Source organism: Phragmites australis, chromosome 18 (assembly GCF_958298935.1).
Source record: "Phragmites australis chromosome 18, lpPhrAust1.1, whole genome shotgun sequence".
Taxonomy (NCBI): domain Eukaryota; kingdom Viridiplantae; phylum Streptophyta; class Magnoliopsida; order Poales; family Poaceae; genus Phragmites; species Phragmites australis.
This window is the reverse complement of record NC_084938.1, coordinates 25,711,672-25,833,204: the sequence shown is the minus strand read 5'-3', so window position 1 is coordinate 25,833,204 and position 121,533 is coordinate 25,711,672. Positions and strand designations below refer to the sequence as shown.

General features: G+C 45.1%; 9 protein-coding genes and 2 pseudogenes across 12 annotated transcripts; 7 read left to right on the top strand and 4 right to left on the bottom strand.

The window, feature by feature from the left end:
- Window positions 1-6,276: 6,276 nt before the first annotated feature.
- On the top strand, window positions 6,277-10,248 carry LOC133898918 (AT-hook motif nuclear-localized protein 10-like). 3 transcript variants are annotated; one of them, XM_062339733.1, is made up of 6 exons: window positions 6,277-6,430; window positions 7,124-7,732; window positions 8,265-8,317; window positions 9,034-9,165; window positions 9,362-9,523; window positions 9,717-10,248. In XM_062339733.1, exons 2-6 carry the CDS (start codon window positions 7,231-7,233, stop codon window positions 9,957-9,959), a joined length of 1,092 nt encoding a protein of 363 aa, XP_062195717.1. In that variant the 5' UTR covers window positions 6,277-6,430; window positions 7,124-7,230; the 3' UTR covers window positions 9,960-10,248. The 3 variants fall into 3 exon arrangements, with proteins under 3 accessions (XP_062195717.1, XP_062195715.1, XP_062195716.1); XM_062339731.1 differs by lacking the exon at window positions 6,277-6,430 and adding an exon at window positions 6,437-6,669; XM_062339732.1 differs by lacking the exon at window positions 6,277-6,430 and adding an exon at window positions 6,437-6,719.
- Window positions 10,249-18,242: 7,994 nt separating this feature from the next.
- Window positions 18,243-19,635, bottom strand: LOC133898448 (heavy metal-associated isoprenylated plant protein 44-like). Its single transcript, XM_062339146.1, has 3 exons — window positions 19,554-19,635; window positions 18,868-18,940; window positions 18,243-18,671 (listed from the first exon to the last, which is right to left on the bottom strand). Exons 1-3 carry the CDS (start codon window positions 19,557-19,559, stop codon window positions 18,484-18,486), a joined length of 267 nt encoding a protein of 88 aa, XP_062195130.1. The 5' UTR covers window positions 19,560-19,635; the 3' UTR covers window positions 18,243-18,483.
- Window positions 19,636-20,430: 795 nt separating this feature from the next.
- LOC133898447 (uncharacterized) lies at window positions 20,431-23,018 on the bottom strand. The gene is made up of 2 exons (XM_062339144.1): window positions 22,507-23,018; window positions 20,431-21,035 (listed from the first exon to the last, which is right to left on the bottom strand). Exons 1-2 carry the CDS (start codon window positions 22,896-22,898, stop codon window positions 20,717-20,719), a joined length of 711 nt encoding a protein of 236 aa, XP_062195128.1. The 5' UTR covers window positions 22,899-23,018; the 3' UTR covers window positions 20,431-20,716.
- Window positions 23,019-25,605: 2,587 nt separating this feature from the next.
- LOC133898638 (uncharacterized) lies at window positions 25,606-31,136 on the top strand (annotated as a pseudogene).
- Window positions 31,137-31,952: 816 nt separating this feature from the next.
- On the bottom strand, window positions 31,953-33,984 carry LOC133899557 (uncharacterized). Its single transcript, XM_062340554.1, has 3 exons — window positions 33,457-33,984; window positions 32,835-32,904; window positions 31,953-32,177 (listed from the first exon to the last, which is right to left on the bottom strand). Exons 1-3 carry the CDS (start codon window positions 33,664-33,666, stop codon window positions 32,143-32,145), a joined length of 315 nt encoding a protein of 104 aa, XP_062196538.1. The 5' UTR covers window positions 33,667-33,984; the 3' UTR covers window positions 31,953-32,142.
- LOC133898636 (pentatricopeptide repeat-containing protein At2g03880, mitochondrial-like) lies at window positions 33,917-43,634 on the top strand (annotated as a pseudogene).
- A 336-nt stretch (window positions 43,635-43,970) lies between these two features.
- On the top strand, window positions 43,971-46,913 carry LOC133899128 (uncharacterized). Its single transcript, XM_062340075.1, has 2 exons — window positions 43,971-44,326; window positions 46,599-46,913. The coding sequence occupies exons 1-2, from the start codon at window positions 44,147-44,149 to the stop codon at window positions 46,770-46,772; spliced, it is 354 nt and encodes a 117-aa protein (XP_062196059.1). The 5' UTR covers window positions 43,971-44,146; the 3' UTR covers window positions 46,773-46,913.
- Window positions 46,914-59,937: 13,024 nt separating this feature from the next.
- LOC133899664 (plant intracellular Ras-group-related LRR protein 4-like) lies at window positions 59,938-63,809 on the top strand. 2 transcript variants are annotated; one of them, XM_062340692.1, is made up of 4 exons: window positions 59,938-61,336; window positions 61,609-62,522; window positions 62,616-62,774; window positions 63,676-63,809. In XM_062340692.1, the coding sequence occupies exons 1-3, from the start codon at window positions 60,664-60,666 to the stop codon at window positions 62,757-62,759; spliced, it is 1,731 nt and encodes a 576-aa protein (XP_062196676.1). In that variant the 5' UTR covers window positions 59,938-60,663; the 3' UTR covers window positions 62,760-62,774; window positions 63,676-63,809. The 2 variants fall into 2 exon arrangements, with proteins under 2 accessions (XP_062196676.1, XP_062196675.1); XM_062340691.1 differs by lacking the exon at window positions 63,676-63,809 and having other exon boundaries at window positions 59,939-61,336; window positions 62,616-63,490.
- A 146-nt stretch (window positions 63,810-63,955) lies between these two features.
- Window positions 63,956-67,158, bottom strand: LOC133899663 (putative wall-associated receptor kinase-like 16). Its single transcript, XM_062340690.1, has 4 exons — window positions 66,585-67,158; window positions 66,046-66,487; window positions 65,436-65,591; window positions 63,956-65,364 (listed from the first exon to the last, which is right to left on the bottom strand). The coding sequence occupies exons 1-4, from the start codon at window positions 67,017-67,019 to the stop codon at window positions 64,184-64,186; spliced, it is 2,214 nt and encodes a 737-aa protein (XP_062196674.1). The 5' UTR covers window positions 67,020-67,158; the 3' UTR covers window positions 63,956-64,183.
- Window positions 67,159-69,304: 2,146 nt separating this feature from the next.
- On the top strand, window positions 69,305-70,005 carry LOC133899279 (uncharacterized). Its single transcript, XM_062340257.1, has one exon. It carries the CDS (start codon window positions 69,380-69,382, stop codon window positions 69,785-69,787), a length of 408 nt encoding a protein of 135 aa, XP_062196241.1. The 5' UTR covers window positions 69,305-69,379; the 3' UTR covers window positions 69,788-70,005.
- Window positions 70,006-79,798: 9,793 nt separating this feature from the next.
- Window positions 79,799-80,902, top strand: LOC133898425 (uncharacterized). The gene has a single exon (XM_062339117.1). The coding sequence runs from the start codon at window positions 80,004-80,006 to the stop codon at window positions 80,472-80,474; it is 471 nt and encodes a 156-aa protein (XP_062195101.1). The 5' UTR covers window positions 79,799-80,003; the 3' UTR covers window positions 80,475-80,902.
- The last annotated feature ends 40,631 nt before the right edge of the window (window positions 80,903-121,533 follow it).

Sequence of the window (121,533 nt, the reverse complement as noted above, 5' to 3'; positions counted from 1 at the left end):
TTCGTTCAGCACTGGTTGTTCTTCGGTGGTAACAAATGGCACTAGTTCTGAAACATACAAGTTCTTGGTAAGTGGCATATTGCTCGTTGATAGCACTAATTCTTCTTGTTCTAGAAAAAAAAAAGCACCGGTTCTTCTTCAGTTTGCTCAGCAGGGTTTAGGAATTGAACATAGTATTCAGAGGAAGCACAATTCGTACTGGGGTATAAACATATGGCTGGAGTAAGAACCAAGACAAAAATAAGAAGAAAGCTCTTCGTATTGGGCTCTAACCAAACTTACGACCGATATAGAAAAAGGCTTGTGAATTGCAGCCCACGCGGGCATCCTGGTCTTGGTGGGGGACTGGGGGTGTCCTCGCCCATCGCCCTCGTCGCCCATCGCCTATAACCTTTGTCAGACCTCCCGTGGCCATATCTCTAGAGCCGCTAGCCATAGATCCCAGCTGAACCCAAAACCTAACCCTAGTCCTAGCCCGGCCAAGGTAGTCACGACGCGTCGTGAGGAAGGAGACGACCACCGCCTCGCCCTACAGCCGCCACATGGGAGCTCAACGCGGGACATGTGTTGTCCGTTGTGGGGTGTCCGCAAAGAACAGTTATGGAGGTCCTCTAAATAACATTTCCGGGACCGGTGGGGATTGGGAGAGCGGAGCTGGCCCAAACAGACTAGAGTGCGCTGGGTTGGGCTTGAATTGAAGTGGGAATTCTGGGCTCTGGTATGGCCTAGCCCAGCGTGGTTAGGCCCAAAACCAGAAAATGGACCTTTACTAAGTTTCAAAAAGAGTATTCTTATTTGGACATATATTATTTTGATAAAATATATGAATGAATTAATATACTCCCTCCGATTATAAATACATGATGTTTTGATAAAGACACGGTCTCTAATACATAGCTTTGACTACTATTTTCTATTAGAATATATTTATATAATCCATTGAATTTGTGATATTATGAATGCATTTTTAAGATAATCTATACATATAATTTTAAGGTTTCCAAACTAAATATTTTTAAAGCTATTATTAGTCAAAGTTTCAGAAGTCTAACTATACTTTTGCTAAACAATATGTATTTATGATTAGAGGGAGTATTAGAATTTTTTTTCTTGTGTGTTTAAACACAAGGTAGATACGCGCTCCATTAGTACCACTTTTTGAGTGGATGCATTCATCTTGATTGAGATGATGGCTTTCAGAAATTCACTCAAACTGCAATTTTGGTTGAGTTAACAGAAGCTGGCCTACCATATGTTCAGAATCGTCACAAATTAACCACCATCCATGACGTTTTGGGTTTTTTTCATCAAGGTTTTGGTCACATATTGCCAAATTTCTTGTAGTGTATTGGAAGAAACAGTTGGGGTGTCTTTCAGAGATGAGCTATCGATTCTTTGCTGAAATGGCTGTATGAATCTTCATGCACTGGACTTTGTGAGATGAGAATAGGCGAAATTGTTAGGTCACAAGGGTCCAAAGGCTATATGATATTAGACTGACTTTGTGTGAAAGGTGAAGCCGATTTGACCATTTAGAGGGGGGGCACATGGGGAGAGCCCCTTCTCTCTTTTTTTCTTCCTTTCTCTTCTTTTTTTCCATCAATAATCATGCGTTTATTTTTCTCTCGTGATATGACGAGACTGTTTTTGCTCCTTTAACAGTCACTTATGAAGGTCTGGATTTGTTCGCTTTTTTCTTTTTAATTGCCTTGGCTCTTTGTGTAGTTTTATATAGGAGCAGGAATATACAGGATTGACCAAAGGCTATGCTCCTTTGAAAAATCATAAAAGAGATGAGAAATATCCACAGTCAATAATCGCACACATCATCTGTTTTCTTTTCGGTACTAATTCGTCTTCCGATTCTATCATTCTAACTTTGTTAGGAAATTGATGTAACCATTTGGAGTAATCATTTGGAAGGACACGTTTTTCCTCCATGATTCTGCCTACCATGTGAAAATGATCCCACACCGACTTTATTTTCATATGTTCTCCGAAGCATTTCTGTTCTCAATGAGAAAATGGAGCAATTAGCTACAAATCTCCACAAAATACGTCTATATGTATGAACCGGTGGATAATTTTTTGTGCTTTACACCTTCCTCCGCTAGCAACCAACTTTCAGAAGCAGCAGCAACAGTGAAGAAAACCAGCAAATTTTCCGATGTCAGCAAGACGATGCCGTGAGTAAATGAGCTGCTCAAAAACAGAAAAAGATTCCAAAACAGAGAGCGATTTGGCGCAGAGTTGCTGGCCTCCATTTCTATCCACCAATAACTCTCCATTTTCTTTTTCTTTAGATCTCGTTTGGAAGAGCTTTAGGAGTTGATTCTGTGCTGGAATCGCTCCCAGCGCTGCTAAACGGGTTGGTCGGAGAGTGATTTCACGCGAGAATCACTTCCTATTTTGTATAGCAAGGTGGAAGCTGAAAAAACTAGTTTTCACTTTATTCTCGACTGATTCTTTTCGATTTCAACACAATATTCTCTCAGAAATCACTTTCACCACTAATATACTAAACGATTTTACAAATAGAACCACTCTTACTCTACTTTCACCATAAAATCACTCTCACCACAGAATTAGAGCTCTACTAAACGGCCTCTTAATCCTTCTTTTCCTTCAGTTTTTTTTTTGTCATTTTTAGGATAAGCTTGGTTGATGACTCGATGGACAGACAAACAGTTCGGCACCACTTGGATTATTAGAATAGTGTCACGCTGAAAAAGTCAGGGGCGACAGGATATGCATAGAATACGGAAATTTGGAGGCATGCGATGCAATGGAATTAACAAATTGTTTTCGTGATACACCTGTTCAGACTTCAGGCTGCTCTGTGCGTCGTGAGCAAAACAGGATGCAGGTTACCGGCCGACGTGTTCGTGTTTGGACCTGGTTGTGTCTCTTACGGAACATGTTGGGTGGGTTCATACTGTTAAAATTTGAGGGTTTTCTTTTAAGACTAAATTTAAGACTAAAGTCAAATTTGAATTTAAGTAAATTCTAAAATAAAAGAAAAAATAAAGGTCTTGACCAGTGAACCGCTTCTAGACCCAAGTGGCTGAGCAGCCCATCTAGCCTGGCTATGTGCCCTATGTATCGAGCGAGCTCCTAGGGGAGCCGCCGTCGTCACTTAGTGCAGGGGGCTCCACCTTATCCGGTGTCCCATTCTGCTACGGCGGATTCGGAGGGGGAGTTCGTGCACTCGTACGGATGGATAAAGTCGAGTGGTTCTTATCCTTTGGATCTAATCTTTTGGGGTCTCTCTACCTCTTCCTTCTCTCTGCTCTACACTCCCTCTCTCCACCGGTTCTCTCTCTCGGTGTCGTGTCGTGTTCGCTCCGGTAAGACTGCTCCTGGCGTGTTGGTGCTCTTCCACCGGTCGAGTGCCCCGTTGACTTGCTTTTGCCAGTCTATGCGGGCTCGAGCGCGGTGCTCTTATGCACTTGGGGCGCTGTGGAGCCGGGTTGCCGGGCTACACGTGGTCGTGTTGCTCGGCCGTGGCGGTGAAGGTGTTGTGGTGGTATGTGACGTGCCTTCGTGCACGTGTTTCTGCAGGTGGAGGTTGCGTGTGTGATCTCTGGGCGTGTGGTCTTCGTGTTGTGCGTGTTGTTTCTCTGTGTTGGAGCTGTTACATAGGCATGCTCTGCCCGTGGTGATCACAGTTCGGTGTTGATCATCTTTGATTGGTGTTTGGCTTCTTCTCCCTGGCCTGGAGCTAGACTCTTGATGTTATGATGTTTTTGGCTCCTCGGGTGCTGTCTACAGTCTGCTTGCAGACGGAATAACGACATTGTATCTCTGAGAACATTCTTTCCATCAACCTCGGCATAGAGGGGGAGTCCCTGTTTTTTGGGTTAATACTTTTGTGTGCCTTGTCATCCTCTTTCTCCCTGGACAGTAAGCCCGTTCCATTCCTCCATCTTGTTTACTATCTATCATGCACTGTTTTACTTTCACTGTCAATTTTGATAAGTTTGCATGCTAGAAGAGATGATTGTGATGCTCTGTAATGATACCAATCTAAGTTTGATTAGTGTGTCAATTGTGCACTTGAGCTAGACTATGGTCACTAGTTTTAATCCTGTGATTGGTAGCTCTGTCTAGCAATTGTTGTGTGCTCTAATGGTGAGCACTTTGGCTCCCTGTTGCCTCTGTCCAGTGGCTTCGCTTTGCTGGGTGCTCTGTTTGAGAGCTTGAGTTCTATTAGTGGGCATCTTAGCTCCCTGCTGTTTCGTGCTCTGTGGCTTAGTCTTGCTAGTTCTCTGGTTGGTCGTCTGTTACTGATCTGTTGAGCTCAGCGGAGAGAAGTTTGCTATTTATATTTGATCTTTATCTTGGGTAGTTCGGTCTATCTCTAGTGGTGAATTTGTCATACTAATCAGTAAAGCTTAGTATGCGTTGGATGACCGTTAATTTAGAAACCCGCACTCAGAGCAATCTTTTTAGTTTAACACTTATTATTTTGGTTCATATGTTATTTCACATTTTTATGTCAACTGTTATATATGTTGTTCTTCTTAATATGAATACCATATGTTCAGTAATATTCGCTTTTGAAATGCTTATGTTAGTTCATATGATATATATTGTTGGTAGTTATGTTCTCTTTCACATATTTAAATTTGGAATCCATTTAATCAGAATGTTGCTAAAATGTACTTTGAAACAACACATCATTTCCTTCCATATTCCAAGTTATAACGATTGATTAAAGAAACCTCTTTGGCTCTCTGCATGATTTCCAGTTCGACCTGTATTTTTACTACTATCTGAATTTCACTACTAACTCAAATTTAAGTGCGTCAGGTTTTTACTAGATAGAAGGATTCAGATCATGGTTTTTGTTCTCCCATAATTTTTATTCATTTTTAACATTTTCAGGAAAAAATAAGTATATTACTGGTGGTTCCATTTAGTCGTCTCCTCACAAATCTTTTTCACTAGGGAATCTTCAGTGGGATGACAAATTGACAATCCAAAGCCAGTGTGCCGTGACACCAACTATCACCCACGCTTGTTTCTTTGGGTTATGCTCAAATTATTCTATGTGGAGAGCTATCAAACTTGGACTAAATCACCGTTTTTTTTTTGACCCGATCAATTTGAACCAAAACATTGGCCAAAATGGCCTTATTTTTAGCATTCGACGGCATTGCACATTGCAAGTATTAACAGGCTAAATTACAAAAGAGATTAGAGCTGAACGAAGCAAGCAAGAGAAAGAAATGGATTCCGGTAACTACGCATGATTTGCAAGTAAGATAGAGTGACAACAACGCGAGACTTTATTCCGTTTGTTATCTAAGTCTTGGCATGCACTCAATGTTTGCAGCTCCAGAAAACTAACTGTTTGCAATTATTAGGAAGCTCCATGCATTGAAAGAGGGTAAATGACTTAGCCATGAAGGATCATTCACTGGGTTAAGAAATACTAAAGTTTGGAAAGAGGCAATATTTCTTCTTGAAAAAAATTACGTAATTTATTATTGATGCTTTTCAGTTCTTACAGCACAATGGTTTTCACGATATTACTACGACTAAAATAGGTGTAGCACAAGAAGTAAAAGATTTAGCAGCATGATTTTGCATCAGGGATAATACGAAAATAAACGTAGCACAAGTACAAGATTTAGCACAGCTATTTTCACAACGGGAGTACTACGAAAATGAGAGTTAGAAAACAAAGGCAAAACTTAATAGGACGGTTTTTTATAACTGAACTACTATTTATATAAGTATAGGTAATCATCATAATATTTAGTATAACGGTTTCAGTAATTCATAGCAAAAACGAATTCAAACTTTAGCAGAATGGTTGTCACAATGGGACTAGTAAAAAAAGTAGCATAACGGGTGCAAATTTTAGTAGAACAGTTTTCATAACGTGATTATTATGAAAATAAGTATATCATAACAGGTGAAAAATTTAGCAGGACTGTTTTCACATTGCAACTAGCAAAAAAGAAATATAGCAAAACAGGTGAAGATTTTAGTACGACAGTTTTTACAGTGCGACTAGCACAAAAGAAGCATAACAAAATAAGTGCAAAATTTAGCTGGACGATTTGCATAATAGGACTACTATAAAAGTAAGCAACTAGCAAGACAACAAGCTGCTCAGTTCGATAATGATGTAGCCAAAATATGTTGCCTACAAGTTACAATTAGTAGATGTGAGCCAAAATTTCAGATTTCCTGCGGCAATCTGGTCAAATATAAACGTGCTTATCTTCGGAAACTCTGCATGCCAGTTGGTTTCTTGGTGGGAAATAATTGGATAAATAGCTGTGGTTTAGGCCGATCGGCCACAGCAGCCAGTGTAAACCTAACAGAGAGAAAGAGCAGAGACAATCACACACAAATAAGGCCAAAAGCTAGAGGGGGATCTCAAAGTAAATAGCACTAAGTGCTGGGGTCAAATGAGGTACCCACCCGTGATCCATCTACTCCGCTTCTCTTTCTTATCTGCTACAGCAATTATATATTTCTCCCGAGGCGATTTTGGCTTTCTTTACTTACCTGCTTCCAATTTTTCTTTTTCCCTGTCAAAATCTTTTTTTCTTAATTGCGAAAAAGAAAGAGCCGTGTGAACAAGAGAGGTGAAGAAAAGGAGGAAAAAGAGAGATAAATTGGAGACTATGAGCAAGAAACCATGAGTAATAGGTAGCTGAAATCTCCCAAATTTGTTCATCTCCTTGTGTGGTGTTAATAGTGTGAGTTTGTGATGTCTTCTCCTAGCTCATGAGCTCCAGTTGAAACTGTGCAATCTTCCTGTTTTTCATTATCCTTTTTCAACTCTGATATTTTTCCTCTTTTGCAACTGTTGGGGTCCGAAATTCTGGTGATTTGTTTGGTTTTTCGCCTGCGAAATCTGGGCAAAAATGGGATCTGCAGCTTCTGTGCTCTGTTTACTAAATCCTGACCCCAAATTTGGTGTTTTAACCAACCATTTCCTGGAGCTTTTACCATCTCCTCAAGTTACTTTGTTTTATTGAATTTCTACCTATTTTTATCTTCTATTTGTTCCAGTAATTTGCTTGTGCTGTAAACCTTCGTGTTCGTCGCTGGAAAGATCTCGTCTTTGAGCACTGAAGGGTTTCATGGGTTTTTTTTGCAGCCTCGCAATCCCTAGTTCTGACCTCACATAAGCGCTCGTGAGCTCGCGCTGGTGGATAAAAAATTGCAGCTTTTAGAGGTTCAGTCCAAGCGCTTGCGCTGTCCGCCATGGAGGTGAGGTCCGAGCAAGGACTGATGGCGGGGAGGGATCTATTCGGCATACCGAAGGGCCCGCCGGCGCCGGCGCCTGGGCCGCCGTCGTCCGCAGCGATGCAGAGCGTGCGGATGGCGTACACCACTGACGGCACCCCTGTGTTCGCCCCGGTGAGCTCCTCGGCCGCGCCGCCGGGCGCGGCCCACGGCGCTAGCATGTCCGCGGCGGCGGTCGCTGGAGGCAATGGCACGGCGGCGCCGCCGGGCATGGGGGAACCAATGGCCAAGAAGAAGCGTGGGCGGCCAAGGAAGTACGGGCCCGACGGGTCCATGTCGCTAGCATTGGTGCCTGCGTCGGTGGCTACAGGGTCGCCGGCGATGGCACAGGGTTCTTCTGGGCCTTTCTCACCGGCGGGATCGAATCCGGCGAACCCTGTGCCGGCGCTGTCGCGGGACGGTGTGAAGAAGCGGGGCCGGCCTAAAGGGTCTACAAACAAGCCGCGCGAGGATGCTATTGGTAAAATCTCGAGTCCATTGCTCGCTGTAATAGACGGCTTGCTTTTTTCAAGGTTCTGATTTGGATTTTTAGGCTCAGGATCATTAGGAATTGAAGAAGAAACTGATATTGTTTTCCTTATGCATAGTTGTCGATGTAGAATATCAGAAATAAATAGTCTTTAACTGGCTCAAGTTGCTGATTAGGTGCGCTTATAGCTTAGATCTGCTTTACAGTATACCATGTTTTTTTAGATGTACAGTATACCATGTTACAACTGAAGGGTGTAGTTGTAGGAAAATTATCCTTCTGGCCTTTATTGATGCACTGTGCAAAACAATAAATTTTGTATGGCCTTTATCTTCAACTATTTCAGTATATATAAATCACGCGTTGATTTTGAGGATGGTCGACATGTGGTTATTTCTCTGCTGAATTATGAAATACATGTGCTATTTATTCTAAATTGTGCGAAGTTGACAAGTTGATATGCATTGACTCAAATTTTTTTTATGGTTAGCATAACTAGCCCTAATTTAAAGTCATCTTGCAGGGTCACCTGGAGTTGGATTTACACCTCATGTTATTAAAGTTCAAGCTGGGGAGGTATAGCATGCTATCTTGCATTTCAATATGTTGATATTTTTTTTGTTTATTCTCAGAATATGTTATCACATTATTTATCCTGGATTCTTTGCACATGTTTACATTTCTTTTGTACTTTCCATTTTTGTCACTAGTTTTCTTTCTCTAGTGTTCCCACTTTGCAATCTTACAAAAAAGTATTGTTTGCCACTTCTTCAATAAGTTGAACTGCCAAATTGTTAATTCAGGCATGGAATTTGATGCAATAACTAATTCCATTTTGCACTAAGCTATCGCATTGTGTTTGGATGTCTTCTTTGTACCACGGAACACATATGGTGCTGATGAAAATTCTGAGTGTAATGTAAACTTTGTCATTTTGTGCTGTGGTAACTGATTATTAATATCCTTTTGATCATTTGCAATAATTAAGTTTTGTTCTCCCAATTCTGTCTTGTGCTATGATTGGCTGTTTTGTGACATTGTCATTCTACCGTCATGTTGATATCCTTTTTTATATGGTGTATAATAAATGTTAATTTTCTATTGATGTGGCTTCGCTAATTAGTGGTACTTGCATAGCTTAAAGATGCTACATTGCCTTTCTTAGAAAGTGTTAAGGTGTTGAATTCTGAACTTCTGACTGTTCTTTAAAGCAAAGCTAAAGGTTCCAGGATGATTTATTTGCATGATTTTCCAAGAATTAACGAAACAAACACCTGCACTCTTCTTTTCAGGACGTGTCAGCAAAGATTATGTCATTTTCTCAGCATGGCACACGTGCAGTTTGCGTTCTTTCAGCAAATGGTGCCATATCAAATGTAACACTTCGCCAAACTGCTACTTCGGGTGGAACTGTAACATACGAGGTTTGTAACTATAGCCAGTTGAGGCTGATGTTGGTAGTAGTAGTATTTTCACAAGCTTTGATTTTAAAGTTTCTAGATACTATGATTGGATTATGAAAGGTGTAAACTTCCTGTCTCATTGCAGATGCATAGTCAATGTAGAATGTACAATGTAGAATATTTTAATTACAAATGCTAATAGTCTTTTTCCCCCTAGGGTCGATTTGAAATTCTATCTCTGTCTGGGTCATTCCTTCTAACGGAGAACGGAGGCCAGCGTAGTCGGACTGGAGGGCTCAGTGTGTCACTGGCTGGTCCTGATGGTCGTCTCTTGGGTGGTGGAGTTGCAGGACTTCTCATAGCAGCTTCGCCAGTTCAGGTATTATTTTTCTCCCTACATCTCCAGTTCAATTTTCCTATCTTCTCTATGTTTTTGAAATGAAGTTGTGTTCCAAATTGGTTTGGTATCCTATAAGTAGTTGAAATCACTGCACAATTTCTACTGCCTTAATTGTCTGTTATACACTCAAGACAATGGCATTGATTACCAATATTGCATATGATATGTGCAGATAGTAGTGGGAAGCTTCAATGCTGATAGAAAAAAAGAGCCAAAACAGCATGCTCCTTCAGAGCCCGCATCGGCACCACCGAAGGTCGCTGTGACCACCGGGATGGGGCCGAACAGCCCCCCTTCAAGAGGTACATTGAGCGAATCATCTGGTGGCGCGGGAAGCCCACCACCACTTCATCAAGGCATGGCTGCCAGCAACAATAACCAACCGCAGATCCTGTCTAGCATGCCCTGGAAATGAGCTCTGCATCCTTCACCAAATCCAGGCTCCACTATACTGTCAGCAGACTGCCTCGCAAGAAGAAAGTAGCAAATTTGCGCGTCAGCGTTCTTTTACTAGCTCTTATGTAGTTTAAATCTGAAGCTTAAGTAGGGAGAGGACTGTAGCTGGTAAGTTTGTAGCTCTATTGTAGGCTTCAGCCTGAATTCCTGTGCTAAGTAGCTGTTTATTGTTATCTCGAGATGATGTATTGAGATATGACCATGTGATCCTATGGAGTGTTATCAAATATTGTTAGGCTTATGTTCTACCAAGTTGAGTCAAAATTTCCAGGCTATGTTGCCCGTTGATTGCTTCAGAAGGCTCTTATATGAACGTGTTGATTGCAACTGACATTTTTTGCTGCTGCAGTCGCTGCGTTCGAAAATTTGTGGCACTGGACAAGACTGCGTTTTGCTAAAAATGTTTGCAGTCAAAGATTTTTACAACTATTTTTTAATACAATCATACATGCACATTTTCGTTAGAACATTTGCCCGCATGCTTATGCTGTGTCTCCTAAGAAGCCTTTTGTGGCAAGCTCGGTGCGCAAATTACAAAACCAAACTATTGCTTTCATAAAAGTGTCTCGATGACACATTGACATATGTCTATTTCTCTTTTGACCAATACAATGTCACGAAGTAAACAAAGAGAATCAGATCAACTAGCAAAATAAAGCTTTCATCAAATGTCCAACGCAGCAGGTTCCAAATGCTAGAAAAGCATTCTTGAAACACACAGCTACAAGAGGACAAGAGTCGGCCAACCAATATTTGCTGCCGTGTTAAACAATACAACAGTCAAAGACGTGCTATTGCCATGTTATCCCTGACTCCATTTAAAATTAATTCTCTCAACTATCTTTCCTCACAGCTTACTACTATGATTTTCAGAGTTCTGGATCGCACTATCCAAATTTGATGGAATCATATGTGGAGTTGATCTCATGCATGGAATGTTCTATTTTCTCAAGAAAATCCGATTCACAACATCCAACGGCAACGCATAGGAGGGATCCATAGGCTTCACCCCAGGGTACTCCATCAGTGAAAGCCCTGTTTGCAATAGAGGCTAACTGATTCAGCGAAGAGTTTATAATTCTAATTCATTCACATGCCACATATAATATTCTTGTGATACAAATACCACAGTATGGAAAGAATATATGCACCTGCAACTCCAAAGTATGTGTGATAGATATCTACCGCATTATCTGGTCTATCTGAAATGCCACCATTTTCTTGGTCCTGATCAGCATAATGAGAAGAGTTGGCATTGATCCTTGGGTCAAAGGACATGGTTATCCAAATGGCAGATCCGGGAATAATAAACAGTTACCTGACAATTTAGCATGAATTTTGTAAGCTTTTCCTTGTCAATCCAGTGCACTCTATCAATCATTATCAAGCTTGATAATACCCACCATGAGTAGCAAACCTTCAGAATTTTGAATAGTTCGATTAAATCCATGGTGGGAAGGTGTAGTGAGGAATGCAAAACATACACAACCCGAGATAAATAAATAAAATCTCACATCAGCTAGTTTCTCAGGTCGCCCATTAAGTCCTCCGTCTCTACACTGACGCTCACAGAGCCACCATCCAAGGAGATCTCTATCAATGTGATGCAGAGAGCCAGTGATCGCAAGAGCACCAACACAACAAAATACTGCATGGGCATGTATAGTGTCAGGTTATCTGAACCACTGAAAAGCGACGTCTTGCAGAAAAATACATGAGTTTGAAATAATCTCATCCAGGAAAGCTAGTCTCAGGCCATCCTAGATATATATACTCTTAGGATGACACTACAACAGGTCAATTAAAATGCCGGCACGAAACATATGAAGTTGTAATACTATAATAGTAGACGCTTACATTATGTGTATGAAATTTAGTAATGTCTATTTTGAGCTAGTCTAACACATTTCATAATTAGTACCCCTGTTTCTTCTGTGATAAAGCATCCTCTAGAAAAACAATATATTAAATTCCAGTTCTACTCAGAAGTACTACAAAGCAGGATTTAGAGCGAAATCAAGGAAGACATTAAAACTGATAAAATCAGCAGTCTGAACCGTAGTCTGGTACACTTACCTTCTTGCAACCCGATTGATTTGGTGGAAGAAGGAAGCCCGAAGCATCCCAGAACCCATATGAACTCTTCATCAAAATGCATTGTACCTAAAACATCAACTGGAACAGCACGCTTCAACCTCAAGTTCTCACACATCCCCACATAGCTTCAAAGTATTTCGAATTTATTACAAACTAGTAGACACTAAAATAAGTTATCGTAAATCTGGCAAAAGCATCTTGCAAAGGCATAAAGCATGGGCGTCTACGTGTTCAGTTCGACGGCGTTCCAACACGCCAAGGTCGCCTCCTACCTCTTCCTGTAATACTCTCGCTGGGGACCACTTATACTGTCCAAGTCGACCTTCATTATATGCTCGTCCTGATCATTTACTCGAACGGATGCCTCCAGACGCATGACCGAAATCTGTTCATTTTTTAACTCCACCAAAACCTTCTTGGTTTCACGGAGCTCTGCAAGACGGGTTGCATACATCCCACCTGACATGGTAGGCATAGACATACTGGATTGTGATCCTTGAGCACACACCGCTTTAGCTGCCTGCCTTCCAATAGATCTAGGAATATCTGTAGATGTGTTTCATACTGCGTCGTTAGGCACCTCATTGCATGTTGCTGGGCTGGAATGTGCTTTGGCTCTCTCTTGTATCTTCTGCGTCTTCGTGAACTCGTGTGCATGCCACTTAAGGTGGTCAACAAGCATGACCCAACAATGCACATATGCAAACGGCTTCCCCTTAATCCCCTTATACGTCGTGCAAGCATGAGCCATCTACGAAATAAGGAAAACAGGATCAGGTTAGCAGGATGTTAAACAATGAATGAGCCCTGAAGATATATGACTGCAGATACAGAGCAAAACAGACTATTATGTTTTACTCTATAGCATATATCCTGATAGACTTGTCCATTATCACTGAACTGCCTGGTCTACTCAAGTGTCTGGTCTACTGAAGGAAAGCTCTACTATCACTAATCTTACAAGGGAACCTTCAGTATAACATGCCTCAAGTAGAAACTATAGATACAAGGGATAATGCACGAATACTTCAGTCACAGAACCCTTAAAAGGCACGACTTCAATCAATATACGCAGGATTAGCATATTAACTCAAGAGTTTAATCTACTAAACCATCAACATATATGGACAATATCATATTGGTTTTTTTGAGTTTCATGTGTTAGTTAGCTTGAAGTTGTTCTGTCCACCATAACAAGCAAAGCTTAAGTCAAGCATATATCCTGAAAGAAATCTCTGCTACTGTTTGCAATGTTAGTGATTACTAGATCTACTTAGAAAGATGTAAGTTCTCAGCTCACCTATGCATGTATATATACCTCACGAAGCAAATTTGTGATCAAGACAACACCACAATTTAACAATTTGTAACTCATCAATCCACAGTAATAGAATTTCACTCATGTAAACAGTACTACGTATCTCGCTCATCACATGATAGCATGCCTTCTTTAGTGGTCCAACATGAATAATATGTCTATACCTTGTCACACTCATTGGTCCCGTTAGGATTGAGCTGCTCCACCTTCCTCACGTGCACCGCAAACTTGCTAACTACGTCCATGATGAGCTTCATGTGGTTGATCAAAGCCTTGTCTGACCTTGGCAACATAGATGGCTTCCTATACGTGTTAAAGTGTCTGGCGATCCTGCCTCAGTATGTCTCCTTTGACTGATCAGTTCCAACTAGAGAATCCTATCTCACGTTTAGCAATGCGGACATGAGCAGCTCATCCTCCTCATCTATCCACTTTGTTCGGTCCGTCTTCAGCTCTGCCTTTTTCTTCTTTTTGGAGGTGGTGACCTTCTTCCTTCCCTTGTCATCGCTACCCATGTTGAACTGCCGCAGGTCCTCATCGTGTACGGGGTGTAAGACATAACTGTCCACAACCACGAAGTGGCCCATCTCCGTCGTAGCTACAACAGTGGAGGGTTCCCCCTGCATCTTTGGCCACGATCATGTCATCCGCTGCACTCCGTCCTGAAGAAAACTCCCGTAAAATAGATCTATGGAGCATCTACACATCACAACATAAAAGGTCTTGAATTTGCAACCAAAATTTGAAATATTCAGTACCCGATTGACTCTCATTGACACAAGACATACAACTTAATGTTCAGAGTACAGAAGCATCATGTGACTCCTATTTTTTTCACCTACTAAGCACTAAAGGGAGCATGAATAGCTAGTGCTTGTTCTCTTATTCCCTGCCCATGCAAGTGCCCAAAACGACCAAATTCAAACCCCTAGCTTCGACAAATCAGTAATTAGCTTATAGTTCTAGAAATCTGCAAATGCATGAAGGAAATTGCACTAAGATAAACCATGCCTTTAAGCAAATGTCATATCCATCCTTGTACTTATCATGCCCTACATTCTCACTAACATTAGCTGCACATAATTCTCGAAACAACATCAAGAACTGACATTGAACATAATAATTGACACTAGATTACTGCAATAACATTATATCAAAGGTCATAACAGTAATAACATGACGAGAGATATGTCTTAAGGAGTACCACATACATCACAGGGGAGTACCGGAGTAAAAGACCATGAGCTAGAGGTTAACCATAATACTATAGGGGACCGGTTATCTCAGACTAGATCAATTCCGAACAACTAAGTAACAAACACCCTTCCCGACTAAGCCACCACGAACGATCGAATTCAATGGACATGTCATCATCCAAATCAGCACACAGTAGATGATCCGAGCTCCCGTCAGTGGGAAGGACGTCGTCGTCATCAGTGTCCTTGGATCTCGATGCTTCCTCTTCCACTGTCACACTGCTACTATCGGCTAAACCAACATGGTTGTGCACGACACCGCCGCTCAGAGCATCCTCAACTTGGAACACGAGCTGCTCCAACTCTGTCGCAATGGTGTCGACCTTCATAAGTGCTCTATTGAGATCCACACCAGTAGGGGTGCTGTTTGGACTCAAGTTGTCGTTGGCCTCATTCTTCAACGAGGCAGCCACCTCCTGCACATGGTCCTGCATCATCGACAAGACAGAAGCAAGCATTGCGGCGTCCATCTACAAGCACAGAACGAGCGTATCGACGATGTCGCAATGTGGCAATGAACGTATAGACTCAATTAAGAACCTTACAAGTATATCAATGAGTCTAGAAAATGATAAGATAAAATGGCCGCACTAAACATAATCTAATTTCTGCCCTACAGGTAATCAAATTCCTGCCCTGTAGATATAGATAACACATAAGAATTCCACGCGACATTATTCGACTACCTAACAGTCAAGGTATAAGAAGTCAACGCTGTTAAATCATCAGCACTATCAATACTTTGTAAGACAACACCAAAATGACTAGTCATACACACCTTAAAAAATCAGTAAGCAGTTTAACGTGCCACATAAGCTATTGAGATAAAAAGGTAAAACAACGATTAAACTAAACAACATCTAAGAGAATACAACATATAAAGATTGTTACTCAAAATACCAAAAGAAATAGTAAGATTAGAGCTTCGATGGATATGAACACACATAGACATAAGCATGTACAATGTCCTTTTTCCAATAGATGTCGAGTACAACAATAGCATGCCCTTTTTAGACAAAACAAAATTAAATTTCCTAATTGGCAAACTCAAATCAAAACTGCCACATAGAAACATCAGAAGTTCATGATCTAATATAAAAAAGTCAATTTGTGTAGTTGCCTTCGAAGATTGGATCCTTCCTATTAAAAAAATAGGATAATTGCAAAGAAACCACTACTTCTGATGTTATTGCAAGCTTGTCACTAGAAAATTACAAAAATACCATTAAAACTGTCATTTGAGTGGCATCCTTGCAAAAAAATAAAAAAACTAGGGAAGTATTTGCAAATGCCCTAAAAAATTGATGGTACCTACAAATCGCGTGCACTTCTGGACCATAATATCTTATAAACAGCTAAATGACAACCCATCCAATGAGCAAGCCTGCCAAATAAATCAAATACAACCAAGTATCACTCCTTGCTACTTACATCCTCCTAAAAACAAATAAAGGAGGAGCCAAACTATATCCTAGTACCCTACACCATTATCAAATATGGCAAAATTTGTCCAATCCCTCAACTCCAAAGCCAACGAAAAATTCATATGTTTTTGTTTTCCATGAACTACAAAGAGCAAACGACATAATATCGACATAGCACAAAGAATTAGCAACGAACAAATGGCTTTTAGTCTACAAAATTTATACACAAAATTAATTTTTGTTCCATATGGTCTGATTAAATGCTCTATTTCGTCCGGACTCAATGGCTCTGGAAACATTTCTTGATCGACTTAGGCTCAATCTTACTGAGAGTGGGGCACTCCTTGATGAGTCACTGCCTGTGCAGCGAGCTAGCCTTTGGACTGTGCTCGCACTCCAGTGCCTCCACCTACTCCAGCGTGTACCTCTTCAACTCCCATCGGACCCCTCCCCTCCCCCCACGGCATCGCCCGACGCCATGCCAGAACACCCGATTGACGATTCTACCGCAACATTCACAAATCCGAAATGATTTGGGGGAGAATGTTTCGTACCTCCTGTCGCCGCTCCTCGCCGCCGCCTCGTTGCCTCCGGTGATGCTGCCGCTTCCCTCCACACGTGCGCCTGGCCTCTGGGATCCCCTCGCTATCGCCGCCAACCTTCCTCCGCCCTCCTCTCATGCTCCGCCGTAGCCGCCCCTTGCTTCCGCCTCTTCCGCCCGAGCGTGCGATCGCAACATCCAGCCTTTCCCCGCTCAACGTCTCCGTGAAGGGATAGGATAGAGGTTCCCAGGGGTGTGAGAACCTCTCTCATATCCCGTCGCCCGCCGGCCCTCAACGGGAAGGCGTTGGAGCGCAGCAGCCATTCCCGTCGTGGTCTCTTTCCCATCGTAAGGAGAATGGGAACCGCAACGGGAATCCCTTGGAGATGGTCTAAGAGAGGAGGGAGAGAGGGTGCCAGACCCGGGGCACTTTGCAAAGTTACTGTCCAATCTAGTGGGCTTTTTGAAAATATTCGGATCATCGTTAATACTCTTGATCCAAACTAGGGGTCTATTTGCTATTCGGATCGTGATTTACAATCGTGACCCAAATCAGGGTTCTTTTTTGCAAACATTCTATTCCGGTGACATGGCACCTAGCAAGGACGTCGGCGACCTCTGCTAGATCCACCACCAACCATCCCGCGCCCACCGGAGACGAAGACACGCTCGGCTACGCCGTGGATCAAGCCGCCATCTCTGTGCTAATTCTACCATCGGTTTCCTCCAATCCCCATGCTCATCGTCATCGTCCCCCGCAAGAACCGGCCACACACCCCCTCGTCCCCCATGGCTGTCTTGCTCGGTTTTTTCTCCTTCCTCCCTCGTCCTCCCCTGAACACCCCACCACAATGGCATTGGCTGCTGCTCTGTCAACAACTCAGTGAACACGACATCTTTCACCTCGGGGATCCGTCTGCACCCCTCCAACCTCCCCCTCACACTCGTCGGAATCGGCAACAGCGGCGGACGACATTTGGATGCGTGAAGGCCCATTAGAATAAAGAGTGAATCACACTTGCGGGAGTGAGGCCTGATGGGCTGGTTTGGGCTTTGAGTGACATCGTGTACCACGCGTCGCTGCAGCAAGGCAAACATGAGTACACGGGGGAGGCGGAGTGGGCCGCATGAAGATACCAAACCGGTGCACCCAACCGTTCATGTGATGCACACGCATGACTTATCACGACTATTTATTTACGTTGAAATTTATATTGGACGGAGTAACTGAAAAAATTATAAGGATAAGAAAATTAATAGATAGATAAATATTAGGTAGGAGAAATTGACAAATAGGTATGGAATTGCATTTCGTCCACCCAGCCGTGTGTGCACAAGTGGGTGGAGTTACATTTCCTCCACCCAGCCGTGTGCCTCGCCGAGATCGATCAGGCGCATTGGTGTTGGCAGCCAAATTGAGCGGCAACGTAACATCCATGAAACACATCAGACTCGTCGCAATCGTGCAAATTTTCTCTGCAGTATCCTGTGCTATCTCGCAAAGATCCACTCCACTCATGGTCCGATCACCGTCTCGCGTGACGCAACATTGCGCGTCCATTTGTTTCATTTCAGCACGCATAGTCATGGGATCGTGGCACCGTCTTAATTTCTCGCCTGCGGGATAGAACATTTTACATCTGCCAGCTGCATACCTCACCCTCACCAAAAGAAAGAGAAACACGATCATGCGTACTTGTGGGACTACGCCATCCCGTTCCCAATCAGATCGCAAAGAAGGGGGAAAAGGCACTACGTAATTAGCAACACCCCAACAAATAAACAAGCAGAAGTAGATCATATCGATGACTGGTTACAAGTGCTAGTTCCAAGGTATCAGGCAGGATTCAGAAGAAGCTGTAGTTATTGAACATGAAGCTGCCGGCGGCGTAGGCGCTGAGCAGCTCGTTGTGCGGCGACCACGGCTCCGCCCGGAGCCCCACCCTCCTGAGCGCCTTCAGGATCTTGCTCCGGTTCGCGCACCCGGTGACGATCACCTTCTGGATGCTCGCCTCCACCTCCACCCTCTCGATGCCTGCACACACACATGCCATGCACAAGCGCGCGCACCGGCTCATCATTGCAGCCACAAGCAAATCTAGCTACAACGATGAAGAGGAAGGAAAGGAAGACATGGCTTTGATTTGGTAAAGGCGAAAGGATCAGATCTACATGGACGAGCTAGCTACAGAAGAGGAAGGCTGTAATAAGCTGGCCGGCCTTTAGTTTACCTTTCACTTTGGACAGGCATTTCCGTACCCTCTTCTCATGCAACGCCACCATCTCTACTTTCAGCTCCGTGCTCTGTGAATGGCAGGAATGAGGAAATGTGCGCAGGATTTGCATGCATGCATGGCTACCTCACGCAAACAAAAAGTATTATCAATGGATCCATGCCTATTTCTCTCTATCTGAGGAGATCGAAGCACTTTTTTTGCAAGCTAGACGTACGTCTCTTTGCTGACAAAACATGATCGATCACATAAGTGATAAGTACATAACCAGAATGGAACGACACAAGGAAGGTCTAATCGACTATCCATCAGAAACAACAACTGAGTCATCTGTCTAGCTATGTTGTTCTACGGCAGGGGTAGGAGTAGGATAAAGCGAAGAATCAATATTGCTTTAATTTGCAATAATCGTAATGCTTCGCCACTGTATTCACAGCTTTACAATTTCTTCTAGTACTAGCAAGTAGCAACTGATGAACAAAAGGTGAATGCAGAGGCTGGAGAGTGGAGACCAATAAAATGAGCCTTGGAAATTAGTTGAAACTCATTATGTTTTGCATGACATCACTTGGAATAAACAAACCCTTAAGACCCTCGCTGAATTATCATCTCTACATGAACAACACTAAAACTAAACAAAGCACATTTAGATCACGAATTCCAACGAACAAATTAACCCATACCTCCATGGAAGAAACCGGTGGTTGATGATCTTACACCGTCGCCGGCCGGCTTTCGAGAAGGGAATAAGATGAGAACGGGTCAGCCTTCTTATAGCGCAAGCAACCCACAAGGTGTGGCAGCAAAGGCGTAAAGAGCACCGGTAGGATGTGATGAAGGGAAAAGATTAAAGACGGTGTTAGAGAGATTCCTGGTGTACTGTAAGCTAAGACCTACTACCCTACCTGTTTGGAACAGTGATCTCCTCTACTTTCCCAAAGGGAGCCATAGGTTTACATGGAGAAGACCGACCGGTGGTCGCACCGAGACCTGGGTCTCTTGCTAATCCAGTAATCCACTAGCTTAACTACTTCCCTGAGCTCAATTCTCAATGGTCATGGCACGAAAGGAGAGGTTGATCGAGCCCTGATCAATTGCACGCAGCTTGTGCAAGATGCCACATTAGTTTCTCCTTGTGTGCCTCATGTTAGATCATGGTTAAAGAGAAGAGATTACTGAGCTCGTGTGAGAGCTAGAGAGTGATTGGTCGTAGAGGATCCTGGCCTGCGATGACATGGACGCCATTGACGAGTCCAAGCTTGCTTTTTGAGGTGTCAAGCGGAGAGGGATACAGTTTGGAATGTCTGGAGATCTGCAGGACGTACCTAATGGTTACAAAACGAGCAAAAGCGCAAAAGGTAAAAGCTAAGGCATCAGGAGGGGAAGAAAAGAGGGCAAACAGAGAGCAAATGGACCATGACGCAAGTTTGGTATTCTTGGCCTGGCTCCACACGCACAAGCTGATGAATCTGCAAGAACAACATGCTCTTGCTCAATAAGGCAATAAAGGAATCACAAACATATTCAATCAATTATAGGCACCAAGATAACCACTTAAGAAACTAATAATTGCTCCACCATCATGTTTTCATGGTCTATCCTCCAAACCCAGCTACAGACATCTGTCCAGAACTTTTATGCCGCTGAAGAACTCACTCAACATGCATGCATACAACAGATTGTACAAAACCGAGAAGAAACTGAAGAACAAAAGCCTGCCCAACACAATGTCCACGGCAATCACCTCACGCCTCAAAACTATAACTGTTAATCCGTCCACTGCCTACCCTCCTGACCATCTTCAAGATTGCGCTAATGCAGCTTGCAACAATCAAGTCTCAACTGGTCAGTTAGGGAAGAGATCCTTGAGCGGGACGGGGAAGAAGTCGTGGCCGGCTGCCGGGCATCTGGCGCCGCAGCAGCCCTCCTCGTGGCAGTTGCCGTCCACCTTGCGGAGGTAGCCGAGATCGCTGCAGCTGATGCCCGGGATGACATGGTGGCCGACGTCCCTGATGGCGGTGTGGTGGCTGCACATCTTGAAGGTGAGGTCGTCCAGGGTGCCCTCCCGGTACACGATCAGCCCGTCCTCCTCCGGGCTGAAGTTCCGCATCGCACGGTACACCTTGTCGAACATCCGGTCGTTCGGGTTGGTCACCGGCATCAGCCTGGGGAGAAGAAGAGGATTAGTGCAAGATCAACCAGAGTTTTTTCCAGATGCTCGATCAGCTTGCAAGAAACAAGAAAAGAGCCAAGAAAAGGACAAGGAAGCGTAAACGATGACCGTGCCAAATTGGGTTCTGGCCCAACAGTAAAGTGTCAGGCGCATTTCAGACACATAGTGTGGCATTGTTTGGGTTGGGCCTCAGGGCCGAGCCTGTCAAAAGGCCAAACTCAAGAACGCCAAGTGGAAACGGGAAAGAATCGTCTCCTCCAGTCCAAAATGCTTATGAGTTGCTCATAGTTCACTGAACTTTCTGAATGATTTCACCAGCTGTACAGTATTTGAAAGCTCACAATCCCTTCAATAGTTTGTTTCTCTATGCATGAAAACAAGATACATAGTATTTATCATGGTTCTGAGCAGGTAAAACAGGACGGTACAAGCAACAAACCAGATCGATCATATACGAAAACATGATGGTAGCATTTCAGTGCTCAGGTAGTATCGATCCTCGATAATTATAAGGCCCCAGAGCAGAGACACCGGACTCGATCTTCGTGGGTAGCTAAGAATTGAGCAGAAAATTTGATGTGACAAACCAAACTTGATCACGATATCTTTCAATTTTATAGACGTTTTGTTGTTCCAAAGAACAACATATGAGTAGAGAGAGAGTGGAGAAATTGAGTGAGCAAAGGGATGCCTCCCCCCTCCCTGCTCAATCCCACTTCTACCATTGGATATTTTTCAGCAAGTAGTGACATGTGACAGTACAAAAGTAGATGAAGAAGGGCTATTCTCCCTTTATAGTAGCCAGAACTTTATACTGTAGTGACACTGTACGTTATTAAATTTTTTTCCACATATGCATATTTCCTAGGGCTACATATCTTTTTCCGACATCATAGATCAAGGTATCCACCAACACCTTTATCGCTATGCATACTAATAACGAAGTGTGCAAGATGGCAGGGCAATGCATCAAATCTGTGTTTGAGAAGTCCTTCAAAAGAAATTGAGCAAGTTTTACGAAGTTCTTCTTGTTGAAAGAAGAAAACAAATCCGAGGGACGAGGTTTTGGACAACGCGGGCTATTTCGCGGTTTTAGGCTCAAAACTGCGTAATCGGATCCGGCTATATATCGGTATATACATGTATTATATCTACCTAAATTACTTGCATTTTATTGGGCGTACATATGTACACCTTTGTCCAAAAGACGGGCAGAGGTGAGTCCACCCCTGCGTGTGTACGTGGTGCAAGGAAGGAAGCGTGCAACAGCTAGAGGCTAGTAGGCTACACGTTGGGGTCGTAACAAACCTGAGGCTATCCGAACAAGAAGCGAACGAAGAACGGAACAGACGCGAGTGCAGCCAGGGGATGGGGAGGCAAAAAGCTCGCGCGCTCGACGCGGCGGAGCTGCGTTTGCGTGATGCAACCGACGGACGAACGGACGGACGGACGGACGGACGCACCTGACGTGGAAGAGGTTGGAGACGCGGCCGGCGCCGAGGTAGGCCTCCACGGCGCCGAGGAAGGCCTCGTACGTCTTGAGGTGCAGGCCGTCGACGCGCGGGTACGGCAGCCGCGGCCGCGGGTCCGGGCCCCGCCACGCCGCCGCATTGGCCCCCAGGAACGCGTACTCCCGCCACGCCACCGCCGTACCGGCCGAGGGCGGCAGCTCCTCCTCCTTCGGCGCCGGCAGCGCGACGAAGCCGGCCGCGGCGAGGATGGGCTCCAGCTCGTCGTGGGTCAGGATGGGCTGGAACGTGGCGGTGTGCCACAGGGACAGCTTCTTGGCCACCTCCTCGATGGACATCCTCAGCTCCCGGCCGCCCCTCTCGGTCCTGCCGGCCGACGACGCCATGGGGGTTTTCTTGGGGTTTAGGGACGGGGAGACGACTCCTGCGCGTTGTTTATGCGCGAGACAGAGATTGTTTCGAATCAAACGAGAGAGAGAATGCGAAGTTTAAAAGGAGGAGGGGGGGGGGGGGGCAGGGGATGGTGGACGAGATAGAGAGGCAGGCGATGCATTGGGATTCTCTTTGCGTGGCAATATTTTTGGAGGGCTCGGGGCCGGGACAAACGCTCCCCGCACCGGCACGCCGTGCAGGCGCTTTGTAAACCGCGTTGCTGACAGGTGGGGCTTCTGTGTCGTGTTGGATATCTTCAGACTGCAGTCTTGGGTAGCCTGCGAGTGAGCTGTATATGGGATGAACCGTGTCCTCTTCACGGCAACTTGTAACGCAAGAGGTGCCCAGTCGTACTGAAACGAAAGCTGATAGAATGACGCCGAAGTGTTTGCTCAAAGGCGACAAGTGCTACCGTGTCAAGGCTCGTCGTTTCAATGCCACCTCCTAGAAGATGCAACGTCTTCTAAAAGTTGCCGAGAACCTACACTTACTCTTTTTTTTTCTTGAGGAACTCTGGTATAACAAGTAGACCCATATATAAAACCTGACTAAGTGGATCTGATGGACCGGTCCTATATTGCACACTTAGGTATGATCTGACACATACACACGTAGGTACGACTCTATTAGAGTCCGGTTTGTCAGACCCAACTACAAAACTAGACCGTGTTGTGTTAGCCTGTGTGCCAAAGTCTCAACCCACGGTATAGCCCGTGAAACATAGTATCGTGCTAGATCGGTTAGAGTATTGCTAAGGCACAACCAGCATGATGATGACAGGGCAGCAGTCGGGCGGTGGCGGGGCAAGTGGGTGGCGACAAAGTCAGATGAGGAGGTGAAGCTTGGAGTAGTAGGCCTCGTGCAAGCTCAATAAATATGACCTAGTTGACCGTCTCTAGTATACACATACTTGCTTTGTTTGGTCATCTTTTGGAGAAGATGTTAAAGTCGAATAGAAACCGAACCTCAGTGAAATGCCAGTGCATTTAGAGCTTGTCGTATCAATGCCACGTCCTAGAGGATGTGAGATCTTTTAAAGTTGCAAATGACAGTGCTTACTAACATTATGTTTGGTAGAAATTTACCTTTTAATTTCACATCAGATTTTAAGTTTATAAGTTAAAAAAATATTTATTTTTAGTTTAAAATAGAAATAAGATTGGTTAGCCAAATACCTTCAGTGAACTCGTAGTTCTAATTTCATAAATTTCTGAAGCTAGGAATACCGAACTTTAAGAATTATCCTTAGAGATAGAGGTTTGCCAAACATATCATAAATAAACAAACACACATGGCGATTTCAAATTACTCCCCTTACAGTGTGAAGACACCAGCACCATCTAGCCTCAATTGATTTAGAGCGGTTGCTTGTGTTGTGTTGAATGTTTCTAGAACAATGTATGCGTAAGGTATATAGTCGATGAATCTGCCGTCTCCGTGGTCACATTGAAAGTCGAATGATACTCTTACTCCGAACAAGAAGTTCAACATGTGACACCAGCACATTTCCTCTAAGATGACAAATACAACCATACATTGAATCATCGCTCAATCTATACTCTATAAAATAAACAAGTTATAACAGATTTAAACAATCTTTATCATACATTTTATACGATTAAACGGTTTAAAATTAAATTTAGTTGCTCCTATCCTCTCCTCTTAATTGTTTGAAAACTTCTTATCAATTTAGAAACATGCAATTAATAGGAGTTATCCACATAAAAAAGTATTAATACATAATTATTTCATTCAATCTATAACGTGCATTCTTAGCTTTTTATTTTTCAATTATTTTTATCTGTGAAATTTTTTTATTCTATCATAATATTATTAATTTTACGTAAGTGAAACTCATCACGTGTTAAACGGTCAGTTTCTAACTTTGAATCGTGTAGCTTGGACGGGAGCTTCCAAGACAAACTTTTTTTCTGCCTAAACAAGTGGGGCCACCTGTCAGTGGAGCACGGACAAAACTTCCTGCAAACCGCGTGTGTGCCTAGCTGCGGGCGTGTTGCAGGGCGGCCGTTCGGTGGGGTGGGGGATGGAAGGAAGGCACGCACAGCCAAACACAAGTCAGTGACGCGAATCGGTTTCGCGGTTTGTTTACTCGGTAGGGCTGGCCGCCAATGATCCTCGTTTGCACGCCACACCGCTCTAGCGTGGCCTGCTGCTGCTCCAACCGTGTCTGGGAGCCAGATCGACGCCGCTCTTTTCGTCCGGTTTTCCGGGGAAAAAATATGAATGCGGCGGCGCTTCACACCTCTCTTCCTACCATATCATTTGATATCCGTCATTTGTTTTCAACATCATCTAAATAAAAAATTATTGTACATATTTATTATTTGACATATATGATTAATATTAAATAGATTTCATCCACTGTTTTAAGATTCATAATAAGATATGTGACGGTCATCTAAACGATATTGAGGAGGTGGTGTAGATTTTTTTCTTCCATTTTCTAGGGCTTTGTTATCGATTCGAGCGCTCGACTACATACGACGGCACATAACAGTGCACGACAGGCGTAGTTGTCATATCGCATATGTTTCCGCATGTTATGTGATGGTGCATGTATGGGTTGGCGGAGTGTAGAAGCCCCACGCGTCTCTTCGGCTGTGTAGAGAAGACAGAAAAACCACAACAAAACCACACGAGATGCCCGACGGCTACCAACGGCAGACGGCCCGGCAACCGTCATTGCCGCGCACCGGCTCGATTATCATACATGTTTTTAAGCTTGAGAGTTAGTCCTTCCAAGAAAGAAAGAAAAAGTTTACGAGTTGGGATCGAGAATGACCTCATAAACAATGGAACGTAGAGTCTTACATGGATATTTCTTGCAAAATAAGGTGCCAGGAGGGTGTAAAAAACCCGCAAGAAAACCTAGGGATATCTCGTGTTGCCCACCAAAATCGTATGTTATAAAACCCCAACTCAATTATCAAACAAATTTCCAAACTTGCATCTATCGATCTAAATTCTAAAGCACTCCGTGACGCAAATTAGTCGTGCTTTAAACCACACATGACCACTTGACATCTTTCTCCTCTAACTCCGTCACCTTTTGCAGTTTCCTCATTATGTTTGATAGCACGACATACGTTTGCTTCTTTATGATAACCTCACCGCGAGAGCGTTGTTTCCTCATTTGATTCTATAACATACTCATTGTCCTATACCTTGATTGATTAGAGATGGCAATGAGTTAGATCGTGAGCAAAATCATGCCTGATCTAAAACCCGTTAGCCTCCGTTTAATCTGATTCTGAAAGTGTAAACGGATGAAAATTGGTACTAAATCCGTAATTGTCGGGTTTGGGTGCCCGTCGTCGGGTGAGAGTGTGAGATATGGGGTACTGATGAGAGTGAGAGCGGATGGCAAGGCTAGAGGGGGCAATGTGGACGGCGAGGTGCCGTGGCCAAAGTGTCTTGCCTGGTAGTAGCGATAGTGGTGAATGAGGTGTGCGTTTGGCTCTATTGCCTTTGGTTGGTTGGGCCGTATCAGCTACGCTGGATGCCTCCGCACCTAAGCCTAGGTTGCCTACGTAGTGCTACTTGAGGGACTCATAGGCACCTACAGGGCAAAAGTATAAACCCACATCCGATCCCATCCATTTCTGATTCTCGACCCACCAGACTGTGGGAAAAATTTGGCATCTAAACTTGAACCCGGCAAACATAGAACCTGCGGGTACCTGAATTCATGGGTTCAATTGACATCCCTGTGGTTGACCTTAAATTTTGTTGCTGGACGCCATCTAAAATTATCTCCAACAGACATTTTAAAAATTCATCTAATATAATATTATTACAGCATACCCTAACACTATTACAATATTATCTATTTTTCATCTCTAGTAATTACCATATTTTATACATTTCATCACTCTTCTCTTCCCTTTAGACCCACATTCACCCTCCATGAAGAGTAATAAAGGCTGCATTTTTCATCTACAAATTTGAAACCGCCTACTGTCGTCCGCATCCCAATAGACACACTGTAGTAGTAGAAGCCGGCACTGCTGGAACCGTTTGCGGCCTGCACACAATCGGCTGTGCACTGTAGCACTAGAAAAAGAAGTCCGATGGAGTCGGCCTAAGGTCATCTCCAGCAGATACTTTAAAAATTCATCCCCTATAACATTATTATAGCATCCTCTTACACTATTACAATACTCTTTATTTTTTCTATCTCCAGCAGCTATCCTATTTAGTACTTTCTATTACTCTTCTTCTCCCTCTGAACCCACAGTCAACCTCTACAAACAGTATTGCAGATGCTACAATGTAGCAGCAAATTAGGAGTACTAGATTCTCTCTCCCGAACACTGTAACGCTTGATACCGTACCTGCTGGAGAGCTTTTCCAACCATCTGATTGGCAAATTCGAGCGGTACAGTGTTTTATGGGGTACTGTAGCATTAAAAAATGAAGCTGCTGGAGATGACCTAAGCATGCCAGTCAGAGGTTATGGTAGCAAGGTGTAACTGATCTCAGTCTTCCAGATACCGTGAACAAAAAAACTTGTTTCATATACCTCGCACCTGATCTATCTAAAATATATTAAACATAAAAACATGCACGAATCTCAATTCAGAAAAGAAAAAGAAGAATACAATTGTGCCACGTCACTTTTCGATTACACTGCTAGTCCCGGCCGCCGCCGCCACCACGAGCTGCAAGTCCAAACCCACCTCCCACTCCGACGTCGTGCCGTCGTCGGAGCCGCACAAGTGGGACCACCCGCCCTTCTCCGCCGCCCTCGACGAGGCATCCGGTCGCGTCTACGCGCGAGGCGCCCAGGTAAGAAAGAGCTTCCTTACTAACATGATTGCTTAATGCCAGTGACTTTTACTTCTTCTTTTGAAGCGAGGAAACCCCATTTTCCATTCAACATAAACGGAAAACAAGTGTCATGTTACACACCGTTCGAGTTTGAGAGATAGACAACAACACAGTGACTTTTACTTGTTTCGTGTAAAATGGATGCATGTGGCTAGCGTGGCCCTTAAAACTGAACTTGCTCACAAATGTTCACTTTTGCGACTAGAATTGCTTATGGATCTTTTTTGTAGTTGTTGAATACTATCTGTAGCACTCCTTGTGTCTTAGTCTTCACTTTGCGATGTTGCACAATACCCGAAACATCTGAAAAATTCACTAATTGTGGTTGTATATGAATGTTTCTTGTACATCTCTTCTCAAATGTCTCCTTTCCCCCTTACTACTAAAACGCCAATCTTATCTTTACATGTCTTGTCTAGTATTTAGCTGCACTCAATTGATTGTTCTAGATCTATATGCACGATCCTTTCGGGATATCTTTTAAATCTTGCTTTCCGTGAAACAGTTAAAAGCTCCTAAGCTGTGTAAAAAGCCACTACTTTTACATGTTCTCATTTGATAGATCTTTGCGCCTCCTGTGTCTCATGTAGGACATGAAGTGCGTGGGGATGCAATATCTTGAAGCCATGCGCCGTCTCCGTACTGCAGGCTTTGTCCCAGATCGAAACATCTATATAACATTTGTTCCTGACGAAGAGATTGGTGGGCATGAGGGTGTTGAGGCATTTGTTGCATCAAATCTCAGGGGAGCGATCCGGGTTCGAGCCCTGGCGCTCCTCGTGCAGCTCTTTCGCAACTGTGTGAGTGTGGGTCTTCTCTTGGGGAAGAAAAAGAGTTCAAAGACATGAACGTGGGCTTGGTCCTTGATGAGGGGCTTGCATCTCCCGACAAGGAGTACCGGGTGTTCTATGCAGAGCGTAGCCCTTGGTAGCTTGCTATAAAGGCAAAGGGTGCACCAGGGCATGGCGCAAAGTTGTATGATGGTAGTGCAATGGAAAATTTGATGAAGAGCGTAGAGGCTATTCGGAGGTTCAGGACATCACAGTTTGATTAGGTAAAGTCCGGAGAGAAGGCTAAAGGAGATGCTGTGTCAGTGAATTTTGCATACCTGAAGGCTGGCACACCGACACCAACGGTTAGTTGATTTATTTTTCCTGTTACAGATGTGTTGAGTTGCAGTTTTAGTCTTCTACGACTTGTAACTTAATATTTTTTTAGATAATGGAATAAAACATATCCCAGCCTCTACATACAAGGATGTATGTAGCCGAGCTTGGCTTTTAACTAGATCCATTAAGAAAATTAACTAGATCCATTAAAAAATGAGTGAATTGCAAAAAAACACCAGGCTTTGGAGCCATATTGTCACATTGCAACTGGTTTTAGCATTTGTTGCACCTTGAACAGGTTTTAACCCAAGAATCATCGTTTTGCACCACCTTTTAGCATTGAACAAGATGGAGTGGTCTTGGACCCACATGCAGCCATGCAACCTTACATACTTCAACCCCCTGCCCCTCCTTACCACCATAATGATTGAAATTATCACTTAGCCGCCAAATTAATTGAGGCCCAAATGGTTTGGAATGGACTGAGAATTGCATTTTGGCCGTATTAAGCTAGAAGTCACCTCATGAATGCAGCAAAACAAATAGTTCAGTGTAAGAAATTATGTATATGTATAGAATCAGCACGGGCAGGACAAATTAAGGCTATTGAATGTTGTGTTTGTTTATACATAACATTTGTTGAATCCCATCAAACTATTGCAGTTTTTGTTGCAAATATAGATATTTTGACCCAACTAACACTTGATCTACTCAAAACCGGGATCAACGTGCTTATGCTTCTGTCGGGTGGGCCTAAGTCTGTTGCACCGTGATAATAGGTAAAAGGTGGTGCAAAGCGATAATTCTTGGGCCAAAAACTGGTGCAAGGTGCAACAATTGCTAAAAACTGGTGCAATGTGACAATATGGCCCCAAAACCTGGTGTTTTGTGCAATTAAATAAACTGATAGCTTGATACTCTGATCCCTCATGGGTCTGCCAATGTGTTTTTCTTGTTCCAGATTATCCTATCAGATTAATTGAAAATGATAGGATGCATGGGTTAATCAAAAGAACTGACCATCCTATTACACGCCAAAGAAGCGTATTACCAAAAGAACAAACTTCATGTCTCAATCTTGGGTTTCTTCATTGCCACTTGATCCTTTGAGGTGCCATCAGCTTCATCTCAAAAAGAAAATATATCCATCCAACTCCGGGCACCTGGAGACCGGGCACAGCAGCCTCCAATTTCTCATAGAACTCCACAACCTGCACCAAATTTCCTGCAGACCAGACCATGTGACTTTCTGAAAATGTAAGTTGTTTCTCATCTTCCATAAAGTCCAAATGAGAGCAGAACTAATCATATTCAACACTTTATTTCTCTTATCACTAACCCATAATTTTGCCACAGAAAAATAATCATGCACCACATTACACTGTATCAGATTCAGATCAGATAGTTCACCTCACATGGCCCTAGCAATGCAACACTCAAATGAAAGACGATTGGTCGATTCAGAATCAGAGCAAAAGAGACGGGAGCAATCAGAAACCTGCTGTCTCTTACTTAGGTTATCCCTTGTCAGAAGTTCATTGTGAGAACCAACCACAAAAATATATGTATGCGTGGGGGAACGGAAACATTCCACAAAGCATGAACATAAACTGTCATACCTCCCCTACAATTAACCACTGCATATAAAGATTGAACATCATAAATGCCACAAGAATTAAATTTCCAAATAATCTGTCTGCAAGTAACTTTGCACTATCCATATAATTTCGTTGTGTGAAATTCGGAAAGTCTCCAATTATATATCTTTTGGATACCTGTTTGTCAGTTTAAACAGAAGCAATCTGTTCTTGACAACTTTGGGAAGCCAGCCATGACACCTGCTGACAGCTCGAACCTATGGTGGCTCGTGTTTGAAGAAGCTGTGAAGAGAGCCGGTGGCAAGCTTGGTAAGCTGGAGATATTTCCTGCCTCTACTGATGCTCGTTACTTCCGGCATCTTGGATTACCAGCATTCGGTTTCTCTCCTATGGCAAACACACCGATATTGCTCCACGATCATAACGAGGTTTGTGTCGCTGATCTCCATTTGATATCAAGTATTCTTTCTAAATTGTATCTGTACCACCTTTGTTAAGTTAACGTTTTCATATCTTGCAGTTTCTGAGCAAAGATGAGTACCTCAAAGGAATTGGGATATATGAGTCGATCATTAGCGCACTGGCCACTCACAAAGACGACGCCAAAGATGACGAATCCAGGGCCGAGCTATGAGAAATCTCGAGCTTAGCTTGCCTTGTCGCAATTCTTGCCTTGTTGGAGCACCTAGATCATTCTCCTCATGTATCTGATCCTGCGGCGAAATTGGAACAGCAAACACGACCCTTGCACATTTTCAATAAATTTTAACGCTGAGAATAATTGATACTGCAGCTGCAGTTCCGCTGCATGCTTCAGGATTCAGGTTATTGCTACTTGATGGGTCACTGCGGTATAAACCATGCAGTTATTCACCGAATTATCTGGTTATTTTCTGCATTGTACTGTGTTCTTTGTTGCACTTACGTTGCATATAATGGCATGACTTCCATCCTGACTTGCGATCCAACATCCTGTTCCTGCTGTTGGTACAATCGATGATGTACAAATCTTCATGACCAAATATCGTGTTTGTAAGCTTAATTTTCGTGCAACTTAGCATATGATTCTGACAAAAAAAAATTATGTGCGACTTCGTAAGTCGTTCCTACACAAAAAGAATTCTTTTATTTCCTTCATGAGTCCAGTATATGTCTGAAAAATTGTGATTCCTAGCTGTGAACAAAGGCGGACAAATCTTTTTTCTTATGATCTCTTTCCTTTTCGCGCTGAATTCCGTTCCTGTATGAGCACGTAGGTTGACTGGGCAAGCATGAAGAAGCTCCGTTGCAAACAATACTGCACTACAGAAATAGCTCTTGAGCACTAGAGTCCACACTCCAAACAAGCAATTCACGCATGATAAAATCATGAACCTGCCATATTGTGGATATAATAGAGACTATGTTGCAATTATAAATGACAATCGTTACTAAATTTCAACCTGTGCTAATTGTGGCTGCGATGCTCGGGGAGGTAGCTAAGAAGAAAGTGCTCTGAACATAGCTGCTCTCTATTCCCAGGCAGAATGATGGCTGATCGATTTGTGTTGTAGTTTGTCATCAAGGCCGTTACTATTACTTTCATGTTTGATGGGTTTCAATTGGTTCTTGCGAAACTTTAGTCCTACTTGCTCCAAGTCCTATTGTAGCTCTGTATGTGAGATCATTTTCAACCCTGCATGCACAGATGAGTGTAACTAATAGTCCATATGTGTGGTTAAGTGCAAATGCAAAGCTGAACCAGGAACATCATATTCTCCTCACTGGATATGTGTCTTTTGTAGCCCAAAAAATACTAATTGTAAAAATTTAACCTAATAATTCATCTTGTGCATAATAACAATAGGTGTAACTAATACCTACAATAAACTCAGTATTTCTCGACAATACAGACAAAACTTGTAGCAGCTTATCAAATTTGCGCACCTCAGTCGTTAAATGTGTGCATATCGAATGGCATACAACGTCGATACCATATCTAATTAAAAGGCAAAGCTACAGCCGCCCTGCTGATTTGGGACTGTAAACAGTGTCATTTTAATACTAGGAAAACACCCAAGAAATTAAATAATCGGCTGTAGTGAGTCTTTGTAGTGAATAATCAGTAAATGTAGGACAAGCCAAAAATGCACACGTATGGCTTATCAATCGTTTATTTGTATTGAGATTTGTGCTGGAGAGGTAGTTTAAAAAATCATGAAATAGGTGAGGGAATCAACATATGGATGAATATTAGGTTCTTTTGTGTTGAGATTAGACATATGTGCACATGCGGCTGCGGAGTTGTATTTCCCCACAAGAACAAAACCATTGCACCGGAGGTGAGACTTACCCCAATTCGCCACTTTCCCTTCATCCGCCACCTCTTCATCTTCCCCTGCAACGTTATCTGTCCTTTGTTCCTACAGGCAGAGAGGGGAAAACAATGAGCTTGCCTAGCAACACAAAATGCTCCAGCGAAAGGAACGATTATTACTAAGGAGAGCAATGATGGAAAACCAAAACCAAGTCACCAACCATTGTTGACGAAAGCAACAGGTGTAGATATGGTAAATGATGATAATTGGACTTGGTATAGCATTGCATACGGTACATCCATCTGATGTTGGCGACAATATGCCACTACTGAGGTGGTATTGAGGAAGGTAGCATTCCTTGTAATGGTAAAAGACAGTGGTGTCACCCACAATGGCACTCCCTCTAATCATAAATACATGTCATTTTAAATAAGACACGATCTCCGATATATAGTTTTGACAATTATTTTTTATTAAAATATATTTATAAAATCTATTGAATTTGTGATATTATGAAAAAGTGTTTTTTTAAGACAATTCATTTTAAGATTTCTAAACTAAATATTTTGAAAACTATTATTAATTAAAGTTTTAAAAGTTTGTTCAAACTTTTTTTCAAAATAATATGTATTTATAACCGAAGAAAGTAAGAAATACCTTAGAGCTCACACACAGATTCCTCTTACCAAAGAAGAGGGTGTTGCCACTGATGCATGTCACCGCGACAATCCTTTCCAGGATAAGGTCAGCTAGCCTGTAAACTGAAAACTGTTGATGAACGCCAAGGCTTGGGCTAATCACCAGAATCTCTGAGTTGCATTCTACCAGATAGTACACAAAAGCTGATTCAGGTTGATGCAAACACATATAGCTTGCATCTGTAAGACCTCTGGGGTGGATCGAGGATTGGGGCTGTTAGAGCTTGGGATTGGGTTGTTAGGGCTCGAGATTGGCTGCTCCCATTGTTAGAGGGATGCCCTTGGCCGGCGGCCTACCTGGCGGAAGCTATGGCTTGTGGGCAGGACAACAAAGCAACAAGGGCATAGCTAGCCGAGGCAGGGGAGGATCACCGGTGGGCGGAATCAGCGGAGGGGGCATCAAGAAGAGATAAGTTAGCATGGTGGCTGATCCCGTTGTAGGTAAGCTGCCTGAGACGGGTAGGTAGGGCAACTGGGGGATTTCTTGTTGGAGATGAGGAGGACAAAGAAACATAAATGCCACACTAAGAAACATAGCTTCAGGTCAGAATTGAAGTGACCGATAGGAATAAAAAAAATTAGGCACCTAAGGAGGAGTGAGTCTTAAAATATACTCCCTCCATTTTAAAATATAGTGTGCAGACCCGACGCGGTCTTCAAAATCAAATTTTAATCATAATTTTTCTCTTCTATTATATTGTGTGTAGCAACAAAATTATAGTCATAGGAAAATACTTTTAAATTCGAATCTAATGATACCATTTTTGTATCACAAAACTTTTATATTGCTAGACTAATGGTTATTCAAAAATTACAAAGTTTGAATCTTGAATTGCGTGCATACCTTATAAAAAAGAAATGGAGGGAGTAATGTTAAGGAAATCACCGAGCAAAGACGACTTTGTGTAGGTAGGAGTGTATGCCTGAGATTAGTGTATGTCTACTATTGAAGACTATTTAGGGTTTGTGGCTTTGGGGACTGGAATTCAAATCCTTAGCTTAAATTTGAACTAAATAATTAAAAATCGTAGAGCGGTCCCTTTCTTCAAACAAGGATTAGATAATTATGCTCCATTTGGAATGTCGGAGTTTTACATAAAACTCAAACAGAAATTGCATGGTTTCTCATGAAATTTATCCAGAAGAGAACCCTGCCATATTCAAGCTAATGAACTCCTTGTTCAAACGCCTCCCTCGTAACCGTCTTGCCGCCACTCGCTTGAGCAGCCGCCGCCTCTACTTCGCACCCTCTCCCGCAACCGCACCCTCTCCTCGCCGCCTTCTCCCGCCTCTGCGTCGAGGGGCCCCTTCCTGCCGTGCTCGCGCTGGTACTGGACCTCGTTGCGGCGGACCTCTACATGGACCCTGCCTCCCTCTGCCATCTCATCAAGCTTTGTGTTCACCATGACACGGATAGCAACGTCTGCCTCATCCACCGACAAATCGCCACCTATGGATCCTCACACAGCGGCTACAGTGGCCTCTTCGTCTCCAACTCCCTCATCTCTATGTACACCAAGTACGGTCTCCTCAATGACACGCTCTGACTGTTCGATGGAATTCCATAGCGAAACGTTGTCTCATGGACGACCGTCGTTGTGGCACTGGCCAACGCTAATGGGAGGAAGGAGGAGGTGCTGAGGTTCCTGGTGGTCATGCAGAGGGACGGTGTGGCTCCCAACGTGTACACGTTCCTTAGCATCCTCGACGTGTGTGGCACACCGGGGGTGCTCACAATCGCGCACGTGAACATTGTGAAGGTTGGGTTGGATTCGGATGTGTTCGTTCGAAGATCCTTGATTGATGCACACATGAAGCTTGGGGATTTGGATGGCGGGCGCTTTGTCTTCGATGAGATGGTGACCAGGGATTTGGTTGTGTGGAATTCCATCATTGCGGGGTGTTAACACTAAAAGGTGTCTTAGCTCTCATGATCATTAGCCCTAACATCATACACACGTAATTGCGGAAGTGTGAGGTGTACTTGCGTTCGGTGACGCTATTAGATGAGGATGAAGAACATGATTGTTGGTTGATGCAGTGCCAGTCGTGGGTGTCGATGACATAGTGAACACCGGTGTGATGCAGAGGTCGATGTTGGTGAAGATCCCATAATCGATATAGCAGCGGCGGTCTTCACTCTGTCCTCAACACACTTAGGATCGGTTAGGGTTTAGGGCGTGGGAGAGGCGTTAACTTTCATAAGTTGATTCCTCTAGCCATCAGACTCCCCCTCATCTAGCTTTATAGTGCTACATGGGGTGGGACCGCAACCAACGTGTTGGTTGCGCCCCCCATCAGGGCACTTACATGAGGGACGTAGTCCCCTTAGGACTCAGTCAAGATGGAGCTACGATCAAACACTAACATTCTCCCCTTGATCGTAAGGCTAACATCATGAGTCTACTCTTGATGAAACAACATACCAAGGTAAAGCGTTACAGCGGCTAATGAAATACCATTGGAACCCAATAACCTATAGCATACTACCCCATCTCAAAATGGATATTCATTATGGTTAATAGGAGTTGGATTGATTTATGGCCCTCTTATCTAGAATCATAGGCTTTTCAATAAATCCACATCGGCAACATAATCATGAAAATTATGGGGTGGTAAGCCTTGAGTGGCACCGCAAGAATTATCTTAATATTCATATGCTTGATATTGATAGTTTGATCCTGGATTCTACCTTTCACAATATAATACTTAATAATAGAGCGTCTCATTAAGGAAGTGATTCTCCATCTTTTAGACCTCTCTGACTCTGACCATTGCATAGTTTGAGGGGGAGCTATTGAGGTTTCTAAAATCCTAATGAAGCACCTAACGATGAGCCTCAACAGTTCCCAACTCGTATGAAGAATATTCGCCTGAATGGCTTAATGATGAATAGAACTTAGTAGAAATTACCGATGGAGCCAAAATAGTAGGTTGAAAATAGGTCTATAAAACAAAGGGTGACTCTAAGGAAAATATCGAAATGTTCAAAGCAAGACTCAAAGAGAAGATATTGATCATAATAAAGTAAAATCATAAGTTAATTGACAACTTCATTTAAGTAAAGTTTAGAAGGGGAAATTCACCATCTTAGTCATAAGAAGTATCTCGGTGAAGCTTCTTACATCCTTTATAATGATATTCATCAAGATAGGTCCAAAGTCATACATTGGCAGAGTACTAAAAAAAAATGCAATATGCATAAGTGCTCTGCCTCGCCTGCTCCTATTGTAAAGGGCAATAAGTTTGGGATATTTTAATATGCAATGACCGAGGAACCTTTATAAAACTGATTAGATGAAGTCGGTTCCTTATGCTTCAGCTGTTAGAAGCTTATGCACTCTGAATTTAGTTTTCGTAAAATAAGATTCCTCCTAATAGAAGGAATATGAAAATATTATTAATAGAGATCCTTCTTAAATTTATAATCCCCTTAGAATTTTCTCTTACTGGAGCCGCTAACGTGATGCACATAATCTTTATTTTCAGCCCTCGGCCTCTCCTCCTCTTGGACATACATCACGATCAAATCACTCATGGTCTACTTCTCCTTCTGAGTGTTGTAATTGATCTTAAATAGAGTAAACTCAAGAGGTAGAGATGTCATAATAAAATGGACAAGAAAATCCTCAGAGATCTCCATGTCCATGCCCTTGAGCTTGGCAACCATGTCAGTCATCATCATAATGTGCTATTTTATGCTGTCGGTCCCATAATACTTAGTGCTTAAAAACCTCTGAATGGGTGTACTGGCATAAACCTTAGATGTGCCTTTGAATTGCTACTCTATGGACATCAGGTACGTCTTAGCAGTACCAGAGTTAGTGATTGCTCCACTTATCCCAACATATATAGAGTTCTTTATAACCATTAGAGATAAACAGTTCGATCGCTCCCACTTTTTAGCAATAGCATCATAAGTTTTCTTAAGTTCATCATAATCCTCCACGCCAATGGCGGGAGTAGTGGGAGCGTCAATCCTAAGTGCATAATCAAGGTCCAGAATGCCAAGGACAACCGTTACTTTTGCTTTCCAAGTGGGAAAATTGCTTTCTGTGAGCTGCTCGATGCCGTCAATTGTGGCAGTAACAGTAGAAACATTAAGAGCGAAAGGAAAAAATAGGCCTGATTAGAACATTATCATGAAGAAATATTTGCATGAATATAACCATACGTTGGTCTGATTAAAATCATGCAAAAATTCAATCCAATCTGTATCACCATTGGGCAGAAAACGAAAAAGAATTTTTAATAAATACATAAATAGCACATAATTACAATCAACGTTGGTCAGAAAGTTATTATAAACCTACATAAAGTTAATCATAAGATTCAACTAGGCCTACTCATGGGCAGCCTAACCTGACTTGGCCTAAAAAAGCCCGACCCGGCCTGACCCGATTAGTGCATAAGGCCTGTCTCGGTCTTAACTTCCCAGCCCGCAAATTTTTTGGGGCCAAGCTCAGGCTTCAAAGATAGGCCTGAAACCCAGAAAAGCACTGGCCTGGCCAAAAAAAATGTTGTTAGGTCGGGCTCGGGCCTAGAATCTCGGCCTGGCATCGGGCACAGGTAGGACTAGGGCTTCTGGTTTTCTAGTCATGCTTTTCAAAGCCCAGCCCAGCTTGGCCTTTGAACAAGTCTAGATTCAGCACACAATCGCAAACAACGTTGGTCAGTATGCAACCATAGCCAAAATGACATCAAAATTCTCTAAATAAATTTTCATGTTCGTTTCAATTTATTCAGAGAATATTTCATAAATTTTAGCACCGAAAATGTCATAATTTTGGGCCACATTACTTAATTAAACTAGAACAGAAAAGAAAAACATTAAGTTCATTGGAAAAAATTCTAGTGCAATAAACATTATTTATTTGGGCCATCATGAATTTTTTGTACATTATACATCATTTATTTGGAAATTATCATAAAAAATTACAGTGCAAAAAGGAATACCTTTAAAATTCACTGGAAAACTCAAATAAAAGAAAAAGCCCATAAACTTTAAAAAATTTGGCCCAAGACATAAAGAAAAATGGCCCAAAAGGGCCTCACGAGGTGCTTGGCCCAAGCACATGCGCGCGACCCAACTTGTCTAGGGCGGCCCGAGTATGACACTGGCCTAGTTCAGTGAGCCAACCCATAAACTCACGACAGCGGCCCAGTAGCGTACGTGCATGCACCCACGAATGACAATGGCGGCCTAGCAGCATACGCACGCGCGGGGTGGCCCTAAACAACATAGAGAGGAAGAGAGAGCGTGCCTCACCGTCCGATCTCATCTAATGGCCCGCCAGTGATTTCACCTGGGACAAAACCGCGTCGACACCGACTGAACCCTAACCTAGACCATTTCCCCCCTTTCCTCTCAATTTCACTGCACGAGAGAGCGGCAGTGGTTGTGGGAGCTACGACGTTGCACAGCCATCGGCGCAACGCTGCTGGCTTTATTCTGTGAGAGGGAGAGGGAGAGAGGACAACGCGGAGGGAGGACACAAGGTGGCACTACCGAGGCTCTACCCGCTGGTGAGCGCGCATGACTTAGGTGGTGCGCGCCGCCGTCGGTGGAGCTGCGGTGGCGCCTGAAAAAGAGAATGCGCGCAGTGAGAAGAGATGGCGACGACGACTAGAAGATGCCAGCGATTCAGAGAATGCGCTCACGACCAAGGCCGAGGGGAGAACCACCGGAAAATCTGGTGGCAGTAACTCCGGCATCCTCGACGGTGAACCAAAAGTGAGTATGCCTCCTCCTCTTAGGTCTAGGGTTGCGATTTGGGGGAGATTTGGGCTCAGATTTTGGGGATTTATTCTTAGGGCTGCCAAAAATGGGGATTTAGCTTTAAGGTTTCAGGATACGGGGAGAATGAGGGTTCATTAGCTAGGGTTGGCATTCGGACTTCGTGAATCCTCAAATCCTCTCCTTCTTGATGCTACCCAAGCCCAACAAATCCCACTCCGAGCCCTAATTGGCCATGACGTAGCTCGATTTGATCCCAATCGTCCTTAATCCGGATATCCAATCCAAGATCAACACAAAAGGTCACATTTATTTAACCCAAGCATAAATGGACCCAAAACATGAACATGTATTCATAAAATCATGCTAATTTGATCAATTCGAACCCGAACTAAACATGTGTGCCATCAAACATGAACATTAATCATAAACTGTGAAAAAAAGGTGAACATAATTGCATCTAATTTGCATGAATTAAGGTTAAAATTGTGTCAGATCATAACAAACATAAGCATATATGCACAAACACGACACAACAGTACTGATCCGAGCATAATTGATCTAAACCAGGGGCTAATTCAACTTAAAACACATAATTAACATAGCTAATTGATCTAAGTAGAAGCTAATTAGGCCTAAATTGCATCTAATCCGAAACAAAAATACTTAAACCGAGAACAATTAGAGCTAATTTGCCACTAATTAATATGATTAAGCCTAATTATTCATAATTGGTGTCATTTGAACATGATTAAAACTTGATTAAGCCTAATTAGGTCTGAGTTGAGGCTAATTAGGCTCTGATGCCATTGTTAACACTAAAAGGTGTCTTAAATCATATGATCATTAGCCATAACATCAGACACACGTAATTACGGAAGCGTGAGGTGTACTTGCGTTTGGTGACGCCATCAGATGAGGATGACGAACGTGATTGTTGGTTGATGCAGTGCCAGCCATGGGCATCGATGATGTAGTCGATGCAGTTGTAGCAGTCTTCACCTCGTCCTTAGCACACTTAGGATCGATTAGGATTTAGGGTGTGGGAGAGGCGGTAACTTTCGTGAGTGGATTCCTCATGCCGCCGGACTCCCCCTCATCTAGCTTTATAATGCTGCACGGGATGGGACCGCAACCAACATGTTGGTTACGCCCCCAGTTAGGGCACTTACGTGACAGACGTAGTCCCACTTAGGACTCGGTCATGATGGAGCCGAGAGATCAAACACCAACACGGGGTTAGTGCAGAGCGGAGATGATGTCGGGGGTGGTAGAGCAGTTTGTGAGGATGAAGTATGTCATATTCTTAGCTAACCAGGGCACATTGACGAGTGTCCTACGAGCGTGCACTAGGATGGTCATGCTTGAAGTGAGGAGGCAGGTGCATGCTCATCTGCTCAAGTATGACAAGGACTTGATCCTGCACAATGCGCTTCTTGACATGTACTTCAAGTGCGGGAGCTTGCAGGATGCAGATGCCTTGTTCCGTACAATTCCCCAGAGGGATGTGATCTCGTGGAGCACGATGATATCTGGTTTGGGGCAAAATGGTAGATGCACTGAGGCATTGAGGGTTTTTGACTTGATGAGATACGAAGGAATCACACCGAATCGCATAACTATGATTGGAGTTCTCCTTGCCTGCAGCCATGCGAGGCTACTAAATGATGGTTGGTACTACTTTAGGTCAATGGACAAGCTCTTTGGAATTCTACCTGAGAGAGAACACCATAACTGCATGGTTGATCTCCTTGGCCCGGTAGGGAAGCTCGATGAAGCTATGGATTTCATCCATGGGATGAGCTTTGAGACAAACTCAGTCATATGGAGGACTCTTCTTGGTGCTTTTAGGATGGACAAAAATGCTAATCTTGCAGCATACGTAGCCAGAGAAATCCTTAAACTGGAGCCTGACAACCAAGGTGCTCGCATATTGTTGTTAAACATATATTCAGATCTACGACAATGGACAGATGCTGAGAAATCATGGAAAGCGATGAGAGACCAAGGTGTGAAGAAAGAACCAGGGCGAAGCTAGATTGAGCTGGAAAAATAGGCCCATGTGTTCATTTGTAGGACCGAGAATGTCGAATAGATGGGGGTGAATAGATGCCACAATAAATTTCTTTCAAAATAGATGGTGTTCTCTTATTTTGTCACCCAACGCACCTTAAGGACAAAGTGCAACACAAAACACAGAAACACAACGGAAACATAGGGCTCACCCAGAAGATCCGGCTAGAACAGAATAGAAACTCAAAGAATTCAAAAACCAAACTTGAAGATCCAATCAAAGGTGGGTCTCATTGTTGGAATCGAACACTAAGTTCTATAGCAAACCAATCCATAACTTATCCCCATACAAAGTTTGGAACTTGAGAAGAAAGATTCAAAAATCAAAGATAAGGTCACCGGTTGAAGGAATTCTCCAAGTTGATGATCTAGAGGTAAGGGAGTCTAAAACCCATGAGTATATACTCGTATGTGATTTTTATGTCTCTAGCAATAAGAAGAATGACTTCATAAGGTGCTGAAAATTCAGCCCAAATTCCAAAACGAAAAACACAACGAAACATCGAAAACTTGTAAAATTGCAAAGGAACCAATAGAGAAAAACTAGAAGGAGAAGAATTCAAGCATATGCAAAAATATAAACTTCATTACTCAAAGATGTCAGCTCTATCTTAAACAGATTACAAAGATTTTCACTCAAAACTTTCACCTAATACATAGGCTAAATACTCATTCTTCCTCTCCTCTAAGATCCTAGTACTATGCTCTCAAATGAGTGTCACAATAGACTCATGTAGCTGGTTCATCCTCTCCTATAGCACTACCTCTCTATTTATAGGTCTAAAAAACTTGACCTCTAAGTTTCCTAACTTTTTCCCAAAATATAATTCTTTTGTAGTACACTCATACCTACCATCAAGGATATTTTGGTTAATTTTATTTTCCATTCACCGCACGGCCGTGGTGCTTTTATGACTTAGCTTTGCCTCAACGCAAGCTTTACGATGGTACCACGTACTCCTTCGGTCCTTCCACGGTTTTGAGACTAAACCGTGAAACCCTAACATGCTTCTCAAAGCGTGACCAGTCGTCACTTGCTTCCACCTGAAGCGAGTGCTCCGATGATAACGCGTGTCCTTCATCTTGCGATCTTGACTGCCGGCAAGTCTCTCCCGTTCCCGATCCCTCGGGCCGCCTTGTTACTTGCATTGGCATCCCATTCGCTTGACTTTATCAATACGCTGTCTTCCGCTTAGCCCCGATCATTCTGTCATCGATCGCCAAGTTGCATCCATCACATGAATACCATGAAACAAACAAACACATTTCTCCACACTCCAAAGCATCTTCAGATTAGCACAAATCAAAAACTTCAATTCAGAGCACATCCTGCAGAAAACGTGAACACCAGATGTTCCGGTGTGTTCTGCCCTGCCCCTGAACACCGGACCATCCAGTGAGTGTAGCACCAGAAAATTTTTGCTCTCTGTAAGAAAATATCTGATGAAAGCTTTTGGTGATTTCATATTCATCACCGGATAATCCGGCGTGTGCCAATCCACCAAATCACACTTCTACAACCTCTCTGCAACAAAAGGTCCGGCATATTCTCCGTAGTTCACAAACTCAGCACGAGACTATCCGACATACATATTCAAACTTGGTGCCAAAATCTCCTATCTGCAGAAAATTCTCTGGCGCTCTCTAAGTCCATCGTTGGCTCATCCGGTGTTCGCTCTTATTTCTGCTTCAGCATCGAAAATATTCCGGTGCTCACTTCACTGTAACTCCGGACTATCTGGTGTGGTCAAAAACTCATACACCGGATGTTCTGGTGAGATATAATTTTCTAGACTCTAAAACAGTCTGCTCTAATTTAAATTTTGGTTAGCTATAAATAAGATGACACACAAATAAGCCTATGTGTACCAAAATTATTTTAAATCCAACGTTATTAATAACTTATCACATGTAAATTAAAATATATTTTAACTTGATTTCTTATCTTGCTGTGGGTGACTTATCACACCCATGCTCGGACGCCATAGTTCGGGAGCTGAACCGGTTGATTGGATGGATCAACAAGGATCAACGCTCTCGGTTATGTCCCGCAGACAGAATTTGTGTTGCAGGATCTTGGAAGCGAGCAGAACGAAGATCTGCTGAAATATCACAGCGAGAAGCTGGCGATATCATTTGGAACGATGCACGCGATGGAAGGGAAGCCTGCCTGAATCTTGAAGAACCTGAGAATCTGCGGTGACTGTCACGCATTTGTGAAGCTGGTCTCTAAGAGCGAAGGCAAGGTCATCATCATCATCATCAGGGAGCCGGCTCTGTTCCACCATTTCCAAGGTGGAGTTTGCTCCTGTGGCGACTACTGGTAGCCAGGGATGGTGTTCCACATTGGCATCACTTGGCGAGGTTAGTGGTCAATGGTGACAACTAGTGCTATCATGCCTTCAAGCATTCTTTGATCTTTGTGAAAGTAGGTACAGAAAATGTCCTCTCTGTTCACTGGTTGCCAGAATCGTCTAATTATCTATTTGTTGGAAGAAGAGCAAGAAAAGAGAGCTAGCAGTCAAAAAGAGCAAAGAATAAAGAAGGTACTCCTAAAAAAGAGAAGGTAGAAAAAGGAGGCAAAGTGAGCGAATAGAAGTCATGGCCCATGAAAGGCCCACTGGGTCCTCCCCTCTCCGTGGTCCACCTCATCCACGGAGCCTCGCCACAGGCACAGGCGCCGAAACAGAACGAGACCAAAAAATTCGCGTCCTCCTCTGAGCCCCAGCCATGGCCCGTGGAAGCCGCCGGTGACACGGCGCCAATAGCAAGAGGGCAGAGGAGGAGCGGACCAGCGGTGCGGGTGGTGGTGGTGGCGGTGGCCGTGAGGCGAGGCGAGATGTCGGTGCGGATAAAGGCGGTGGTGGACAAGTTCGTGAGGGAGCTTAAGGAGGCGCTGGACGCGGACATCCAGGACCGCATCATGAAGGAGCGGGAGATGCAGAGCTACATCGCGGAGCGCGAGCGCGAGGTCGCCGAACGGGAGGCCGCGTGGAAGGCCGAGCTCTCCCGCCGCGAGGTAACGTGTCCCAACCCCCTTTCGGTCCTGCTCAATTCTCTGTTCCATCCTCCCATCTCGTCCTGCGCAGCATCATCTACTGTCAGCTGTTCCGTGATCACGAACACGGGAGATATTGATGCTGAAACTGCAGCGATTCGTTTCTTGTGATTTATGAGTCGTATTGAACTATTGATGATCTGGTGGCTGGTACATTTTTCAACTCTCGCTGGAAACATGATTGTGATGACACCGAGCCTGCACCTGCACTGCACAGAGTTTCTTGATGAGTTGATGTCAATGCTATTCAGTTTCCCTGTAGTGGTCACGAAGACAGCGAGGGGAATAAAGCTGGTCTCTTTCAGTTCCGTAGAGAACATAGAAACCATAGAAAGGTGATAGCTCAGGTGAATATAAGAATATAAGAGTTGCCTGCGAAGCACTGATCCTCGAGTAGTCATAACTCATAACTGACATGGTGCTCGATGGCAAAGCCTGCAGGAAGCGGCTTAGCCTACCGGGGTTCGATCCCCGGTGTCGTAAGCCCGGTCTGGTCTCTAAAGAAGGTCCCAGGGAAGGGGGCCGGTATAAAAAAAACTCATATTTGACTAGAAGAGAATATGTCATATTAAATATCCATTGACTTCTTTAGTAGGGCATGTCATCGTTTTCTCTCCAATATATAGTAGCTTGTGCATGCAAACTTAGTCAGACGTATACTTTGTATTATCTGACAATGTAAGTGTATTACTGCGCTATAATTGGCGAGTAAATCTATTCATTACTTTAGGTGTTTCACAGTTGATTAGCCCATCGATTAAAGTGTAGTTGGAGAGATTCTTCTAAGGAAAAGGAATGAATTGGGAGAACAGTAACGCTATTGACTTACAGTATATAAGGCTACCGGACTACCGGCACAGAGTAACATAATTATGAAGGCAAAACCAAAAAAGATGCAATAAACATGGTCCTGGTTTCAAATATACTAAGGAACAAGGGGAATCTGACCTCCTAGAGTCCAACTCCCGTTCTCAATCCATAAACAATATGAACCTGTAACTTCCATAACTCCCAGAATTTCTTGAAGGCAGAAAGGAACTTGACTGCAAGACTCACCCATCGAGCATAAATAAAAGTCAGCCGAAGTGATCAGATGGATGGCCATGCCGATTGGAAGGGACATCGCTCATCGGAGCAGAGTTACTCTAAGTATGGCAGCTTGATCTTCCCCAAGAGTCTACATCAACCAAACGTTTGGCATCTTGATGTTAGCTCTTCGCCACCTGGAGCTGTAGGTTGTCCCAACAGTTGGGATATTCACCCATTAAATCATGAATGCGAATAAAATAACACGATACCGGAAAGTGGCCCTATCTCTTTCTTTTTTTAGGGTAGCGGCCCTATATTGTGAAATAGAGGTAACAATTTACAACGTGGGTAACAGTAAAAGTAGGTCGGGAGAGGTTCCTGGATAGATCTGGTTGAGGGATGGGTTGAGGAAATAGAGATAAATGTGTGGACCTACTAGGGATACACCAATCTTGTTCTGGGTGGAGAGTTCCTACACCCATATTGATTTGATGTTTTGTTTCCAGCATGTAAGGATGATGTGTAGTGTGTGCCGCTAGTTTGGAGACCTCAGCACTAAAAGACTTAATTTTCAATTTTCATCAGCTCAGGTTATATAATTCAGTACTAGCTTTGTGGTTGAAGTCGGGCATCTTGGTGTCCAGATCGATATCACTGGAGACACCTTTCTGGTGTGATCACAGTTAAACTGCTCATTTAATCTAATTGCAAGCAGCATATGCTGTCAAATTCAGGTCAACAAACTGTATTAGGAATTAATTTGGATAAGCTGCGACTAAATGAGCAATATGGATGCCATAATCTTTAATAGTTAAGAGCTAACCTTTTCTGCTAGCACTTATCGTCCAAAAGAGAACAGGTAAGACACTCAAAAACAAAAACATCATAATTCATACATTATGCAATGGAGCTCTCTATCCTAGATCTCAGTTGAATGGCTCGCTTCTTCTACGCAGCGAGGTCCTTGCCCAAATTCATCTTTAAACTATGCCAGTTCAGAAGTGAAGTCTTAGGAATAAAAAAAAATGACCAAATTTCAGTTGTCGAATAAATATTTTCTATATTGAATGCTTTGGAGGATGCCGTAGTCTCATAGATGAACTCGAGAACCTTCTGACATCAAACATTCGTTTTTTAATCTTTCGTTGCTTTCTAGCTCATCATGGGGCCTGTAATTTGAAGTGATGTACTTGGTTTTTTGCAGGCTGAAATTGCGCGACAGGAGGCGAGGCTGAAGATTGAAAGGGAGAACCTGGAGAAAGAAAAGAGTGTCCTCATGGGAACGGCTTCAAATCAGGATAACCAAGATGGAGCCCTGGAGATTACAGTCAGCGGGGAGAAGTATAGGTGCCTTCGGTTTTCCAAGGCAAAGAAATGAGATATGAGATAGGACACTAATAGTCTCGGACAGTACAACGAAATCAGTCTGGGCCTATTGTAGACGGTACCAGGATAACTAGATCTCTTGTTCAACGGTTCTAATTTTTACTTTGATTATTTTTTGCTTGATCTTAAAATACACTGCTATTATCAATTATATATAGCTAAACAACTAAAGAGTAGCAATTTTAATTTAACTAATTATTAAATCGAATCTAACTCTACCTCCTACGTGATTCTATTTCTAAACAAATCAAATCCTAAAATACTAAACTTATCTATTGTGAAATCTAACTATTTCAAAATCTAAAAAGAAACTAATTATTCTGAAACCTAAAAAGAAAACTAATTCTTTTCTTCTCTAATTACTTTTATACGTTTGTATTATTTCCCTCCTCACCATGAAACAGCTCGGCCTTGAGATAAATTTCTTGTGCCTAAGAACCAGCCATTATCGTTGTATTGGTATGTAACCATATCTTCTAATTTCAGAAAATAAATTCTCTTCATTGAATATTGACATAGATGATCTTTAGAAAATAGCTTAGGATAATTGAAGCATAACCCCTTTGTGCGGCGATTAGCCATCTCATGTGTAGTTAGGCGGCGCATGTGATGTCCAACAACGGAGGTGGAAGAAGGAACTGTAGAAATTTGAGGGAATTGATGACCTTGCTGATCTTCATGATGGACTACTGAAGATAACTACAGACTTGCTGCTGCTGCAGTTGTTATTGTTGGTGGTGGTGTGATTGTTGTTGTTGTGGTGGTTACTGTCGTTGGGCGAGAACCACCTTGAGAAGGGTTTTCAGACTCGTCACAAAGGCGTTGTTCATATGCACATGTCAAAGTCATGGCTTCATCAAGACCAGATGGAAGACTAGATGATTTTGAAGCTTAACATGTGCTAAGAGGTTTTCCAAGTCCCACGATGAATATGTTGACTTGTTTCTTAGGCACAAGAGATGGAGTAACTCGAGAAAAAAGGGCCAAAAACTTCTTTTGATATTCATGCACTGAATCCGTCTCCCTGAGGGTAGCCAACTCACCCAAAGGATTGCTGTGAATCGAAGGACCGAAGCACATGTTGACGTAATGCTAAAAAATGAACCACTTAATTGTGCCATGATCACGTTCAAACTGCATATACAATTGTTGTGCATCGCCAGTCATATGATAAGAAGCTAGCCATACCTCGTCATTCTCTGATGTCTGTTGCCCACGAAAAAATTGCTCACAACGGCTCAACCAAGGCAAAGGATCTTTCTCTCTATTGAAATAGGGGAAAATAAGCTTATGAAAATGAGGAGCACACTGATCATCATCTAAGCTTGCTTATTTGCCCTTGAAAGGACCCGAGGTGGCTGAAGAAGCCAAACCTGAGGTGCTGAAATTCTTCTCCCATGCATACAGTTGAGCCTCAATTGCTTCAACTTTCGTAAAAAGTTTCTGCATCATCGTGTCGAGAAGTTCTATGGTGTAGGCGTCATCACTCATGATTAGGAGTGCACGACAAATGTGTGATCAACGATGGCGCAAAGTGGTGGAGGAGTGACGGTTGCGGATGGCGTGGAATAGAGTAGTGGCTGCTTTGAGGGAAAACAGAACATCGGAGACGGCAGTGGCGATGTGGGAAGCAGTGGCAATGACGGTGCAATAGGTTGATGGCAGTGTGCAGGAGGACGGCGGCAGTGGCGTGGTGCAGTAGTAGGGCGGTGGCAGCATGATGTAGCAGTAGGGCTGTGGCTGCGTGGTGCAGCAGGAGGGTGGCTGCGTGGGAGATTTGTAGCATCGAGGCTCCTAGATAAGTGGTAAGTATTTTAGTGATTAATGACAACCATATCATTGTGACTAACAAGTTTATTTAAAAGGGCAATTAAGAGGTTAGTTCACAATATCGTTGGGAGATCTTGGTCCCTTAAGTGGATGGTTGAGAGATCAAGGATGTGAACATCAAGATTAAGGATCTTATAGTTCTAAGTGTCACAAAAGATGAAGGACACTTAGAGTAGCATATATTCTCTTATTTTGTTCTTTGACTATACTATAAAGAGGGAGTTAAGAGTAGTAGTTTGACCTAGTTGAGTCTAAATTTAGTTGAATGCACACTTATAAAATTCTAGCACTAGGTAGCTCAGAGAAGCTCATGGATGAATCAAGAAGAAGATAGAACTTAAAGAAATTTGAATTGAATTTTTTTTGAAAAAGTTGTACACATTGGATGGTCCTCCGATTAAGCGTTTGTACACGCTAGAGTATTATTTCAAAAGAGAGACTTCAAGTTTGTACATGCCGGATGGTCCTCCGATTAAGCATTTGTACACATTGAAGTATTATTTTAGAAGAGAGACTTTAAGTTTGTACATACCGGATGGTCCTCTGATTAAGCGTGTGTACACGCTAGAGCATTTTTCAGAAAAGGAGTATTTCTGGAAGAAGAAGTTTGTACACGTCGGATGGTCTGACATATACATTGGAGGTTTCACCGAACTAATATCTAGAGGGATATCTATGTATTAACTGAAAAATGGATGAGTACACATCGGATGGTTCGACGTATACAGAGGAGGCTTTGCTAGAGAATTTATTGCAGTAACGGCTAGTTTGAGTGGACGATATACACCAGATGGTTGGGTGTTTGGAGCCTGTGCACGCTGGATCATACAACGTTCACAGAAAATATGGGTGGTTGGGCAATTGCTAGTTTTGGATCTCTAACCTATAAATACCGCCTCATTTGGTCTAAGTGGTATTTCTTGCGAGCTAAAAGAGCAGAAACGCTTAGTGTGTTATCAAGAGGCAAGGGAGTGCACTAGAGTGATTTGCAAAGTTCTTAATTCAAGATTAATGGCATCATTAGTGTAAGGAGAGTGGCAAGTGTGCATCTAGCTGTAATCTAGGCTTGATTGTGGTCAAGTGAAGCTATTGACTTGTTACTCTTGTTGGTTGACAACACCTAGCCAATCTTAATGATTGGAAGTGTCTTGGTGAACTCTTGAAGTTTTTGTGGGAGCCTCAAAAGAAGCTTTGTGTTTATTTGAAGCCCGCCAACCCAGAGATGAAGAAGTGACTATCACTAATGAGCACTTTGAGCCTTGATGACTCAAGTTGAGCCTTGGTGGCTCAAGAAGAGCCTTGATGACTAGGGGGGGGGGCGATATCCTTAGTGGATGATACAATGAGGACTAGAGGAAGTGCCAACTTCTCAATACCTCGGGCAAAAAATCCGATGTCATCTTGTATTTCTCTTTACTTTTCTGCATTTACTTTGAGTATTTACATTCTTGCAAGTTAATATTCCACTTTCACTTTGTGTTGTAGCTTGCATGCTTAGAATTCTATCTAATTTGGGTATTGTAGTTGCTTTACTATTCATCTAGGATAAAGTTGTTTACTTTTTTTAGAGTTCGGTAGAAATAGTTTTAAATAGGACCCAATTCACCCCTCTCTTGGACCATTCGATCCTTTTAGAGATATGCGCAGAAACAGGACTCATGATACCAAATATTATAGACGGTAATCGAGATAACTAGATTGCCCTACCTAGCGGGCTCTGATCTTTACATTGTTTATTTCTTGCTTGATCGTAATACACAGTTACTGCTAACTATATATAGCCGACCAACTAAAGAGTCATAATCCTAATCAAAATAACTATTAAACTGAATCCAACTCTATCTCCTAGCTAATTCTATTTCTAAACAAATCAAATCCTTAAATACCAAACTTACCAATCCTGAAATTTAACTATTCCAAAACCTAAAAAAACTAATTATTTTCTTCCCTAATTACTTTTCTACGCACATATCAGGGCCTAGTATCTAATTTAAACTGGAGTAGTACAAGAAATCTGGAGTGCCCCTAAATGAGTAAAAATCTCTTCTGAAGTGCTTGGTAGGTACTAGTCGATATCACTATTCCTAATCAATAGGATCATTGAACCCAACTTGAGATGATGTGGGCCTGCCAATCAAGTGTCCTAGGTCACTGTATCATCAATCTTAGAATTGGTTATCAGAAGACGGGAGCCATATTAAGTCTAGCATCTGATTGCAAACTTTTCAGGGATCCTATATGACTGGAAACTTTTATTCATCTCGAAGATAAATTGTGTGGAGGTGCCTTCTCTTTTCTCCTTTTCATTTTATATTTGCACATGTCTGTTTCAACTTGGATATGAAACAGACTGAATTTCACTTTTTTTTGTTTTGATGTTATGTACTCCTACAATTTGTCCTCCATGAGACATTGAGATTGAGACCACTATCCCAATGATGAACCAAGGCTCAAATTGTAGAAGGCAGGCGAGTTTTTGCTATGATAACGACTATTACCAGAAAAGCCTGAACCTGTCCACCTTCAGATGCTTATTTAAGTGTGTGATGTGCCCTCCACAACCGTCTGCCCTACGTATCTATTCATCTCCACCGCAAGTACCAACAGCAATAATTGGTAAACTGAATTGGGCAACTGACGACACGAAGACAGCAAGACCAGGTAAAAAATGGGATGCAAGCATCCAAACCTGTCACAATACATTGAAATTGAAGTGAACTAAGTCGAGATGATAGCCATGTCTCTACATATCCATCAGGCTCCTGCATATCCAATCACTTGATTGTACTTACTAGCATTGTGGAATTCTGGATGCCTATGGAGGTCAAGGGGGCCGCGGACCACCTTCCTCGGCCTGATCATCGGTTCCACCTCCGGTAACCGCAGTGAGACTCCAGGTGGTCTTGCCTCCAGAGTTTCACCATGGCTAAAGGCCCAGGGGGTCATGGACCGCCTCCCTCGGCCCCATCGTCAGCTTCACCTCCGGCAACTACCACGGGACTCTAGATGGTCGTGCCCCCGAAGCCTCGCCACAACTAAAGGCTAAGTGGGTCACGGACCGCTTCCCTTGGCTCCATCATCGGCTTCACCTTCAGGAAGGGTCGCAGGACTCCGGGTGGCCTTACCTCCAGAGCCTCGCTACGACTAAAGGCCAAGAGGGTCACGGACCGCCTCCCTCAGCCCCATCGTTGACTCCACCTCTAGTAACCACCGCGGGACTCTGGATGTCCATTCCTCCGGAGCCTCGTCATGGCTAAAGGCCAAGTGGGTTGCAAATTGCCTCCGTCGGCTCCATCATCGGCTTCACCTCCGGAAACCACCGCGAGACTCCGTGTGGCCTTGCCTCCTAAGCATCATTGTGGCTAAAGGCCAATGGGGTTGTGGACCGCCTCCCTCAGTCCGATTGTCGGCTCCACCTCCAGCAACCGTCGTGGGACTTCGGGTGACCTTGTCTCTGGAGCCTTACCGTAGCTAAAGGACAAGGGGGTCACGGACCGCCTCCCTCGGCCCCATCATCGGCTTCACCTCTGGCAACCACAGCGAGACTCATGGTGGCCTTGCCTCCAGAGCCTCGCTGTGGCTAAAGGCCAAGGGGATCGCGGATAGCCTTCCTTGCCCCCATCACCGGCTTCACCTCCAGCAAGGGTCGCGGGACTCCAGATAACCTTGTCTCCGGAGCCTCATTGCGGCTAAAGGCCAAAGGGGTCATAGACCACCTCCCGCAGTCCCATCGTTGGCTTCACCTCCGACAATCGTCGTGGGACTCCGGCTGGCCTTGCCTTTGGAGTCTCACCATGGCTTAAGGCCAAGGGGGTCACGGACCGCCTCCCTTAGTCCCATCGTTGGCTTCACCTCCTATAAGTGTCACGGGACTCCGGTTGGCCTTGCCTCCGGAGCCTCGCCGTGGTTAAAGGCCCAGCAAGTCGCATACCGCCTCCCTCACCCCCATCGTCGCTTCACCTCCGGTAACAGTCGCAGGACTTCAGGTGGCCTTACCTCTAGAGCCTCACCGTAGCTAAAGGCCAAGGGGGTCACAGACCACCTCCCTCGACCCCATCATCAGCTTCACCTCTAGCAAATGTCGTGGGACTTCGGATGGACTTGCTTCCGAAGCCTCACAGTGGCTAAAGGCCAAGCAGGTCATGGACCGCCTCATCTGTGGCCTACTTGTTGGCTTCACCTCTGGTAAGCACCGCAGGACTCCGGGTGATCTTACCTTCGGAGCCTCACAGCGACTAAAGGCCAAGGGGGTCCTGAACCATCTCCCTCGACCCAATTGTGGGCTCCACCTCCCACAACCGCCGCGAGACTTCGGGTAGCCTTGCCTCCAGATCCTCACCGCGGCTAAAGGCCCGCTCAATAGCTTTATCCCCAGCGATCACCACCGAGCTTCGAATGGATTGCCTTGAATCAGAAATCTGGAACAAATTTAGAGTGGAGTATGCACCAGCTTCGGATAGAAGAGAGGGTTCGATGCTCCGGTTGCCAATACAACTGCGATGTGAAAAGGCTAGGGAAGGTACCGCACTTGGGGGATCGAAGGCACATAAAACACACGTCTAGACACCTGTTAGGAGGATCGCCCATATTTCGATCCGAGAAAAGACATCAAGCAGTTCCAAGGATTTATTTTCATTACTAATAACTTGCACATCCAAAGGATGTTTACAAAGGAGGCATTGACAAACGAAAAACAAATCTTGAGAGAGCAACCCAAGGGGAAAAGAGTACAAGGTGATGATCAAGGATGCTACAATCAACAACACATGTCGCAGCTGATGCACTTCATCTTCAGCCTACCACTACGAAGGCTAATACAGTAGCCGATCCTTGAGTCGCCAGAGGATGAGGGAGAGGACAGAACAAGCTCCATCGTGGCCCTCTTCCCCTCCTCCTCGACCTTTTTCTTCTTCACCTTGGCCGCCTCCTTCTCTGCCTCTGCCTTCTCCTCCGCATCAATCTCCCTCTCCAAAGAATCCCAGTCGACCTCCTCTTCGTCATCGAAGATGGTGATGGTTTCGGCTAGAGCAACCGCTTGGACCGGAGACCAGGACAAAGCAATGGGCGGTAGCCCCCTCTATGAGGAGGGGAGTACCATGGCCGTCAGCTCTATCCCCGCAAGTACCGGTGCCGGTGCTAAGAGCGACCTCGCCATCGAGAACATAGACATCTCCAACGATGAGGAGGAGGACGTCATACTCTAAAAAACCAAGGAGAAACGCTCCCCTACACAAGCAGAGAAGGATCAGCTAGGTGAACCCCAATTTTTATAGCCAGGCCGAATGGTTGCACACCCCTAGGGAAGGAAACAGAGTCACCGTGGGCGTTGTTTCATGGCGGTTCCAATTACTCCCCGAGGGGGGGGGGCGGCGTGGCCACGCCCCGATCGATCCCCGTCCACATGGCATCATCCTACGACAACACCCGGGTTTTTTGCGCCCACGTCCCATCACATTTATAAACCAGACCCCTTTTGGCGCATGCAAAGGGTAGGGCACCAGACCCCAAGCAAAACTGCACATAACCCCGTCAGACGCACCGCCAGTAGCTGAAGGGCTTGTGGTCATGCCCCGGCTAATCCATATCCACATGACAGCATCCTATGGTGGCACCTCAGGTTTTTGCGCACCTATCTCGTTGAATTTATGAGCCAAGCCCCTTTCAGTGCATGCAAGAATCATGGGTACAAGACCCCAATCGAGACTGCACATGACCCCATCAGACGCACTGCCATTACCACACGCCATCCAGTATTTATGTTGATAACAAAGAAAATATCTTGCCTCCATGCATGACCCCCGCAATGACGGTTCAAGTGGCAAGAAGACTTATCATCAGAGAAGCTGAAGGGTTCACTTTGGCTTCCGTATGGACTCCGAAACATGGTGCATTTGCCAGCATCTCAACAGTCTTCAACTCCGACGTTACCTACACCTCTGAGCCTTGCCACTTCCATCAGGCCCCGACATCGTCGCTTACGGTTATTACTGAGAGACTCCTCTATGGATTGAAGCTATGTCATGGGATATCCTGACTATGATGCTAGGCTGGAGCTAGTTCATTTTACATCCACTCAACCCTTCTCACCTCGAGCTAGCGAATGAGGGGGTACTATTAGGGGAAATAATCTAGCCCGCAGACATTGCTAAAAGGTTACCACCAGGAGCTCCTCTAGAGTTATTGGGCTCCGGATCCAAAGGAGGAAGCCTGGCTTCCGGAGGCCGTAGGCCCCTCCGACTACTGTCCCCCAAGACAGGAGAAGAAACCATCCTTCGAGGGAGGTTGAGGGTCGTCTCTGAGGATCCCCGACGCTCCGGTCTCGCTGGCCTCCTGGAGACAAAGCTTCCTGGAGCCCCAGTTTTCTGGAGCCCTGGCCTCTCGAAGGCCCCCATCTCCCGAAGGAAGGGGCCATTAGACCTTAGAAAAAGATCAGCCAGATCGGGTCCACCAACTGTCCTCTACCTACAAGGAGGTGATCTACATTTAATGCGACACAAGTGGAGGCCATCATAACATCCCGGCGCAAGTAGCGGCCGTCTTGACATCTTGGCAGTGTGGATTCGCAATAGGCGACTAACATAATACCACACCTTTAGGGCCACTTGCATCACTGTATCGCTATAGTATATAATATCTTCTAAATTAGGGGCAAAGGTATCCCACCTATACTCGTGCTGTATGATTCAACCGGCTCTAGGCCCATGATGTATTACGATATTTGTATCACTGTAAGGGCATACATGTATATATGTACCCTGAATAGCTCTACAAATACAAACCCTTGGCTATCAGGCCAAGGGACTGATCCTTTTTACCATCAACATATTTGGTATTCATCCCTCTCCACTTGTTCTCCAAGCTTGAGCCACTTCGGTGAGTGAGGCCTCGCCACACTTGTTCGTGCAAGATATCTTTTTACACCAATAAGATCATATGTATGCAGTGGAATTACTTTCAATGTGGGAATGAAACTAGTATCCTTGCATGAACCAGTCAACATGTTGCAATTTAGAAATACACAAAATAACTCCACCATTAGCAGCTTGCACTTGTATTGGAAAAGGAATAGGAGAGACCCCACTGAGAAGAGATGCTATAGCAGTACTGAGAAAGGAGTGAGAACTCCTAGAATCAATCAAAACTAACAAGTCATGGTTCTGAATGGTGCCTTGGAGTTTCAGAGTACAAGGGGCTTCCTTACCAGACACTGCTGCATTAGAGATGGCCATAATTTGGTGATGTTCACTGTCAGTCATCACAGGTACTTCTAAGTGAGCATCTTCTTCTGTAGCAAAAAGCTCAAGAATATCCTGAAGAGCATAGAGTTGGACAGTATTAGAACATTTATGCTCTCTATTCTAACGCTCGCCGCAAGTGTGACAAAGGCCCTTGGCCTTGCGTTAAGTTCTGAGATTGTCCATCTTCTCTTCAATGGATAAGTTTCTTGTGGATTCAAAGGCCTTCTTGTCTTCAGTTAGACCTGAAGAACGAGACATGGTACTGCTTGGTGGTAGAGGTAATGGATGGGGACCTCTCTGTAAAGTCTTGGGTGCAGAGAATTTTGGCTTGCGATAATCTTTCTTGCGAACATTATTACCCATTTCTTCTTGTAGAGATGCAAGCAAACAAGCAGTATCGAGGTTGTTTGGATGCTGAACAAGCACAATGGATTTAATATCATACCTCAAGCCATATACGAATCTCATAGTGTAATAATGAGGATCAGTGACAGATTCATACGTGGTGAGTTGATCGACGAGTTCAGAAAACTGTTCGATGTATTTGTGAACTGAACCCACTTGCTTAATATGAAAAAGTTATCTAATCAAACTATCATGTTGATCTCTACCAAAGCGTTCAAGCATCAGGTGACAAAACTCATCCCACCCAATATGATGAATGTGGCATTCCATTGATTGGAGCTAGCGTGTTGTCGCACCCATGAAATGCATGGAGGACACTTGCTTGTTGTTTTTGGCTTGCCTCGTGCCTTTATTTGCCTTGCATATCCAAATGCTCGGTGAAACACTATAGAGGTCAAAATAATCCTCACAACGCGACTTCCATAACTTAGGATTACTACCATCAAACACAGGGAAGTGGATTTTAGGGATTTTGCCATGATGATTTGGTGAGGTGATATGAGGGATGTGGGGAGAATGACTACCCATGCGACCCGCGGACTGTAATTCATCACCACAATGCTTGGGATGAGGGAAATCATAAGTACCTTTGACCAAGAGATTAGAAAGGATGGTGACACACCCAAATCCATGCTCCCATTGATGTGTGTCGCTACGGTGCCTGACGGGGCCAACGACTGTTTGCTCAGCAGGTGAGGCGCTGTGGCCGTCTCCGATACAACGAGTAGACCCGGTGAAGGAGAATCTTGTTCGAGTAGCACCCGATCGAGGTGCTTGTGTATCACTATGATCTCCATCTTCAAATCACCCACTATGGCATCGTTCTGAGGCTTCCAAGCGTCGATCTGAGGCTTCAATAGACCGATTGTCCCCAAGTGTTCTTCCAATTGCTTGAGCCGCTCCTCGTGCTTCAGATCGAACTCCGCCAATTGCCTCTCGATGGTTTGCTTCAAGCTCTTCATCTCATCAAGTAGGATCTTCATGCTTGGATTCATGGCAATGAGCTTCCGCTGAACCGAGTGAAGTGGTAGTGGGACTCCAGAGCGCACGGGATGGTGTCTCTGGTATAATGTTAGCATAGATAATAAGGAAGAAGATTAGCACGAGATAGAGACTGGAGAGGGAGAAGAGATAGCTAGCCGAATCGTCTAAACATGGCGACGACGAGTTCTTCTTAAGGAGGAAGAAGGTTCAAGTTATCTATTACAACCTGTCTTCACACCGAGTTCGCTCGCGTTCAAATAACAATTTGCTTCCTCGCTCTCACGCCCTCACTCACGGGCCAAGCCCACACATACATTATACAGCCACTCGGACCTCTTGGATTGGCCTGGCTGGATCTCTTGCTCGCCCGATGTCACGACTTATTTAGAGGTCACTTGGATTTTGACTTCCCCCCAGAAGTTATTTTGTTGCAAAAAAAAAACCCCCAAAGGTTCGGCTTTGTTGCAAAAACACCCAAAAAAATCATTTTTAAAAAGAAATCACAAAAAATTCTAAAAAAACTAAAGACAATTCTAAGACCTTCTGTGAAATTTTTTTTTCAAAAAAATACCCTTTGTATCATATTTCATAGAGAGTAAGTTTGAAAACAAAAGAAAAACAAGCAGCTCATTTATTAATTCGAGTTAAATGCATAGTTAATTATTTACTAATCCAAAAATCATGAAACCAATTTTTTTAGTCTTCTTACATGATCCTCTATCTTCTAAAAATACATGAAATCTTGAAATAGTTATTGTAACGTGCAGGATTGGGTAAATGTGTTGCAGATAGATTAATTTATAACTAATCCATAACACCCCAAAATTAGTGAAACCACTTTATTAGTTTACTTAAATAATAATTTGTGTAGGAAAAATAATGATAGACATGACAAAGTTAAAATAACATGCGTTAATAAATGAGTTGCACGTTTTTCTTTTTTTCCAAACTAACTTCCTCTATATGAATTATGATGCAAAGGATATTATTTAAAAAAAAATCACAGAAGGTCTTAGAATTGTCTCTAGTTGTTTTTAGAATTTTTTATAATTTTTTTTATTATTTTGAATTTTTGAGGGTTTTTTCAACCAAGTCAAACTTTTTAAGTTTTTTTATGACAAAATAATTTTTAAGGAGAAAGTTAAAATCCAAATAATCTGAGAGTTTTGCATTTTTCCCTACTCAGAGCTGTTGCCGAATGGATTAAAGGTTGACTGACACTGCATGAGCAGCATAGGCTGTACTCTGTCTGAACTAACAGCCTAGAGATTTCCGAGATCTCCGGCAGCAGCAGCAGCAGCCACCATGTGCTGCACACCAGGAGTGACACACTGAGTAAACACAATTGTGCCCAACTAGGATTGTCTACACCGATGACCTACAGACGTGCGACTGCCATGTGGACCGGACACTTTCCCAGGCCCGCACGTCAGCGACAGAATAACCAACAGACTAGCAACACGCAGCAACCTTCTCTAGTGGCAAGTGATCTGCATTTTTTTTATATAATTCAAGCGGTCTGTTTTTTTTTTATATAATTCAAGCGGTCTGCATTATTCCAGTCCACCACAGGCATCAGCGATCTGTGCAACTGCTTATTTTGGAGAAGGTAAATAACTTTTAAAATATTTAGTTTAATTTTTTTAAAATCATATGTGTAGAATTGCCTTTAAAATATTTTTATAATATGACAAATTTAATAAATTCTGTAAGTATATTCTAATAAAAAATAGTGAAATGAAAAATGAAAAATAGTGATCAGAACTGTGTGCTATCCTGGCAAGCTAGGTCACGAGGTTTGAAGGAGATAAGACAGCTGCAAGTTGCGAGCGCTCGCCGACGTGCCGGGCAACGATGGAGTGGGGTGGGGTTGCCCCATGCGCTCGCCGGCTACGGCAGCGCATGGCTCCATGGCTCCACAGGGACAGGGAGGACGCACCGCGCGAACCGTTGCGTTGCGTGCAGCGGTTGGAGGAGGCTTCCCGGCGCTCGTGGCCCAGGTTGCCTCTCCCGTGGGTTGTTTAATTTGCGTGGAACATGGTGGTGGATCAATGGATCATGGAAGAATCACTATCATTATTGAACTGATTTTTTTTTACTACTGTACGTGAACATGTGAGGTTGGCAAATTGCTGGTGTCCATTGATGAGCTTCTGAGTTTGGAATGCGATGTTATCGAGAGATTCTCTCATGAAACTCGAAGTGATGTTGTTAGTTACTACTCCTTTCCTCGAGAATATATAACATATTTCATTTTTAAAAAGTCATTAAAAGTAAATTTTTTTACCGTTAATTTCTTTTAAGTATGTTTATTGTAAAATCAACATCATATTAAAAGTATTTTAAAATACAAATATATTAAAATAAAGAAAGTATATTAAATATACATAAAATTTAACCAATTATCGATCAAAACTTATAAAATTTGATTTTTTTTTTGAAACAAATTACATCTTATATTCTTAAACTGGGAGTAGTACATTTTACAAATACCATGATAGGAGTAGTAACCAGTAAAATGGGTATACAACGGTGCAATCTTGTTCCTTAAACAAATTTTAAACAATGTTCTCATGGGCATTAGCATCTGAAACCTAGAGACTGATGCCAGACAGACTGGATAATCCCATCATCCAGTACTAGAAGTCATCAAAGAGTGAGAGCCCATTCTGTCGATCCATTCGCTTCTGCTCACCCATTTTTTTTTCCCGGTTAGCCGATAGGATAGGGCACACACACTCTCTCTCTCTCTCCCGATAGGATAGCACTCTCTCCCTCCCGTCCCAGGCTCCATTTCTACGTGACTCGAGCCGAGTCGAGCTGTACCAATTTGTTTCCCATTTCCCCATCCCAAGAACCAACCCCAGAAACCAGGGGCAGGCACGTACCAAGAACAACCCACGGCCACCTCCCCCTGCACATTGCACAAACCTCGGTGAGAGAGAGAGAGAGAGAGAGAGGAGAGAGCCCAATTCCCCAATCCCACCCCACCGGAACGGCAATTCGGTATCTTCCTTTCTCGCGCGTAGGCGTAGCGCGGCGAGTGTGAGCTCTTCATTCTCGGGTTCGTTCGTGTGCGGGTAGCCAGATTTCCGTTGGGAGCTGTCCACCTCGCGTTCTTGGATCGGGTCACCGGCGCCGCGGAAAAAGCTGTCTCATTTGTGGGTGCCAAGCTAGCTTTGATCCGGCGTCGCACACCTGTGGTGGTTCTTATCCGGAAGGCATCCGAGGAGGGGACGGGGGCCACGAGCGGCACGTGACGAGCGGTTGGCGATGGAGACGATGAAAGCGAGAAAGCGCACCGGCGAGCCGAGGTTTACATAAGGAGGAGGCGGGGATCCCGTGGCGTGGCGCGGAGAGGGAGAGGGAGGGAGAGGAGATCTGTGTTCTTGAGTTGTTGAGTGAGAGATACAGAGAGATCGAGGAATGGGCACCGCGGTGGAGGCGGCGGCGTTCGGGTCGGTGGACGGGGTGGTTGGGGAGATCATGCGGCTGCACCGGTCGCTGCCGGCGCGACCGGCGCTGGAGGAGGTGGAGGCCGCGGATGCGCTGGCGCGCGTCGCGGACAGGGAGGAGCGGGCGCGCCTCGACGCCGTAGCGCGCCTGCGCAGGCCGGCCGCCGTGCCCGACGAGCTCTTCGGCATCGCGCTGGAGATGCACCGCGCGCTCGCCAGCTTCGACTGCCGGGAGCAGAAGCGCGACGCCACGCGGCTCCTTGAGCTCGACGCGCTCCACGCCCTCTTCGACGACCTCATCCAGCGCGCGTCGCAGTGCGTTCCCTCTAGCTCATCCCGCGCCGCGCCGCGCATCACTTCCGCCTCCTCCGCTGCAGCCACCTCTGCCGCGTCCTCATCCTCCGCCTCATCGTCGGCGGTGGCTGCGGACAGCAACACCGAGCGTTACTCGTCCATGGGCACTAATGGGTTCAGTGCGGAGAGGACGGTGGTGACGAGCACAGGGCGCGTCTCCATGGATGACAGCTACGTCAAGAAGGCCAAGGCGGCGATATGGGATGACGGGGTTGTGACAGCGAGATCTCATATGCTCCGAGGAGCCGTTGCAGCAAACTCCGTGGCGGTTCGAGTGGATGGCGGTTATGGTGAGCCCATTCTACTTTGGACTCCTTTATTGCCAAATTTGTGATTCAATTGAGTGTTTAGTGTACTGTCACGGAAATTGTTAACTTTTACTGAAACGAAGGCTCTGAATTGGAAGGCATATACATTGTTCAGTTATATGCTATTATGAGTTTGCGATAAAATGAAACTTTCTTAGCTATCAACTGGTCCATAATTTGTAAGTGGACAATCGATCAACCATTGGAAGTATGTGCATATTGATTGATTCTTTGCTTGATAATTGGCTTTGTAGGAGACGACAAGGAAAAGCTGAGCCTCATTAAGCTAGCTAGCATGATTGAAGTGGCTGCAAAGAAAGGTGCTCGGGATCTCAATCTCCAAGGCAAACTCATGAACCAGATCGAGTGGGTGCCTGATTCAATTGGAAAGCTCACTGGACTTGTTACCCTTGATATTTCGGAGAATCGGATCTTGGCTTTACCGGAAGCAATTGGGAGGCTTTCTTCTTTGACCAAGCTGGACCTTCATGCTAATCGAATTACTCAGCTCCCTGATTCTATTGGGGATCTTTGCAACTTGATATATCTCGACCTGAGGGGTAATCAGCTTACATCATTGCCCTCTGGTCTTGGCAGGCTGGTAAATCTTGAGGAGCTGGATGTGAGTGCAAACCATCTTACCTCACTCCCTGATTCAATTGGAAGCCTTACACGTTTGAAGAAGTTAATCGCCGATACAAACAACCTTGATGAGTTGCCGTACACTATTGGTCATTGTGTCTCACTGGTAGAATTGCGGGCTGGTTATAATCACCTCAAGGCCCTTCCAGAGGCTGTCGGAAAGCTAGAGTCTCTGGAGATTCTCTCTGTGCGATACAACAGTATCAGGGGACTTCCGACAACAATGGCATCTCTCACTAAGCTGAAGGAGGTTGATGCAAGCTTCAACGAGCTTGAGTCTATTCCTGAGAACTTTTGCTTTGTCACTTCTCTTGTTAAACTGAATGTTGGGAACAATTTTGCTGACCTGCAATCTCTGCCTCGTTCTATTGGCAACCTTGAGATGCTGGAAGAGTTGGATATAAGCAATAATCAGATTAGGGTTCTTCCAGATTCTTTTGGAAACCTGCAGCGCCTTCGTGTGCTTCGTGCAGAAGAGAACCCTCTACAAGTGCCGCCAAGGGACATAGCTTTAAAGGGAGCTCAGGTAATTCTTACTTCCCTTGGACTATATAGTAGCAACCATTTTTGACAAAGTTTGTTCACTGGTATTTCATTTTGCTTTTGTCTTGTTTCGTAGGCAGCTGTTCAATACATGACTGACCATGTCGCCAAGAAAGCCACAAGGTCACAACCAATAAGGGCAAAGAAGACTTGGGCTCAGTTCTGCTTTTTCTCCAGGCCTAACAAAAGAAAGCATGACCGGATAGACAGTGAGACATGATTTATTGGGAGCTAGGTGAGATTAAACAGCTATGTTCATCCTTAGCTTCTGCAGAAGAAAAAATGTGTGCATCCTCTTCAATTGCTTGCCATTGTGAGTACGGGTCAACAAAGATGTGATGGCCCATAGCATGCCCGTCCACAATGATGCAGGTTTCTTTTATAGAACCAAGATGGTTAGGTTTCATCAAACCTAGTCACTCTCCTTTCCACCAGGCAAACTTTACTTTGAATAACACTCTGAAGACCCCTACTTCAGCTAAAGAATCGAGAAGTTGTGTAATCACTTGGCGCTTGGCTTTTCATATGGTTGAGGCTGCTCGGTAAAGAGAACTAGACTGCTAAAGTTCGTTAGTGCAACTTGTCTATATGAAAATATAGATGCATCCATTGAAACTAAGAAGTTTGTTATTTATAGAATTTGTAACAACGCTTTTGGAGATCAGTTTTTTTTTTCTTTGACCAAGTGTTCTTAATTGCAAGACACAGAAATCTGCAGGATACCAGATGGTGCTTTGCGTAGCTTAACTTTATGTCCGTGACTCGAAGATTGTTGGATTGAATAGGAGTGCAGTCAAATCTTAAGGATATGTTGGTCTAACTTTATTAGCTCCCTTTTGAAATTCTTACCGTTCAATGTATTCTGGGCACTTTTTCTTGTAACTTATATTTGAGTTTACCATCTTGCTGGTGACATTCGGAAAACACAAACATTTTGCATGTCTTGTTTCATTCTTTGATATGATTCTTCTCTTGTAAGTTGGTGCATTCAAAATATTTCAGAAGCTATTTGAATAATACCCGCATTCCGGAGATGGTATTTGTTAACAGTATTATCTATGCCAAGTTCATTCTGATTGTGTATTTTTGAGCCAAGAAAGGCGGTTTTATTTAACCTATTCAGCATTTGGTTTCAGATGATTAAAGATGGCTTAATTTTTCACCTGATCTGAAGGGATCAGGTCTAAATTTGAATCCATGCAAGCTTGCCACATCAGACTAGTGACATGGTCCCATCAGAGCATGCAACCGGCAAACCCAGCACCTGATCATGCTTTATTCCAGGAAACAGCAGCCACTGCTCATCACTCCATGGAGAAGATTACATGGAAGCTTGCAAGTCTTTCCTTTGCATGCCACCTACTGCAGCAGCTCACTGGTGCATGCATGATAGCTCTGTCTCCTAAAAAGACAATCTAAAAAATAATAATTACATTACCCTTCTCATCGCAGGACAATATAACCGTCTGATGACACATAAATCTATATGTGTATATCCTCGCAGTCGAGGAACATCTATGGTAAAAGAGTATCTATCATTTGGAGTGACGTAAATAAGACATGATGTAGTTTATATCATCTATGGTAAAAGGGTATCTGTCATTTGGAATGATGCAAATAAGACCTGATGTACTTTTATAGTGACTAACGCCCTGATTCTAAACCCATAGCAACTTTCTTCGTGATGCTGAAATTTCCCGTGCTGGGAGCCCCGGTAACTCCAGAGCTGACCAAAGACGGCTCTCCAAGCAAGCTGTCCAACTCTTCAGGATCCTTATGCGCCCATGGATGCTGCATGACCTTCCTCAACCTATCGAGCTTATCTGCAACTTCCTTCATTGATGGTCTATTCACGCCACACATCTCCAAGCACTGCCTTGCTAACTCTGCAATCTCCTCGAGAAACTCCACATTCTCATTGTTCTTGATTTGATCATCTAGGATATCCTCCAGCTTGTTCTCCTTCATCGCGGATAGAAACGCCATGGATAGGCTCTTCTCGTGCTCAGGTCCTTGGAGGTTGAATGCCTTCTTTCGTGTGAGCAACTCTAGGAGAACAACTCCGAAGCTGTACACATCGCTCTTGTCCGTTAATTGGCATGTCTGCATGTATTCTGGGTCGAGGTAGCCACAAGTTCCTTGGACAAGTGTTACAAACTGTGACTTGTCGCTTGGTGCAAGGATGGACGCGCCGAAGTCAGAGACTTTTGCTGCGTAGTCACCATCCAGGAGGATGTTGGTAGACTTGACATCGCCATGGAGGATTGGCGGGGATGCGCAGGAATGAAGGTAAGCTAAGGCCTCTGCAGACTCACAAGCAATCCTTAGGCGAGTGTCCAAGGAAATGTGTCGGCTGTGGTTGCCATGGATGAGATGGAACAATGTGCCATTTGGGATGAACTCGTACACCAGCACGGGGACTTCAACTTCGAGGCAGCAGCCGAGGAGCTTGACGATATTCTTGTGGTTGATCTGGGATAGGATTAGCATTTCCCTGCCGAATTCTTTCTTTTGTTGTTCATCAATCGTCACGCACCTTTTCACGGCTACTTCAACATCGCTCTTCAAAACTCCCTTGTAGACTTTTCCATGGCCCCCATGGCCAATGACGACTTGTTCATCAAACCTGTTTGTGGCTTGCTGTAGTTCCTCTTCAGAGAATATTTTGAATGGGACTCCTTGTTGCGACTTCATCTCCTCAAATAGCAGTAGACCGCCATGCTGTCGAAAATACTTCTGCTTGATGCGGTGTAGCTTCCGTCTTTCTCGGATCAAGTATGCACAAGTGATGGCAACCACAAGAACCACAAGTCCGATACTTCCACCTGCATGGTTATACAAACTGAGCACTTCGATCAGAAGTCAACAGAGTGCTTGTGAGTTCTTTGCAACCTACCAACAACTGGAGCCATCCATATTGACTTCGGATTTTTCACGCAAACGCCATTGATCATGCTTTTTCCTCGTGGGCATGAACAAGTGAAACTCCCCGGTGTATTTTCGCATATTCCAGGACACGGGTAAGTAACATTGTCTAGGCACTCATCGATATCTGAAAGTGCACAAAATTCATGGTTAACTTTTTTTTGAGGAACATGCTTGGTTGAAATATTTGAGATAATTCCCTATGTGACACTTAATGTTATCGAAATTCTCGATTTGTCTTAAAAAAAATTATAATCTCTTCCATACCACCAATTTAGTTTTTTCATTCCCTAGATGGCATTGCCGTCATAACAGAGATGACGGTAATGGTGCATAGGGGATGAAAAATTAGTTTTTTCATCCATTGTGTGTCACTGCTGTCACATCTGTTATGACGTAGATAACACACAGGGAAAAGAAATAAAAATAAGTGATGGCATAGAAAGAACTATGATTTTTTCAATGGTAAATAAAGAATTTTGTTAACATTTAGTGGCACACAAGTAATTATCTCAAAATAGTTCTAACGTCTTTGCATGAGCAGGAAAAATGAAAGGAAAATAATGGACATGAAGATGAACCTGTGCATCCGTCGACGATGTAAGGGTTGCCTCTGTATCCATTGGAGCACCTGCAGAGGTAGCCCGCATTATTCGTGATGCAGTTGCTGTTGTTGCTAACACACGCATAGGGCGTCTTCTTGTCGACTTTGGCTTCCTCACATGTTGTATTCTCTTTGATCGCCCATTCCATCACAATCGGGATCCTTGCGTGGTCTGTGTCATAGAACACCGTTGAGGTGAGATAAGCGGTGCTGAAGCTGAAGGCTGCGCTTTCCATCACAGTAACATAGCTGCAAGGGGTACTCCTCCATATTTGGGTGGTGTTGTACAACGAGTTGAAAAAGCCTTGATAATACTGGACTCCTTTTGGGAGATCCACCTGGCAGCACCCAGCACCGGAGCATGAGCCGTTCTTGAGGCTCCTGACGTCGTCGCATGTCGACAAGCAGCCGATTATGTACTGCAAGTGTTGCACAGCAGCTCACAGGGCTTCATATCAGCTAGATGTGAGAGCTTGTATATCTTTCAGAGAACGACGGAGCATCGAGAGTGCTTACAGTGTCGCTGAGCATGTAGGCGAGACTTCTGCACCCGAGAACGATGACTTTGTTATCGTCTGCCGATAGCACGTAGGGCGTGCCGCTAATGTTCATCCACGCGTTGTTGTACAGCATACGGTTTGTGGTTTGGTTGTAGCACTGCCGAGAGATATAGGTCTTGAGCCAGGCCTTGCTATCCTGCACGGAGATCTTGATCACCTCCATGGTACCGTGAAACAGCTTGGTGGCGCCGCGCACGGTTGTGCAGTTGAGCTGAAAGCCTCTGTGGATGGCGCACCGTGGCTCTAGGCCGTACGGGTACGGGACATCGATGTCGCCGCACCTCGTTGTGCAGCCGGGACTCCGTGCCGCCGGAACGTCCGCGACGGCGGAGGCGGCGGCAAGCACCCACACGGCCGGAAGGCAGAGGAGAAAAAGCCGTGAGAGCTCCATGGTACGCACCTACCCAGTGCTCAGATACCCTGGGTGCTTGCGAGGGATCTGGCTGTTAACAGTATTGCAGGCAGTAGCAAGGCTATAAACTGAAGGCAGAGAGACCCGAGTTAACTATTGTGAACGCATGCCTTACGCCAAGGATGTATGGAGTGACCCGTTCTACTTCGCAATTTCCAGAAGCCTTCCGTTCCGTGCTTGCATATTCTTCCGCTGCAGTAGCTCTCAAAGACTTGAGGATGTCGACGTTTCTCAAGTCCTCTCTCACTGAATAACAGAGCAACGACTTCTGCACGGCACCACTTGTTGTATTCACTACTTCACAATGTCCAGAAGCCTTCCGTTCCGTGCTTGCATATTCTTCCGTTGCGGTAGCTCTCGAAGACTTGAGGATGTCGACGTTTCTCGTCTTCTGCACTGTACGACTTGTTGTATTCAATTCTTCCGTTGCGGTAGGGTAGCTCTTGAAGACTTGAGGATGTCGACGTTTCTCGTCTTCTGCACTGCACGACTTGTTGTATTCACTACTTCGGTGTTATTATTTTTTTAGTATTTCTGGTGGTTCTTTTTTTAGCTGTTGCTTCCTGCTGATTTCACTCGATATAGTTGTTCACTTAATGTAAAAACATGTATTCTTCTTTAATAAATAATAGCGCTCTTACCACTGTTTCGGAAAAAAAAAACCCGTCTGCACCGCACAAGCAGATATTTCCTTGCAACAAAACTGTGGATGCTACCGTTCTTCAGCAGCACACTAGCGAGTCCAGAACCGATTATTAAAACGTAGCCGGCCGCCTCATTTTTTTTGGTAAGGAAATACCTTATATCGGCTACATGTCCACGTCGTATAAAAAATTGAGATGAGAAGGCAGTACCTTGAGACTTGATCATCTAGATTACTTTTATTTTTATTGTAAATCAAAGGAGATCTTGAGAAGACTAGTAGAAGTGCTGGAAAGCGATCTTGGATGGTGCTGACGCGGAAGAGTTGGAAGCCATGCCTTGCAAAGAAGGGTAACTTGACCTCGGATTGGTGCCGCAAGAAGGCCGTGCTTGAGACTGAGTGCTACTATTAGTTTTTTTCGATAAAGGAAGTTTTGTTATCTTTTATAATCGTAATAAGCAGATACATCTGTATAAGAGTTTGCTTCTGAATTTATACATGACTAAGATGATCATGAGTTGAAAACAAAATCGATACCACGTTTAATAGAGTATACTTGAAACAAGCGATAGTGATAGACTCATGATCCGAAGCTTAGACACTCATCCATGTCCGATGAAGATATCTCTAACCAGCTGCTCCAGTCACATATATGCCGCTGCTACTGTCTCTAGTCTCTTGAGAGTTCGACAGCTGAAATATAGATCAAGTACGGAGGCGGTGCAAGCATACGTGTGTCTATGAGCACCTCAAGAACTTGAAACTGCAAAGGTCCCGGATAAGTAGCTTCCTTCCAGCATGATGCAGCATTATTACTGCCGACTTCGCCGTCCCTACGCACGCATCGTCACCTTCACAATAATTTTCAGATTAGATCGTGTTCCAGGCCCCAATATCACATGTCTTGTCGTGGAGCTGGCTGGCAGTGGGTCCCCCATTATTCGTTGGAAAACGTATAAAATCCTGACACAACTTGTAATTTAAGCGAAGTCTTATGCTGACAATCATTCTATGGACGATATGCCATGCACAATTTCATACTTGAAAGTAGACAAATTGTTCATAATCTCCAATCGGGTCGATGTCAAATGCGCTATAGACAAAGTAATCAGATTACAACTTTAGCTTCGGCTAAGCAGTTGTTGTGAATGAACAAGCAGAAATAGTCTCACGCTTCTTAAAAAAACAGGGATGGTGATAGGAGAATTGGAAAATGCAACATGTGGACACATGATTTATCTTAGTCATCTATCTATCATACTTGATATTTATCTATTTGTTAATTTTTTTCAAATATTTTATAATTATTTCTACTAACATTTCAATACGAATCTCAATATAAATAATTAATTCTGATAAATTATGTGTGTGAGAGATCTAGTAAAAATTTCACATTCGAAGAGAATTGGACCATGGCGAAAGGATAGCTGGAGACAAATGGTGGTGGTGATGTGGGCCCTGGCAGGCCGCTGGACAAGGAAGGACAGGCCTGCAAGTGGGGGCCCATCGCGCACCCGCACAGCCCAAACCATCGCGCTGTGCGGTGAGGTCCACCCAACAGCTCGGAAAACCCCAAACTGCCCCTGCATGCGCACAAAGAAAACAGCCCGCCCCCGCCGTTACGAGGCGCTCCCATCTGCGCCGAGCACCACTCCAAAACAACTAGCTGCGCGCGGCTCGGGCGCGTGCTCTCGTGATGGGAGTAACGTACCAGAGGCTGCTCTCGCCGGGGAGCCGACCGCGGGGCGGCGGAGGAGGAGGCAGGGCGCGGGCGAGGGCGTGGGTGCTGCTGCGGTGGGCGGCGGTGCGGCTGAGCTGCGCGGCGAGGAGGCGGTACTGGTGCGGCGGACGCTCGAGGCGGCTGGCGTGGGCGGGTCTGTGCGGGAGGGGCACGGCGCCGGCTGCGGCGGCGGCGGAGAGGGGTAAGAGGAGGAGCACGGCGGCGGCGGGGTACGACTCGGCGAGCTACGCGCGCAACTTCGACGACGGGGCGTGGAAGGCGGAGGAGGGCGTGTCCTGGGCCGGCACCGGCGGCGCATTCGCCCGCGCCAGCGTCAGCGACGCCATGTCCACCGGTGATCCCATTCCGAGCTCCACTAGCTGACTGATAATCAGTGTATCAGCAATGGATCACACGCATTTCTCATAATTCTATCTGTGTTAATTTACTTCCTTCAGCTACGCAAATATTCTGGACTTGCTTGTTCAGAGGGTGAAAAAAAATGCAATTTTTTGACCTGTGTCCAATTAGAACCTCCTGTCGAGAGTAGTATTTTACTGAAATTGGACGATTCAGTGAATCGGAACACCTTGTTCACTGCACTACTGTCGTGTTGGTCTGACCTGATCCTTTTCCTAGCTGGTGGCGAACTGAACTCTGAAATCTGAAAGTGCCTTTGCTAAAAACAAGTCTGAATGAGCCAATGCATGCCTTGTATGTATGATACATGTTCCTGCCTCCGTTTCTAAATCAGCAAACACAAATGGGGTATGAATTTAAAATCTAGTAGTGCCATTCCATTACTTGAATCTGGACTATGGCTGGCTGTACCTCTGTGAGCCAGCAGGCCATGTAGATGTAGTCAATGCTGATTCGTTTCAGAATAGGAACCCGATGCTGATTCGTCAGAAACGTCTGAACCAGTAGTGTATGTATAGCACGTGGGCCCATTTTTAGAGAGAGAGAGAGGATGTGGACTTGTGGAGCATGTAGCTTCTTGTTTTCAAGGAAATGCGGAGCATCTAGCTTTTTTTTAGCGAAGGGATGGCAAAGAACTCCAATTCCTTTGCAAATGGGACTAGAGATACTAACCTCATCGAAACCTTGCCGCAGATGACGTCGTTGTCAACGCTGTCACTGGAAAAACCACCGAGGAACAAGAACCTCCTGCAGTTGCCGCCGGAGAGGACGCTGGTACTAAAGCTCTCGCCGGAGACGCCACGGAGGAACAAAAGCCGGGGAGGAATCACTATCGACGACTCCACCCTGAACCCTAATCTAACCCGCATAATCTACACCCTAGCAGCTACTATAATGCTATACTAGCTACCGTTTCACCCTTCTCTCCCGTGCCAGGGAGACAACCAAAGGAGGGGAATTGGGCAGATCGACGCTAGAACAGAGAGTCGCTGATGGGTTCGCCTGTCGCTATTGTGGATGGGCAACGGACGCGAAACTGAGCATGTTCCTTTTTTTAGAGGAAAGCGGGCATTTTTTTTTCATTAATCAAGATGTTCATTGTGGTTTATAAACCCCCTTGATATTTCCGTTGTAACAGCCGTTAATTGCAGCTAGGGGCGGATCAATCTTGTATCTACAGGGTGCATTTGACCTAATTAAATTTTCGTTTTTAGTAATTTATCATACGTAACAGCCCGTAGAATATCCGGACACCTATCATATCATCTTAAGATATTCGATTATTTTTGTTCTGAGTCATCACTGATCGCAGCTCATGTCTGGATTGTGCCTTACGGTCCAAAAGAAAGGGTGGTCCGTCCAGGACGGCTTGTTCAATTATCACACGCATGCGGTCCAGTACGGTTTGCTCTCCATTTTGGGCTTGCAGGCTCTAATTGGCACAGGCCCATGCTTTCGTGCTTGTATTGGATCGCTTTGACAATTTGTAGCTGGGTCAGGTCGGCCTTGCTTTATTTAGGCCTAAAAAAAGACCCACAGTAAACCAATTATCGTAGAAACGCAAACGGTAAGACGAATGCGCATTTCAGTTTTCTTTTTGAATCTCATTTCTGTTTTTTTTAGTATAAACCATCTGGATTCTAACGAATCAAACAAAGATAACCATTCATGGCGCGTAAAATTGATCCTATTTTTCTAAAAAAAACTGCACAGTTGCTACTCATCGAAATCGACAAATCGTGTTCAGCTTCGTGGCCAAATCACCCGTCCTACCTGACACCAGCTATGTGCAGTGGTATAGACAACAGTTGTCTACTAGATTCATTCGTACCATTTCTTAGACAGTAATAAAAATAACTTATACAATATGTTATCTATAAAACTTGTATGTAAGATTCACATGTAATGTAATAAACACCAATAATTGTTTATTCAATAGATTATACGGTAACGAGCTATCCAATAGACCATCTATTAAATATTATATGGCATGTCTCTCTCCTCCTCTCCCGTTCGTATCATCCAAAATCTCGTGTGACATCTCTTATAAAAAGCTAACAAGTTTAATTGGTTAGAGTTCTTGTTGTAGAACGTACCTATTTGAGTTTGAGTCCTACACTCGGTATGAGTGCTCGTATTTTTTTAATTTAAATCTCGAGAGCGATAGTATATGCACATGTGGATGCGTTCCGTGATCAAAACATAAGTAAGTTTATGCATCTAATCTTATTTAGACGTGTGCTGGTGTGTGTGGATGTGAGTGCGTGTGTTTATATTTAGGCAAGAATAAAAATAAGCATCTGATACATCTTTCCTGTATATTGAATAGAACTAGCAATTATCCACCGTGACAGCAGAAAGTAGAAGATTTGACAAATCTGTGATTGCAAAACACTTTGTACTATAATTCTATGATATAATTTATGATGGGAAACATATATTTGCACAACAAAATGACCTAGTGAACATTGAATACACTTTAGTATTTAGACCAGTTAAATTGCTTTTATATCCCCCCTAGCCTTTTAGTTGCACGCAAGAATATGCTAGCTACTTTTGCCATGTAAATAGCCTTTATTTAGATCAGTGCTTATAAGCATGACAGTTTTCATATAAATTATTGACAATCCACTTATAAGCACTACAAGATTATGACAACGAATTACACCCTCCATTCTTTTTCTTACGTCGCTAAAATCCTTGCAGTCAAACTTCTTAATATTGATCACTAGTATGTATAAAACTATCAAGATTTTGACATGTGAAGTTATAAAAAAGTATTTGTCAAAGTCACATCGTGGAGACGGCAAAAAGTTTTTGACATCAAATTGAAAAGAGAACGGATAGAGCAGCTTTAACTTCGAAATTAGAAACAATGATATCCACTGAACAATTTTGACCTGTGCCATTCTTTTGCCAGACAAGAAGTTCACGGTAAGGCTTTTCTCCTGAGTTGATCCAACATCTTTGTCACGTACCCAAAGGTTCCGTAACAGCAGCAGGTAGCGGGGATAGAAGAGAAGCAATTGGAATTGGAAAATCAGAGGAAGTTATTGGGGGAGAAGAGAGGAATTGGATTTGAGGAACAAGAGTTTAGTGTTTTACATAATTGTCTCCTCTCCTCTCTTCCTTCTATTTATCTTAGACTCACACGCCCCAATGTACATGGAGTTGGCCCTTTCTCGCGCGTGCTCTCGCGTTGGGCTAGATTGCTCGGTCCATTTGAGCCCATGCACTATGTGAAAAAACACTTTTAGTGACTAGTGATAACCCTTATTAGTAATTGGTTCTGTATCTATCACTCCAAATACGTTACTAATAAGAGATCATTAGTGACGAGTTGTAACCATGATCCGTCATTGATAAGTTTATCATTAGTGACATGTCATAATATTGATGTCACTAATAACCAATGAATGTTTTTTTTACACGAAAAAAGTCAAAAAAAATTCATCCGAGTCATCCCAACACAGATCCATCACATATACCATATAAGCCACGCTATTTTTCACGCTGTATTCATACTGCGTTTCGTGGGAATTAAACCGACAACCTCCCCTTGCGTGCATAGCCCCTTACCACCTCTCCTATCGCATAGTTATGATAAAAATCAGATATTTTATCTTTTTAACCTTTTTTACCGAAGTTCATTAGTAGCAGGTCAACTAATGACATAATAGTGACAGGTTATAACTTACTTTGAGGGTTATAATTTACATATAAATTTTTCTTCATCAAAATTTGTATTAATGTAATGAATTTCTGAATATCTCATGTAAACAATCGCAATTTGAGATGTGACCCGGAGTGCTTTTGATAAAACCGACATAATTTTTCCATACGAACTCTGATTTTGACTTTTTTTACTCTACGAACATCTAAAATAAAGTTACATTCGTTTCTCCCCACTTTATCAAGTTCAAAAAAAATTCCAAGGCCAAATTCGGTCTGAAAGATTAAATTCTCGCCCCTGAAGCTTCTGCACCGTTTTCAAAATACACGTTTGTGTCTATAACCGCCATCCCTTACATTAAACTTGAGCAAAAATATACAATGGTTCCTATTCTAGTGCCGCTGAGGTGAGAAAAAAATAAGAGAAATAAAAAATATTTGTGAATAACACAAGATCATATTTGCATTACCGATCATTTAAATGGTGAGCTAAAATAACATGTTTTATTTCAGCAGGAAATACTTGTTGAGTAGATGAAGACTAGTATGTTACAAAATAGTCGTATAATTCCATTTCCATGTTTTTTTTATCGATTGTAAATACCACAAGCAAAGCCCTTACCAATGTTCTGCACTGATGAATACCATCATCAGTAACGAGTCATAATTTAACCTGTCACTAATAACTGATTTAGGATGATCCGTCATTCATGAGGTGGTCAAGTTGTGACAATGACTGATCTAGAACGACCCGTCACTATTATCATCAGTGACGAGTCATATTAAGACCAATCACTAATGACCACTTATTAGTGATTGATCTATGTCTAGTCCCGATCATAAGGCACACTAATGACCATCACTAATATGTCTTTAGTGACGGGTCATGACGACCTATCACTAATTTCGTGTTTCGTTTGTCTGTTTTTCATATAGTAATGGTTCGCACCTCCTTCCCAGTGTGCCTAGGTGCAGTGACATCCCCTCCTCCTTCACAGCCGACTTGTCCCCAAGCCGGTGACACGGAAAAGCAATGGCGCATCCTTGAGAGATCTTCCCACGTTGCCAACAAATGGTTTTGGCTGCACCACTTGATCAGCACCTGCTCCGCTGTCTTGGCCCCCTTGCAGCAGAAGCGATGGTCCAGCACCTATTTTGGTTCAGCACAGGCCTCGTCTTCTGTTTCCTCCGCTGGCAATGTCTTCTGGACTGTGGTAGTCGCTGGAACTCCACCCTTGAGCTGGGATACGTGGAAGACCGAATGAATGTGACTGGTAGACGGCAGCTGCAAGTGGTACGCCACGGAACCAATCCTTGCCTCCACTTGAAAATGACCAAAGTAGCGAAATGCTAACTTGTGATTAGCTCTGTTTGCTATCGAAGATTGAACATAAGGCTACAATCTGAGGAACACCCAATGGCCAATAGCAAAGGAACATTCAGAACGTCGCTTGTCGGCTTGGTGTTTCATTCGCTGTCGTGCTCGCTCCAGATGTTGACGCAGGAGATTGGTCTTCAGATGCCGTTCTTGTAGCCAAGTAGCTAAATCAGGAGCATGGCGGACAGTGGAATCCACAATTCCAAAGTGTCATGGAGGATGTCCATACAGAGCTTCAAAAGGGGAGCAGCCTAGTGAGGAATGAGTGGAGGTGTTGTACCAAAACTCTGCAAGAGATAACCAATTGTGCCATTTCCGCGAACAGGAGTGAACGAAACAACGGAGGTAGGCTTAGAGCCATTGGTTGACCCACTCCGTTTGTCCGTCTGACTAAGGATGATACGCAGAAATCATGCACAGATCAGTCCTAGCTAGCTTGAACAATTCTCGCCACAAGTTACTTGTGAAATCACGATCCGAGATCTGGGATATGGGCATACCATGGAGCTTGTATACCTGGTTCAAATAGAGCTCCGCCATCTGCAGAGCTATGAATGGGGGTGCCAATGCAAGGAAATGAGCATACTTTGTCAGTTGTCCACTACAACTAGCACACATTTGAAACCAGCTGAACGTGGCAACCCTTCAATGAAATCTAGAGAGACCACTTGCCAAGCTTGAGTGGGTACCGGAAAGGCTTGAAGTAGCCCAGGATACCCGACATGCTCTGCCTTTGATTGTTTGCAAATGGTACACTCAGCAATAAACTGCCTCACTTGATTTTTCAGTCCATACCAAACAAATAGCTTGCACACCCGAGCATAAGTCACTTGAAACCCAGAGTGGCCGCCTAGCGCACTGTCATGAAGAGCTTGAATGATAGAATGTTGTAGCTGCGAGTCCTTTCCCACACATAACCGGCCATCATAACGCAACACTCCATCTCTGAGCTGAAAGCGAGGCACTGCAGTGTCCTTGATACTCAGCTTTGCAATGAGTTCCTGCGCATGAGCATCCTGTTTATAGCTATTGACTACTGCTTCAATCCACACTGGAACACAGGAAGATATAGCTGTCACCAAGCCCTCGAGTTCACTGACATGCTTGGACAAAGCATCTGCAGCCCGATTATCTTGACCTTTCTTGTAGGTGAGCTTATACTGAAGACCCAAGAGCTTTGTCATTGCCTTTTGCTGCCATGGAGTAGACAACCTCTGATCTGTCAAATGTATGATGCTCTTTTGATCTGTCTGGATGTGAAATTCCTCATACTGAAGATAGGAGCGCCTGTTGTCTACCATTAAGACAATAGCTCAACATTCCTTTTCATTGGTCGACAACCCTTCGTTCTTTGGTCCCAAGGCCTTGCTGAGGAAAGCGATCGGGTGGCCATCTTGCATAAGAACTGCACCAATGGCTAGCACAGGAGCTGAAATTAAAGCTTGTTTCAAGGCCTGGAAAGCAGCTTCTGTTTCATCCTTCCATGAAAACAGAGTGTTTCCTGAGCAAATCTGTTAACGGCCAACTGATCACATCGAAATGGCGAACAAACTTCCTGTAATATCCAGTTAACCCCAAAAATCCTCTCACTTCCTTTACATTGGTGGGTGTCGGCCACTTGGCAACTGCAGCAATATTCTTGTCATTGGTGGATACTCCGGCAACACGTATAACATGCCAAGGTAAGTCAAACTGCTCCGAGCAAAAGCACACTTCAACATCTTGATCTTGAGTTGGTGTTCAGATAGAATCTGGAACACTTTCCTCAATAGCTCGGCATGCTCCTCCAAGCTCTTACTGTAAATCAGAATATCGTCGATAAACAACAGCACCCCTTTCCTCAGAAGCTGCGCCAAAAGCATGTTCATGACGCTTTGAAATGTTGCCGGTGCTCCCATGAGTCCGTAAGCCATTACCCGGTACTCATAATGCCTATTGTGTGTCTTGAATGCCGTCTTGTGCTCATCATCGGGCCGCAATTGGATCTAGTGATAACCAGCTCGCATGTCCAAACATGTGAAGATGACAGTCTACTTATCTGTCGCTCCGCTTGCAAACTTTGTTCTTGGCTCTCTAGAAAGTTTACAACCAAACGGCGTAGTTTACGTCAGAACTCAACTCTTTTCTCCCGTTACGCCAGGACGCAGGTTTACGCCTGTAATTTGTTAGTATTTGGAGAGCAGGAAATGATGCTGAATCTCAGTAGTTCCAAATTCCAAGCGCCAAATGTGGGGTGAGATATTTATGTGGATCTTTTCACGGTGTCTTAGAGTTTTGAACCAATACCTATGAATGCTTCCTAAGTTCAATGCTGATCAACTGTATACGCTCTAAAAAAGGAAACAAAATTAACCGGAGGTGCTCGGTGAACAGTACCCGTGTGTGCTCGGTGAACAGTACCCAGGGGATGAACAGTCCGGGGTGCTCGGTGAACAGTACCCAGGGATGAACAGTACCAGGGTGCTCGGTGAACAGTACCCAGGGATGAACAGTACCGGGTGCTCGGGTGGTCGGGTGAACAGTACCCCCGGAGTGCTCGGGGGTGAATCGTTTTCGGGTGCTCGGGGTGAACCGTGCTCGGGTGCTCGGGGTGAACAGTACCCCCGTACTCGGGTGAACTGTGGGTGCTCGGTGAACACTACTCTGGTGAACAGTATCCGGGGTGCTCGGGTGAACAGTACTTGGGCGCTACAGTAAAATCAGCCTCGTGCAGCTCCAGAATAGCAGCTATTACGAAGGGAAAAATTAGGCTAAACTAACCTGGGAGTCTCTCTAAATCAAAGGTAAAAATGCCTAGAAGGGTGTACAGGGTCTAGACTTTGCTCAACCGTCTAGCAACATGATTCCTAACTCAAATCCACATAAATCCTCATTTGTTCCCAGACTGAAGAACTTTGCAACCCTAGTTCCAGATTCAAGATCTATCCAACAAAAAATAAGCATACTTGCCATGGGAGCCTAGCAGACTCACCCAAGGTCCTTTGCTTTGATTGGTGACTGCCAGTTGAAGGAGGAAACGACGGAAAATGGCTTGGAGAAGAGAGGAAAAACTGCTGCTTCCTTGCTTCACCCAAAGAACACCAAACAAGTTCAGAACCAGCTCGAATTCCTTTGGGGAAACTGAAAACGAATTGGATGGACGAGTAGTCCTTGAGCTGGTGGTCACGTGACTACCACATACGTACCTTGATCTTGCTCCCAGAGGTAGGGATCCAAAGGGGAAAAAAAAGAGCCTAAGAGAAAGAGTGAGAGACAGCCAACTCCAACTTGCTTCCTAAAAAGCCTTATCTGGTGGAGTGGGTGAGTAGTACGTATGGGCAAGTTTCTTCTTTTTAGGGGGAGAGAGAGTGTTGTTGCCCAGCTATAGAGAGATATTTTCCACCCAAGTGGACCCCATTTACCTAGAGGAAAGTCCAGACTTACTTCTAGCTCCTTTATTTCTCTTAGTTTTCCTTCTCCCACCTCATTGATTCAAAGTGAAGTGCTCCAGTGACCCAAACTGGAACATGAGGCTGAAATTGCATGTTTTAGGATTAAAACACACAATTACGGATTTCAGGACGTGACAGGGCTGCTGCTCGAGGTGACGGGGAGGGTTGAAAATGCGCCCTCGTCCGGTCTTGTTCGTCATTATTCAACTTTTCGGCGAGTGCTGCGGGGAGGGCCCACCGGGCAGCCACCAAGCAGCCCCGCGTGCCCGCCTGGTCAGAGCAGGCCTGACACAGCAGGGCAGCAGCGGTGTGCCTTGAGCTCTGCGACGTTATCCCGAGGCGCGCCGGATGACGCGCGATGGGACCCGTGCATTAAATGTCCCCACGCCTCCCTGCCAGGCTGTGATAGGGACTAACAGCAGGCGTGGGGGGAGTAGTTAGAAATGGCAGGCTACGCACCCTCTTAAATGCAGCATCGGGCCTCTCACCAGTTGACAACTTACCGCTGAGCCTCTGTGGGAACCACTGGTGAAGGACTTCTCAGGCCCTCGGGGAACTGTGAGTGCTCAGGGATTACTGTTCATAGCCCCGAGCACTCTCTCCCGGATATACCCTCTCTTGGTCCTCGGTGAATCGAGTGCTCGGAGACCACTGTTCACGGCCCCGAGCACTCTCTCCCGGAATTTGATTGCTCGGGTCCTCAGGGAACTCGAGTGCTCGGGGGCCACTGTTTGCGGCCCTGAGCACCCTCTCCCGGAACTGACTTATTTTGTCATCGAGGAACTCGGATGCTCGGGGGCCACTATTCGTGACCCCGAGCACCCTCTCCCGGAACTGACTTCTTTTGTCATTGGGGAACTCGGGTGCTCGGAGGCCACTGTTCATGACCCCGAGCACCCTCTCCAGGAACTCGGCCTTCTTGGGTCATCGGGGAACTCAGGTACTCGGGAACCACTGTTCATGACCCCGAGCACCCTCTCCCGGAACTTGGTCTTCTCGGACCTCGGGAAGATAACCCCCGAGGGAGGGCGCCACATGACACTCTGCTGTTTTGGTCTCGGAACTCGAGGAGCTCTGGTTCCTATGTCACCAACAGTGTGGTTGGATGCACGTATAGGTTTAGCCCACATAGACCGTATATGCAAGCTGAGGAGAAGCAGACTAAGCGGAGTCGTATTTATTGAGAAGAAGAGTGTTTGATTAGTTGTATTTGTCTGAACATGCTAAGCGAAGATTCTATTTGGTTAACCAAATATAAAATTGCATAAACGGATGTAAGAGTTGAGATTATAATTATTTGCTTACATGTAAATAATTTGTAATATTGACAAATAGACCCGTCTGCCTAAGCGGATTACATTCGCTTCCACTCGACCAAAGTAAAATAATACATACAAATAATCAAATACACTTCTCTCTAAAATTATACAAGTTACCTCCGTATGAATAACCAATAACATCCTATAATACTACGCGTAACCTGATTCTACTAAAATACTGTACTTACCAGCAACCAATCACATCCAAATATTCCTAGCTTGTGCACCAGCTGCCAAAAGCCTCAGGAATTTACCCTTCTCCTACCAAGTACCAACCAAACTCACCAAGAAAGCCAAAGACAACAAGCTCAAACCCCGAGATCTCTCTGCATCACCACCTCTACCCCCGGTGCGGTCGTCGTGCGGTCGTCGCACCCGCAATGGCGACCGATGCGATCCTGGAGACGATCAAGCCGCGGCGGAGCGAGGACCTCCCGGTGACCACCGCCGCGGGAGCCGGCCATAAGGGCGGGATCGGGCTGCGCCGGCGCATGTCGTCCTTCTCGGTGCGCATCCAGCCGCCGGGCGCCGTGGCGGCGTTCCGGCGCGCGCAGTCGATGCCTTCGGTGAAGGCGCTGGCGGCGGCGGGCGCGCTGCGGCGGTGGTGGGAGTGGGGTCTCGGGTGGGTGATGGCGCGGCGCCCGCTCTTCGCGCGCGGGCTCGAGATGAGCGAGGACGAGGCCGCCGCGCTGGGGGGATGCCACAACAGGGGAACGTGGCTGCACGTCTTCTACAAGGTCCGCGCCGGGGCGCGGCGCCTCCTCGGCCGCGACGGGCGCCCGCTCCCCGCGCGGGACTTCAGGTACGACTCCGTCAGCTACGGGCAGAACTTCGACGACGGTGATGCCTGAGAGCCATGAGCTCTGGGATTCTCCCTCCTACACGTACGTGCATGGGTTCTCCCGCCATTGTTACAAACGGGAGCCATATACATATCTTGGTCGATCGATCGGTGCGGCATTGCTTAGTGCTTACGGTAAGCTGCAATAAAGCAAGTAATTTTGTGGTATATATGGCATATGTACTTATATAATCTGGTGTGTATGACCGCATCGATCGATTCATCTGGGCTAAGATATCGATCAGCGCTGCGAAGTTCGACATCAGATCGATCGACCGTCTGTCAAGCTGTAATATTATTTCTTTTTTCGATTTTGCTCCAGTTTCTTGGATTCGTCCTTCCTGAACACGTCCATGGATCAATCTTGGACTGGCAAGTGTAAATGTTCTGTAATAATACATTGCAGCCCAATCCAATGGCACTACATCATTTGTGATCTTTGAAGCAGTCGACAAGAACAGATCAGAACCAAGTTTCTTTTTCTTTTTTGTCGTCAGGTTCAGATTCAGATCTGCTTCTGGTTCAGCTTCAGGGTCCCTTTCTTTCCAGCTGTTGCGACATGGCAGCTACAGCTGCTGCCCCCTCTTCGGTTCGCCCGGATTGATTCGTGTGGGGTCGAGATAGCAACCGTGCACCCAACTGCGGAGGTAGCTAGGTTTGTTCTTCGTGCTTCCGTTCGAGTCGCGAGCGGCGTGGCCTCTGCTGGGGGAGAGATCCTCTATAACTGTACGTGTGACGGTAGTCACTTACACATGGGTCAACTCTGAGTAGGTTATGTGTCAGACGATGTTACCCTGTGCAATAGTGTTCACTCGATTGTTACAACTCTCTTAATCACCATAGTGTTCACTCGATTGCAATCTCCAATTTGGTAGCAGAATTATAGAGTTCAGGCAGAAGTTTTTGGGGGAGTGGAAAGAAGGAAATGGAAGATAGATCAGAAGTAATTGAGAGCGGTAATCTTTCTTCACTGTAATGATGCGTCCGTCTCGGTCTCATATCCCGGATATGTCCTTCGTTGGTTCTCGAGGAATCGAGTGCTCAGGGGTCACTATTTATGGTCCCGAGCACTCTCTCCCGGAACTGACTGTTCGGGTCCTCGGGGAACCGAGTGCTCGGGAGCCACTGCTCGCAGCCCCGAATACTCTCTCCCGGAACTGATTTTCCTTGGGTCCACGGGAGACTCGGGTGCTCGGGGGCCATCGTTCGCAGCCCCGAGCACCCTCTTCCCGGTACTTGGCTTTTCTTGTCGTTGGGGACTTGAGTGCTCGGGGACCACTGTTCGCAGCCCCGAGCACTCTCTTCCCGGTACTTGATCTTCTTGGGTCATCGGGAAACTCGGGTACTCGGGGACCACTGTTCATGGCCCCGAGCACCCTCTCCCGGGACTTGGTCTTCTTGTACCTCAGGGAGATAACCCCCGCGGGAGGGCGCCACGTGGCAATCTGCTGTTCTGGCATCGGGACTCGGGGACCACTGGTTCCTGTGTCACCGACAGAGGCCCAGACCCCGAGTCGTCGATCCAGTAGTCCACCTAGCCGCCGCTATGCGTCCTGTGCTATCGTGCTATAACGAGTATTGATTTCAAGGCTGGTGGGTAAACGGATGTACCCGCAGGTGACGGGTACCCGCGAGCGACGAGTTTAGTGCCCACTCCTTGCCCGCAGGTGTTCACGGATATACCCGCAGGCGGGTATGGCTATAGGTGAGCACTACCCGTACCTTCCGTACATGATTGCCATCTCTAGGAAAGTGTTGTGGGCTTCTAGGTCTGCTTCTCCGCTCTTTGGGCCTCTCTGCCATTTTCGGCCTTTGCTTCCTTTCATCTCTTCCCGCTTGATGTGTGAGCCACCACAATAGTAGTCGTGACATTCCCCTCTTCATCAGATGCGGCTTGTTCGCAAGACGGAATGTGAGGTAGGCGATGTCGAAGCTCCGAGAGACGCTCCCATGTTGCCAGCTCCACTGGTTGGCCCTCCCATTGAACCAAGGCTTTCTCCATCACCTTCGAGCCACACTGCTGTAGCCGCCGTGCGAGAATGGCCACCGGTTTCGCGGGTGGCACACTGTCAGTTATTGTCCAATATCTAACTATGGGGGTATATACACCTAAGAAGGATACCATATATGGACGGGGTATGCCATGAGCATACTTAACAACTTCGGATTTAATGAAACCGAATCTGTGGCACCCGATACACCCGAAATCCAGAAGATATATACTAGGATGGCCTCAATTGCTTACCCAAATCGAGAAGACTAGTATCCATGACAGATCTATCTACTTGGACGACAAGGAAAATGACTATGTCGGTGGTTAGTCCCTGATAATGATTTCAGGGTGTACCGGTCGATAGGCACATGAACAATGTCTGCGGTGTGTGTGTGTGTGTGTGTGTGTGTGTGTGTGTGTTTGTGATGAACTCAAGAACACATGTGTTATCCAAGTTCAGGCTTCCCAAAGGATAATAGCCATACGTCATGTGTATTTTGTTATCAGTGTTTGTGAATTGGTTCCATATCCTCCCTCCATGCCAGACCCATTCTCCACTTTATATACAAAAGAGGGAGAACTTACAAATAGGCCCACAAGCAGTCGACTCATCCCTCTAAAACCTTCCACCCTTAGGCTATTACAATGGGCAACGCACGTGCCCCATTTGCCCTGATGAAGCTACTGAGTCTGTCCCATCTGTTGGATACCTCCATGCTTACCTCACCCTGATCAGTCGGTTTGCCCTGTCCCATCATCAGTCTCGCATGTGCACCCGTGAAGTTGCCTAACACGCCTACGCACCCATCCCGTAGAGTTTAATGCTATGGTACAGGGCATGAGCACCTCTGTGCTAGCCATGACCTATCCATTAGGGAGGAGTGCTTAGGGAAGAAAAAACATTTGAGTAGAAAGCATTTAATGAGAATGGACTAGTTTGGTGAGTACCTGTCTCACGACCAGCGATGGCTAGTCATAGGATCTCCTTATGTGTTAAGGATCCTGGTCGCAAAGGCGCGGACCGGTCACGTGGTGGGACCCTGGCCTAGGAAAAAATCTTCTACCAACTGGTATTGGCTGGTTTAGCCCTCAGAATGGGCCTATTCTATACACCAACAGTAGCCCCCCAAGCTCCCTGATGGATGTGGTGGTCTGAGCGGTTTGCCGTGTGGTCGCGAGTGGACCTGGTCGTACCACCTGGGCCCTAGGTTAACACGAGTTCCAGAGAGAGAGAGAGAGATAGAGAGAGAGAGAGAGGAAATCATGGGAGAGAGAGACATTAATTTCCACCGGACCCGAGGGAATTTCAGCCGCTAATGCGTGGCCTTTTGAATTTTGAGACGGTTGAGCTCCATCCGACAGTTGGGATATCATGCTGGCCCTATAAATTGAAAAGCCAAAGCTTGCCCACGAAGCCTTTCTCCATCCACGATAGCAACCAAGCCCTTTGTGCTCAGAGCCCATCGTCGTCATCTTCACCTGTGTCCCTGCAGCCACCCCTGCCGCCCCCAAATGGTGCCACACACTGGTAAAGAGCTAGATTTTCCCAAGTCTAGGTGCACTGCGATGAAACTAAAGCAGATGTACGACAACCAATTGATCCCTTGCTTCCTCTCTTCGGGGTACCGCCTGAGGGAGGACGTGCCTACTCCTCGTAAGGGGGAGATCATGATTTTTTCCTCTTACTTTTTGGCCGGCCTCGGGCCATCTTTTTTTTTAATTTTTCACCACCGTCATCTCCTTCTATGATATCTGCCACCTCCACCTCAATCCAGATTCCATCATCATGCTGAGCATCTTTGGTCACATGTGCCAAAACTTCATCGGGATCGAGCCATGCCTCAATCTCTTCAGGTATTTTTACATGGCCATGTTTTAGACCAGACCAGCCATCGGGAGCTACGGATTTTGCCTTCGCGATGGCATCACAGGCTCCTACCTCGAGATGGGCCTTATGTCATCGTGGTCTGGCTGGAGGGAAGAATGGTTCTACCTCAGGATGAAGGATTCCTTGGACAACATACGCATGCCGACCAGACCGGCATAGGTATTCGAGAGCTGGGGAAACTGCCCTGTGACCACTCCGGAGCCGTTGAGCCTCGCAGCCTGGGTTAAGAACCTTGTGAACGCTGAGCTGATGGGATTAGATGTTGCCCATGACTTCATCAAGTGCCGGTTGTGCCCTTTGCGGAAAAGAGCACATTTGGTATATATGTACACAAGCAGCGACGATGTCACCAGGAAGAGCTCTTTAGGTAATATCGCAACTGTTCCCATGGCACTCTTTATTTATTCGTGCGGTGTCTTAAGTATCCCTCTTATGCAGATCTCTCTGATGAGGCCGTTGAGTTATGGGTTAAATTCCTCATGGCAACAACCCTAAGGAAGGATGCCCCCACAAGGCGCTCCTCCATTGTCTGAACTCTCCCCGTTGGAGAGGGCTCGGCTAGATTGGTATGTTTGACCTTTTCTCAGAACTGCCATCTTCAGGCCTTCTCCTGGGTCAGGGTTTCATTGTTTGCATTGCTGCAGGATCTTTCCGAGGTTGATATCTTATATTCGAGATCATAGAGATCGCCTGAAAAGTTGATCTTGCTACCAGCATGCCCTCTCCACTGCCCAGCGCCGCCCCGGCTGGCCACCCATCTGGTCGTGATGTCTGCCCAGTTGGTCGAGGAGGTGACCAGACTGCTCAGAGTCGGGTAGCGACCGCGGACGACGCTTCTATGAGGGCGCCGATTAGCAGAGGGATGAGAAGCATTGCCCTGACCAGACTCGCTCTAACCAGGCACGTCCCAGCTAGACCGGGAGTGGTCAAGTTGTTGCTGTCCAAGCGCCGATGCAAGGGGGGAACAGATTGGCTGAGGGCCGGTCTATCGCGGAGGCATCCAAATGTTCTCGTGGGACGCTGTGCAACAGTAGCTCAATCGCTGGACTGTCCTCCCCGACCAGCCGACCCAACGACTTCACGAAGTTCAGGTTTGTGCTCAGCACTCCGCCGTTGCAGTAAGATTTCAGGTTAGGCGCAAATACCATGAGTTTTCTTTCTTTTCATGATTTCGTAAATCTATTGTCGCTGCAGGTCCTCGACCCCTCTCACAGCCCCGGTTGTAACTCCTCCACCAATACCTTAGCAACATGTTTCGATCCCGTAGCCTGCAGCAGCTCTGACCTTAGGAGCATTGATCATGGCTCTCGAGCCTACTGAGCCCGGTCATGGAGCCCGTTCTAGCCTTTGACTTGCTCTCCCTGGCCACCCACTTCCCGGCCTCTATCTGAAGGTGATATGCCCTAGAGGCAATCATAGAGATGATTGTATCACATGTCTATGCTCATGTACTACCGAATAATGTGTTATTCCAAGAATGACTATTGTTCATGTTGATTAGCAAGTATGCAACTTGTTCATGAAACTCTTTGTTTATATCATGATGTTATTCTTAGTCGATCCCTGGTCGCATGTCATTGTGATGATACATAAGAGCAGCACATGTATTGATTAATGATCACATTTCATGGATCATAGGTATAAAGATATCATGTCAATAATGTGGATATTTATGTTAGAGAACATGATGTTGGATAGACCTACCTTGATATATTGCTGGGATTGTTATTTATGATGTGCCATTAGTTGTTATCTCAAATGGTATACCTGCAAAATCCTTAGACTTGAGATCGTCATTTATTTCCAGAATATGTAGTGGCATACTTTGAGGCTGTCAAACGTTATTCCCTAACTGGGTAGTTATAAAGGTAGTTTTTGGGTTTGTTATGAAACATGTCATGGGGTATGAGCGATCAAGATGGAATTTGCCCTTCCTTGATAACGAGAGAGATATCTTTGGACCCCTCGAGGTAGTTGAATTGAGAAAGTGGATGGCCATGATAATATGATTAAAGAGTTAATCATAATGAATCCACTACTTGATCGAGTTATCACAAGGGTGGCACGTATCTCGCCTTGAGCTTGACTGGTATCATGAGGCGAAGGGATCGATGCATGTATATATCAAGGTTCAGATATGATCTTCTATGTATACTCGGGAGTCAACATGTGCTGCTAGGGACCGCTATTGACTTCGGTTTGGAAAGGGTTTCCAAATCGTAGCCATTTGCACATGAATCTAACGGGTCACACACTTAATGGGTTGGAACAAAATATACGAATTAGATTCGTATATGAGTTTTTGATTGGATTGTGATCCATGAGAAGTTAGAGCCCTAAAGAGCTTGCAACGTGAGAGCCCATTGGTGAGCTCTATATAAGGGGAGATGTGGGTAGGGAGTGCTGAGGTTGAGCCACTCCGAAACTCTAGCCGCAACCTTTCACATGATCTCCCAAAACCCTAGCTGCGCATGCAGTGCTAGCACATCGGCGCTCGACGTTTCTGCCCAGTACGTGTGGATACCGTAGAGGCGCTGCTGCTATTATGGCACTGATCTTCTCGACGAGTTGAACGTGACGTAGTCGAGGAGTACAACCACCTGCTCGGAGTTGGTCGAGGAGCACGACCACCTACTTGGAGCTGGTCAAGGAACTGATCGAGAAGATGCTCGAGGAGTTTGACGCGCACAATGTTGGATTGGTCTACTCTAACTCTTCTTCTGCTGCACTACGCGTCGAGCGGTAATGATCTATAATCTCCTAGTAGCATGATTTCCTGGGTGAATACGGTAGAAATTTTTTTGTTTTAGGCTAGTATAGCCTACCTGTTACCCAACACTATCCGCAAGCTAATTGAATATAAGGAAGTGGCTACCAGTAGGTGCGTTGAACTAGAGAAGCAGCTAGCCAAAGAAAAGAAAGCACGGCTCGTGCATCAGCAAAAGTGTGGTGAGCTCCAATGAGAAAAAGCCACGCTCGCCGCCGAACACACCCAACTTATGGAGGACGAGAGCACTACTCGTAGCATTCTCTAAGATGCTTTTAAGGCACTTAAGGAGCCCTTGGGGAGCCTCGAGTTGGAGATCATCGAGCCAAAGTACCCACGCATAGCCCTAGCCTGGTTCTATGCTACCAAGGTTCTCTTGGAGATTTTTTTTGAGCTCTCGGGTATTCTTGAGGCGAGGGGTCCTGATGATGTGGCGTAGGCGGTGAGGGATGAGGTGGGGTTCATCCTCTGGTGCAACCGCAGCCACAATCCCAACTTCAACCTCAACCTCATTTAGGAGGGGGTTGCGGTCACCAGGCCCGTAGCTGAGGAGAGACTGCAGGAGGAGTGCCAAGGGGTAGTGGACTATGTGGGATCCATTTTTTATTTCTCTAATTATTTTTTCATTGTTGCTACCATGGTTGTAGAAGCCCTGAAATGCCTAGGCCTCCCCCCCCCCGCTTCGAGCCCTTGATCTTACCTACCGACAATGCCCATGACCAGTGCCAGCTTGAAGTGGTACGACCAGAACTGGCCGACCCACCTGCTCGCACTGAATCCCTGACAACGCTTATCGAAGATTCCATTGACCGGCATATCCGGGAAGCAGTGGCCGAGTGTGAGATGGGATTTGCGGTCGAGCAATAGAACCTGTAGGGTGACCTTTGAGGTGCGTTGGTCTTGCCACCACATAGCCATGTGTTAGTCATAGGCTAGCCGAGTGAGACCTGATCGGCTAACTTCTGTGTGATTTTTGACCTGTTTTATTGACCAGCTCTTCAGGAGGAGCTGCTCATGGCGTGAAGAGACTTAGAGAAGATGGCTAGTGAAAGCGACCAGCTGCGAGAATATTTCTATGATCGCCTCAGCCAAGCTTTTACTCCCTTTGACTCGCTGTTGCGATCCACCAATGTTCAGGTTTGTCCAACGCCTGGAGACACCATGACTGGTCACGTCGACTGATTTTTGGTGGCCTCCGAGGAGGCGAGTGGCCTTGAGGACATGCTATGTGTGATGGTGAGAAACCACTTGCTGGATGTTGGAGGCACTGACGCTTGCCTTGCCCTGGCCTATGTGCACGAGCACCTTCCGGATATAGACCTCATCCTAGTAGTCTTCGAAGGCTTTACCAGCGCCACAAAGACCACTGAGGAGCTCCATGAACTCACAGACTCATATCTGCCCACTGTCCGCTCCCTTCTTTGTTCTATCCGGTTCGATCTACTGCCTTATGTTTTTGGGTCTCGTGTGTACTGAATAGACTGTTTAGAACAAGCCTCCGAGAGCAGCCCAGGTGGTCGCTTTGTAATGAAAGGACTAATCTTCATGTAAATTTTTCCTGTGTTCGAGTGGTGAGTAGGTTCTGGGTGCCCGCTAACAATGATCATGGCGCTTAGGATGGACTTAGAACTATGAGCCCTTCGGGGGCGACCAGTGCTCAACCTGATCTAGGACTTGTGGTTGTCATCCCTCGGATGCCCATACTTTTAACATTGTGTGAGAAGCAAGGTTCCTTTGTTCGAGTGGTGAGTAGGTTTGTGGTGCTCGTAGCAAGTTTTCTTGTGCTTAGGATGGCCCTTAGCATGATGAGCACTTCGGGGGCGACCAACGCTCGACCCGATCTAGGGCTTGTGGCCTCATGATCGTCATCCCTTAGACGCCCATACCTTTGACATTGTGCAAGCAACAATGTTCTTGTTTTTTAGTGGTGAGTTGGTTTGGGGTGCTCGCTAGCAAGGTTTCTGGCGCTTAGGATGGCCCATAGAACAAAGAGCCCTTCGAGGGCGACTAGCGCTCGACTTGATCTAAGACTTGTGGCCTTGTGGTCGTCATCCCTCGAATGCTCGTACCTTCGATAATACGTGAGCAGCAATTTTAACTCTCACCCCAAGAATATGATCGATCGAGTAGAAAAAAAACCCGTACACTGCACAAAAACAAACTACATATCCTAAAAGCTCTAGCCCCCAATAGTTTGGTCAGCCGAAAAAACTACCGACTAGGTGGTCAAGCCTAGGAATCAGAAAAACTTACCATTTGGTGAGCCTGTGCGTACCCGGGTTATCCTGCAAAATAGAGTCTATTTTCTGACTTTGAAAAAACCTTACAAGCCATGTTACATGCTCGTCCGGAAGATCCTGCAAAATAAAAAACAGGCTCATCTTCAAGCAGCCTTACTCATAGAACTCGTGTTTTGCTATTTTGTGTAATTTGTGGCCGGCCTCTGGCCAAGTCAACCGTGTTGGGTTAGGAAAAGTAGACCACTTTGTAGGACCCCTCCCCCTTGGGGAGGAGCATATCATGACCTGCCCTATTCTAGGACTCATCACTACGGTCGTAGTAGCGCCTGAGGCTATATTAATACCAGGTAAACTGAATTTTGAGCACGTTCGTAGGACTCTTCACTCGGGTTTGTATTGCCCCCTCGTGGTGCCTCCTGGTCGTACGTTGTGACGTGCGTCCTCTGACTGGTGAATTGAGTCCTGTTTATTTGTAAATATGAGGTTTGGACCGCCAAATCACACTACCACTGCTCGTGTGAACTTAATCGATGATGTGTTGGCAAATTTCCTGACAGTCTTGGCCTCGATTCCCTTAGCGGATTTGCTGACTGACACGAACATGAATTCAAGACCGTCTAGGTCTTTTAGGGTATGGTCCTATGATAATGAGCCCCCAATCAGTGAAAGGACAAGAGAGTGGTACAATTTGTTGTGCTTAGGCTGGAGGGTCGTGGGCCAATAAAATCCTTACCGAAACACTCTCCCGACCAAAGTGCAGTATGAAGCGTGGCCACCACATATGCCTCCGAGGATGTTGGGGAATGTTGTGCTCCCCCATTCTGAGTGATGCATTTCAGTAAAAGGTCATTGCTTCTTTGGCGGTAGAGGCGTCCATCTACCTAGGAGTATTTATGGTCCTACCACTTGACCCTTTCTGCTGACCCATGATCATCAGGGGTTGCTCGATTCTAAGTCATATATGAATCAAGCAGAGCGACCACATGATGGCCACTCGAGGTCGACGACACTGAAGGAGTCATTGCCTCCAAAGGTGTTGCCTCTGGTGCTACGTTTCTATGCGGAGCATCCCTTCCATGTTGGCCCGAGACTACGATGGGTGGTTGTGTGAATCTTTTTTCAAAGACTCCGATCGGTACATGTGCGCAAGAAGGGGCTAGACGGGACAACTGATTGGCTAGGAAGTTGTCCTTACGAGGGACGTTCTATACTTCAAAACCAAAGGAGCGTTGCTCTAGATTTCTCACTCCGAAGAGGTATGTCATCGTCGTCTGGTTCGAGAACAGGAAAACCTCTGCACCTGGCTTACAACCAGTAGCGAGTCTCTCATCGTTAGTGGGCATTTTACCCCACGTGTGGATTCTACTCGTATTCTAGATAAGAGGCCCTCATACTCCGTAACACTATTTGGTGGCCTAAATATACAATTGAAATGTGTACCTGAAGGTGTCACTGGCTTGTGGGGTTGCCATCGCTCCAGCCCCTAGTCCATTCAACGTGCACGACGTATCGACATGTGTGGTCCTATGCCTATTCATCTCTAGTCACCGTAAACTCTCACCACTCGACGACCAGTACCGCTCCTATGACCTATAGGGGTAGCTACAAAATAGAGCAATGACTCCTCATCTGGTCGAGGAGTGGTCAGTACAAGAGGAGAAAAAGGGTCACTTGTTGAGATCCTTGAAGGCTGCCTCCATTCCAGGTATCCGCCAGAAGTGGCCGTTCTTTTTATTAAAAACTTGAAGAGCGGAAGGCTCTTTTTCCTATCCTCGAGATGACCCTTCCCAAAAGGCCCCGCATCTGATTAGTCTCAAGGTATTCTATTACCTGTTTGGCGATCTTGCCTAGTTGATGCTCTAGTTGAGGTCACGCAACCATGGCACTATTGGCGAACCCACCGGTACTACTTCCGGTGTGTGGCTAAGAAGTATTCACATGGTCTGTAAATTCTATGCAGACGTTATGGCCTCATAGTCAAGCTGCTAAGCGTGAAGTGGCGACATATCGCGAGGGGGAGGAGCCCCTAGCATTTGTGTGGCATGACAACCTTGGTGATGGCGACGCCAAGGACCTCATCCTCTGCAATGGTTTGTCCGGTTGACGCTGTGGTGGTTGAGATTGTGCACAGTATCCTCGTATCTGACATCGGTCTGGTTACCCTCTTGGCGCATGGCATGGGGATCATCACTGGCACCCAGGACACAGGAGCCTTCGCTAGCCCCCTCCCCTGTTGCATGAACTGTCATGCAAACTTCCTGTTGAGCCTTAGAGCCTTTGGACTCCGATTCGGTGCCTCATACCTGGAGGACACTGGGCTCGTCTGGGTTGTATCACATGATGAACACCTCGCAGTAATCAGGGTCCTCGGAACAGGACTCAGCACTTGCCGTGGATCTAGCCATCGGTAGCCCAATCTAATCTCCAACACTTACCAAAATGCAGAAACGTGCCCCCTACTTGGCGCGCCAACTATCAAGGGTCCATTCCTGAGAATGATTCCGGGGTGTACTGGTCGATGATCGTATGAACAACATCTGCAATGTGCACGTGTTTGTGGTGAACTCAAGAACACAGGGGTTATACATGTTTAGGACTCCTGAAGGATAATAGCCCTACGTCCTATGTATTTTGTTATCAGTGTTTATGAACTGATTCTAGATCCTCCCTTCATGTCAGACCCATTCTCCTCTTTATATACAAGAGAGGGAGAAATTACAAATGGGCCCACAAGCAGTCGACCCATCCCCTCTAAAACTTTCCACCCTTAGGCTATTACAATGGGCGGCGCACATGCTCCTTTTGCCCTGATGAAGCTGTCGAGCCCGTCCCATCCGCTGGACACCTCCATGTTTACCTCACCCCGGTTAGCCGATCTGCCTTGTCCTATCATCGATCTTGCATGCACACCTATGAAGTAGCCTGACATGCCTACGTGCTTGTCCCATAATGTTTAATGCTACAGGATGGGTCATGGGCATCTCTGTGATGGCCGCGACCAATCCACTAGGGAGGAGTGCCTTGGGAAGGAAAATACTTGAGTGGAAAGCATTTAATGAGAATGGACTGGGTTGGTGAGTACCTGTCCTGTGACCAGTGAAGGCTGGTTGTGGGATCTCCTTATGTGGTACACTGGTCTAGGAAAAAATCTTCTACAAACTAGTATTGGCTGGTGTGGGCCCTCATAACAGGGACCCCGCTATTTTATACACCGATAGACTATGGATGGATAGAATCTGGTACATCACGCCTATATAAGGAGGGGACCAGACCACTCGGAGGAGGCTTCTTTTTCTCTCGGATATTAGAGGCAAGCATCAAGACCTTAGCGCATGAGGAACTTGGCAACTTTAGTCCTAGGTTAGACTAGATCCGATCTACTTCTTGTAATAGATTAGCCACATTGCATATACTCGATTGAATACATACACATAATCATCCACACAGGACGTAGGATATTACTCCAACTGGAGGCCCAAACCAATATACATATTATGTGTCTCGCTTCATGTTCGATGTTTGATCCACGAAGGTAACCCCATTATTTCTAGACATATTGTCAGGAACAAATCCATTATAGTTGGCGTGCGAGGTAGGGGCTTTCTGCTTTTCAGGATCGACTATGTCTTGAGTGCACATGAGCACCGGATTCTTCTGCGTCGGCTTCTACGGCCACTTTGGGTCAACAACGATCACCCTCGAATCACCCTTAGACGGATTGAAGATCGCATTTGGAACTATAATCTTCCACTAGGACCATCAGGTGAACTGATCCATATCGGTATTATCGAGTCCAGGCCATTGGACGCATATCGCGAGGTGGGATATCTCAGTGGGATCCCAAGGAGACTAATGTTCTCCAGTGCATGGACACCAATAGTGATGAGGGTGGCGATGATGACTCCGCCACCAGTACTCTGCCACCAGTCAGAGCATCCGAATAGATCGATTTGTTTTCATGGCTAGAGGAGCTGATATCCCACCTGCTGATCCAATGATGGTAGATCCAAATTATGTGATAAACAATGGCACATAAACTCCTGAGGATTCAGTAGAGGTAACTACCGCTCATGGTACCAGTGTTGTTGGCAAAATACCACCAGAGACATCTAGGGCTGGAGCTTTATGTGTCCGTGACACAACTCTCTATCGACGGATCATAGGAGGTCAGGTACCTTATGGTCTTCAACGATGACTTCCGATGGGCACACCTCCACTGCCAGCGGCTCAAGCATCGAGGAGTGAGCTCCCTCAGATTAGTGACCTCGGAGTAGCAACTTGTCGACCACAGTCGAGTCTAGGCAGTGATGTTTTCAGCACTCCGGTTGCTAATATCCATGGAGCCCATCTGATTCTAAGGTCCCTTCGGGAGTGATCCAGCTAATCCCTTAACCACTATGATTAATCAGGTCATGACCCTTCTTGATGCGGTCTAGATCTAAGCTGCTCGATCGAACAATCCTAGTAACTCTAGGCACCCCAACCAGCAAGGCGCTGGTTCGAGGAGCCACAGACATGAGCATCCCCAAGTCGAGGGATCCCAGGCGGGAAGCTTAGGTGATCGAGCCTGAGCACCACTTTGCATGCTAACTATAACTGCCCTACCCATAGGCATAGGAACTAGGAAGACCTCAAAAATCATATTCCTCACTATTGGCATGATCTACATATAATGATAGACAACCGTCGTGAGGAACATCAAGAGGACAACCGCTGTTATTACGATTGCAGATCTCTAGGACGATATGGTCAACATAACTCCCCTGCTCGAAGGAACATGCGCGATAGTCCTCCCCACCTCCTCCTGAAGAATTTGATGGATGTTACAAAGCTTTCACACACGAGCTTCGCTAGATACGATGGCCTGAGAAGTTCGAGGCGGGTTTGATCTAAAAGTATGATGGAAAGATCAACTCTAACAAGTGATTACAGATCTATACCATGATTATTCGAGCAGCAGACAGTGACAACAAGGTAATGGTCATTTATTTGCCAACCAAGCTTGATGGACCTGCCAGGTCCTAGTTGTTGAACCTGCCTCCTAACTCGATCCGATCGTGGGCCGAGTTGAAGGCTCAGTCATAGCCAACTTCCAAGGCACATTCAACTACCTAGGAACAGAGAACTATCTCCATCAGCTGAACCAAGGTGAGGACGAGTCACTGTGAGATATCATTCGCTGGTTCAGTGACAGGCGTAACGCGATCCCAGACATCCCCAATGAGTTAGTCATTATTGCCTTCAAGTGAGGCATCCAAGACACGGACCTACTCAAAAAGATGGCTACTCGAAAAATCTACACAGTCAAAGAGCTTTTCGAGTTGACCAACAAGTGTGCAAAGCGAGCAAAAGCCCAAGTACAAGTCAAGAACCCTCAATCTAGTAAGGACAAGCTCGAGTCCTCGAAGAACGAGAGGAAGAAGAACAAACCCGGTGGCAAGCACAAGGGTCCAGATATGACCATAGCCGCAGTTGACAAGATCAAGTTGTTCAAAACTAGGGACAACAAAGGCCTAAGTCGAGGTGGTGAAAAATGGTGTACCGTCCATCAGACCAGCCAACACGACTTCAACAAACTCCATGTCATCAAAAAGAAGGTCGGTGAAAATCATAAGGCCACTTTGCTGAGCACAACAACAAACAGGCCAAGCCAAACATTAACGGTGATGAGCCCGAATTCTACGAGTTTCACCAAAGTCTAGCACACATCTTCGGAGGGTCCACCACGTATGAATCTAAGAGGCAATATAAGGCAGTCGAATGAGAGGTCAACTTGGCTCTGACTGGGCCTACTCGATACCTCAAGTGGTCAGAGGTTCCGATAACCTTCAATCTATTAGATTATCTGGCTACAGTTCCACACCCTGATTGATACCCAGTCGTGGTCCAGCCGACTATCCTCAACATTAAAGTTTCTCGAACATTGGTTGATAGGGGTAGTTTGCTTAACCTCATCTTCACTAAGACCCTAGACAATATGGAAGTACAAAGGTTGGAGCTTAAGGCGGGAGTCGAGCCTTTCCATGGCATAACCCCCAATACATCGACCATGCCACTTAGGCCAGATCGAGTTGCCAATTACATTTGGCATGCCCAACAACTTCCGTATAGAGAAGCTTACTTTCAATATCGTGGACTTTGAGACGGCGTACAACGTGATCCTGGGCCACCCAATGCTAGGAAAGTTCATGCCCATGGTGCACTATGCATACCCGATGCTCAAGATCCTAGGTCCCAAAAAGATCATAACTAAGTTAGGGAAGATCAATGTGCAGCAGTCAAATGTGACAAGCAGAGCTTGGACATGGTCGAACACCTCAGTCGAGCGGCAACCACTTCTAAAGGGGTGATTCCAAGTGTCAGAAGCATCAACCTATCGTTGACGTCAAGGAATCCAAGCTCGCAAGTCTTGCTGACACTTCCAAGTCCGATGAGGCTATCAAGGGAGATTCCCACGATAGTGTCAAAGTCAAGAAGATTGATGATGGCATCAAAGCAATACCCCTCGACTTATCTGAACTAGCCAAGACGGTTAAAGTTGGGGCTAACCTCGACCCTAAATCGAAACTTGAGCTCGTCACTTTCCTCCGGGCAAACCAAGATGTGTTTGTATGGCAACCGTCTAATATGCCTAGAGTCCCTAGGGAGGTGATTGAGCATCGACTAGCTATTAAGCCTGACTCCAAACCCATGGTGCAGAAACAACAAAGATTTGCGGAGGATAGGAAGCAAGCCATCTAGGACGAGATCGGCAAACTCATAAAGCCGAACTTTATTCGAAAGGTTCGTCATCCTATAGGCTGGTGAATCCCGTCCTCGTCAAGAAAGCCAATGGCAAATGGAGAATGTGCATCAACATCACTAACCTCAACAAAGCCTGTCCCAAGGATCCTTTCCTTGTTCCTTGCATCGACCAGATCGTTGACTCCACAGCAGGTTGTGCAATACTATATTTTCTAGATACCTATTTGGGGTATCACCAAATTAGCATGGGAATAGAGGATGAGGAGAAAACTACTTTTATCACTCCTTTTGGTGTATTTTGCTATGTAAAGATGACTTTCTATTTAAAAAACACTGGTGCTACTTATCAACGGTGTATCTACAACTATTTACAACCTCAAATAGGGTGCATGTAGAATCGTATGTCGATGATATTGTAGTCAAGTCCAGAAAAGAAGATGCATTGATCATCGACTTCAGGGAAACATTTGACAACCTCAAGAAATATCATATGATGCTTAATCCCAAAAAATGCATGTTCGGCATTCCGTCCAGCAAGCTTCTCGGGTTCCAAGCAAAATCGAAGCTTTTGACCAGATGCGGTCACCTCAAACTATGAAAGAAGTTCACAAAATTAACAGGATGCATTGCAGCTTTTAGTCAATTCATCTCTAAGATGGGCAAGCGAGGCATGCTTTTCTTCAAGCTACTGAAGAAACACGACCGGTTCGAGTGGACGGAAGAAGCAAAGCGCACTTCCATGATTTAAAAAGATATTTATTATCTCCATTAATCCTTACACCGCCTAACAAAAAAGAAGAGCTCATTTTGTACATTGCAGCTAACCAACAAGTTGTAAGCACAGTCCTAGTGGTCGAACAGGAAAGCTCCGAGAAAAAGGCCAAGGTCCAAAAACCTATTTACTATGTGAGCGAAGTCTTACACGATGCTAAGCTACAATATCCACAAGTGCAGAAGTTGCTATATGTAGTCTTGATTTTTTCCCAGAAGCTACGACACTACTTTAAAGCACATAAGATCACCGTCGTGATGACGTATTCGCTGAAGGATGTCATACACAATAGGGAGGCTACTGAACGAATCGCGTAGTGGGCGGTCGAGCTCAATGAGTTTGATGTCGGATATATGCCACAAAAAAGTGTGAAGTCAAGAGTAATAGCGTAATTCATCGCCGAATGGACCATCATTGAAGAAACAAGGCCAAGTGTGGTCGAAGACCACTGGACACCCTTCTTCAATGGGTCTCTCACGCTTCAAGGATTAGGGGATGGCAATGTACGTAAATCTCCAACGAGCAACAAACTCAGGTACATAATTCAATTTGATTTTAAAACTTCCAACAATGTAGCAAAATACGAGAGACTAGAAAACGGGCTTCATATAACTGAATCACTTGGAATCATGCAACTTCTCGTGAAAGGGGACTCACAGCTAATCTTAAACCAAGTACAAAAGGAGTATCAGTGCTCAGACGACAACATAGCAGCTGACGTGAACGAGCCGTGAAAGCTCGAGCAAAAGTTTAAAGGGTTAGAAGCAACACATATCAGGAGGAGTGGAAACTCCGGTGCGGATGAACTTTCTGGACTCGCTTCTTCCCAAGCTTTGATACCGTATGAGTCTTCATTGAGAAACTTCTCAAATCATCCATCTGGACAGTTTGGTGAATGGATGTTGCCCAACTCGACCAGCACTCTAGTCCAGTCAGCGAGGCAGAACCCGCAAACACAGAGGTTGCACTACTCGAACGAAAACCAACTTGGATGACTCCGTACCAAGTCTATCTTGAAGGTCAAGACATCCCTGATGATGATGCATCTACAGAGAAAATTACTTGTAAGTCCAGGCTCTACACTTTGGTAAACGACAAGCTCTACTAAAAGGGGAGTAAGGGAATCTTGATGAAGTAAATCACGCAGGAAGAGGGCAATAAAATATTGCTCGATATCCATTAAGGCATCTATGGTAATCATGCGTCTTATCGCACCTTGGTCAGAAAAGCTTTTTGCTAAGGATTCTATAGGTCGAATGCCCTCCAGGATGCTTCCGAGCTGGTCAAAAAGTGCGAGAGCTGTCAATTTTTTGGAAGACAGACCACTCAACCAGTCCAAGCTCTGCAAACAATTCCTCTTTCTTGTTATTTATTTGTTTGAGGCTTAGATATCCTGGAACCGTTCCTAAGGGCCCAAGGTGGTTATAAGTTCCTATTTGTGGATATCGACATGTTCACTAAGTGGATCGAGACCGAACCCGTGGGAAAGATAACCGCAGAAGCGGCTAAGACTTGCAGTGCATCAAAACTTGGGTCTTCGATAGGCTAAAGGCTTACTCAAAACGCTGGGTGAAATAACTTCCCTCGGTACTATGGGCAGTTCGCACTTCGACTAACAGTGCCACTGGTGAATCAACGTTCTTTTTAGTTTATGGAGCAAAGGCAGTGCTCCCGGCTGAGTTACAGTTCGGATCATCGTAAGTGGAAAGTTAATCGGAGAAGGGCAAGAGCAGTTATGGGCAGACGATATCAATTTACTTGAGGAGTATCGTGATCGAGAATCTATTCGAGCGGCTAAGTATCAACAAGCATTGCATAGTTATCATAGTCAAAAGATTCAACCCAAGAAACTCACTACTAGGGATGTTGTTCTACAAAAGGTGCAGAAATAGGCTAGACGCCATAAGTTACACCTAAGTGTGAAGGATCCTATATAGTGGTCGGAGTTACACGACCTAGATCAATGCAACTATCTACTCCAAACGGTCTTACTCCCCTTTGAACGAGTCGAGGAACCTTCTATACTCATCCCTTGGACGACAGCTGATAAAGTCAGCGACCAGACTCTAGCCAGCGTAAGGGCCACAGAGGGTGGCCGAGGCAAAGACCCTGCTGGAGCTACTAACCGGAGCTGACGATGCCGAGTGGCCCTTCGCAGGGCGCAAAGGTGATCTGGCAGTTGTTGACGGAGAGGATGATCTCACTTTCTCTACCACTAGAAGATCGAAGGTTCCATTGCCGAAGTCCTTGTTGGCAACCTAGTCGATGACCTCATTAAAATCACCACCATCATCATCTCTCTCCTTCGCGGCTCATGTCGCTGACTCCTGTGTCGCTCATTCCACGGTGTTGGCGTCAAGGAAATGCTAGAAAGGCGGGTGAAGGGACGACAACCTCATCTTAGGCCTTTCCATCGATTACTCCTCGTTGGAAGAAACAATCATGACTCTCGGAGGAACCATGGAGAGGGACCTTGCGGTGACAAACCCTATCTCTTCACTTTCTGGACCAGGCTTGGGAGATGATGGTGGAGTGGAGCCACCGTTGGTTTTTCACCGAGCTTGGGAGACCGTTGCTTTTTCACCCCATCTCCTTCCTTTCTCCCTACACGCCCAGTAGAACTCGTAGAGCTTAAGGCATGGAAACATGTCACACTATACATACAGAGCTGTCAAGATCCGGTATCGCTGGGCGTGAAAATGAGGACTCCTCAGTCGTACGACACGTCTCGCGGAAGTTGAGGCATCATTGAGACGTTGTGACTTGTCCAATCTCTACAAAGAGAGGTGTGCGGTCATTATTGCATGTCAAATCAAAGGCTACGTTAAAAATGAGCATGAGCGGGAGTGTGTTTTTAATGCTCACCTACCCGGCTATTCGAATACACTTGATGACCATAACATAATATCAACCACCCACTCGGGGGTGGAGTCATCGAGTACGTGGTCGAGGAACAGAAATCAATGCTTATGCTCTATTCTCCATTCAATCTAGCTATTGAATGGGGATTCGGGGCTACATCATATTTTTTTGATGTTTCTTTCTTCATTTTCTATTTCTTGGTTATCATACCAACTTGAGAGTCAGAAGCTAGATCATATAATGTCAGTACTTATGCTCCACTTTCTACTCGAATTTAGTCATGGAGTGAAGGGACAAGATCCACATCAAGTATATTATGGTGCATATGCTCTACTCTCTGCATTGATTATCACATCAAATAGAGAGTCGGGGGCTAAATCACATACTTTTGATGCTACAACTTTACTCTTTACTCGTTCTAGTCATCGAGTAGATAGTCGAGGGCTATAACACCATACACTTTTAATAACACAGGTATGTTCCTTTCTACCCTTAGATCAAATAATCTTCTCCTTGACCATAGAGTCGGGGTATTACATAATAATACCATACTTTTCGTAAATTTTGTATGTCTTTTGCAAAAATTTATCTGGCTTTGCATTGACTGCTTTGGATAGGAGCCAGTAGAGGTATATGTTGGGTTGATGACAGACAACTATACCTAATAAAGCATAACAACACTAGAGATTTTCATACATCCCATGCCTAATGGCTAAAAAAGGGTATGAATTTCTAGTCGATACCATGTGTGTCCACTGTCGAGGTCATGTTCGTACACTGGTTAAGCACTCAAGTTAGTGAAAGTTTCCAAAGGCCATCATGTTTTTTTTCTTCTAAGTTTTACACTAAGTATTTTCCTTATTATTGTGGTTATCTCGAGTGGTTACTATAGAGCCATGTCTAACAATTTGTCTAGTTGATTTTTCAGATATTAATGGATACACAGTCATTTAGTATCGAGAATGGTTATAGCACTCACTTATCGGTTATTGCATCTACTCATGTTAACTCTATTTCATCAGCAAGGGAATAACAGGTAGTAGCATGTTAGACAAGCAAAATTATAGTACTGTTACAGACATTCTCAGATCATAAACCAAGTTGCAAGTGTTTTGAGCTAAACGGACCATTAGCTCGAGGGACTCCTCTCACAGTCATCATTAGGCAGGCTGAGCCCTAGTGACTCGACAAAGGAAGGGACTACAAGCTCGATGCTAAGAACAAGTTTTGCTACTTCTTCAGTGGTACAGTTTAACCCCCACTGTCACTACTAAAGTGTCGAGTGCAGGGTTGTAACTCTTGAGAATACCAAGCAACGTAGCGGCGCTTACGGATGTTGATTGAGTCATGTGGTCGAGTGCATGTTCCTTCAACTCTTGGAGTATTGAGACCACAACATCCTGTTCAGCAACAGTAGCATCTCGCTCGGTGATAGCAGTGTCCCGCTCGATTGCCATGGCCTTCCATTCGGCTCTCGCGACCCTTGCATTGTTCTTGAGTTTATTCTGATATTTGGAATTGCTATCGATGGTTTTCATTGCATTAGAAAGAAGGGCTCCCTTGATGTTATAGGAGGACTTGAGGACTGAGGACACAAACAGAAAAATAACTTTCGTTAGTCACCCGATAATCATATCACATACATGTGATCTAGGGGTGGACTTACTTTTGATTCTTCCATGGCTGGCTTTAAGCTCCATCTGGCAGTCAGCATTGTCGTTTTTGGCGCCAGCTGCTTGAGCACCCGTGGCCTAGAGGAGAACCTTTATTGTTGCCCAAGGGTCGTTAGTTGGGACCAATATCGAGTGTTTTAGGGCAATGTAAAATAACAACCACTCTAATCAATGCGCAAACCACCAAGGAATTGAGAGATGAAGAACATTGGTTCCCAAGACCCCTGATGCTTGAGCAAACTGTGCATAAGGTGATCAAAACACTTGGAGTACTCTAGCACAGTAGTGGTCTAACGCAATCGGGAAAATTGACACAAAGTATTATGAAACTCATACTGGCTAAAAAGTTCAATCACTGCAGACATGATATGTTCCCAATCCGACACATGATACACAAATGTTGTGGTCTGAAGCCACAACGCTACACTACATGTAAAGTGCATCATAGCTAGATTCAACCACAAATTTGGAGAGATACATACGATGCGGAAATAAGATTTGCAATTAATCTTCCAGGATTTAGGCGCATCGCCATCAAAAGATGGGAAATCTAAGCAGGGAAACACATTGTGCAAACCTCCATACCAATATGATGGTGACTCATAACCAGGTGAATTGAGCAAAACGTTAGAGGTTTGAGGCATACCCTTGACCAGAGGTAGAATTAGGGGGAAAAAATCCCCAAATTCGTTTCCCCCAGATATGATTGTCCACGCCATGGACTCTTAGCCCAGGATGCCTGCCATCACGTCCTAACTATGGATTATCCAATCGTTTCAGATGAGGTGGTACTAGAAGAAGAGGTGGACGGTGGTCGACGGTGATACCCCCTTCATTTTGGCACCAATCTGCTTCACTTGCACATGCAAATCCTTCACCTCGCTCCTCAGATCATCCATGATCGCATCCACCTCTAGTTTCTGGCTAGTGAGCTTCGTCACCACTAGTCCCATCTCCTCCAGCATCTTGAGCATCATCACATTTGACACGGACAGCTCCTCCACCGTCTTCAACAACCCCGGCAGAGGCGCCAGTGCCTTCGCATTCTCCGCCACCTGCTGCTCCATCTCCGCCATCTTCCGCTGTTCGCACGTCAGGTATTGCGGCCGTGCCAAGTACTTTGGTGGATCCGCAAGGTTGAATAGGCTCTGATGCCAGATGTTACAACCCTCTTAATCATGATAGTGTTCACTCGATTGCAATCTCCGATTTGGTAGTAGAATTACAGAGTTCTGGAAGAATAAGTTCTTAGGGGAGGGGAAAGAGGTAAGGAAATGGAAGGTACTTTAGAAGTAGTTGAGAGCGGTCATCTTTCTTAGCCGTAACGATGCATCTGTCTCACCCTCATACAGCTGGCGCATGCGATCACTTGGCCCAGGTCATCGATGGGTACAATGTTGTGGGCTTCCGGGTCCGCTTCTCTGCTCTTTGGGCCTCTCTGTCGTTCCTAGACTTTGCTTCCTTGCCTCCCTTTCCAGTTGATGTGTGAGCCGCCACGGTAGTAGTCATGACACTACCAGCCCGTTCTCGGGCTGCCAAGTGAAGGAGGGGATTGGGTTGGGCAGAACTAGAGGGTATTAGGCCGGAAGCGGTGTGCTGGGCTGAAGTTTCGCGGGTTGGGCTCATTGGAGTTACATAAACATGCCAGAGGGGGCCTCGATTCCCTCGGACGCAATCCTAAATTGGATCCAAGTTATGGGCCAAAATGACGATGGATTTATCCTAAATCGGCCCACGTACAAATACCCATCGGCTCAACTAGTTCAGTGCAAGCCATGCGCCCGTTTGATCCAATCGGCCCATGCAAACCTAGGTCACACAAATATTGATCATGTAAGCATGATCAGACGGTGCTCATTGCCCAGGGGGGGTTCACTATCGGTCCCGCATCAAACCATGTAGGTCAAAGCTCAACATTGGCCCACCGCCTCTTGCCCAAGCTATGCCGGTCTTCCGGGAAGCAAGAGGCATAGTTGAAGCACTGCAACAAACCTGGGGGTAAGGGTGGCAGTGGGTTGGATCAGGGCCCCACGGATTTTAGACCCGACATGTGCGGGTTTAGGTGGAAAAATGGCCTTACAAGGTTGTCGAGTCGGGTTTGGGATCGGGTTTCAATTTTCACCCACAGGTGCCCCCATGGTCCCGACCTTTGATGGCCCATTACACAGCGTCGGCCCATTCACTTGACCTCACTAGGACCGTGTGGCGTGACCATCTCCGTGTCTCCACTCAGAACCACGTGAGGCACTAGCGTGACCAACACACCACACACATCAGGGCTTAGGAACCCTAGGCGGTGGGCGGCGGTGGGCGGCGGCGAGCCGACGTGGCAGCCCGGTGGACGGTGGTGCATCCCTCTCCCGGCTTCTGCGGTAGGCCCTGCTCGATCCTCGGCTCCTCCTTGGTGGACTAGTGCGGCGGTAGCAGGCTACGCGGGGGCGGCAACTGGTGGCGGCGGTGGCGGGGACTGCTCAGACCTAGGCTCCTCCTCCTCGGTGGCTACTCGCGGGGGTAGCTATGCACGGGAAGACGGCTACGCTGGGGCGACGATGGCTACAGTCGTGACCCTGACAGCCTAACCGTTACAGACTCCTCATCGGTGGACTAGCAACGACGGCGCGTACAACCTCTAACCTCTTCTCCACTACTAGGCACGCCTCCCATCCTCCCCTTCCAGGCCTCTCCTGCCCCCTCAGTCGTGGCCCACCTAGCCGCCCTAAATCCCCTCATTGTCTCATCCCCTCTCCTAGTCTCATGGCCGGTCGCCGGGTCCCCTCGTTGCACCTGGTTCAATCTTCGGATCTGAGTCAGGTTTTAGATTTCGGGTTGAATGCGTTTTTACTCCATCCGTCCTGTTGCCACCCCTAACTTGGGAGAGGCACATGACTGGGAGAGGATGGATAGTAATGTGTGTGGAGAGGGGTGAGGGTGCTCTGAATGGCAATTAGTACAGAACTAGAAAAGCACACATTGATGTCCTTTGACTTATGAATTGAAGTCTCCATGACTTTCAAGCGCTCTGAAGATTAGATGCTACCGTACTTTTGTAACCAATACTGTAGCTCCGCTCAGAGGATCCGAATGCGAAAAGCGCTAGCACTAGCACTCCTAAATAAACTCTGAGTGCATGTTTTAGAGGACGCATGCATGCAAGTAGAAACTTCCAGTTTCTGACATGGCTAGCCTAAGAGCAAGCAGGAAAGGCACGCGCCAGGCGGGTCTCCCTTCCTGCAGCTCCCAGTCCAGTTGAACGACCAGACATCTGCGCCAGGCCTCGGCAGCCTAGCTCCCGATTCCAAACACTTTCAAGCCTTGAATACCAACGTGACAGGACCTGCGCCACGCAGGGCATCCACCAGCTAGCTCTTCGATCGTCTCACTCTCTTGCTTCTGCATTCAATCGCTCATCGATCCTAGCTCCTCTGATCAACTGTTTTTCGCTCGCAATTTCATGTCATGCAGGGAGTAGGATGATCAGGCAGTTAGGCTGTTTGATTTTGGTCCACACCTGTTCTGTCAGCCCATTATTTAGTAGAGAAATCGGCCGTCCGTGATTTCGTGAGCGAGTCCGTAGTTGACTAACATTCAAACAATGCACGGGGGCGCAGGTTTTTTTTTTTTTTTGGTGAGGACGAGCGCCGGCCTCGATCAAACAGACCCTGAATCTTCCTTACTGTTCGGAGTACTACAACATCACCGACCGGCTATGCAAGTCACTGTAAATTCTTCTCACTTCTTATCAGTATGTCAGTACCTGCTAATTGCTGTAAAAAGTACTGTCAGTGAATAAGAGATTTCTTTTTCAATGATCAAACGGAGTGAACGAAGATAAAGATTGGCGTTTTGGCAGTTCAGGAAGGCTGTACTTTTTTTTTTAAAGAGGTGTTAAGAAAAGCTGTGAAAGGAAAGAAAAGAATGCGTGGCACGCGCAGTTGCTGGTGACTTGGGATCAGACAGACTCCGCTGACTGCTGCGCTGCGTTTTGGGCGGCCGGGGCCAGAAACCCAGCACCAGCACTCCAGTACAGAACTAGAAAAGCACAAATTGATGTCCACGTTACACGAACTGCACGCTACAGGGTTAGCGAAGAAAACATGGAGTACTGCTACTGTAATGGAGTAACTAGCAGGACAAAATTTTCTTGCCGTCCAACTCTGCCACCCTCTCAGACTTAGGTAGAGAGAGAGAGAGGTGTGGATGCTAGGGATGAAGGTGGGGTGGAAAAATTCTGTCCTGTTTGTGATCGTTTCATATTTTTATATGATTGTTTTCGTATTCTTAATTCTTATCGGGAACATAACTACGACGACTAAAAATAGGGACGAAAATAGTTTATATCTCATCTCGACCGTATTACTGAATCATGTTTTTAAACAGGATATTATTAATTTATTTTTACCATTTTTAACCTATAGAAAAGCCCATGCCACACATAAGGCCATAACCCATTATGCCTAGCCCAATACAGGCCTTAGCACTTTTCTGTACCCTAGTCCCAGTGAGCTCACCGCCTCTACCTATGTTGCCACAGTGACCTCGCCTCCCCATTCTCGCCACCTGCTCCTGCGCTCCTTCCCCTCCTCTCGCTCCTCGCGGTCGCCAACCTCATCCTTGAGGATGGCTACACCTTCACCACCGTCGCTGACCTCAACCCACATCCGGTAGCTCACCCCTACGCGATATGTAACATCATGAGTTTTAAACATGTTAATTAATTGCAAATTTAACTCTCAATTAAAACTTTTTATGATTAATTAAGCAAACTAAAATCAAGACAACATTTATATATATATGAATATATATATACCAGTATGTATACATTCATATATGTTAAATGGACTAAGTATTCCAAATTACACCAAGTTTATTTCTGATTCCTGCATTGAATTGGTTCGTATATATATTGGTTTGAGGTTTTTATGGTTTCTAGTGTGTGAAGAATTGAAATTGAATGTCTCGCAATTTCAATTATACTCTTAGTTCCCTTCGGCTTAAATCAAATTGCATTCAAATCCATTGAATTCAAATAATCTTCCAAAAATCAAGACCCAAGACCAAATCATAATTCAAATATATTTATTTGAATTGACCTGAATCCCAAGTTAAAGCCAAATTCAAATACCTCATTTGAATTTAAAATCAAACTTATTTTCTTTTTCCATTTTCTCTCACGGGCTCAATCTTCCCTCCCTTCACTCTTGCTCAGCCCAATCGGCCCGACCCCCATTCTCTCTTTCCTCCCGCGCGCTCGGCTCACTCACTCACGCTACCGGCCCAGATCACAGCGCACCGGCTTTCCCGCCCACCAGCGCGCTCACACGAGCATGGTCGTCCGCATCTCGGCCATCTGGCGCTTGGCCGCCCGCACTCTCTCCTCCCTCCTCCACCTCACCACTGCAATGCGTCGGCCGCCATTCCCCTCCGGGAAATATCTCTGCGGCACCCTCCGCACTCTCACTCTCTCTCCTCTCTGTCTGCCCTCACAGCGCGCCACCCGAGCGTCTGGCGCGATGACTTATGTGCCCCCGCGCGCGTGAACGGCACAGAGTGCCCATGCTGCAGAAAAAGAGATGGGCACAGCCCCGCCACCTCACCACCGGGTTGCCACCGATGACCACATGACATCATACACTGCACCGCCTCACTACTTCGCATCCCTCTATAAATAGAGCTGCCCTGCCCCTCTCTCTCTGTTTCCTCAAATCGATGCCACCGTTGCGCCATTGCTCGCCACAGCCGCTCGCCATTGCTGATTCACCACCCACGTGCTGCCGAGGAGACCTAGGTAGAAAACGCTGCCCCAGTGCCACTCTTCATCGACCAGAAGCCAGACAGGAGGCCATCCGAGCCTTTGACCAAGCCGCACCACCGTCGCCTCTTTGACGAATCATCGGCCGCCGCCCTGCCTGCCGCCATTTTTGCTCTCGGTGAGCCTCCCAATTCCTTCATGCGTTCGCCTAGGTAGCATGTCACTGCCCCGAAGCTCTTTCTTAGCGCGTAGCCATGTGCCGTCATGTTGATGTTTCTGCCGCCGTGCAAATACTCACTGCCGGCGCGTTTGTGCTCTGTGATGTGGTCCAACCATTGTGCCGAGAAGCCTAGGGGCACTAGGATCATTTACCTTGTAGGTTGGCACCTGACGATATAGGGGAGGTGCTGCACGATTTGCTAGCGCTGCTGCCATCCACTCCGTCTGTTGCCTGGTGTCGTTCCCGCCGCCGATCGTCGTCAAGGAGCACATAATAGAGTTCCTCATCGCGCGTAGATAGCCGGCGTTAGCTTCTCGTCATGAAACTCCATCGAAAACTCAATTTCGACGACCTCACCCGTGCGCCTTCACAACAATTGCTCGCCGACGGCCAATTTTCCCCCTCCACTGCTGTTCCGCGCCAGCACACCCATGCGTGTGCTTGGAACAACTGCAGACCATGGCTTGGCTTGGCTGCATGGGCCACGGCTCGGCCCGAGTGCCGCCAGCCTGCCAGGCTGGCCCAGCAGCCCAAAGGTTGTGCCCCCAATGGGCCAGCCTAGCTCCACAACCTGCAAATCAGCTAGCCTAAAACCCAAGTGAGTCGGTACTATGCAACCCAAGCCCGAACCTGGCCCATCCCACTTTAGCACAACCAGTATGGTTCATTTGGGTCCCACTGAGTCACTATTCATATGGGTCTATGCTACTGTTCTGTGGGCCCCACCTGTAGGCTCCACCTATGAATAGTGTAATTTCATAATTTCTCAATTTAATTTTAGATTAACTTCTCCGTTCTGGCTCCAATTCCGGTGATCATTTCACCAAAATTCATCTAAAATCGAGATCTACCTATCCATTCGTAATGTGATATCTATTATGGCTCATTTGATTTTTCATTTGGTGTTATTTGATTCTTCTCTAGTGTTAACGTTATTTATCATAGTCACAATTGCAGAACCACCAGAATTATATGAGTGTTGCGCTGAGAGCATCAGGAGCGAGGAGGATCCTGACTATAACCAAGAGTTTGAAGAGAACTTCGAAGAATGCAAGTCATATCTCCTTGATCATACTGAACCAATGATTTCAAATAATCTACATGATCAACTAAAACTGAACTTATTATCGTATGTGTTATGTATTGTGCTTTTACAAACTACTTGTAATAGTTAAATCCTATCAAACACATGTCATGCCTTGAATATCATCATCCAGAATACATATCATCCTCAGATTACCTATGTTATCTATATTAACGATGGACGACGCCTTGATATCTAGCATGCTTAGGTCTGAATACATCTCCTTGGAGACGTCGCTTTTAAAACACCTCTCCTCAGAAATAAGATTTACTGTTATCAATGATAACTCATATACCATGAATCCTTGATGGTTGTAAATTCTGTGATGATTGTGAAATCCTTGATGTCGTGTAGGATATGGTGGGTGATATATAAAAATAGGTGAAAACTATTTGGCGGGGGCAAGTAGAGTAGTACTCTAGATGAGGATGCTCCTGGGGGCTTGAGTCACCTCTGTAGTATTTATTGTCAAAAGATACCTGTCCTGGTCGTTTAAGGACTGAGTCATTGTGCCATCATGCTTAGCCACCCTCGTGATTGGAGTGTCTCGGTATGATTTGCACCTCCGCTTGCAACGGTTGGAGGCTGAGCATATCATGTGGTTACAGTGTATAACCTCTACAGAGTATAAACTTATTCGAATAGTCGTGTCCACGGTCATGGACATGCGAAGGTATGGTAACGCTTAAGTAGACTCCGAGTGCGTGCGTCTTGATGAGTGAGTGTGTGGACTAGATGTCCGTGTGATGATGGTTCCTGGCTCAATCCGCCGAAAGTTGTGTGATACTAGAGGTATGTCAGATGTGATAATAGGGACTGCGGAGCGAGGTGTATCCCCTCTCAAGACCGAAAAACTCCTAGATATAGTGGCTTTGTTTTGAACTATTTAAACTATTTTAAAGTCAATAGTAGATGATACAATTGAATACCTGCATAAACAGCTTTGCGCTTAAAACTAAACCATAAAGTCTTATCCTTGAATTTCTCCTGTATGCATCTATCAACACTTTGAAGTAGTATAGGGCTTGTTGAGTACCTTCCGTACTCACTCTTACTATCATTCAGATGAGAAAAGCCGATGCTAACAACGCCGGAGGCAAAATCAGGAATGAAGAGTAGTCTTAAAAGTTGCGTTCGCACCTTAGCAGCTTGTGGCCTGAGTATATGCTTTCCGCTGTGTTTTTGTTGGCCGTTTGTTCAAGTTTGTAATATACAGTTTAGTTTGTAACATTTTATACTCTGAACCTTAATATGTATCTACAAAGTTTGACTGTGATACTACAATTTTTATATTGTGCGTATCAGCTACTTGATCCAGGCACTGATACATGAGGCATAGAAGATCCAGGTTTGGAGTATTACAGGAGTGGTATCAAAGCCATGCTTGGATGCATGACGTGACCTTAGGATAGACTTGCTTATGTCTATTTTGTTTCCAAAAATTATGTTATCAAAACTACTTCCATACTTACCTTCTGTCTTTTTCTTCTGAAATCTCTTTTATGTTGGTTCTAAGTTGTCCTCTTTTCCTCGGTAGATGGAAGACGAGGACTGAAATACAGTGTGATGTCTACTGGTGAAGGGCTTTCCCAAGTTGTTGTGGAAGCTTGTTGTCTCCTAGGGTACAACCGACGCCCCGAGTACACCGTGCGTGAGTATGACGAGAATGGTTTGCATAAGTGTCAGGTTCTTCTGCAGATCTTCAATTGCCCGAGACACCCTAGCTAGCGGCCGTGGCACATCAACATCACTGGAGTACGATACTCTGACATGTATCAGTTGGTGGCCGATGAAGCACCTTCTGCACTTGTGCGAGATACGTGTTAGAGAGGTGGCACTCACACCCGTAAGGCACTTCCCAGCTGCCGCTGGCTAGTGAGCCACTTGGTGTGCACGCCTAACTACCAAAAAGGATGCAAAACAGAAGGAGGAGGATGAGGACGACACCACCATGGTTGTCACAACACAATACCTTCATGCTTTAGAGCACATGCACAATGAGACCTATCAGCTGTTCCAGACTAGTGGTCAGAGGGTAGAGGAGTCAGAGACAGTGGAGAGAGCTCTTCGTGTGATGCTAAATCAGGTCAGAGTCCAAGCCGCAGTCAATGAAGACACCACGGTAAGGAACCGCGAAGGATGACAGAGAGTGGTAAGGGTGCATCACAGGGATCTTAACAGACAGAATACCTTCCGTACTCACTCTTGTTGTCATTTAGATGAGGAAGCCAATGCTAACAACGCCGGAGGCAAAGTCAGGAATGAAGAGTAGTCTTAGAAGTTGCGGTTGCACCCTAACTGCTTGTGGCTTGGGTCTTTACTTTTCGCTGTGTTTTGTTGGTTGTTCGACTAGATTTGTAATATACAGTTTGGTTTGTAATTTTTTGTACTCTGAACCTTAATATGTATGTACAAAATTTGACTGTGATACTATAACTTTTATACTGTGCGTATCAGCTACTTGATCCTAGAACTGATATAGGAGACAGAAAATCCTGGATTTGGGGTCCTACATGATCCTCCCGCGGCCTCGCGTTGGGGACCTTCTCCTCCTCCTTGACTCTAACGACTCCGCGATCTACATCCCCCCTCTCTCCTTCTGACAAAGTGTCAGTGGCAGATCCAGAAACAAAATATAAGGGTATCCCACTTGTTAGGATAGAGATCCAGGTGTGCTACTTGCTAAGCTAAAGGATATCCTATGAGCCTAATATATATGATGTATCTTAAAAAATATAAAATTATTCGGTGTCATGTGCACCCACACCTTTAACGTGGGTATGTCCTTGAGTAGGGTCGAGCGCGCAAGCTATGGGGAGCAAGCGGGCTTGGTTCAATGACGGCGGCCAAAGTGGAGAGAGAATGAGGGAGTTAGGGTGGAAATACGAACAATGGTTGGAGCTAAGAATGCGGATAAGAACAACAAATAACAAGCGATGAGCATTCATTGGTGGATCGGGAATGGTTAAGTGCACCCATGTTGCTGTAATTTATTTATGTCACTATCATATTTTGATTTATGTATTGTGGTTCGGACTCGTCATGTTTAATTAGTTGAACATTTGAAGTCATGGTCTGAGGTTCCGTATTTCCTATTTTAATCATTAGTTTTCATCTAATACCAGTATATTTCTATTCGTATCAATTTGTTTTCATATAGCTAATAATTCCGTGTTCATTTTCGTTTTTGGTTTCACATTTTTGTTCGGTTAAGAAAATATGTAAATGAAAAAGATTTTAGATTTTTCCAACCGTCTCTGTAGTTTTCATCCCTAAATGATGCAGAAACACACACGAAGTGGCTAGGAGTACGCAGTGCAGTGCATGTGTGGGAGTGGAGGGAGAGGGGGATGGGCAGCGGCAGCGGCAGCGGCAGCGCATGGCAAGAAAGCTGGAGACTGGAGTAGCAGTACGAGCAGCAGCGGGCAGTGTAGATTGGACGATCGCGTGTGCGCACGAGCGTTTCCGGCCCCCGACTCGTCACCTCCGTCCGCCGCTCTCGCACGTGGCCATGCCTGCCCTGCAACTGCATGTCTGCAGCCCTCTCTCCTCTCACCTCCCTATCTGCGCGAGAGGCAGCTAGTAGCTAGTGTGCTGCCATGGCCGGGAGGGCCTCGGGCATGGCAGTTTGGCGCCTGCGACAGCAATAACATTTACGAGTATATTCCTCTCCCATCCATATATACATGTAAAACCTGAAAAAATTAAAAAAATATAAGAGATATATTATAACGAGGAGCTGACAATACTCAATAGAAACAAGATGACTAATCAATTAGCTGATAACTACAGTAAAATAAACGATATGATACAAACGATGACTTAGCTCGTTTGTCGTGAGCTACTCGTAAGCTAACTCATTATTTAAACAAGCTAAAACTGTAACTCATCAAATTTTAGAAAGTCTAGTCAAACCAAAATCGCTCACCAGATCTGAAGTTTTCGTCGAGCCTTACCTGCACCCAACAAACTCGGCCTCGCGCGCGCGCACGGCTTACCTTCTCCTTCCTCCGTCCGGCCGGGCCAGGACAACAGTGACGAACAGTGCGCGCCTGATTTGCACTGCACACGCTCTGCCTCGTACTGCAGTCCTTCCAGCTCTTTCTCTCTCTCTTGCTCACCCGTGTGCCCCATGGGTTTCTTCGCGCACTGTGTGCTGCTAGCTTCTACATGTGCCACCGTCCTCATCGCCACTGAAGATTTGAAGTGGTTTTATGCAGGTTCGGCGATTACTTCCAAAAAAGAACCTAATGAACTTGATTAGCATAGACTACACAAAATATGTATTTAGAAATGCTTTCATAAATGACTATTTAGATTTGTTAGTATATATTGATATGAAGTTATAAAAGCTAGTAGTTAAAGGTACATCTCAAAGTTAGCTAAATCATTTTCTTTTGAAACTAAAGCCAGAGTACTGACCGGCCATGTAAGAAGGAGATGATCACTGGCAGGGGTGGAGCCACTGCTTTGCGGCCAATTGAGCCCCTTCTCTCACCACACACTTCTTTATCATAGATGAGGGAGGAGAAGAAGAAAAAAGAACAAGAGAGAGGAAGAAAAAGAGAGGCACATGTGGATGAGCCTTCGCTTCTCTGACTCCTTTGTATTCATCACTGGCACCGAGCTCAAGTATAGGTGACATCACACTTGATGACGCGCTCTACCATACAAGCTAGCGCTCGCTCCCAAAATTAGCAAAACCAAACATCAAATAGAGGAAGAAACATGATCGACTTGGAATGCAACGAATTTATACGTCGCTTAGGATTGAAGTGTTTGTTCGAAATTCTTGCGTCTCAACCGACACCGACTGATAAGCCTGTAGATGAGAAGATCCATGAGTTACAAACTGAATTCTTTTACTAGTCTCGGTTGAGTCTAGCTATCTTTAGCTCCATGAGTTTGTGATCATGCAATAGCAATGCGCCAATGATTGGGATGCCATTACTAAATTATTGCCTCGTAGCTAAGAGTAGCTCACTTGTTTTTTCACCTAGCTTAGCTAAACGTGCATGCATGCATGTTCTATGTTAACCTTCTCGGAATTAGTGCTCACTGGACGGCTAGTAGCCGGCCGGCCGGGCCCTGAATGAGGCCAAAAAATTGAATGACATCCGACTCTGGCCACCTTTCGTTTCCCCTCTGTTTCTTCCAACCTTTACTCATCTCAGGTCGTCTTCTTCCGCGCGGCGGCCAAACTTTTAAGGACTGGCACACGAGCAGAGTAGCAGTTCCTACCTTTGTGCTGGAGTGTACCTCCATGCAAAACCGGGCATGCATCTCATGATCCTAAGTTTTCCTAATCCGAGCATGATATGAAACTCAATGTCCATGCATACCATGTTAATGGGGTCATCAAATGCATGAAAACCATTACTCGGTTGGACAGGCATGTTAGATTCCAAGTAACTCCAAATCAAGATCAATAGATGGTTGAGATGACGATTAACATGTCAAGTATTTGTCACTAGAGGGAGTAAATGTGAAGAAATAAACGACGATTGATAATTCTACTAAGCTTCATAGTACTGATCTATCATTGATGCGTCTATCAAAACTATATCAAGCTGTGCTGGTTTGCGTTTGCATGGAGTATGCGGTTTTGACAGCGTTGTTGATTTAACTGGTAAAAGAAGTATTTGGATTCCGGGCTCATGTACGGCGACGGGAGAAGTTTATTACTACACACTTCCTAATTATCAGCGATTGAAAACGAGCTGGATCTCTCATGCGACAATGATTTCAGAGAGTTAGCGGTGACGATTTCAGAGGATGTTAATGTGTTTTACGGGTTTAGAGGGATATCCATGAAAGTAGGTTGATCCGGTGGTGGTGACAGATGCGAGGGCAGGACAATAGGAACATAGCCAACTACGGGTGACGAAGGCTAGCTGGTGAGCAATGCCAACGGCGAGGGTGATAAGGATGCGGCTTGTCAACACTGGGTTAGCGCGGCAGGGATGTCGGGCACAGATCCAACAGCCGCGACACCACCAGAAATGGTCGGAGGTGGGAGGGGCAGGGAGTGATACGGGAGTAGAAGCAGTTGCGCGAGCTAGCAAGAGAAAAAAGATAAGACAAGAGCCATCCAATCCGGAATCGATGGATAAGCTTCATCTTCTCAGGGAGCATGCATTTTCAGTCGACTAAAGGGTAGCAACAATATGATTGTTTCAGTTTGCTGATTGTAAAAGCTAAAACAAATATTTTAGATTTTAAAAGCTGAATTGTACGATCTAATTCTCAAATTATAACAATCTAGCAACCCATCTTTCATCAACTTTTATAAATTATACAATCTAATTATTTACCATTTACAACCTACAAACTATTTTTCATAACCTACTGCTCCAACCATGCCCAAGGGAATTCCTTCACGGGCAGATTCCCGTCGTGAAGGGATTTCCGTTCCCTTCAGCGCTCCCAACGGTTTCCCTTCACGGTTCCCTTCACGACGAGATTCCCAAGGTCATTCCCTTCAGGACGGGATTCTCTCTCCGTTCCCTTCGCGATTCCCCTCGAAGGAAAGCTGTTGGAGATGAGAGGAAATAAAGGGAATGAGAACGGGGAAGGGAATCGGGAAGGGAACGAAATGAGAGGGAATATGGTTGAGGATAGTCTTACTACCGTCCTCGTGCAAACTCGCTTCGATCGTCCTCCCAAACCCCGCTGCATGCAGCACCAGCTACTCCTTCTGGTAGTCCAAATTAAATGCACAACCAGACAAATGCACCAGGACACCGTGTGTTGCAGGAGAGAGAGTCGGAGAGAGAGGAATGGATAGGATGGCATGGAAGTTTATGGTTGCAAACAAAAAGGTGGTGCATGCAACTTGCAAACAGTAAAAAAAATTGGTCAACATGTCATTAGTGAGCATGATATGTTGGACACAATAATATGCATGCACAATTGAACATCCAGCCAGGGTTTTCTACGGTTCTAGAATGTTTGATCTGTATTGTTTTGAAAAAAAAAAGAATCTCCTTGATCTGTATGTGTATGCATCACATAGTTTCTTGACAAGCAGTACGTAGTATACCCTGGATGAAGTGCACGGCAACAATTTGTAACTTGCGAACATGCTTGCATTGGCTCGTCAGGTTTCTACATCCTGCATGGTTCATTAATTTCACCATCTGCATTCCCAATATCTGCACATCCATCTACCTATACGAATGCACATAAATGTGCATAGATACGGCGGTACACACTTCATGCACAGAGATGTACGTGCATGTACGTATTATATTGCACGGCGGTGCATGGGCAGGCATCTGCACATTTTGTCATCCGATTTTTCCTCTTCACCCTCTTCTCATGTTGTTCACTTCTGATGAGACTCCGAGGTTTAAGGAGGGGCTTCTCCGGTGAATTCCGCCAGGTTAGGGATAGAGATTTTACAATATCCATAGGCTTAGATGGAATTGCCCGGGGAGGAGGCTAGCCCAGTGGCTGAGGCAGTTGGTGGTTAGGGCACACTACTATAAAAATTATTTTCATATACAGTGGTAACTTATTTATATAAGTGTCTAGTCACCTACCTTTGATGAAAGTCATGTGAAAATGGATGATTTTTACAGTCGTAAAAGAGATCGCCTGTGGAAATCTATTACTAAAGGCAGTGCACTTAAGAAAACCAGCTGTGGTAATATATTTTCATAAGCGGTTCCTTAAGCTGACCGCCTTTGGTAATTTAACTTCTAAGCGGACCATCTCTGATAATTAATTTCTAGATTTGACATGTTTTAGCCCAAAAAAGCAATTTTTTTGCACCCAAGGAAATACGCGCGGGTTCTATGAAATACGCGAAAGTCACAAGTCACACAAAATACGCGTGCATGCGGTTCATGACACTCGAACCTAGGACCTCTTAGCTCTTGTGATACGTCCTTATCATCTCACAACATAAGTCCTAGTGATAATAATAGCATAAGCAATCCTTTTGATCTCTTCTGTCTGAAACTTCAAACGATTATTTGGATATGTAAATAACTTTAAATGAAAAAGTTTTCAACTATAAAGTTATAAATCTCATCAAGGGATACAATTTTATATAAAGTTTATCCCCATCTGACTTAGTATAAAAAAGTTATGAATTTTTACAAGTCATTACCAACTGTCTCTGTAAATCATCCCCATTACCAGAGGCGGTTCACATTGAAAATGAGTTGCAAAAATTCATAAATTTTTTATACGAAGTTGAATGAGGACAAGATTTATATGAAAATTGTAGCCCTCGACGAGATCCACAACTTTGTAGTTGAAAACTTTTTCATTTGAAGTCATTATCCAATGTCAAAATAATGACAAGTAAAATATGCATCTGGGTCTGATATTAGTGAGAGGACTTATAAGAAGGCCAAAACTGATACTGGAAAGAAGTTATTTCCACTTTTGTCTTTACTAGTGGGGGCAAAACCTATCTCAAGAGTGATTTCTCTTTAAGGTTTATGCTTGATCATTCTTAGTCTGCTTCTCTTAAGGTTCAAGGTTCTCGGTACACCCATTTGAATATGGCTCAAATTATTGATAGGAGTTGATATTTTATCATCTGTGTCGGTGACATGGGAACCAGGGGTCCCCGAGTTCCGAGGCCAGGACAGCAGAGTGCCACGTGGCATCTTCCCTCGGGGACTTCTCCCCGGGTCCGAGAAGATCAAGTGGTCATGAACAGTGGTCCCCGAGTACCCGAGTTCCCCGAGGACCCGAGAAGTACAAGTTCCGGGAGAGGGCGCTCGGGGCCATGAACAATGGTCCCCGAGTGCCCGAATTCCCCGAGGATCAAGAAAAGGCATATCCGGAAGAGAGTACTCGGGGCTATGTACAGTAGTCCCCGAGCACCTAGAGTTCCTTGAGGACTTGAGAAGCCCCTTGCCGGTGGACCCCACAAGGGCTCAGCGGTGAGGTGTCAATTGGTGAGAGGCACGATGCTGCATTTAAGAGGGAGCATGGCCTGTCACTTCTAACCACTCCCCCCACGCCTGCTGTTAGTCCCTGCCACCGCCTGGCAGGGAGGCATGGGGACATTTAATGCGACGGGTCCCATCGCGCGTCATCCGGCGCGCCTCAGGATATCGTCGCAAGGCTCGAGGCATGTCGCCTGACGCCCTGCTGTGTCAGGCTTGCTCTGACCGGGCGGGCACGCGGGGTTGCTCGGTGGCTGCCCGGTGGGCCCTCCCCGCTGCACCAGCTGAAAAGCGGGATGATGATGACAGGACCAGACGGGGGCGCGTTTTCAACCCCCCGTAATATCAAACTGCAGCCCATGATGGTTGCTTTCCATTTATGGTGCCTTGAAACTCGCGCTCTCCTTTCTGGGCACGCTAGGCCACCCCGACGGGGTATAAGAAGGAGCTTGAGGTCAACAAAGGAAAAACAAGTTCTTCAGGACCGAGACAAGCTGACGAAGAACAAAAAGCATGAAGCTCTAGACTTAGACAAAAACCCTTGTAACACAAGAGATCCTCAGAGAGGCATTTTCAGAGCATTTATAGCATACACACAGGAGTAGGGTATTACGCTCCGTGCGGCCCGAACCTGTCTAAAAATCCCCTGAGCATTTATTTCTAATAGCATCCGATCATCCATCCCACCTGCATCTCATTTATTTCACCCACAAGGTAGATTCAGAATCATCCCCCGGCCAAATCTCAAAGGGGTCCCTCCGGATCCCCACTTGTGGAGTTCATCCTCCGACAATCTGATAATAATTTTAAATGAAAATGATTTTAACTATAAAGTTGTAGATCTCATCAAGGACTATAATTTTTATATAAAGTTTGCCCTCATCCGAATTCTTATGAAAACGTTATAAATTTTTGCAACACGTTACCAGAGAAGTTATGAATTTTTGCAATACATTATCAGAGATGATTCACATAAGGAACCACCTATAAAAATATCTTTTTATACAGATAACTTCTTATGTGGCCCATTTGTGGTAATCATCCTATATTTAGAGACGGTTCACATAAGGAACCGTCTCTAGAAATAATCTTTTACGCAGGCGGTTCACATAAGAAAACGCCTGTGGTAATCAACCTATTTGCACAGGATGTTGTTGTAATCAATTGCGTGTGAAAATTTGTTTTCACAGGCGACTTGAAACCGCAGGGGCTTGTTCAGGCGATTTGTCATTTGAGCCATACGTGGAAAGATACCATAGGTGTCTTGAAAAATAGTTTTTTAGTAGTGGTAGCAAGACGATGAGGGCGCTGCTGGTCAAGATGTGGAGGATGACTGGCAAGGAGGGTCAAGATGTGGGCATTAAAACGAGAAGACACTACTATAGAATTGGGCTTATATGTAGGCCCATCACTACCGGTTCCTCATGAGCCGATTGTGATAGAGCATCACTGCCGGTTCATTTGCCGCGCGGGAAGAATCAATCATTATGGCTTATGAATTGGCAGTGATAAGGGTCATCACTACCAGCTGATGGATTGAGTCGGCAGTGATGCACCCACACATCATCACTACCGACTTAATCTACTGACCGGTAGTGATATCTCTACATTATTGCTGACGGATTATATGAGCTGGCAGTGATATCCTCCTCCTCCCCACCTTCTTCTACCTTGAGCTAACAGAGCTATTTCAGTACTCTCTCCCTCACAAAATCTCCTATGACAACAACCACTTCATCCCTTCTTCCGTATTGATTTCCCCACCACTCAAGCTCAATTTTGGTCAAGAAGGAGGTCTAGATGAGCTTTCTCTAGCTATCCAAACAAAATCCCTTCTTTTCTCTCTATTTGCTCATTTTTCCTTTCTTTAGTTTTTAGGACAAGTGAACTCTTGATTTTTTTTTAACAGCAAGCAAACTTTTAGCAGGAGCCTCTTGAGCTCAATAAGTTGAAATCCCCAAGGTTAATCCTATATTTAGCATTTTAACTCAAAATGTTACCCTGAAAAACCAAAGTTAATCTTGTCCCTATAGAGACCTAGGCAAATCTTTAAAGTTGATCCTAATAAACCATAGGAATACATTTAGATGTCTAAAATATAGAAACTTTAGGTATGAGTATATTTATTTTTATTTTTAATAAATTTAAAAAATTAGCCATGATATTTAGGTATGTAGCAAGATCCAATTGTATTTTTATATTTTATTTAATTAGCAACCTCCAATATAGAAACTTTAGGTGTGAGGGTATTTATTTTTTATTTTTCCTTAATGAGTTCTAGATAAGGATTGAATAATAAAGAAATTTTTTAGGGATAGCATCAACAAATATTCATCGGAAGCGGACGCGAAAGCATACAAAAGGCGGCTCCTCCAACCCAGGCCAATTGCTGGTAGGAGATGACGAAATTTATTTGTTGGTGGTCATAAAATCTTCTAGATATTTTGAATTTAGATTTACAATAATGATATAATTTTAGATGGACAGAAGATGGATGTATGATGCGAGCCGTGTGAGTGCAGAATACAAGAACGGCGTGAAGGATTTCCTGGTAGCAGCCGTGACGCACAAGTCAAATACACAGTCTCAATACATGTGTTGTCCATGCATCGATTACGAGAACAAAAAATAGTTCTCCACCACCCAGTAGATACATTCCCACTTGATACCAAGGGGCTTTATGCCTGGCTATACTTGTTGTACCGAGCATGGTGAAGCTGAGATTGTACAAGAAGGGCAATATATATGAAGAGAAGACGAAGACATGTGCACCGATATGCCGGTCGACGAATACATCGATATGCCGTCTACCAGAGATATGTTGGCCGATGATGATCTAGAGGAGATGTCGGTCGACGCCGACATCGATGATCTGGAGCAGATGTTGCGTGATGGGGAGAAGAACTTCACCAATAAAAGAGAGTTTCAAAAGTTACTTTCTGTGATCATAATGAAGGAAGAATCTCCCTATGTACGCTATGATTATAATGAAGGGCAAATCGTTAAGACAAAGCAGCTAAATTGTATTAATTACTATGTATGAATTTGTTTTAGATGCAATTATACCTCATTTTTGTTATGGAAGCTTCAATTTCTCTGCGTGTGCGCGAAACTAAAATAATTTTTTTGCACCCTGCGGTACCAACAGTGAAAGGGGATTCCTTAATCTATTCTAATATTTTATAAATACATTTTTCATCACACAAAACAAGTTCTTTTTAAACTCTAAAAAAATTAGAAAAGCTTTCAAATTTCAGAAAAAAAAATGTTATTTTATTGTTTTAAAATGGTCACAACCCAAAATTGAAATTTTTGGGGTGTGACAACTGCTGCGGTGGTGATTTTCCTGACAAGCTTGGCTTTGATCCACTTAGTGAATTTGTTGACTACCATAAACCAGAATTCAAAACTGTCTAGACTTTATGGATCAATCCCACGATATCAAGCCCCCAGACTGCGAAAGGCCAAGAAAATGGTATAGTTTGTAGTGCTTGGGCTAGTAGGTTGGTATGTCAGGCATGATACTGACATGACTCGCACTGTTTCACCAGCTCGCAAGTATTCTGGAGGGTCATGGGCCAATAGAATCCTTGCTAGAATGCTTTTTTGACTAGGGTGCGGTATGAAGCATGGCTACAACATATGCTTCCGTGGATATCAAAGAGCACTGATGCATTTGAGTAAAAGGTTGTGTTCCTCCCCTTACAGTAAAGGTGACCCTCTAACAGGGAGTTTCTGTGGGCTTGCTGCATGATATTTTCTACTGACGCATCATTGTCAGAGACTGCTTGATTATGAAGGTAGTTCAAGATCTAATCTATTCAGGTCGTATCCGAATTGAGTAGGGCGACCAAATGATGGCCACCCGAGGTCGACGATACCAAAGGAGACATTGCCTTAAAAGGTGTTGCCTCTGGTGCTCCGTTTTCAAGTGGAGCATTCCCTTCACCCTGGCCCGTGGCCATGGTGGATGGTCATGTGAGTCTTTCTTCAAAGACTCCGATAGGTTCATGAGAAGAAACTAGACGAGCCAGCTCATCAGGTAGGAAACCGAGAAAGCGTCGCTCCAGTCTTCTCATTTCAGTGAGGTGTGCTGCAATTGTCAGATCAGAGCACCGAAACTCCTTTTGCACTTGGTTCATGACCAGTAGTGAGTCTCCTATTGCTA

Bases quoted from the DNA above. Each gene is read 5' to 3' on its own strand.
- LOC133899279 (XM_062340257.1), top strand. From the start codon at position 69,380: ATGGGAGTAACGTACCAGAGGCTGCTCTCGCCGGGGAGCCGACCGCGG.
- LOC133898918 (XM_062339733.1), top strand. From the start codon at position 7,231: ATGGAGGTGAGGTCCGAGCAAGGACTGATGGCGGGGAGGGATCTATTC. The intron at 7,733-8,264 runs GTAAAATCTCGA...GTCATCTTGCAG, and splicing joins GCCGCGCGAGGATGCTATTG to GGTCACCTGGAGTTGGATTT. The intron at 9,524-9,716 runs GTATTATTTTTC...TGATATGTGCAG, and splicing joins TAGCAGCTTCGCCAGTTCAG to ATAGTAGTGGGAAGCTTCAA.
- LOC133899664 (XM_062340692.1), top strand. From the start codon at position 60,664: ATGGGCACCGCGGTGGAGGCGGCGGCGTTCGGGTCGGTGGACGGGGTG. The intron at 61,337-61,608 runs GTGAGCCCATTC...TTGGCTTTGTAG, and splicing joins TCGAGTGGATGGCGGTTATG to GAGACGACAAGGAAAAGCTG. The intron at 62,523-62,615 runs GTAATTCTTACT...CTTGTTTCGTAG, and splicing joins TAGCTTTAAAGGGAGCTCAG to GCAGCTGTTCAATACATGAC.
- LOC133899557 (XM_062340554.1), bottom strand. From the start codon at position 33,666: ATGTGTTTGCATCAACCTGAATCAGCTTTTGTGTACTATCTGGTAGAA. The intron at 32,905-33,456 runs GTATTTCTTACT...CTCTGCCTGTAG, and splicing joins ATCTGTGTGTGAGCTCTAAG to GAACAAAGGACAGATAACGT. The intron at 32,178-32,834 runs GTAAGTCTCACC...CTGTGCATGCAG, and splicing joins AGGGAAAGTGGCGAATTGGG to GGTTGAAAATGATCTCACAT.
- LOC133898447 (XM_062339144.1), bottom strand. From the start codon at position 22,898: ATGGCGTCGTCGGCCGGCAGGACCGAGAGGGGCGGCCGGGAGCTGAGG. The intron at 21,036-22,506 runs GTGCGTCCGTCC...TCTTCTCCCCAG, and splicing joins TCCAACCTCTTCCACGTCAG to GCTGATGCCGGTGACCAACC.
- LOC133898448 (XM_062339146.1), bottom strand. The intron at 18,672-18,867 runs GTAAACTAAAGG...GTGTGTGTGCAG, and splicing joins ATGCCTGTCCAAAGTGAAAG to GCATCGAGAGGGTGGAGGTG.
- LOC133898425 (XM_062339117.1), top strand. From the start codon at position 80,004: ATGGCGACCGATGCGATCCTGGAGACGATCAAGCCGCGGCGGAGCGAG.
- LOC133899663 (XM_062340690.1), bottom strand. From the start codon at position 67,019: ATGGAGCTCTCACGGCTTTTTCTCCTCTGCCTTCCGGCCGTGTGGGTG. The intron at 66,488-66,584 runs GTAAGCACTCTC...CAACACTTGCAG, and splicing joins CCTACATGCTCAGCGACACT to TACATAATCGGCTGCTTGTC. The intron at 65,592-66,045 runs GTTCATCTTCAT...GTGCACTTTCAG, and splicing joins CATCGTCGACGGATGCACAG to ATATCGATGAGTGCCTAGAC.
- LOC133899128 (XM_062340075.1), top strand. From the start codon at position 44,147: ATGTCGGTGCGGATAAAGGCGGTGGTGGACAAGTTCGTGAGGGAGCTT. The intron at 44,327-46,598 runs GTAACGTGTCCC...GGTTTTTTGCAG, and splicing joins CCGAGCTCTCCCGCCGCGAG to GCTGAAATTGCGCGACAGGA.